This window comes from Lampetra planeri, chromosome 38 (genome assembly GCF_965212315.1).
Source record: "Lampetra planeri chromosome 38, kcLamPlan1.2.h2, whole genome shotgun sequence".
In the NCBI taxonomy this organism is placed as follows: domain Eukaryota; kingdom Metazoa; phylum Chordata; class Hyperoartia; order Petromyzontiformes; family Petromyzontidae; genus Lampetra; species Lampetra planeri.
The window spans coordinates 11,189,162-11,316,570 of record NC_136144.1 but is presented as its reverse complement, the minus strand read 5'-3'; the positions used below and the strand labels follow the sequence as shown (position 1 = coordinate 11,316,570).

At 53.6% G+C, this 127,409-nt stretch overlaps 6 protein-coding genes, 1 long non-coding RNA gene and 2 other non-coding genes across 18 annotated transcripts; 6 read left to right on the top strand and 3 right to left on the bottom strand.

Annotated features, from left to right (window-relative positions):
- The first annotated feature begins 6,614 nt into the window (after window positions 1–6,614).
- Window positions 6,615–6,722, top strand: LOC144731327 (U6 spliceosomal RNA). Its single transcript, XR_013587949.1, has one exon. It is a non-coding gene; the product is annotated as a U6 spliceosomal RNA (small nuclear RNA).
- A 7,921-nt stretch (window positions 6,723–14,643) lies between these two features.
- Window positions 14,644–18,836, top strand: LOC144731174 (uncharacterized). Its single transcript, XM_078612140.1, has 2 exons — window positions 14,644–14,726; window positions 16,891–18,836. The coding sequence occupies exons 1-2, from the start codon at window positions 14,709–14,711 to the stop codon at window positions 17,242–17,244; spliced, it is 372 nt and encodes a 123-aa protein (XP_078468266.1). The 5' UTR covers window positions 14,644–14,708; the 3' UTR covers window positions 17,245–18,836.
- Window positions 18,837–22,256: 3,420 nt separating this feature from the next.
- On the bottom strand, window positions 22,257–64,755 carry LOC144731323 (RNA-binding protein 10-like). Of its 5 annotated transcripts, none has more exons than XM_078612390.1 (27): window positions 64,575–64,665; window positions 62,860–62,959; window positions 62,241–62,300; window positions 59,732–61,319; window positions 58,925–59,074; window positions 56,836–56,902; window positions 51,125–51,198; window positions 44,686–44,757; window positions 43,443–43,503; window positions 42,705–42,761; window positions 41,907–42,067; window positions 41,248–41,345; window positions 39,286–39,370; window positions 38,323–38,409; window positions 37,061–37,211; window positions 36,839–36,909; window positions 35,570–35,633; window positions 34,278–34,369; window positions 32,599–32,904; window positions 31,856–32,080; window positions 31,468–31,557; window positions 30,919–31,149; window positions 30,128–30,202; window positions 29,487–29,549; window positions 28,077–28,171; window positions 27,199–27,328; window positions 22,257–24,199 (listed from the first exon to the last, which is right to left on the bottom strand). In XM_078612390.1, exons 2-27 carry the CDS (start codon window positions 62,874–62,876, stop codon window positions 24,077–24,079), a joined length of 4,293 nt encoding a protein of 1,430 aa, XP_078468516.1. In that variant the 5' UTR covers window positions 62,877–62,959; window positions 64,575–64,665; the 3' UTR covers window positions 22,257–24,076. The 5 variants fall into 5 exon arrangements, with proteins under 5 accessions (XP_078468516.1, XP_078468517.1, XP_078468514.1 ...); XM_078612391.1 differs by having other exon boundaries at window positions 62,893–62,959; XM_078612388.1 differs by lacking the exon at window positions 62,860–62,959 and having other exon boundaries at window positions 31,468–31,548; window positions 64,575–64,755.
- A 3,357-nt stretch (window positions 64,756–68,112) lies between these two features.
- Window positions 68,113–75,093, bottom strand: ZCCHC24 (zinc finger CCHC-type containing 24). Its single transcript, XM_078612386.1, has 4 exons — window positions 74,962–75,093; window positions 73,688–73,885; window positions 72,024–72,137; window positions 68,113–69,204 (listed from the first exon to the last, which is right to left on the bottom strand). Exons 1-3 carry the CDS (start codon window positions 74,971–74,973, stop codon window positions 72,033–72,035), a joined length of 315 nt encoding a protein of 104 aa, XP_078468512.1. The 5' UTR covers window positions 74,974–75,093; the 3' UTR covers window positions 68,113–69,204; window positions 72,024–72,032.
- LOC144731171 (uncharacterized) lies at window positions 69,220–70,542 on the bottom strand (the record flags this gene model as incomplete). Its single annotated transcript, XM_078612136.1, has 1 exon — window positions 69,220–70,542. A coding segment is annotated over one exon (1,296 nt), but the record flags the coding sequence as incomplete, so codon positions are not given.
- A 2,803-nt stretch (window positions 75,094–77,896) lies between the features above and the next one.
- On the top strand, window positions 77,897–82,791 carry LOC144731321 (uncharacterized). Its single transcript, XR_013587947.1, has 2 exons — window positions 77,897–78,998; window positions 80,674–82,791. It is a non-coding gene; the product is annotated as an uncharacterized LOC144731321 (long non-coding RNA).
- On the top strand, window positions 80,122–80,238 carry LOC144731329 (small nucleolar RNA U6-53/MBII-28). Its single transcript, XR_013587950.1, has one exon. It is a non-coding gene; the product is annotated as a small nucleolar RNA U6-53/MBII-28 (small nucleolar RNA).
- A 1,914-nt stretch (window positions 82,792–84,705) lies between the features above and the next one.
- Window positions 84,706–94,475, top strand: LOC144731170 (uncharacterized). Its single transcript, XM_078612135.1, has 10 exons — window positions 84,706–84,834; window positions 87,863–88,037; window positions 89,239–89,387; window positions 89,862–90,335; window positions 90,573–90,912; window positions 91,143–91,252; window positions 91,779–91,894; window positions 92,030–92,108; window positions 92,648–92,740; window positions 93,138–94,475. Exons 1-10 carry the CDS (start codon window positions 84,769–84,771, stop codon window positions 93,576–93,578), a joined length of 2,043 nt encoding a protein of 680 aa, XP_078468261.1. The 5' UTR covers window positions 84,706–84,768; the 3' UTR covers window positions 93,579–94,475.
- A 1,350-nt stretch (window positions 94,476–95,825) lies between these two features.
- On the top strand, window positions 95,826–127,043 carry LOC144731320 (thiamine transporter 1-like). Of its 6 annotated transcripts, XM_078612384.1 has the most exons (8): window positions 95,834–96,094; window positions 96,317–96,639; window positions 100,258–100,358; window positions 115,610–115,760; window positions 116,358–117,195; window positions 120,716–120,908; window positions 122,126–122,267; window positions 123,860–127,043. In XM_078612384.1, the coding sequence occupies exons 3-8, from the start codon at window positions 100,351–100,353 to the stop codon at window positions 124,160–124,162; spliced, it is 1,635 nt and encodes a 544-aa protein (XP_078468510.1). In that variant the 5' UTR covers window positions 95,834–96,094; window positions 96,317–96,639; window positions 100,258–100,350; the 3' UTR covers window positions 124,163–127,043. The 6 variants fall into 6 exon arrangements, with proteins under 6 accessions (XP_078468509.1, XP_078468504.1, XP_078468507.1 ...); XM_078612383.1 differs by lacking the exon at window positions 123,860–127,043 and having other exon boundaries at window positions 95,826–96,094; window positions 115,401–115,760; window positions 122,126–122,783; XM_078612378.1 differs by lacking the exon at window positions 123,860–127,043 and having other exon boundaries at window positions 95,827–96,094; window positions 122,126–122,783.
- The last annotated feature ends 366 nt before the right edge of the window (window positions 127,044–127,409 follow it).

The following is a 127,409-nucleotide window of genomic DNA, read 5'->3' as shown; positions in this document are numbered from 1 at the left end:
GGTATAAAGGGGGAGGACAAAGAGAGCTCGGGGCTCAGTCTGGGAACGAAGGAGGAAGAGTGAAGATCCTCTAGCTAGAGCCCTGGACTCCCCTCGACGCCGCCCTTGTCAGGGCTGCAGAGGAGCGAGCCAGAGGCGTGGTTCCGTGAACCAGGGTTAGACCCTGGGACTCCGGAGACCGTAGCCCGACTCACCAGTGTCGGGCCAGTTAGCCTCCCCTAGCTCGTTAGAGGAGGACTTGGGGATAGGTGAGATTAGCTAGGGGGTATCCCCAGTTATCCGGGTGAGGGGGCCGCTACCCCCTCTAGTGTTGTCCTGTACCGATAAGCTGAAATAAATATACGTGTGCCTCAACCTGGGTGTCCAGCGTCTTCACCGGTACTTCATCTGGTGTCAGAAGTACTACGGACATGGAAACACGTCAGACAGCTCGAGCCAGAGTACCGGAGGAGGACACTGCTGAAGTCGTTGAGCCCGAGGCGGCTCACCAAGACATGGCGCAGCCGGGGGCCGACGCGTTCCTACCGGGGCATCGGCATGAAGAGGGGCCGCAGCCAGACGCGCTACGGCTGGCTCACGAGAGACTGGCGGAGCTACTGTACGCCGCTGCCGCCACGCTGGAAAACATCACGCGGCTGGGGGCTGGTGGTCCACCACGGGGCGAGGGGAGTCGTCAACCTGAGCGCCTTCCCGCCATTTCTGAAAACTCAAACTTTGAATTTCCCGCCATCGTCACGGCAGCTGCGGAGGGCGTGGCCGGGCTCAACCTTGGGTCCGACACCGCTCTCGCTGGGACAGCTGCGTCATCTCCAGCGGAGGGAGCGTCATCACATCCGCGACAGGCGATTCCATCTGCCATTCGCGCCGACGCACAGCCGAGTCCCGGGGATAGCAGCCTACAGACGTCCAAGGCGAACGCTGCGCTACAACAACGGCTGCCTCCGCTGAAAGAATTTGTTGGTGCAGAGGGCGACTGGGGCGGCTTCCAGCGACGCTTCATCGCCCACCAAGAAATGGCAAGGTGGTCCGACGATGAAGCCCTCTGCGCGCTGCCGGCGCTCCTCGACGCAGACGCGCTCGCCGCCCTCACATCGGCGCCGAAAGAGAAGCGGTCTACTCTGCCGAAGGCACTACAGCTGCTGGCCGGGGTCTATGGACCTTCAGCGGAATGCAGAGAGCGGTTCTACGAGCGCAAGCGGGGTGAGAAGGAGTCGCCCCTGGCATACAGGACGAGCCTCCTAGCGCTGGCTAAGACGGCTTTTCCCCGTATGGACGACGATGGCGTGGACGCGATGGTCACGGAGAAAATACTCCTCCTGGCAGACGACCTGGACATCGCTGTCGTCGCACAGGAGGACGCCGAGATGACCTCTCTTCAGGCGGCGCGCCTCCTTCACGCCAACCTTCTGTCCCTGCGGCGGAAAGCCAGCAGGGCATCGGCAGGGCGTGCGGTGGCTGCAGCCACCCTTCCGACGGAGGAGCTCTTCGCCGTCGACCATCGACGGCAACAGGCGCAAGAAGTACGGTCGGCCCGGGACGGGTCAAGCCGTTTCAACCGCCCGTCGTCTCCACCGGGGCTCCCGCGGTGTTTCAACTGCGGCGTCCGGGGCCACGTCGCCTCGGGGTGCCGCTCTCCTCGACAGCGCGGGACGACGGCTCGACGGGACGCCGGGCCTCCTCCTCCCAAGCTCCAGCAACATGACCCGGCGAGTCGCGGCACCACACATGTTTGGCCAAAGCACCTACCCATTGCACGCTCTCGCACCACAACAAACGGGGGGCCGATGTCGCGTAGCGAGGGGCCAACGCGGATCACTGCGGGGACTCAAATCGAGCCCAAACAGTGGTCCGTGTTGGCCCATCGCGTGGTAGCCGCGTCGTCAGGGTCGTCGGCCGTAGTCGGACACATTGACGGGGTAGAAGTACGCATCTTGGTCGATACGGGGGCATCGGCGACAATCATTTCGGAATTAATTTACAATATTCTGCCCGTACAAAGCCGGCCTTTACTGCCGGTTAACGTCCCATTCTATGCCGCTAACGGGGGCTCTCTCGGCATCATGGGACAGATTCGAGCGCAAATTTCTATTGGGGACATCAAATTGTCGGGGCCGATTTTCGTTTCCTCCTCGCTGGCGGTTCCGTGCCTGCTGGGGACGGATTTCTTAGGTAAAATGCCCATTCGTATTTTGATCGACCAAGGATGCATTGAGCTTCCATCGGGGCGGCGCATGGCGTTCCTGCCATCCCCTGCGGCGGCTCGGTCGGCGTTCGCGACGGTACCGGCGTTCGTCGTTGAAACTGTTCGTGTGCCGCCGGGAGCTCAAATGCTAGTGCCTCTGAAACTTCGTAAGCCCTTCGCTAAGGGCATAGGGGATCAGGGTGTTTTGCTGGGACCGTCTAGGGCCGGGGTTAATGGGCCTCATTTGATTCCGGCCCAGACCGTCGTAAGAGGGGACGGGGACCCTTTCATCGCGGTCCTAAATGTGGGATCGCAGACGGTGGTGGTTCCTCAAGGGACGGTGCTCGCTCACGCGACGCCAATGCCCTGCGAGGAACCTGTCGCGAACCACGTTGGCACTGCTTCCCGGATGCTCCCACATTCGGACAGCGATGAAGGGTGGATCGACGCGCTTTGTGCGGGATCGACGGACCTGACAAATTCAGAGCGCCAACAGCTTAGAACGCTACTGAGGGAATTTTCCGACGTTTTCAGTCGTGATAAATATGATTTGGGTTGCACTCACCTGCTGCGTCACCATATTGACACGGGTGACAGCGCGCCAATTCGCCAAAATCCGTTTCGGTTAAGTCCCGCCGAAAAGGACCATGTCAAATCGGCTGTTGATGACATGTTAGCCGCCGACATCATTTCTCCCTCCACCAGCCCGTGGGGAGCGCCGATTGTCCTGGTTAAAAAGCAGGACGGCTCGTTGCGGTTTTGCGTGGATTTTCGGCGCCTTAATAAAATTTCGGTTGCCGACGCATACCCGCTCCCACGGATGGACGAATCGCTGGACGCTTTGGCGGGAGCGCGATTCTTCTCCACACTAGATTTACTTTCGGGATTCTGGCAGCTTCCTCTGGACGATGATTCTAAGCCTAAAACTGCTTTCCGTACACCGCACGGCCTGTTCCAATTCAACCGGTTGCCGATGGGCTTACACTCAGCGCCGGCAACTTTCCAGCGATTGATGGAATTGGTTTTGGCTGGATTGCAATGGGAATCGTGCCTGATTTATTTGGATGACGTTATTGTCTTTGGTAAAACTTTTGATGAACATCTCCAGAGGTTGCGGGCGGTTTTCCTAAAGATGCGGGCTGCTAATTTGAAATTTAAGCCCCAAAAATGCCATTTGTTACGCGAGTCGGTGCGTTATTTGGGGCACATCGTAGGGCGCTCGGGTATTGCTACCGATCCCGCCAAAACGCAGTGTGTCAGCTCCTGGCCGACTCCCACCTCGGTGGGAGAGGTCAGGAGTTTTATTGGCTTCGCATCATATTACCGACGCTTCGTCGCTAATTTTGCAACAATTGCCAAACCCCTACACGCGTTAACATCTAAAGGGGTTCGGTTCCACTGGGGTCAGGATGAGGAAGCTGCTTTCTGCTCCCTTCGGGACGCGCTGGTGAAGGCTCCTCCCTTGATTTACCCAGATTTTTCGAGGCCGTTTTTGCTCGACACCGACGCGAGCAACACGGGTATTGGAGGCGTGCTTTCCCAGGTGGTTGACGGCGTGGAACGGGTGGTCGCGTACGGCAGTCGGGTGTTGTCTCCAACGGAGCAAAGATATTGTGTCACCCGTAGGGAACTGTTGGCAATTGTCTATTTCATCCAACAGTATCGCCCATATCTGTACGGTCGGCATTTCACCGTCCGCACAGATCATGCGGCACTGCAGTACGCCCTGAAGGTTCAACAGCCATCGGGACAATTGTCCCGATGGCTGGAGGTCCTCCAGGATTTCAGTTTTGAAACCACTTATCGTAAGGGCGTTCGCCACACCAACGCTGACGCTCTGTCACGGATGCCAACCGCCTCCGAATGCGCATGTCTCCTGGGGTCGGGGCGTTGCAAGCCAGTGGGGGACGTGATGGTTCCGGTCCTGGCGGCGGCCGCCGACGATGAAACGGTAGTCCCCATTGATATCGCCGAACAGGGGAGAGATTCCCTGCTTGGATTGCCCGTTGATGAATGGGGGCGCCTCCAGTTGGAGGATGCCTCCCTCCTCGCGTTGCGTCGTCGCGCCGGGGAGAGGGGGCGTGTGACGGGTCATGCCGACGCATGGGAAACCCATGCGGGCTTGCTTATGCATTGGGACGGGAAATCCCAGCGTCACCGGCTGGTGGTCCCTTCTGGCCTACGAGGTAAGGTGGTGTGGGCTGCTCATGAGCGCCTCCTCCACCTAGGTACCCAGAAAACACTCGCCTTGCTTCAGCTGAATTTTTTTTGGCCGGGTATGACAAGGGATGTTGCTGATCTGTTGGCGGCATGCCCTCAGTGTGCGCAGCGCAAACCACCGGCACGGGAGTCGAACCCGCCCTTACAATCCATCCAGGTCTCCAGAATAAATGAACTGGTCGCACTGGATATTCTGGGGCCATTCCCCGCCACCTCCAGGGGAAATAAATATTTGCTTACTGGGGTCGAATATTTTACGCGCTGGCCTATGGCCTGGCCCCTGGCGAATCAGTCGGCAGCAGCCATCGTCGACGCCTTTGTCCAAGGTTATGTCATGGACAAAGGTGCCCCGGAGCGGTTGTTGACCGACCAGGGTAGAAATTTTTCGGGGAAACTCCTAAAACAAGTCTGTGATCTCCTGGGAACGAAAAAAATTCGAACCTCCCCCTATCACCCGCAAACGGACGGGATGGTCGAGCGTCTGCATCGCACCATCACGTCTATGTTGTCGCAGCAAGTTTTCGGACTCACAGGCTGATTGGGACTTACAAATTCAAGGGGTTCTAGCGGCATACAGATTGGCTCCCCATGCTGCGACGGGGTTTTCACCTTTCTTTCTTATGTATGGCCGCGAACCCGACCCACCTGTTCGGGCACAGTTGCAGATCCACGTGCCGCTGGGCAAATCTAAATTGGACGATCACGTTAAATTTAACCTTGACAAACTGACTGAGGCGCGGGATGCGGCGAGGCTAAATTCTGACAGGCGTCAGAAGGCGAACGAGCGCCTCAGACTGGCTCGCGCGCACGTGCTGCAGTGGAAGCCGGGGGACAGGGCATGGCTGCACTGTCCCCAGGTACCACTCGCGACCTCCTCTAAACTCGTACGCCCGTGGCGGGGCCCCGTCGAGGTTATTGAGGTTTTGAGGCCTCAGTGCGTTCGAATCCAATGGGGGAGGCGCCGGTGGTTTGTACACCCCTCTAGGCTGAAGCCGTTTGTTGCGGTGCGGGGGCCCACGCCACGCACGCGAGGCCAAGCATGTGGGGGGTCGACCGACTCGGAGGGTCCGTCGCTGCTCTCGCCTGATGTGTTGCCGGCTGTCCCACCCACAGGTGTACCGGGAATGACGGGCTCACGCCCTGGAACCCCCACAGGTGATGCCGACAGTCGCGCGACTTCAATCGCGACCTCACCTCGAATGGGACAGCCGCCACCGGATGGTCCGCCGTCCGGGGTTGCCCCGTGTGACGGGCCTGCGGCAAGGACGCGCGCTAAAATGCGCAGACTCTTATAATATACAGCAGGAAGAAAAAGAAAAAAAAAAAACTTTTCTTATTTATTTTCCTTCACGTGTCATGGTTACTGTATGCTGCGTCGGTGGTGTGCTCCTTGCACACTGAGTGTGTTGTGTTGTGTGGGCGCGGTGTGTGTGTTGTGGGTGCATTGTGTGTCGTGGGTGTGCTGTGTGTGATGGGGGAGTTCCTGGCTAGTTGTACATACGTGCTTACGGATTTCGTATTTATGCGGGGGGGGGGGGTGCGTCGGACATTCCCTTCGGGGGTATGGTTGTTGTTCTTGTTGTTGTTCTGCTATTTGCATTTTGTTGAAAAAATGAGGCACACACGGGGTCGAGGGGTAATTGTTCCTTTATTTGGAATTGTTGCAGCCGGGACGGCTGCGAGCTGTAATGGGGGGGGTGATGTAGGGCTGTTACGGGAGGGCTGTAAGTGCATACGATCCAATGGGTAACAAACACAGTGGGCGGAGTTACGGGAGTACACGGGGGGGGTGCCCGCAGCGACGTCCGCATCAGGCAGCCTGGGGGGTTGTGATCCTGATGGGGGGTATAAAGGGGGAGGACAAAGAGAGCTCGGGGCTCAGTCTGGGAACGAAGGAGGAAGAGTGAAGATCCTCTAGCTAGAGCCCTGGACTCCCCTCGACGCCGCCCTTGTCAGGGCTGCAGAGGAGCGAGCCAGAGGCGTGGTTCCGTGAACCAGGGTTAGACCCTGGGACTCCGGAGACCGTAGCCCGACTCACCAGTGTCGGGCCAGTTAGCCTCCCCTAGCTCGTTAGAGGAGGACTTGGGGATAGGTGAGATTAGCTAGGGGGTATCCCCAGTTATCCGGGTGAGGGGGCCGCTACCCCCTCTAGTGTTGTCCTGTACCGATAAGCTGAAATAAGTATACGTGTGCCTCAACCTGGGTGTCCAGCGTCTTCACCGGTACTTCACATATACTAAAATTGGAACGATACAGAGAAGATTAGCATGGCCCCTGCGCAAGGATGACACGCAAATTCTCTCTGCCTCTCTCTCTGTTTCATTTCTCTCCCCTCATTGCGACCGCCCCTCAGTGGAAACAAATGTACAAGTCTCCCGTAGCCAAACGCTGCGGTGACCTCCAGTGGAGGTTGGCACACTGCACGTTGCCATCGGCCGTGTGGCTCAGCCGAATCTCGCCAGGGGTAACAGACTTGTGCATTTCCTGCGGTGCCAGGGAGGATCTGCCCCACCTGTACTTATACTGCCAGCGGCTCAAACCAATGTTCCGCCTTTTGGGTGACATCTTCAGGAAACTGGGGGGTGCCCTTCTACAACAGCAGCTTCGTATATGGGGTGGTGCCTTACCTGGCTAACAAGCGCCATGACCTCGCCAACTTCGCCTGCGCGCAGGCGAAGATGGCGGTGGACAGAACGAGAAAAAAGATGCTGCAAGGTGACACTGACGGCTGCTCTGTGGTGCTTCCAGTGTCCAGGGGCCTGCTCAAGGCGCGGCTCCGGCTGGAGCATGCACACCACACACATGTTGGTGATGTGCAGCGCGTCTTCTTCGAACGCTGGGGAGCCGGAAAAGCCATCTGTACCAGCGTGGACGGCACCCTCGTGTTCACCTTCTGAAGCGCTCGCTCGTCACCGTGGCGTGCGTGATGACACCACAACCACCACGTGACTTTTCTTTCGTGTTGTGCGCGGTGCTTTTAGCTCCACAGCGCGTGGATTTATAGCGTTCGTTTCATTTGTGTTGCTGGTGACTTTGTGTATTTCATATCGAAATCGCCTCCAGTGCTGTTGCTGCTGGCGGCAATAGAAGTTGTTTAAAAGTCAAAGTCTCTCCCCAACCCTCTCTCCACGTCTCCCCCCTCTCTCTTCTCTCTCGCTGTGTTCAAGTGGAGCCTCTCTCTGTCTCTGAGTGGAGGCCAGAGAGTTGAGGACACTCGTGGAGAGAGAGTGGAGTGGTGGGTGAGGGGTGAGGTGGTGGTGGTGGTGGGGTGTTCGGTGTGGTGAGTGTGTGCTGTGTTTGGTGAGTGTGCTGTGTGGTGTGTACCCATGTGCGCATGCATTTAAGTGTGTGAGTGTGTGTGTAGTTTAGTCAGTGAGTGTGTGAGTGTGTGTGTAGTTTGGTGAGTGAGTGTGTAAGTGTGTGTGTAGTTTGGTGAGTGAGTGTGTGAGTGTGTGTGTAGTTTGGTGAGTGTGTGTGTGAGAGTGTGTGTAGTTTGGTGAGTGTGAGTGTGTAGTGTGGTGAGTGTGTGTGTAGTTTGGTGAGTGAGTGTGTGAGTGTGTGTGTAGTGTGGTGAGTGTGTGTGTGTGTGTAGTGTGGTGAGTGTGTGTGTAGTTTGGTGAGTGAGTGTGTGTGTAGTGTGGTGAGTGTGTGTGTGTAGTGTGGTGAGTGTGTGTGTAGTGTGGTGAGTGTGTGTGTGTAGTGTGGTGAGTGTGTGTGTAGTGTGGTGAGTGTGTGTGTAGTGTGGTTAGTGTGTGTGTGTAGTGTGGTGAGTGTGTGTGTAGTGTGGTGAGTGTGTGTGTAGTGTGGTGAGTGTGTGTGTAGTTTGGTGAGTGAGTGTGTGTGTAGTGTGGTGTGTGTGTGTTGTGTGGTGAGTGTGTGTGTAGTTTGGTGAGTGAGTGTGTGTGTAGTGTGGTGAGTGTGTATTGTGGTGAGTGTGTATGTGTGTAGTGTGGTGAGTGTGTGTGTAGTGTGGTGAGTGAGTGTGTGAGTGTGTGTGTAGTGTGGTGAGTGTGTAGTTTGGTGAGTGTGTAGTTTGGTGTGTGTGTGTAAATGTAGTGTTTGTAGTTGTGAGGGGAGCGGTGGTGTAGTGGTTAGCGCTACGCTGCGCTATGAACCTGGCGACCCGAGTTTGATTCCTGCTCACGGCCAACACCAGTGACGAGTATCTGAATCGGTCCTGGGCCTCCCCTAGGTCGACTCAGCCTCAAATTAGTACCTGGTGTGGTGTGTCAACATCGCCACTAGGAAGACAAAGGCGGCCGGGCGTGGTGTTAGCCACCCACCCCATCGTGTGCCGTGACAGCCTTCATAGGTGCTACTCGCTAACAGCCCTTGCCCCAACAGTCTGTTACAGGCTATACGGGCGATCTTTGTCTTTGAAATATAATCAACAAAATATTTAAATGGTGTAAACAGTCATAATGAGGGGAGGCGAGGAATGTAACCCCGGAGATGGAAATCAGCGAGATCCACAGTGGAGATATAGCAGAAACCCCCACCACTCACCCCACCACTCACCCCTACCCCTCACCCCTACCACTCACCCCTACCACTCACCCCTACCACTCACCACTCACCCCTACCCCTCACCCCTACCACTCACCACTACCACTCACCACTACCACTCACCCCCACCACCCACCCCTACCACTCACCCCTACCACTCACCCCTACCACTCACCACTCACCCCTACCCCTCACCCCCACCACTCACCCCTACCACTCACCCCTACCCCTCACCCATAACACTCACCACTCACCACTACCACTCACCCCCACCACCCACCCCTACCACTCACCACTCACCCCCACCACCCACCCCTACCACTCACCACTCACCCCTACCCCTACCCCTCACCCCTACCACTCACCCCTACCACTCACCACTCACCCCTACCCCTCACCCATACCACTCACCACGACCACTCACCACTCACCCCTACCCCTCACCCCTACCACTCACCCCTACCCCTCACCCATAACACTCACCACTCACCACTACCACTCACCCCCACCACCCACCCCTACCCCTCACCCCTACCACTCACCACGACCACTCACCACTCATCCCTACCCCTCACCCCTACCACTCACCCCTACCCCTCACCCCTACCACTCACCACGACCACTCACTACTCACCCCCACCACCCACCCCTACCACTCACCCCTACCACTCACCCCTACCACTCACCCCCACCACCCACCCCTACCCCTCACCCCTACCACTCACCCCTACCACTCACCACCCACCCCTACCCCTCACCCCTACCACTCACCCTTACCACTCACCACTCACCCCTACCCCTCACCCCTACCACTCACCACTCACCCCTACCACTCACCCCTACCACTCACCCCCACCACTCACCCCCACCACTCACCCCCCCCACTCACCCCTACCCCTCACCCCTACCACTCACCCCCACCACTCACCACGACCACTCACCACTACCACTCACCACTCACCCCTACCCCTCACCCCTACCACTCACCCCCACCACTCACCACTACCACTCACCACTCACCCCTACCCCTCACCCCTACCACTCACCCCTACCCCTCACCCCTAACACTCACCACTCACCCCTACCCCTCACCCCTACCACTCACCCCCACCACTCACCCCTACCCCTCACCCCTACCCCTCACCCCCACCACTCACCCCTACCCCTCACCCCTAACACTCACCACTCACCCCCACCACCCACCCCTACCACTCACCACTCACCGCCACCACTCATCCCTACCCCTCACCCCTACCACTCACCACTACCACTCACCACTCACCCCTACCACTCACCCCTACCACTCACCCCTACCCCTCACCCCTACCACTCACCACTCACCACTACCACTCACCCCCACCACCCACCCCTACCACTCACCACTCACCCCCACCACCCACCCCTACCACTCACCACTCACCCCTACCACTCACCCCTACCACTCACCACTCACCCCTACCACTAACCACTCACCCCTACCACTCACCCCTAACACTCACCCTTACCACTCACCCCTAACACTCACCACTCACCCCTACCACTCACCACTCACCCCTAGCACTCACCACTCACCCCTAGCACTCACCCCTACCACTCACCCCTACCACTCACCCCAACCCTCAACTCGACCCCTACCACTCACCACCCACCCCTACCCCTCACCCCTACCACTCACCCTTACCACTCACCACTCACCCCTACCCCTCACCCCTACCACTCACCACTCACCCCTACCACTCACCCCTACCACTCACCCCCACCACTCACCCCCACCACTCACCCCCACCACTCACCCCTACCCCTCACCCCTACCACTCACCCCCACCACTCACCACGACCACTCACCACTACCACTCACCACTCACCCCTACCCCTCACCCCTACCACTCACCCCCACCACTCACCACTACCACTCACCACTCACCCCTACCCCTCACCCCTACCACTCACCCCTACCCCTCACCCCTAACACTCACCACTCACCCCTACCCCTCACCCCTACCACTCACCCCCACCACTCACCCCTACCCCTCACCCCTACCCCTCACCCCCACCACTCACCCCTACCCCTCACCCCTAACACTCACCACTCACCCCCACCACCCACCCCTACCACTCACCACTCACCCCCACCACTCATCCCTACCCCTCACCCCTACCACTCACCACTACCACTCACCACTCACCCCTACCACTCACCCCTACCACTCACCCCTACCCCTCACCCCTACCACTCACCACTCACCACTACCACTCACCCCCACCACCCACCCCTACCACTCACCACTCACCCCCACCACCCACCCCTACCACTCACCACTCACCCCTACCACTCACCCCTACCACTCACCACTCACCCCTACCACTAACCACTCACCCCTACCACTCACCCCTAACACTCACCCTTACCACTCACCCCTAACACTCACCACTCACCCCTACCACTCACCACTCACCCCTAGCACTCACCACTCACCCCTAGCACTCACCCCTACCACTCACCCCTACCACTCACCCCAACCCTCAACTCGACCCCTACCACTCACACTCACCCAACCCTGATAGGATCGATCGATGATAGTGATAGGATATATCGGTGTCAGTGATAGGATCGATCGGTTTTAGTGAAATGGGAGCGGTGGTGTCGAGGTTAGCAGGCTGGGCTATACAAACCCGGCCACCCGAGTTCGATTCCCGCTCACTGCCAACATCGGGGACGATTTTCTGAAGCGGTCCTGGGCCTCCGCAAGGTCGACTCAGCCTCAAATGATTACCTGGTGCGGTGTGGTGTCAAACTCCACTGGGGGAGACAAAGGCGGCCGGGCGTGGTGCTGACCACCCAGCCGCTCGTGTACCGTGGCGCGGGCCTTCGTCGGTGCTCGCTAACAGAAGTCTGTCTGCCCAGGCTATAGGGGCCGGGGCGGTGTGAGGGCTGCTGCTGCTGCTGCTGCGGCTATTGTGTGTGTGGCCTGCACACAGTCCACAGGCGCGGGGGGGCTCCGTGTGCCCGGGTCGCGGGCGCTGACCGCGAGCGGCGCTGTCCAGATCGGCCTCTGCGGATGGGGCTCGTGAAGGACGCTGCCGCCGCCGCTGCTGCTGCTGGGGAGTTGGAGGCAGTCGCCCTCCAGCAACAGCAGAGGGCAGAGGAGCGACGCTCACAACAACGAGCGGAGTGCCACGCGTTTAGAACGCAGCGAGTTGGCACAGTGGTGAGCACAGGTGGTGCATCTGCCAGTCATCTCAGTCAGTCCACGGCATTTGGGTCTATTCCCTGACCTCATGCACCTAGCCTGGCACAGTGGTGAGCACAGGTGGTGCATCTGCCAGTCATCTCAGTCAGTCCACGGCATTTGGGTCTATTCCCTGACCTCATGCACCTAGCCTGGCACAGTGGTGAGCACAGGTGGTGCATCTGCCAGTCATCTCAGTCAGTCCACGGCATTTGGGTCTATTCCCTGACCTCATGCACCTAGCCTGGCACAGTGGTGAGCACAGGAGGTGCATCTGCCAGTCATCTGAGTCAGTGAGAGACGGTGAGAAATGTTGATTGATGGGCGATGGTGTTTGGTGAGGGGTGGTGAGTGATGGTGAGTGATGTGCCCTCACTACCATCATCATTATTAATCGTGCCACCATCATCCACACCACCACGAGCATGATCATCTAAATATCACCACCAAAATACAAAGATCCCCCTTATAGCCTTAACAGACTGTCGGGGCAAGTGTGCCGGTACGGCACACCAGGCGGTAGGTGGCCAGCACCACGCTCGGCCGCCTTTGTCTCCCCAGTGGCGATGGTTTTATACCACACCACGTACTAATTTGAGGCTGAGTCGCCCTAGGGGAGGCCCCAGGACCGGTTCAGATAATCAGCACTTGGTGTTGGCCGTGAGCGGGAATCGAACTCGGGTCGCCGGGGGTGGAGGTGTGGGGGTGGAGGTGTGGGGGTGGAGGTGTGAGGGTGGTGGTTTGGGGGTGGTGGTGTGGGGGTGGAGGTGTGGGGGTGGAGGTGTGGGGGTGGAGGTGTGAGGGTGGTGGTTTGGGGGTGGTGGTGTGGGGGTGGAGGTGTGAGGGTGGTGGTGGTGTGAGGGTGGAGGTGTGAGGGTGGAGGTGTGAGGGTGGTGGTGTAGGGGTGGTGGTGTGGGGGTGGTGGTGTGGGAGTGGAGGTGTGAGGGTGGTGGTGGTGTGGGGGTGGAGGTGTGAGGGTGGTGGTGGTGTGGGGGTGGAGGTGTGAGGGTGGAGTTGTGAGGGTGGTGGTGTAGGGGTGGTGGTGTGGGGGTGGTGGTGTGGGAGTGGAGGTGTGAGGGTGGTGGTGGTGTGGGGGTGGAGGTGTGAGGGTGGTGGTGGTGTGGGGGTGGAGGTGTGAGGGTGGAGGTGTGAGGGTGGTGGTGTAGGGGTGGTGGTGTGGGGGTGGTGGTGTGGGGGTGGAGGTGTGAGGGTGGTGGTGGTGTGGAGGTGTGGAGGTGTGAGGGTGGTGGTGGTGTGGAGGTGTGAGGGTGGTGGTGGTGTGGGGGTGGAGGTGTGAGGGTGGAGGTGTGAGGGTGGTGGTGTAGGGGTGGTGGTGTGGGGGTGGTGGTGTGGGGGTGGAGGTGTGAGGGTGGTGGTGGTGTGGGGGTGGAGGTGTGAGGGTGGTGGTGGTGTGGGGGTGGAGGTGTGGGGGTGGTGGTTTGGGGGTGGTGGTGTGTGGGTGGTGGTGTGGGGGTGGAGGTGTGAGGGTGGTGGTGTGGGGGTGGTGGTGTGGGGGTGGTGGTGTGGGAGTGGTGGTTTGGGGGCGGTGGTGTGTGGGTGGTGGTGTGGGGGTGGAGGTGTGAGGGTGGTGGTGTGGGGGTGGAGGTGTGAGGGTGGTGGTGTGGGGGTGGTGGTGTGGGGGTGGTGGTTTGGGGGTGGTGGTGTGGGGGTGGTGGTTTGGGGGCGGTGGTGTGTGGGTGGTGGTGTGGGGGTGGTGGTTTGGGGGCGGTGGTGTGTGGGTGGTGGTGTGGGGGTGGAGGTGTGAGGGTGGTGGTGTGGGGGTGGTGGTGTGGGGGTGGTGGTGTGGGGGTGGAGGTGTGAGGGTGGTGGTTTGGGGGCGGTGGTGTGGGGGTGGTGGTTTGGGGGCGGTGGTGTGGGGGTGGTGGTGTGGGGGTGGTGGTGTGGGGGTGGTGGTTTGGGGGTGGTGGTGTGGGGGTGGTGGTTTGGGGGCGGTGGTGTGGGGGCGGTGGTGTGGGGGTGGTGGTTTGGGGGCGGTGGTGTGTGGGTGGTGGTGTGGGGGTGGAGGTGTGAGGGTGGTGGTGTGGGGGTGGTGGTGTGGGGGTGGTGGTGTGTGGGTGGTGGTGTGGGGGTGGAGGTGTGAGGGTGGTGGTTTGGGGGCGGTGGTGTGGGGGTGGTGGTGTGGGGGTGGTGGTGTGGGGGTGGTGGTGTGTGGGTGGTGGTGTGGGGATGGTGGTGTGTGGGTGGTGGTGTGGGGGTGGTGGTGGGGGTGGTGGTGGTGTTGGGTAGTGGTGATGCGGGGTGGTGGTTTGGGGGTGGTGGTGGTGGTGTGAGGGTGGAGGTGTGGAGTGGTGGTGGTGTGGGGTAGTGGTGGTGGTGGTGTGTGGGTGGTTGTGGGGGTGCGGGGTAGTGGTGGGGGTGGTGGGGTAGTGGTGGCACGGGGTGGTGGTTGATGGTGGTGGGGGTGGTGGTGTGGGGTAGTGGTGATGGTGGTGGTGGTTGGTGGTGGTGGTGTTGGGGGTGAGAGGGAGCAGCAGGAGGCGGAGTCGTGCCTCTACAAGAGTGACAGAGTCGCCACGACTCCGCCTGAGTCTTCACCGTCTCCAGCAAGCATGGAGCAGCCACCGCAGGTGAACTAACACACACTCACATTGACACTCACTTACACTCACTCACTCACACTCTTACACTCACTCACACTCACTCACACTCACTTACGCTCACTCACACTCACTTACACACACTCACTTTCACACTCACACACTCACTCACACACTCACTCACACACTCACTAACTTACACGCTTACTCACTTACACACTCACACACTCTCACTCACACACTCACTCACACACTTACACACTCACATTCACTCACACTCACTCACACACACTCACTTACACACACTCACTCACACTCATTTACACACACACTCTTACTCACTCACTCTCACTCCCACTCTCACTCACGCAGAATCGCACACACTAACTCACAAACACACACTCAAGCACACACTCGCACTCTCTCACTCGCACTCCCTCACTATCTCACTCACCCACAACGAAAACAACGACACAGAGCCCCCGTAAAGGCTTTAACAGAGAGTCTGCGTTAGCCACAGACAGTGTTCGTACTGAAGATGCAAACACGCGCTGATGATGATGATGACGACTACTACACGTGGGCCTCGTCTTTGAGACGGATCGGTCTGCACCAGAGGCCGAGTCTCCACAAGGCTCTCGTCTCTGGTGTAGACAAGTCAGTTTCAAAGTCAACGCCAGGTGTGATTGTCAGGGCTTTCGATTTGTTTGCATGTTCACCGCGGGTACTGTGCGCGGATGACACAGCGACTCGCAAAAGGTCGAATCTGTTTTGTGTTTGAACATCTTGACACCTCCTGGTTTATTGCCAGAAAGAGTAAAACCTATTCTTCTTTTTTCTCTCAAATATATTACGTTTCATCAACAAGGGACCACTTGTTCAACTCGTAGATGAGAAGAAATGTGATGCATTTCACTTTGTAGCACTGTGAAAATAAACATGACCGTAAATTAAACAAAATAAATGGACATGAAGAGATACAAAATCTGTTTCATTTTCACTTTCATTGAGTCCTGATGCTGGCTTGTCGGAAGGGGTGCAATGAGTCACCACAATTAAACACACACAGACACACACACAGACACACACACAGACACATAGACACAGACACACACAGACACACATAGACACAGACACACAGACACACACACAGATAGACACACACACACATAGACAGACACACACACAGACACACATAGACACAGACACACATACACACACACATAGACACAGACACACACAGACACACACACGCATAGACACAGACACACACACAGACACGCACAGACACACACACAGATACACACACACACATAGACAGACACACACACAGACACACATAGACACAGACACACATACACACACACAGACACACAAACATCCCCTTGTAGCCTTAACAGACTGTAGGGGCAAGTGCTGTTAGCGAGCACCTATGAAGGCCAGAACGGCACGAGAAGGGGTGGGTGGCCAGCACCACAACCGACCGCCTTTGTCTCCCCAGTGGCGATGTTTACACACCGCACCAGGTACTCGTTTGAGGCTCAGTCGACCTAGGGGAGGCCCGGGACCGGTTCAGATAATCGTCCCTGGTGTTGGCTGAATCCGGGTCGCCGGGTTCATAGTGCAGCGCGCTAACCACGACACTACCGCTCCCTACATACTCACTTACACACACACTTTCACACACACGCACACAGTCTCTCACACACGCACACACACACCGTCTCTCACACACACGCACACAGTCTCACACACACACCGTCTCTCACACACGCACACACACAAACACTCACTCCCTGCGTGAATAGTTCGCGGTTCAGTTTGCAAGTGCGAGGTTCGCGTTTTAAGTCGACGTTTACTAAAATAAAACACAACTAATATAAAACACAACTAATATAAAACACAACTAATATAAAACACAACTAATATAAAACACAACTAATATAAAACACAACTAATATAAAACACAACTAATATAAAACACAACTAATATAAAACATATTGCATGGAAGCTGGTTCGTAAGTGCGGGCGTTCATAAGTCGGTTATTCGTAAGTGTGGGTGTTCGTAAGTGTGGGTGTTCATAAGTCGAGGATTGTCTGTACACACGTAAACATTTACAAATAATGAAACCACTGCGATCATTCCCTCTAACCCCCTCTCCATCCACCCCTCTGTGACCCCCTCCCCCACAGACACTCATCGCGAACCCCGAAATCGGAAGGGTGTCTGGAGGTCGCATCGTGAAGATGTATTTCATTGGCGCCGTGCTCTCTGCACTGGCGCTGGTGCTGGTCTTTGCAGACAAGATGAGTTCAGCAGCAGCAGAGGACGTGGAAGAGGAGGACATGGAGGAGCAAGAGCTGCAGCAGCATCATCATCATCATCAATACCACGATAATGATCATCATCAGCAGCAGCATCATCAGCAGCAGGAGCAGCAGCAGCTCGAGTCGGAAGCCGACCCGTGCTGCCAGGCTGAGCTGATGTCCAAGCTGACGAGTAGCTCCCACCAGGAGACTCGCAGCGAGCGGTGTCTGGCGGCGTGACGATGGTGGAGATTGAGGAGGAGATGGAGGAGACATCGAGAGGGAGACGGTGTCTGGCGGTGTGACGATGGTGGAGATGGAGGAGTTGGAGGGGGAGACATTGAGAGGGAGACGGTGTCTGGCGGCGTGACGATGGTGGAGATTGAGGAGGAGATGGAGGAGACATCGAGAGGGAGACGGTGTCTGGCGGTGTGACGATGGTGGAGATGGAGGAGTTGGAGGGGGAGACATTGAGAGGGAGACGGTGTCTGGCGGCGTGAAGATGGTGAAGGTGGAGGAGGAGGAGGAGACCACAATGCCAAGACACCACCACCAACCACCACCACGTGATGATGTTGAGCAGGAGTTGAAGGAGGAATGGGTGACCTCAAGACCAAGCAACGATGGACCACCACCACAACCACCACCACCACCACCACCCACCACCACCACAAATACCACCACGATGCTGATGATGAAGATTGGGAACGTTCAACACCAGGCACGGGCGCTTTGTGTGGGGGGGGGTGGGGGGTGCAGAGAACGTGGGGAGCGGTGGCGCAAGTGGTCAACACACTGAGCCACGAACCCAGCGACCCGAGTTCGATTCCAGCTCACGGCCAACACCAGTGACGACGAATATCTGAACCGGTCTTGGGCCTCCACTAGGTCGACTCAGCCTCAAATGAGTACCTGGCGCGGTGAGACAAAGGCGGCTGGGCATGGTGTTGGCTACCCACCCGCTCGTGTGCCGTGCCGTGCCGGCCTTCAGAGGTGCTACTCGTTACCAGCACTTGCCCCTACAGTCCGTTAATGCTGCACGGGGGACCTTTGTCTTTGGTGCAGCGAACACACCGACGGGATCATTGTGAGCTCTCGTGCCAGGCGGTTCTAGCAATGGTCACTGCTGGTGGGTCAGGCTTGACTGTAGGGTCAGGGTCAGGGTCAGTGACGGTTGGGCAGGGTTTAGGGTGGTTCTCGTGGTAGGTGAGTTGGTGATGGTATAGGGGAAGGCGGGTAACTAGGAGTTGATTGGTTAAGGTTTAGGGTTAGTCCTAGGGGCTGGTCAGGGCGAGTACTAATGGCGAGTTGATAAGGCTGAAGATTAGTGGTGGGCGGGGTACTCAATCGCAGAAACGAAAAACATGTATACTGTTTATAAACACATGGGGTTTGATGAAACAAAGTTGTAACTTAACTTAGTGCTGGATTATCCTAGTCGCTACTACATGTGTAGTAGCTACACCTGTAGTAGTAGCTACTACACATGTAGTAGTAGCTACTAGAATAATCCAGCACTAAGTTAAGTTACAACTTTGTTTCATCAAACCCCATGTGTTTATAAACAGTATACATGTTTGTCGTTTCTGCGATTGAGAACCCAAAGGGGGGGGGGGGGGGGGTGCAAGGCTTGCAGTGACAGGGGAAGAGCCAGTGGCACTAGAAGCATGCAGCAGTATCCCCAATGCCTCTGCACTAGAAGCATGCAGCAGTATCCCCAATGCCTCTGCACTAGAAGCATGCAGCAGTATCCCCGATGCCTCTGCACGAGAAGCATGCAGCAGTATCCCCGATGCCTCTGCACTAGAAGCATGCAGCAGTATCCCCAATGCCTCTGCACTAGAAGCATGCAGCAGTATCCCCGATGCCTCTGCACTAGAAGCATGCAGCAGTATCCCCGATGCCTCTGCACGAGAAGCATGCAGCAGTATCCCCAATGCCTCTGCACTAGAAGCATGCAGCAGTATCCCCAATGCCTCTGCACTAGAAGCATGCAGCAGTAACCCCAATGCCTCTGCACTAGAAGCATGCAGCAGTATCCCCGATGCCTCTGCACGAGAAGCATGCAGCAGTATCCCCAATGCCTCTGCACTAGAAGCATGCAGCAGTATCCCCGATGCCTCTGCACTAGAAGCATGCAGCAGTATCCCCAATGCCTCTGCACTAGAAGCATGCAGCAGTATCCCCGATGCCTCTGCACTAGAAGCATGCAGCAGTATCCCCGATGCCTCTGCACTAGAAGCATGCAGCAGTATCCCCGATGCCTCTGCACGAGAAGCATGCAGCAGTATCCCCGATGCCTCTGCACTAGAAGCATGCAGCAGTATCCCCAATGCCTCTGCACTAGAAGCATGCAGCAGTATCCCCAATGCCTCTGCACTAGAAGCATGCAGCAGTATCCCCGATGCCTCTGCACGAGAAGCATGCAGCAGTATCCCCAATGCCTCTGCACTAGAAGCATGCAGCAGTATCCCCAATGCCTCTGCACGAGAAGCATGCAGCAGTATCCCCAATGCCTCTGCACTAGAAGCATGCAGCAGTATCCCCGATGCCTCTGCACGAGAAGCATGCAGCAGTATCCCCAATGCCTCTGCACTAGAAGCATGCAGCAGTATCCCCGATGCCTCTGCACGAGAAGCATGCAGCAGTATCCCCGATGCCTCTGCACTAGAAGCATGCAGCAGTATCCCCGATGCCTCTGCACTAGAAGCATGCAGCAGTATCCCCGATGCCTCTGCACTAGAAGCATGCAGCAGTATCCCCGATGCCTCTGCACTAGAAGCATGCAGCAGTATCCCCGATGCCTCTGCGTGCGTGGCGATCGCGACCCTGTGGGTGGCAGTCGCGTGTTCCTGCTCGCACTCTGACGTCATTCCCTTCGCTCAGGTCGCGTTGTGTCCAACTCGCATTTCGCGTCATAACCCATCAATAAAATGCCTTCCCGAAATACATTGGTGGCGTTTATATCTTCAGGGTGCTTCAAACAAGTATTCACGCTTCTGGGACTGTGCAAACATATCACGAGAGATGTGCCTCCGGGCTCTGGATGCCATCTGGAAGATCGAGGCACGTGTTGACAATGATGGTGAACAAGTGGAGACTCTTTACACTTTGCTTCTTTCGGTAAAGTCACGTGCGTATAAAATAAAATAAATCGCGACGTTTCGGGCGCGTGGCTGAGTGGGTGAGTGAGTGACTGTGTGGGTGAGTGTGTGGATGAGTACCCTAGGGAGCGCACACAGCGCGCTCCCGAGGGCACAGACTAAATGACGAGACGTATCCGCAGTAGCGACATCTGCCCGGCGGCTGGACGAGGTCCCGCGTGAGAAACACGCGGAGTGACAGCGACGGCAGTCGCGGTGACACGGGGCAGCAGCAGCAGCAGCTACTGCTGGGAAGTTATCACTGAAGGCCCGAACCACACAGAAGTGCCTGGGGCCGACAAAGAACCTGAATCCGGCCCTGCGTGCCGGCGCTAAATCGTGCAGTGATACGGGGGTTGACCTCCCTGGCGCCGTGACCCTCCCTCCCACGTCCGTCCGCTTTGCCCGGGGCGGGTTGAAGGGCGCTGGCGCGAGTGGTTGGCGCGGTGCGCTGTGGAAAACCGCTGAGCCGATATCTGAACTGAACCACTTTTTGGCCAGTGCGGTTAAAACCGATCGAAGATGTCCGCAGCCATTCGGCCAGGGCGGTGCTGCACGTACGGCGCGGCCTCTGTCCGTCTGCTGCAGCAGCGGTGGTGGTGGTGGTGGAGGCAATTCCAGCAGGATCCCCTACGTCTCTGCTTTACTGGCCTGGTCAAGGCCTATGATGCCATCGACAAGCCAGAGCTTTTGAATACCATTCAGCTCTCCAAGCTTCGTCGGGGGGTTAAAACTCTGGTGGTCGTTGAAGGTGACGCGGCATGGGGCCGCGACGATGCTCGTGCTGGGATCCACCAGGCCGGCTCTCTCCCGGACAGTCGCATGGGCTGCCAACGCCCGCCCGCTGCAGTGCAGACGACACCAAGCCACTGCGCGAGGTCTCTTTGGGGCATGGGGGGACGTGGACGTGATTGTGCGAGTGGATATCCACGCTATTTTACCCAGGTAAGGCCCACTGGGCCATACGGCTCTTTGTCAGAAGCGACCTGGCCATCGCGAATCATCGTCAGACGAAGTGGATCATCACGTGGCAATGTCGAGCAGCCGCATTCTCTAAGCGCAACGTTCATTCTAAATGTGGAGGGAAAACCCAGAGAACCCTGAGGAACATCCACTCGGTCACGCGGAGAGACACCGCAACCTCCAAATACACAGCAGCAGCAGGCGTCAGGGTCGGGATCGATCCCACGACCTCCTGGAGACCAGGCGAGGGAGTTAACATCTCCTAGCCACCGTGGCGCCCCATGCAAGCGGACACTGGCATGTCCACGCAAGTGTTTGATGGGCCTCGGTGAGAATGAAGCAGCCCCTGACGTCACATTCCAGTCGCTCGGTGAATCCACCCGAGAATGGAAAACCCCGAGACGGACTTTGTGACCTCCTCAAATGATTGTTTATGTTCGCATTTATGATGACGCTCGTTTACCCCACGAGAGCCTCGCCGAGTCTCAACTCTTCCTCAGGAGGATCCTGCCAGCTGTTCACAGCACCAGGAGGATGCGATGCTGCTGCTGCTGTGCGTGCTCACGAGGTACAGGGGACCGTCAGCATCGCAGGTCCACGCGCTGCGATACGAACCCGGCGGCCCGAGTTCGATTCCCGCTCACGGCCAACGTCGGTGACGAATAACCGAACCGATTCTGGGCCTCCCCTCGGTCGACTCAGCCTCAAATGGTTATCTGGTGCAGTGTGTAAACATCGCCACAGGGGAGACAAAGGCGGTGGGGGCCGGGCATGGTGCTGGCCACCCACCCCCTCGTGTGCCATGCCGGCCTTCATAGGTGCTCGCGAACAGCACTTGCACCAAGTCTACAAAAAGAGGCGCACGGGGGCGATGCGTCTTTGTCTTTGCTCCCAATTAAGACATCTGCAGGTAATTTTTCAGCATCGGGGATGTTTATGGCCAACATCAGTGAGATTGTGTGGGGGGTGTTTTCCTTGGGCTACGGGAGAAACATCTGGAGAAGCCGGCAGAACCCCACACAGAAGAGGAGAGAGAACAAACACAACTCCAAAGAGGACGGCGCCCGGGTCGGGAACCGAACCCAGGCCCTTCTTGCTTCGGCACAGTGGTGGTGCCACCACCGCGCTCCCACTCTGCCGCCAGGATGTTGTTTCGTGTAAAATTTATTGATATCGGGTTGCGTCAAAAACAATCATCCACGTCACATTGGGGAGGGCATCGCTCGCTACCGCAATCCAGAATCCGTCCCTCAATCCGCGCCGGGTTTGTCGAACGAGGATCCACATCGTTACGTTGCCGAAGGCTTCATCGCTCGCAACCGTACTCCAGAATCCGTAACGGAGACCCGCACCAGAGTTTCGTCGCGAGAGCCACGTGATCACAAATAATCCGTGTCGATTTTTTTTAAACAGCCGACACACGCAGCGCGCCTGTTAATAAGACACGAAATTAAAAATGTAATCGCATAATTGTATCAGCATGGTCACTGGGGGAAAACACCAACGGCTGACAATGGATCTTCACAAACACTGCCCAACATGGAAATCAAGACGAGTGACCCAGGCCGCACGCCTCCCGCGAGGGTCGCGATGCACGGCAAGGCGATGGTTGGGCTGCTATAAATGTCCACGCGATGAAAAGCCACATTCCTGGTTGAGCTGTCATTTGTGATGGCCAAGTCGCAGTGGGCTTTGCCTGCCAAATGAAATCTTTCAGGCGAACTAAAAAGTCGAAGTGATTTGCTGCTGCTGCTGCTCGAATGAGCAATGAGGCATCGGTGCCCATCTGCACTTGACAGCCCGGCAGGAGCAAGTGGGCGGGGGGGGGTCTATCCCACATGACCAACGCTCAGCTCATTACTAATACGCCCCCCCACCCACATCTCTGTTTAACGTTACCGTAACTTCATATTGTAGTTGAGCTGCGATCAGTCTGAACATGATCTCTGCCCGGGCCGACTAAGTGCTCAAGAGGACTCATTCTATTTAAACACCGATTTGTGTTTGTGCACGAAATCCCTTCACATCATGCGTCACGACGCCGTTGTCTTCGGGGGGGCATTTCTATCCTTCTATCCCCTCCGCCGCTGTCAACTCGGACCGATGGCACCGCCGTCCCAGCGGTTTCGCTGCACGCGGCAAAATTGGTTGGACGTCTGTCAAAATCGCACCCAGATCGGACTGTTTCAAATGCATCTGTAATTATTTTTCATGAACCGATAATAAAACTGCGTTCGACAACCAGGTTCGCTTTTTAAAAAAGAATGTACTCGGGTACGACCCCCGAATTCCCGCACCGCGCCGACGAATTAATCGCCAACCCGTGCCGAAGCGATGGTGTCAGGCTTTTACGAAGGTTAATTATACGATCAAGGTCTGCGGAATACCTGCACGCACACACACGCGCGTGTACACAACAGCCCCGCTCTCACACGCACGCAACACACACACGCGCGTGTACACAACAGCCCCGCTCTCACACGCACGCAACACACACACGCGCGTGTACACAACTGCCCCGCTCTCACACGCACGCACACGTACGCACACGCGCGTGTACACAACTGCGCACGCGTTATCACGCACACACACACTCGCGCGTGTACACAACAGCCCCGCTCTCACAAGCACGTGTACACTACAACCCCGCCCACACACGCACGCGGCCGCCCCAGCTGCAGAGCTCTTGATTCCAGCAGCTGGACGGCAAACGCGGCCACCATCGGACCATCGCGACGACGAGCGAGCGGCGTAAACTTCACGATGGGACAGGGGGACTTCGGCTGGCCTCCTGGACAGCCAGCAGGTAGCCCTGGTGGATGTGGGGGGCCGACCCTTCGCCATCTTCCAAAGCGCGGGGACGTGGGGTCGCGGGGTCACACGCGGACCGCAAGGTCACGCCAAGTCACGGCGGGTCACGCCAAGTCTCTGCGCCAGCGACGGTGCCGGCGGGGGAGGGGGGCTCGCTAGTCAAGTTCCTTGAAGCGGGCGGCCGTGGTCTTGAGCACGTGGGCCTTGTACGACTCGGACGACATGCCGTAGTTGCTGCCGCGGACGCCCAGACCCGAGCCCTGGGGCCGCTGGGTCACCTGACCGGACAAGCGGGGGAGGAAGGGGGTGGGGGGGGGCGTCAGCTCCGATTCCGACCGACCGCTCCGTCAAGACGCCGCTTGAAGCACGCAACAAAGACAAAGATCTTGACTTTAAACTTTCGTGACTGCAGGAATTCATATTCTTTGGTTCTTTCAGGAAAGTCATGGATAGAAAAAATATAATAAAATTAAAGTGAATAAAAATATAAATAATAAAAAGAAAATAATAATAAAAAACAATTCCTCAACCACATCAATTCCATACACCCAGCCATCAAATTCACCATGGAGGCAGAAAAAGGATGGCATGCTACCACTCTTGGATGTCTTCATCAAAAAGAGACCAGATGGCTCAATGAGCCACTCTGTCTACGGGAAAGCCACCCATACTGACACCTACCTAAAACCTGACTCCCACCACCATCCATCCCAGAAGAATGCCCTCATCAAAACGCTACACCATAGAGCTCAATGCATCTCCGACCATGAACACCTAACCAGTGAACTCAAATACGTACACCAAGCTCTCAAGGCGAATGGATATTCTGACTACGGATCTGCAAAGCCATCACCCCAACCGTGAGGAAGGAGCCATCTGAGGATCCAATCAAAACCATCACCTTACCTTACATAGCAAGGATAACCAAAAATATTGCCAAAATCTTGAACAAACACAAGATCCAGGTCCGATTTAACACAGTAGATAAAATTCGTGATCTGATCCCATCTGTGAAGGACAAAATTCCTGACATGCAATATCCCGGCGTCTACAAACTAAGCTCTATCATTGGGGAAACTAAGCGACATGTCTCGGACCGTGTTCGTGAGCATAAGGCAGATTTGAAACACGGTAAGACCAATACTTCTGCCATGGCAGATCATTATTTGAATGCGGGTTGGCTCACACGAAATTGATTTCTCTAAGACGATGGTACGTTGCAAGCCTACTGGCTATCAACAAAGATAAGCTCATGAAGCCATCCATATATGCAGACGTAGACACAATTTCAACCGTGAAGATGGGTACAAACTCAGAAATCACTGGAAGGACGTTATCAACTATTTCAAGTCATAACTGGCTGTAATGTTTCCATTTTAGACCTGGCAACCCTTTAATTGGTGGAAACCCACCACCAGCGCCGTCGTTGCCCACTACAACCATCACTCACATTAACATCAGCTGCCCGCCCATGCTGCTGACACTTGGGCTACGCCCATTTACAACCTCTATCAACAGTTTGCCTTTAGAGGCTGACCCCCCTTTTTCTGATGACGACCGCTTGTGTTGCGATCGAAACGTCGTGGTTTTTTTTAATTCACTTTATTTGTATTATAATTTTTCTATCTACATGACTTTACCGAAAGAACCAAAGAATATAAAGACAAAAGATCCCCCGTGTGGGCCCCCTCAGACTGTTGGAGCTGTTGGGGAGTAACACCTGTGAAGGCCGGCGTGGCGGACGAGGGGGTGGGTGGCCAACGCCACGCCCAGCCGCCTTTATCTCCCCAGTGGTGATGTTTACACACCGCATCAAATACTAATTTGAGGCCGAGTCGACCTAGTGGAGGCCCAGGACCGGATCAGACAAACGAAACCGGGGTAGGTGGTGGCCGTGAGCGTGAATTGAACGCGGGTCGCCGGGTTCGTAACGCCACCGCTCCCCACGCGCACGAGAACTGTGTCGGATATCACCAGCCACCGATGTTTAGCCGTGGCTGGGAGTCGGACCGAGGTGCCGCGTTGGCGGGGCAGCGCGCGCGCGCTCGCCACCCCCCCGTCGGGTGAAGACACACCCCAGGAAATTCTGGCAAATCGCCCGATGAATGCCAGTCGACGTAACCGCCAGTCCACGTTAGCTCACGTGTGTTAACGTCGTGGGTTTTAACCTCCAACACACAACCGGTTAGTGCTCGAGTGGTAACTAATTGGCCACGTTTTGTTCACCGGACGAAGACGGTTGTCACCGAATTGCGCGGCGCTTTCAGATGCGCATCGGCAGCCATCTGGAAAGCTCTTTCTTTCGATATTAGGAAGCCACTGGAGCTCAACGTAGTGGCTCATCATCATCACGTGGACATTTATAGCAGCCAAATGCTCTAAATGCGCGATGTTGATTCGAAATGTGGACAGGAAAAAAAACGGAGGACCCGGAAAAAAATCCACGCGATCACAGGGAGAGACGAAGACTCCAAATATATATGTAGAACTTCTTTCGCACCATACGTAGCCAACCCGTGCTAATCAGAGGTGCGGGAAATTTATAGCGGCCAAATACTCTGTAAAAAAGAGTGACAGTCGGATGCACTTTGGTGACACCGGCCACAGCGAGGGGCGGGACACGCGACCCGTGGTAACGATAGTCGGCCGACAGGACTCGCCGTCTCATTTTTCAAGCCGAGACTTCGGCCAAACAAAACCTCATAAACACGAGACGAGCGGCAATCGACAACAGGCGCGTACAAAACAAATGGTGGGGGGGAGGGGGGAACAGGATTCCCGTGAAGCGACGCTTGCCCCCAATGGAACGCTCGCTCGCGTTTCAGCACAACGCCGTGCCGGCAGGGTGCGCGTGAACGTGCACTCTCACGGCCACCACTCACAAGCCCTGACCCACCACCCACTAGCCCACCACCCACCACGCACTAGCCCTGACCCGCTAGCCCACCACCCACTAGCCCACCACTCACCACCCACTAGCCGACCACCCACCACCCACTAGCCCACCACCCACTAGTCCACCACCCCACCACCCACTAAGCCCACTAACCCACCACCCACTAGCCTACCACCCACTAACCCACCACCCACTAGCCCACCACCCACTAGCCCACCACCTACCCACCGTCAGTAGACCTCTGCCTGCCCCAATTCCATTTCTAGCCCCACACCTTCCCCCCTTCCGAGCTTGCCACCATCAGCGTCGTGCGTCCGATGTAACGATACGGAGGCACCACGCACCGGGGGGGGGGGGGGGGGGGGGGGGGGAGGGCCTCACCTCCACGGGGGTCGTGCGGCCCTGTCTCTTCTGGCCCAGACCCATGCCCTCCCGCCAGCCCATGGCCTGCAGCATCTTGGAGCCGATGTTGCTGCTTCCGATACCGTGCTTCGTCGGCTGCTCGTAGTCTCTGCCCGAGAAGAGAAAATAAATTGACGGAGATGCTCGCCGGAGATAGCGAGATGTTAACTCCCTCCTCCCGCCTGGGAAAGAGTTGAGACTCGTGGAGGCTCTCGTGGCGTAAACGAGCGTCATCATAAATGCGAACATAAACAATCATTTGAAGAGGTCACAAAGTCCGTCTCGGGGTTTTCCATTCTTGGGTGGGTTCACCAAGCGACTGGAATGTGACGGCAGTGGCTGCTTCATCATTCACACCGAGGCCCATCGAACACTTGCGTCGACATGCCGGTGTCCGCTTGCATGGGGCACCACGGTGGCTAGGAGATGTTAACTCCCTCGCCTGGTCTACAAGTCGTGGGATCGATCCCGACCCTGGCACCTGCTGCTGCTGTGTATGTGGAGTTTGCGTGTCGTTCCCTCTGTCTCCCCGTGGTGGTGGCGAGGCTTTTTCTCCAGGTCCTCCGGTTATTTTCCCCTCCCGATTTAGAATCAACATCACGCATTTATAGTATGTGGCTGCTATGAATGTCCATGTGAAGATCCACTTGGCTGAGCTCTAACTTGTGATAGGCAGGTCGCTGTATAGCTCACTGCACCTTAATTGGCAAAATAATGAAATCTTTTGTAGTTCATAAATAGTTTTATAACTCTCAGATAACCGGCATATTTGATTAAACGGCGCCCTCCATTGCACACGAATGCCGGATAAGAAAGCTTTTGCTGTAGAATAAACACACGAGGCAGGAGGGGCTCACATGGTCGGTGCCTGGAAGTATTTCCTCTTGGGCTCCGGGGGTGTGGGGGCCTTGAATTTCACCCTCCGCTCGGCCGCACGGTCCCTATACTTGGACTGCGGGCGAATCACACACACACACGCACGCGCACACACACACACACACACGCACGGACGCACACACACCCACACACGCACGGACGCACACACACACCAACACACGCACGGACACGCACGTACACGCACGTACACGCACACACCCACGCACGCACGCAAGCACACATGCACGCACACACACACCCACCCACCCACGCACGCTCACGCACGCACAGACACGCACGCACACAAACACGCACAGCGAGGGGACGCTCACTTACGTGCGCACGGACGACACGGGGGGGGGGGGTGGCCATGGTGGGACGGTGTCAACGCCTGACGGGATCTGGATCCAGGCACCTTCCCGTGTGGCGTTTGTGTTTGCCGTCGTCGTGCCCCCCGCGAGTGAGTGACCGTGTCCTCGTGCGCCGTGTCGGCCTCCGCAGGCGCTACCCGCTAACAGCACTTGCCCCAAGTCTGTTAAGGCTACACGGGAGATCTTTGTCTTCATGGGTGCGGGGAGCGGTAGTGGTAGATGTTAGCACGCCGCGCTACGAACCCAGTGACCCGAGTTCGATTGCCGCTCACGGCCACCAACCCCAGTGGCGATGATATTGAACCGGAACTGGGCCGGCCCTCGGTCGATTCAAATGGGTACCTGGTGCGGTGTTCTAAACGTTGCCATATTAATCTGAAGCATCAGACTGAGATAGGGACGATCCGAATATTAGTTTCAGTTTCAGCATTCAGATAAGAAAATGGGAATCAATGTCACTGATATGCCGTCGTGGGCAGAACGGAATGGAGTTCAATAGAACTCACAAACACCTTGAGAAAGACCCAAAGCAGAAGGTCCCTGGGTTTTATCTTCCACGAAGCTGCTCATGGTCCACCCTAAGCCGTACCCACCGCACAAACCATGGCAGCAGATGCGGATATCTGATGATGCACAAATGGTGCGACTGTGGTCATCAAGAACGGACATCGTGGTACAACGTGGAACGTCGCAATGGCCCGATGCACAAATACGGAGAGAGACATCGCGGCAATACGCCACACCGCTACTCCTGACGCGGCCACCTGGCTTGTCCGCTCGCATGTTGAACTTCTTTCGCATCGCACACGAGCCAAACGTGCCTAATCGGAGGTGCGGTTGGCGCAGCGTGTAAACATCGCAGTGAGCGAGTGGCGCCGTTCACGCAGGCCGGGAAACGACGCTCGGCCTCTACGGAAGAGAGGAGGTCGGGCAGCAGCCCGGGGTGAACGGCGCTGTGCGAGAGGCGACTGCGTGCGGGGGGTCGTGCGGAGGACGACGGTGACGACGTTGGACACTTGCCTCCTTGTCCTCCATCTCCCTCGACATGGTCCCTCCCCGCTGCTTCAGCATCTCCACGGTGATCTGCAACGGCACGCGGATGGGGTGAGCGCGGCAACCCCGGAGACCTCACCGCTCTTGCCACTCACCGCCGTCGATACGCTCGCCGCACTCACACCACCATCACCACGCTCACACCAGCATCGCCACACTCACCACCATCGCCACACTCACCAGCATCACCACGCTCACCACCATTGCCACGCTCACACCAGCATCACCACGCTCACCAGCATCGCCACACTCACCAGCATCACCACCCTCACACTGCCATCGCCACACTCACCACCATCATTGCCACACTCACCACCATCGCCACGCTCACCAGCAGCCACATTCACCACCATCATCGCCACACTCACCACCATTGCCACACTCACCACCATCGCCACACTCACCACGCTCGCCACTTGCACCCACACTCACACCGTTACCGTGACACGCGTACATCACCGTAACACGTGCACATCACCGTAACACGCGCACATCATCTTAACACGCGTGTGCGCATCACTGTAAGGCGCCACGTCATCTTAACGCGCGTGTGAGACAAGGCGGCACGCGTGCGTCCCCGCAGTCACGTGGTGGCAGGGGACACTTGCCTCCCTCTCCCTCCTCTCCAGCTCCTCCAGCTCCTTGGTGGACAGCTTGGCTCTCCTGTGGATCTCCAAGTTTTGCTGAAACGACACGGGGGGAGTGGGGAGGGGAGGTCAGCGACCGCGGTCACGATGGAGCGCGTCCACGCCACCGCGTGGGTTCCGTCGCTAGACACGGGTCGTGTGCATGCCGCCTAGGGCCGGGCGTGGTACTGGCAACCCTCCCCTCGTGTGCCGTGCCGGCCTCCATAGGTGCTGCTCGCTAACAGGACTTGCCCCAACAGTCTGTTAAGGCTATACGGGGGATCTTTGTCTTTGCATCGTATGTTGACCTTCTTTGAGCACAGTAAGTAGCCAACCGTGCTCATCGGAGGTGCGGGGGGGGCAACAAACTAAACAGCGGCCTCGAGGGGACGACCAGAGCAACACAGACCAGTGCACGCAATGACAAGGCCCCAGTGTGCAGCCCTCAAAGAGATTTCCGGAGCGAGCGCTGTGAGCCCAGCAGCTATTAAAGCCCGAATGGCACCCGAGGGGGCGGTGTGGCCGCCTTTGTCTCCCCGGTGCTGATGTTTACACACCGCTCCAGGTACTCATTTGTGAGGCTGAGTCGACCTAGGGGAGGCCCAGGAGCGGTTCAGATATTCGTCACCAGTGTTGGCCGTGAGCGGGAATCGAACTCGGGTCGCCAGGTTCGTAGTGCTAGGCCACCGCTTCACAGACACACGCACGCACATCCGCACACACACAGACGGAGGCACGGTGAGACACACGCAGTGACGCGTGCGTGCGCCCACCTTGTGCAGGTCGGACAGCTGCTGGTGGCGGATGAGCGCCTCCTTGGTGGGGAACTGGCGCCGGCACAGCAGGCACGCCAGCTTCTGCCAATCGGTGAGCTTCTCGTCGCGGCGCGGCGCCTGCACGTCCACGACGGCGGCGGCGGCGGCCGGCGTGGGCTCCTCCTCGCTGTCGCTGTCCCCGCCGTACGACACGAGACCCACGGGGGGAGCCGGGGGACTGGCCTTGCGCTGTGCATCGTCGGAGACGGAGGGCGGGGGTCGCAGGTGAAAGGGAAGAGGGGAAGGTTGGCAAGTAGGAATAATAACGGAACGCCCCGGTAGCGAGATGTTAACTACCTCGCCAGGTATACAGGAGGGTGTGGTGCTGTGTGTGGTGCTGTGCGTGGTGCTGTGCGTGGTGCTGTGCGTGGTGCTGTGCGTGGTGCTGTGCGTGGTGCTGTGCGTGGTGCTGTGCGTGGTGCTGTGCGTGGTGCTCTGTGTGGTGCTCTGTGTGGTGCTCTGCTATCTGTCCGGTCGCCCCCCACTCCCCAAGGTGTGGGTTACCACCTTCTCCAGCCTCCGGGAGTCGCTCCTCTTCAGCTCCAGCGAGCGCTCCGCACGCTCCTGCCCCAGCGGCGTCCTGGGCTTCTGCATGTTCTGTGCCCGTGGACGGGACGACGTGCGGACGGACGACGTGCGGACGGACGACATGCGGACACGCGGACGGACACGCGGACGGACACGCAGACAGACAGACGGACACACGCGGACAGACGAGCAAAGGGAAAGATGTGCGGACACCCGGATGGACGCGCAGACAGACCACGTGGACACACGGACAGACGCGGGGACAGACAGGCGAGGCAGTTAACATCTCTGCCGGGTCCATAGCACAGCGCGCGTGTGCAACTGCTGACTGGCACCGGGCCGATGGCGCCGCGCCGCGTCTGCTCACCAGTTTCTCGAGCAGCGAGAAGCCGGCGTCTGCAGCGGCCGCCTCCCTCTTGCGGGCGCCGTCACCGCCGCCACCGCCGCCGCGTCCTCCCAGTGGTTGGCTCGGGGGCGAGGAATGGCCGGGACCGGCGGGAGGGGGAGGGTGGCACGGCAGCGGCAGGTCCCTGGGCGGCTGCTGCTTGTTGCGGTTGAGCGTCTTCGCCCAGCGCTCCATGTCCTTGGCGATCTGAGTCGGCGGGAAAGGTGGGTGGGTAGCGGGTGGGTGGGCGAGCGGACAGGGGGGGAGTGGGCGGGTGGAGGAGTGGGTGAGCGGGTGGGTGAGCGAGCGGACAGGTGAAAGAGCGGGGCAGCGGGCAGGCGAGGAAGCGGGCGAGTGGGTGGGTGGGTGAGCGACCGGGTGAGTCAGCGAGTGGGTGGAGAAGCAGGCAAGTGAGCGAGTGGGTGAGTGAGTGGGCAAGTGAGTGGGCGGGTGGGTGAGTAGGTGGGTGGGTGAGCGAGCGAGTGGTCAGGCAGGTGGGGAAGCAAGTCGGTGAGGCGGTGGATGGGCGAACGGGCAAGGGAACCCGCAGGATAGAATAGTTATTGAAGAGAAAATGGCAAATCAAAACAAGTCAAATGGTGTATATATCTCTTTGCTGTTATTTATTTACCCAGGACAGCTTGACCAAGTTTCAAGACTCTTTGTCATGAGAACCCCGTACCCCATGCCCTCGATATCACCCTCACCATCCCCCTCTCTCTCACCTTCCCGCTCACCTGCTGAGCAAGCCTCGTCTTAGGCTTCATCATCTTCCTCTCCCTCTCTGCGCCGGCGTCTCTGCCCGTGGGCGGCGTCGGTGCGGGCGGTGGCGGCGGTGGCATCATCTTGCTCTCATCGGACGCCCGACTCACCGCCGTTGACTCCTCGCCACCGCCGGCACCGCCGGCACCACCGTCGCCCTCCTGCGACCCCCCGGGGGGATTGCTGTCGTCCGCGGTCGGTGCCGGGAGGTACTGCTTGGTCTCGGGGTCCCAGTACATGTACTGCTGCTTCTCGGCATTGTAGAAGTACTGCGGAGGAGATGAAGGGAGAGAAAGGGTGGAGGGGGTAAGCGTTTAAAGAGAAAGTGCGCAGTTTCATCCCATGCGTTTGGTTCTTCAATCGTCCGCGATGGCGGGATGTTAACCACCTCGCCTGGTGTACAAGGAGGTCGTGGGTTCGGCCCCGACCCTGACGCCTGTTGTATATTTGGAGTTTGTATGTCCTCGCAGTGGTTGCGTGGATTTTTCTCCGGATCCTCCGGTTTTTCCCTTCACATTGAGAATCAACATCACGCGTTCAGAGTGTTTGGCTGCCATAAACTTCCGCGTGATGATAAGCTACTTCGGTGAGCTATCATTTGTGGCCAAGCGTCGCTCGCAACCGTAATCCAGAATCCGTAACGGAGACCCGCACCAGAGTTTCGCCACGTGATCACAAATATTCTGTGTCGATTTATTATTAAACAGCCGACACACGCAGCACGCCTGTTAATAAGACACCAAATTAAAAATGTAATCGCATAATTGTATCAGCATGGTCACTGGGGGACAACACCAACGGCTGACAATGGATCTTCACAAACACTGCCCAACATGGAAATCAAGACGAGTGACCCAGGCCGCACGCCTCCCGCGAGGGTCGCGATGCACGGCAAGGCGATTGTTCGGCTGCTATAAATGTCCACGCGATGATGATCAGCCACTGCTCGTTGAGCTCTCATTGGTGATGGACAGGTTCGCTTCTGAAAAGTGGGCCTTACCTGGAAAAATAAAAAAGTTTTAAGCTTCGTTCAAGATCACAAAATCCTTTTGACAGACTGCAGGGGCAAGTGCTGCCATGGCCTTAATGAGAACCAGGCGACCCGAGTTCGCTTTCCACTCACGGACAATAACAGTGGAAAGTATCATGATCCCGCCTACGGCCTTCTGCGAGGTGGGTGGCTGAGCCTTAAATCAGCACCTGCTGCAGCGTGTAAACATCAGGATCGGGGATACAAAGGCGGCCGGGCACAATGTTGCCCACTCACCCCGTCATGTGCCGTGCCGGCCTTCAAAGGCACTTGCCCCAACAGTCTGTTACAGGCTATACCGGTGATCTTTGTCTTTGTGTGTATATTGGGGAGTGGTCGTGTATCGGGCTAGCGTACTGCACATCCGGTGAGCACGGCTGGCTACGCACGGTGCGAAACAAGTTCCACGAACGTACATCCCCAGTGACACCCCGGTGCCACTTGTGACGCCATGACGGAACGAGCCCCACCGGGTATCACAAACGACAGCTCAACGGAAGTGGCTTAGCATCATCATCATCAGGCGACAGCCAGAATTGTGTAGAAATCCTCCTCCTTGTTTCGGTGTTAAGTAGGGGGGGGGGTAAATGTGAATGCCGTCGTGGTGCTCACCTGTGACTTTGGGTCGTAGTAGAGGCCGGACTGCGGGTCGTAGTAGTAGCCCGACGTCTTGTCGTAAAGGAAGGACGATGCGTCGGGCATCGCTGTGGGCAGAGGAGGGAGGAGAGGGCGGTGGGGGACGCGTGAGCGCTGCGCTCGCGAGTTCGGGTTTCCAGGTCTCATTGCATTCCGCGTGCATGATTTCCCTGCTCTCACTAAACTACTCAACTATTCTTATTTTGCCGGGTAAGGCCCCCGACTGAGCTGTTGCGGAGCTCCACTTCAGAAGCTGCCTGCTGACTGCCAACGACAGCTCAACAAGGCGGCTCATAGCCATCCAACAAAGACGGTCGCCGCATCGCGCGTATTCAGGAGCGCTTCTGCCGCCGTCTGGAGCGCTCTTGCGCCTGATATTAGAAAGCCGCTGCTGCTAAACACTTTTAAATCACCTAGCTTGAAAATGTATTTCTTTAGAACTGATTTTTGTGTGTTTAGTTTGTTGTCCTACCCCCACAGCTCCGATGAGCACGGTTGGCTACGTACGATAGTGCAAAAAAATGAAAAAAATAACAATAGGTTTTACCCTTTCTGGCAATAAAACTGGACGTGTTAAGATGTTCAAACACCAAATAGAAACCTTTTGCAAGGAATCTTGTCTGCATTAACCACACAGGGTACTTGTGGTGAAGATGCAAACATGTTCTGATAGTAATGTATGCATTGTCCTTCAAACGGCTTGGTCTACACCAGAGGCCTCGTCTCCAGTGCCAGACATTGGTGAGACTAGGCCCTAAAGACCAATCAGTTTCAAGGACAATGCAAACATTATCAGAGCATGTTTTTGTTTGCATCTTCACCACAAGTACGTGTGGTTAATGCAGACAAGATTCCTTGTAAAAGGTTTCTATTTGGTGCTTGAACATCTTAACATGTCCCGTTTTATTGCCAGAAAGGGTAAAACCTATTCTTATATTTTCATGCTTTGATACTGCCAAAAAGGTCCCATTTTGGTGCGAGAGAAGTTCAACATACATACAAATACTCTAAATGCACGTCGATTCAAAATATAGAGGGGAAACTGGGAGGACCCAGAGAAAAATCCACGCGGCCACCACGGGCAGAACAAGCAAACTCCAAACATACAGCAGGCGTCAGGGTCGGGAAGGAAACCACAACCTCCTCCATACCAGGCACCGTGGTGCCGCAAGCTTTACCAAGTCTCACGAATCTTATTGTCTAGGAGGGTCCAGTTAACCACGTTTTAAGGTAAATAATACAAATAGGTGTAAAGAGCAAGTACTCACAAAAGGCATCGTCACCATCCTGTGTCACTGATGCGTCGGCACTTTGAGGCTCAGCCGGCATCGCCTGAGCACAGCGTACACAGAGACACGTGAACAACACGCATGGACGCAGAGACACACACACAGACAAAGATCCCCCGTATCGCCTTCAACAGACTGCTGGGGCGAGTGCTGTTAGAGAACACCTATGAAGGCCGGTACGGCGCATGAGAGGGTGGGTGGCCAGCACCACGCCCGCCTTTGTCTCCCCAGTGGCGATGCTCACACACTGCACCAGGTACTCATCCGAGTCTGAATCGACCTAGGGGAAGCCCAGCAACGATCCGGATAATTGTCACTGCTGTTGACCGTGAGCGGAAATGAAACCCAGATCACGAGGTTCATAGCGCAACAAAAGGCGGTGCCATCCACGGCCCAAGCTCTGCAGTTCTCAACATCTTCAGATGTTTTCAGCCAATGAATGAGTTGTGTCGACTATTCACGTCCGAGGAAACCGGAGCACTCTCGCGGTACCACACAGAAAGGCCAGGCGATACGAGTGCACGCTTGCTGTACTGCCTTCTCCTGGCGAAAAAGGGTATGGCACACCCCCATCAACGCCCGCGGGAAGGGGGAGTTATGCAACATCTCTGCGATCCACGAACCCCCACTGCCTCCAGGTGGGAGCCCCCAGAGAATTCCAGTAGTGCAAGATCGTTTTAAATATTGAAAGCCATTTCGAAATGTGCGTGCATATGTAATGAATCTCAGACAACTTCTTGTCTTCGTTATGTATTAAGGTGCGTCGCACAGATAACGTGGTTGCGTATCCTACAGACACTTGGGCTAGGATTAACATATAATTACTTGGGCTAGGATTAACATACAATTATATGGGCTAGGATTAACATACAATTACTTGGGCTAGGATAACAAAAGATACTTGGGCTAGGATAACAAAATATACTTGGGCTAGGACAGCACCCATGTAACGACGACAGAGACAGCGACGGCCCGAAGACAACGACGGCGTGGAGACGTTCAGCTTTTTGTCAACTGCACCTGTGTAGCAAAGCCGTCGCAGCTGCTGCAATAGCAGCAGCATCACTGTCATCAATACCGGCCACCTTCGCTCTCAATCGCAAGAATGTGGCTCGTAACCGGAAGACACCGACACACGGAGTTCAGCCCACACACTCACGCAGATGCAGACGCTTGGCCAAGCGAGTGATGGGTGGACCTTGGGCGAGAAACGACGACACCACCCACCACCCCCCCACTCCCCCTCACCTCTGCGTCTTGCTGCTGGGAGGCCTCACCCAGCGCCGGCTGGGCAGCGGGGACCTCCACTTCTGCCTTCTCTGCTCGAAGGGCATTCGCGGGGGGAAAGACAGAAAAAATGACGTCGTTAGCTAAACGACGTACAAGGGGGAGACGTAAATAGCGTCGTGCGAAACGCTCCCCCCCCCATCCCCCCCCCCCCATCTCGACTAACTAACATCAGCCGCTTACTCGTCGTGGCCAGTCCTGCCGCTGCTATCGCCGCTGCTGCCACTGCGGCGGTGGTGGTGGTGGCGGCAGCGGCGGAAGGAGCGGCAGCAGCAGCAGCAGCCCCAATGGCCGAGTTGAGCGCCTCTGCCTGCTGGTAGTACTGGCTGTAGTCCTGGCAACGGCACAAGGCAGGTCAGGTCAGACGTGGGAGCATTCTCCTGGCAGTGACCCCCCACGCGAGCCCCCTTCCAAGGGATCTCTCCTGGCAACGCACGCCGCCCCCCCCCCCCGCCCAACTCAAACGAGCCCCCTCCCTGTCCCCAAGTTTCAATACAAATGTTGGGGGGATATGCTGAGGCCACCCCCTTGCCAATCACCGTGCGACAAACCCTCAGTGACCTCTACGATGCTTCAGCACGCTTTGGTTATTGGGGCCGCTATCAATCTTACAGCAAACTACAAAAATTTCTATTTTACCAGGTAAGGCCCCACTGAGCAATTAGCTTTCTTTTTTCAGAGGCGACACTGGCGGTCACAAATGATAGCAGCTCAACGAAGTGGCTTGTCATCACGTGGAAATTCATAGCAGCAAAATACTCTACATACTTAATATAACAACAATGTAACGAAACACCCTTCACAGGCAACCATACGGCAGCAGCAGAAAGCAACACCGCAGATGCCTCGGTTCCTTCTGCCAATGCAAGGCCCTTGCAGCGACAGAATCCATCGACCGAGCTAAGATTCAAAAACACAAGCGTTGTTTAACGCGTCGGCGTTCGCGACCAGTATTATCCATAATAAAGGTTGCTCGGGGTTAGGTCGCATGAATATGAATGTGTCATCGCTTACCCCGTCACCACCCGACACAGCCAATCAGTAAGGTTTGTCACGTAAACAAAACCTGCCAATTAGTTACTAGTTTGGCACTAACCGGTTGTGCGTTGGAGAGTAAACCAAATACATTATTTATAATCGGAGTACCATGACATGTCGCCGGTGATTACAACCAGCATCATCAGGAGGAGATAGCCATCATTGTGAAGAAGTCCTCCTGTTTCCGTTTTAAATACCGAGCAGTTTCAAACTGCACCTCCAATGAGCAGGGCTGGCTACGCACGGTGCGAAACAAGTTCAAAGTATGTACGTACGTACATCTCCCGGTGCCCCATCAGTGCCACTTGTAACGCCGTGAAGGAACGAGCCCCACGGGGTATCACAAACGACAGTCAACGGAAGTGGCTTATCATGATCATCATCGCGTGGAAAATGTATATCCTTACCTGCACGTAGACCTCCCCCCCACCCTGCTGTCCGTTCTGCTGGTAGTAACTGGACCAGGCGTTCCACTCCTCGGAGCCTTGGCTGGGCTGGGCGGGGCAGAAGTGGGGGGGGGCAGAGGCACGGTTGGAGCCAAAGGGGAGGGGGGCTTTAACCGCGTTGCGTTTCACCGGACGCCCCGACCCGGCCCGTCCGTAGACTCCGAGAGCTGCCGCAGCCGGCTTGTCAAGTGGTGCCGGTGGAAGCCTCGCGAGATGAACACCGGCTTTCACAAATGGAGTGGGAATTGATGGGTCTCGGCCAGGTAAGTATTCATTGAACGCTTTTTGCACCTGACTTTTACATGGTTAAGACCACCAGATACACAATAAAATAATAATTAAATAAATGCACACATAGGTAAGTATACTACTAGTAGTTTTAATTTTAGCAGGTAAGGCCCAACTGATCTAAGTCGATATTTTATTGGAAGCGACCTGCCTATCACAATAGCTCAACGAAGTAGCTGATCACCATCACGTGGAAATTCATAATAGCCAAATACTCTATCAACGCACATCGATTCTAAATGTGAAGGGAAAAACCGGAGGACCCAGAGAAAAAACCGGAGGACTACAGGAAGAACATACAAGCCAAACCCACAACCTCCTGTATACCAGGCGAGGTAGTTAACATCTCGCCACTGTGGCGCCCCATGCCTAGACCAAAAGAACACACACACACATCATCTTGAATTGGGTTCCTGCACTTAATTGATTCGAATAAATTCCAGCTCCGATCATTGAACACATCGCTTGCATGGACCGTCACGTAACGAACAACATCACGGCAGAGTTTTTTTTATGATTTGGCAAAGGAAACGCCGCCCTCCATATTGCGAAAAACCTGGCGGGACCCCCTCCTGAAACAGTCTTGAGACTCGACGAATCTCACAAAGGTCAGACGTCGAGAGAGGGGCGCAGTACCTGTGACGAGGACCACCTGGCAGCAGCTATGGCAGCGCTGCCCTTGGTCGCGGCCGTCGCTCTGTTGAAGTCAAACGGCTCCTGACTGCAAGTGGCACGAAGACAAAGATCCCCCATATAACGTTAACAGACTGTTGGAGCAAGTGCTGTTCGCGAGTAGCACCTATGAAGGCCGGCATGGCACACGAGGGGGGTGGGTAGGCCAGCACCACACACACACTCATCAAAGATAAAGATCCCCCCCCTATAACCTTAACAGACTTTTAGGGAAGTGCTGTTATCGAGTAGCACCTATGAAAGTCGGCACAGCACTTGAAGGGGGTGGGTGGCCAGCACCACGCACAACCGCCTTTGTCTCCCAAGTGGCGATGTTTACACACCGCACCAGGTACTCATTTGAGGCTGAGTCGACTTAGGGGAGGCCCAGAACCATTTCAAACACTCATGACCAAACACTCGCGCGCAGACATCAGGAAGTGTTCGAGCCACTGAAGCGAATGAAGGGGGTAAACCCTCCCCAGGCAATGTTTCGGTTGCGCCTCTCGCTCCGTCTGCACAAGTGGCACGTTCTACGCGAGCACTCGGCGGCAGTCGAGAGAGAGTTCACGGCAACGGAAGCCGATGAAGAGAGTCTCGTCGTCGCCATCATCACCGTCATCATTATCCGTCCATCCCCGAGCACGACACTGACATCAGTGCAGACTGTTGGGGCAAAGTGCAGTTCACGAATGACTACGAAGGGGGCGACAGGGCGCAAGAGTTGGCGGCGTGGCCAGCACCACGGCCGGCCACCATCGTCTCCCCAGTTTCGATGATTTCCACGCCGCACCGGGTGGTCCTTTAAGGGGAGACATTCATCGGGGATGTTGGCTGCGAGCAGCAGAATGGAACTCAGATTCCTAGGGCCATGGCGAGGAGCACTAATGCTCCTCACACACCAGTCAATGGCTCTCTGTGCGAGTCTATATGGCACTTTCTCTAAATCTAAAGCTTTAAGTGTGAGTCTATGAGTCTCTCTACAAATCTATGGGTCTCTGTGCGTCTGTGGGTTTCTGCGAGTCTTTGAGTCTCTGTGTTAGTATATGGCTATCTGTAAATGTATATTACGGGTCTGTCTATCAATCAAAAAGGTCTGTGTAGGTCTGTGGGTCTCCCTGTATCAATGGGTCTCTGTGCAATTCCGTGAATCTCTTGTGAGAGTCTGCAGTCCACTGTACGAGTATGTGGGTCTCTAAACCTGATCTAAAATACTAAACTATTTTTATTTTACGAGGTAAGGTCCACTGAACTACATGGCTCTTTTTCAGAAGCAACCTGGCCACAAATAAGAGCTCAACAAAATGGCTCATCACGTGGAAATTTATAGCAGCCAAACACTAAGCGCATGATGTTGATTTCTAAAGTGGAGGGAAAAAACGGAGGACCCGGAGAAAAATCCACACAACCACCAGGGGAACATGCAAACTCCAAATATACAACAGGCATCGTCAGGGTCGGGATCGAACCCACGACCTCCTTGTATACCAGGCGAGGTAGTCAACATCTCCTAGCCACCGTGAAGATGATGAGAGAAACACGCAAACTCCAAATATACAGCAGTCGTCAGTGTCGGCGAGGTAGTCAACATCTCCGAGCCACCGTGATGATGATGATGAGAGTAAGAGAACTGGCAAACTCTAAATATACAGCAGGTGTCATCAGGGTCAGGACTGAACGCACGACCTCCTGTGTACCAGGCGAGGTAGTCAACATCTCCTAGCCACCGTGATGATGATGAGAGAAACACGCAAACTCCAAATATACAGCAGGTGTCATCAGGGTCAGGACTGAACGCACGACCTCCTGTAAACCAGGCGAGGTAGTCAACTCTCAGGGACATGATCTAACCCACGACCTCCTGTATACCAGGCGAGGTAGTAAACATGCCCCACTCGCCCACGAGGCACCGCCAGCGTCACCCACCTATTGGTGGCCTTGGCAAAGTCGGCGTGGATCCTCTTGCCGTGCACCAAGATGGGGCACTCCTGACCCTCGATGGTCTGGAACAGCTGGATCGCCTCCTGAGGGCCACAGTCGGCGAGTGAAAAGTATTTCTCTGATTCATTTCAAATATTTTTCGCGTAGGGAAAAATCTCTTGAGATGGCGCAACACACCACCCCCCCCCCCCGTGTTGCTGGCAAGTGAACACCACCCACACTTTTACAAAAAGAGACAAAGATTCCCCCATACAGCCTGTTGGGGCAAGTGCTGTTAGCGAGCACCTATAAAGGCTGGCACGGCACAAGGAGTGGGTGGTCAGCACCACGCCCGGCCGTCTTTGTCTTCCCAGTGGCAATGTTTTTACACAACGGACCGGGTACTCGGTCGACCGAGGTGATTCCCAGGACCGATTCAGATAAATGTCACTGCTGGTGGTCGTGTCCGAGGATCGAACACACACACACACACAAAGCTTCACACACGGACACACACAGCCACACACACGTTTGTCGTCCTACCCCCGCACCTCCCATCAGCACGGTTGGCGACGTAATGTGCAAAAGACGTTCTACACACAAACACAGATGTACACACAATGACCAACCACACACACACAGACGAGCGCGTGGGGCTCTCGCACCAGCGTGGAAGGCATCTCGAGGAAGGCGAAGCCGCGGTTGAGGCGAGTGCCCTTCTGCTTGATGAGGCGCAGGTTGTCTCCCGACAGGATGACGAGCGGCGCCAGGGCCTCCACGATCTCCTCCAGCGTCGCCGTGGCGCTCAAGTTGTGCAGGATCAGGGCTGCGGCGCGCAGGGACCAGACAGAGACACCCCAGTGGAGCCTTCAACAGACTGTGGGGGCAAGCGCTGTTAACGAGTGGCACCTGTGTGTTATTTTACCAGGTGAGACCCACTGAGCTGGATAGTGCTTTTTCAGTCGCAACCTGGCCACAAATGATATCTCAACAGAGTGGTTTATCGCGTGGAAATTTATAGCAGCCAAATACTCCAAACGCGTTACATTGAAAAATCCACGCGACCACGGGGAGAGAGACACGCAAACTCCAAACACACAGGCGTCAGTCGGGAATCGAACCAGCGTCCTCCTGTCTAGCAGGCGAGGTAGTTAACATCTCCTAGCCACCGTGGTGCCCGGGGGGGGGGGGCAGCAGCACCATGCCTGGACACCTTTTGTCTCCCCAGTGCTAACGATTACAGTCCAGATAATAATTTTAGGCCGAGTTGACCTAGGGGAGGCTCAGGACCGGTTCAGATAACCGTCACCGGTGTTGGTAGCCGCAAGCGGCAATCGAACTGGGGGTCGTCGGGGTTCGTAGGGCAGCGCGCTAACCGCTGCGCCACCGCTCCCCGACGACCTTTGTACTGAACGTCACAAACGCGCACGCACACAACAATCGCGGCGACTGAGGACACGTACTTTTGTTGGCGTTCTCCAAGTCGGGTTCGTTAGCCGGCTGGGGTGGGTGAGATTTTTCTGCAAAGCAAAAACAAAAAACACAAAGATCCCCTGTGTAGCATTGACAGATTGTTGGGGCAAATGCTGTTAGTGAGTAGCACCTATGAAGGCCGGCAAAGCACACCTATGAGGAGGTGGTGTGGCCAACACCACGCCTTTGTCTCCCCAGTGCTGATGATATACAATGCACGAAGTCCTATGTATGTATTTTGAACTTCTTACTCAACCAAATTGAGTTTTCAAGCTAGACGATTTAAAAGTGCATAGCTCCCAGTGGCTTCCTCATATCGGCAGAGCGTGTTCCAGACGGCCGCAGAAGCGCATCTGGAAGCGCGCGACGCGGTGTCCTTCTTTGTTCGACGGCCGGCCAAAAGCCACTGCCGCTGTTGCTGCTGCTGCGAGGATGATGTGAGTTCCCGTGGTGATGGTGGTTTATGCCCCTTGGAACAGCCCAGGGCCACTACTCCTGCTCAGCCGAGCACGCTTGCCGGCGGCGGTAGTGGGAACGCAGCAGCGAGTGTGGAGAGAGCGGGGGCCTGACGAGCGCTGGAGGGGGGTGAAGTCAGGTGGGGGGTATGGGGGAGGCTCGTGAAGGACGCTGCTACTGGGCAGTTGGAGGCAGTCGCCCTCCGGTGGTGATGTCACCGGGACTTAGTGGCGAATGGCGGCTAATGAAATTGGTGTGGGGGGCCGCCTCACCTTCTCTGGAGTGCTGACACCGCAAGCACCAGCTGTGCTGCCAAAAGTTCTTGCCTTGACACTGAGGGCAACAGGGCGCAGGGTACGCGGTGCCGTCAGCCGACTTCGCTCACAAGATCGCGAGACCGCTTTGTCCGCATCGGAGCGAGCGGTTTTGTGCGAACGGGGAACGTGGGTGTCTGGCCATGCCCCTCGACAGGCAGACCACCGCCGATGTCTCGTTACCATTTTACAAGGCACAGACATGCAATTGTGGCCATGCAAACCAAAATATGGACATCATAAACGCTAAAACTAAACTTTTTCAGAAGCGACCTGGCTTTTGGAAATGATAGCCCAACAAAGTGGCACATCACATGGAAATCTACAGTAGCCATATACTCAGCAGCGTAAGTTGATTCTAAATGTGATGGGGGAAACCGGCAGAACCGGAGAAAAATCCACATGACCACGGCGAGAAAGAGACATGCAAACTCCAAATGTATAACAGGTGTCAGGGTCGGGATCGAACCCATAACCTCCTGCATACAAGGAGAGGGAGTTAACATCTCACCACTGTGCTCCACCCACCCACGTCGGTAAAGACCAATCGGATTTGAGCAAATGTGTAGCACAGCGATGAAGCACGTCGCTACAGACCGCAGAGCAGATCATCGCTTGAATGTCGAGGCGTGTGTGGTCACTGTGGACAATCGGTTGCAGAGACATCCACACGGAGCTCACCGCTCAGGTGATGGCTGCAACCTGGCATAATGAATCTATTTTAATCGATTGACGGACGCAGCGTCGCTTGAACTACGAGACGCAAAGACAAAGATCCCGTCGTGTAGCCTTAACAGACTGTGGGGGCAAGTGCTGTTAGCGGGCACCTATGAAGGCTGGCGCAGCACACGAGGGGGTGGGTGGCCAGCATCATGCCAGGCTGCCTTTGTCTCCCTAATGGCAACATTTACACACCACACAAGGTACTCATTTGTGGCTTAGCGAAGCTACGAGACACACATGCACACGAGGACTAGGAGAGTCCGGTAAGAATGGGGCCCGTGCCAAAGATGGGCAGCGCTGGCACACGCACGCACGTGCACACAGGCAGGCATGCAGGGACGTAGGCAAGCAGGGTCGTACGCACACAGGCACGTGCACAGGCAGGAGGGACGCATGCAGTCAGGCAGGCACGCAAACACGCAGGTAGGCACGCGGGTGCACGTGGGTACACGCGAGGGCATGCCCGTTCGTCGCTCACCGTCGGGCAGCGCCACAGGTTGCTTTGGCAGGGTTCGAGCGCCACTCTCTGTCCTCGCAGCAGCAGGTGGAACTGCAAGACAGCGGAGTGAGCGGCACACGGTCAGCGTCCCGGCGAGCGATCGCAGCGCGAGGACACGACCGCGTAATGCCACGAGACGCTCTCTCGCTCTCTCCCTCTCGTAATGCCACGAGACTCTCTCTCGCTCTCTCGCTCTCCCTCTCGTCCGTCTGTTAGTTCGCTCGTTCGCTCGGCCGGCCATTCAGCTCGGCGGGTGAATGACCCCGGCACGATCGCGAGTAAGCCTCGCGGAGCCCCGGAGGTTCCGCCGGAGAGTGAAGGCGGCCGAGCGGGGTCGGCATCGCGTGGTCTACCGTGTAGCAGCGGTGCGCCACGGTTTGCATGCGCTGCCAGCCGAGGAACGAATTGGCCGCCGACCCGGGCCCCCACCCGGGCCAAGTAAAACTAAACTATTAACTATTTTTATTTCAGCAGGAAAGGCCCACTGAGCTATATAGATATTTTTCAGAAGCGACCTGGCTTCACAAATGATAGCTCAATGAGAAGTGGCTTATCATCATCACGTGGACATTTATAGCAGCCAAATAATCTAAAACGCGTGACGTCGATTCTAAATGTGGAAGGAAAAACCAGAGGACCACGGGGAGAGAGAGAGAGACATGCAAACTGCACATATACAGCGGCAGGCGTCAGGGTCGGGATCGAACCCACGACCTCACCCAATTCTCCCCCCAACCGCTCCCCCCTCCCCACTTATTTGATGCCCAGTGCCTGAGTCCCGGTGAAATGTCACAGCCGGTGATTAACACCGAAGCCAACGTGAGCCTTTGTCTGTCCATGTCTCAGTCGTTAACACTGAAGCCAACGTGAGCCTTTGTCTGTACACGTCTCAGTCGTTAACACTGAAGCCTCGGGGAGCCGTGGCGTGGGCTCCGCGAGTGTAAAGGTTCCCACTGCATCTTGGGGGCGCGTCAGTCTGGCTCTGAGCCACAGCGATTCTAACACCGATCCTAGTGGCGCAGCACTTTTGGCACGGGCACCGGATGCGAGGAATGAAACGATGGGGACCAACTGAATTCCCGCCGCTCTTCACTGATCAGCGAACTAAACAATTATTACCAGGTAAGGCCAACTCGACGGCAAAGCCACGTCTATTTTCTGGTTACTATTTATTATTTGCCTATTTTTATTTTGCCATGCTAAGGCCCCACTGAGCTGTGTAGCTCTTTGTCAGAAGCAACCTGGCCATCACAAATGACAGCTCAACAAAAGTGGCTTATCATGTGGAAACACTCTCAAATGCATGATGTTCATTATAAATGTGGAGGGAAAAACTGGAGGACTTAAGAGATAAATCCACGTGACCATGGGGAGAAAGAGAGACACGCAGACTCCAAATAAACAGCAGGCGTCAGGGTCGGGATCAAACCCACGACCTCCTGCATAGCAGGCGAGGTAGTTAACATCTCCTAGCCACCGTGATGATGATGAGAGACACGCAAACTCCAAATATACAGCAGGCGTCAGGGGGGTCTGGATTGACCCCGCGACGTCCTGCATACCAGGCGAGGTAGTTAACATCTCCCAGCCAGAAACTCGCCAATCCGTCAGCGTCAAGAGACAGCCGGGAAAGGGAGAGACCCCCCCCCACCCACAAGCGATCCCGTCACCGACGCCGCCGACAGCCGATTCGTCGACAAGAAACCCCGCCGCCCAAATTGAACGAGCGACGCGGCGCGTCTCAAGAGGCTCGGCGCAAGCGAAGCCGCGGCATCCGGCGGATGGAACGAAGCGTCGGCAGAGGTACGGCGGCGACGGCAGCTTCGGCCGTGGCCGTTTCTCGCGTCGTTTGTCGTCGCAACTCTCCGACCCGCACCCCTTGACTGGACGATGTGCAGTGGCAGAAGGAACTGACGTGTGTGTCAAATCACTTTCACGTGCCATTAAAGTGCACATAGCTTGGCACAAGTGCCGTGGTGATGTCACCGTCCCTTAGTGGCGAATGGCGATTGTTGTTGTGTTAGTGAGGAGCGGTAGTGTAGTGGTTCGCGCACTGCACAACAAATCTGGCGAACCGGGTTTGATTCCCGCTCATGGCCACCAGCAGTGACAATTATATTAACTGGTCCTGGGCATCACGTAGGTCAACTTAGCCTCAAATGAGAACCTGGTGCGGTGTGTAAACATCGCCACTAGGGAGCCAAAGGTGGTCGTGCGTGGTGCTGGCCACCCACCCCCTCGTGTGCCGTGCCGGCCTTCATAGGAGCTACTCTCTCACAGCCCTTGACCCAACAGTCTGCTTAAGGCTTCACAGGGGACCTTTGTCTGTGTCAATAAGTGGGCCCAACAACGATATTTGAATGTTAATATTCAGCTCTTACTCTTTGGTTCTTTCGGTGAAGTCACGTAGAAAATAAAATAATAATAGAACACTCTCTGGGGCTCCCCTGCCGCTGACTTAAGGGGCGAGTGGATACTCCACTCTGTGCGGTCGCCGAGGTCGACAGGGTGCCCCGGTGGCGCGATGGTAACACTTGTGGCCTCACTCCAACAAGGGCCTGGGTTCGATTCTCCAGTTTTTATGTTCTCTCCCACTGCATGGGTTTCCTCCGGGTTCTCTGGTTTCCTGCCAAAGCTAAAAATGTTAACCGCGCAATGTAACGTGCAACTAGCATTGGCCAAAACATCCCAGCGCTGCAAGACAAATTACCTCCAATCTACTCAACTGGGGGGATAGACATCGGCTAGATCACCCACTACCACAAAAACGTGACTTTACCGAAAAAAACCAAAGAGTAAGGCAGGAACCCTTCTTGAGAACAAGTCTTGAGACTCGGTGAGGCTTTCCCGAGCAAACACAACAATAACCAACGACCCACAGCAGTTCCACGTGTGCTGCCATTCTCCCATCGACCTCGAGCTCCTCATAGCTGAAGTGGTGAGGAGTCTAGGCCACGGGTCGGCAAGCCTGCGGCTCCGGAACCGCATGCCCGCCTCTTTGCGGACTGCTGCTTTGTGACCGTTATTCATGGAAGACCGTCGTCTCGTATTGCACCGCTTGAAAGCATTTTTTTTGGGTACAGAATTCGAAACAATGTGGTGCTTCTTGTTATCTTAGTTGCCGACCTCTGTTCTAAGCAAATACTGGTAAGTAAAAATAGTGAGTGGAGTTTGTGTGTTCTCCCCCTGCTCCACAGAGTGGCGTTTTTGTATACTCCCCCTGTTCTACAGTGAGAGTGAGTGTAGTTTGTGTTCCCCCCTGTTCTACAGAGTGGAGTTTGTGTGTTCCCACCTGTTCTACAGAGTGAGTGTAGTTTGTGTGTTCCACCCTGTTCTACAGAGTGGAGTTTGTGTGTTCTCCCCCTGTTCTACAGAGTGAGTTTGAGTTTGTGTGATCTCCCGCTGTTCTACAGTGAGTGGAGTTTGTGTGTTCTCCCCCTGTTCTACAGAGTGAGTGGAGTTTGTGTGTTCTCTCCCCGTTCTACAGAGTGAGTGAGTGGAGTTTGTGTGTTCTCCCCTGTTCTACAGAGTGAGTGGAGTTTGTGTGTTCTCCCCCTGTTCTACAGAGTGAGTGGAGTTTGTGTGTTCCCCCCTGTTCTACAGAGTAAGTGGAGTTTGTGCTCTCCCCCTGTTCTACAGAGTGGAGTGTGTGTGTTCCCCCCTGTTCTACAGAGTGAGTGGAGTTTGTGTGATCTCCCCCTGTCCTACAGAGTGAGTGAGTGGAGTTTGTATGTTCTCCCCCTGTTCTACAGAGTGAGTGGAGTTTGTGTTCCACCCTGTTCTACAGAGTGGAATTTGTGTGTTCCCCCATGTTCTAAAGAATGAGTGGAATTTGTGTGTTCCACCCTGTTCTACAGAGTGGAGTTTGTGTGTTCCACCCTGTTCTAGAGAGTGAGTGGAGTTTGTGCTCTCTCCTATTCTACAGTGAAAGTGAAACTGCGCTTTACACCATATGGCTCTGATAATAAAAAAACATTTTAGGAATGTTTCCATATGAACAGCATTACATTAGCATCTGAACAGTTCCCTATCAGTCGATATTTATTATTCAGCAAGTATGTACGCTAAACTTCTTTCGCACCGTACGTAGCCAACCGTGCTAGGAGGACAAACTAAACACAAAAAGCAGTTAGACAGAAATTAGTTTTCAACCTAGATGACGATGTAAAAGTGGGTAGCTCCAGTGGCTTCTTAATTTTCGATTTAAAGCTTTCGTGACTGCAGGGATTCATCATCTTGGTTCTTTCGGTAAAGTCACGTAGGAGAGAAGTAATAAAATAATAAAAATAAAACATAATAAAATAATTCTCACGACGTTTCGGCCACAACGCAAGCAGCCGTCCCTCAGGTGAAGAATGAAACACCACCAAATATACGCTCCAAGCTTGGTGGTGTTTCATTCTTCACCTGAGGACGGCTGCTTGCGTTGTGGCCGAAACGTCGTGAGAATTATTTTATTGTTTTATTTTTATTATTTTATTACTTCCCTTCTACGTGACTTTACCGAAAGAACCAAGAAGATGGCTTCTTAATGTCGGAAGGAAGAGCGTTCCACACGGCCACGGAAGCGCGTGTGAAATCGTGCGATGCGGTGATCTCCTTTGTTCGACGGCTAGCCGAAAGCCGCTGTGCTGCGAGGATGACCGGAGTTTGACATGGATAGTCACAAAGAAACCCTTCAATTATCTGAAATGTGTTATGCATACGCTTTGTATTAAAATTAAAAAGTAATCATGAAATTGCTGACGCATTACATCCTGGTTAACCACGTTGATGTGTGGTACCTTACTGAAGAGAGAAACACTGCCTATAAACTATGAAACCAATACATTCGTTTTATTTGACCAGGTAAAGCCCAATGAGCTACATAGTACTTTTTCAGAAGTAACCTGGCCACAAATGATAGCTCAACAAAGTGGCTTATCAGGTGGAAATGGATAGCAGTCACCAAATACTCTAAATGCATGTTTCACATGTGGTGGGAAAAAATGGAGAAACGAGGCGAAAAATCTTCGCAACCACGGGGAGAACACGCACACTTCAAATATACTGTATACCAGGTGAGGTAGTTAGTATCTCCGAGCCACTGCTAAGATTTCTCGACCTCACTCGTTATCTCGACAGGATAAAAAGAGGCTTTTAAAGACCCACTGTTGGTCTAAAGAATAAAAGAAAAACTGCCAACGCAACATCTTGACGTTGGGGGCATGCACGATGGTCGGGGAGACAACGCACAAACAACGTTTAAAACAACGGCACGCGACTTGCTTTGCCCGCGTGGAGTGAGGAGTTTGATCGCGGCAAGGAAATGAAACGGTGGCCACAAGGGTGGAAACGAGCCAAGCCAATCGTAAAAAAAATAATAAAATTTAAGAAAATCTGCCGCTACGATGCCTCTCGTGGCTCAAGTGGTTGTGCAGTTGAGGGCAAATGTAGCGAGAAGTAGGCAAGACATTTGGAATAAAAAATATCACCGGAGTGAAGAATGAAAGACATCTTGACGACCGTGAATGTTTATAGCAGTGGAAATGCGAAATAAAGTTAGTAAGTAAAAAAAACCCTTAACGATAAAACTAAGAGGCAAACAACCCCTCACCACAGACGGTTGCGCAAGAGAAAATAAGTGGTTTTCAGACGAGCCCTACAAACCTCAACTGGCGGAGCATCCCGAACGGTCTGGAGCAAGGCATTCCACACACGAGGCGCCCGACTACTGAACGCTCCATCATCACCCACCGAATGCAGATTTGTCCCACACACTCAGGTGCCCAGCTTTGGTGGATCTAAGTTGCCAGATAGGGCTATAGGGTCTCAGGAGATCGCCGGGATTTCATGCAGCTGAACCCCCATTCAGGGCCTTGAAATTCAAATTAACGGTCGCTCCAGTGACAAAACGTGTCTCAGTTATTCGGTCACCACAACACTTACGGTTCGTCCTTTTCTCATTTTAATCCTACTCCAAAAGTGCGGCATCCGCCACCAAAGCTCCCGCAGATTGGCACATCCCCTACACCCCCGTGGCCTTTGCCGGGCCCGCCGACCACGGCCTCTAATGGGCCTTTGCCGTTCCTGACGACGACGAGGAGGGGGAGGGCAGCGACCCCGCGGCTCAGTTTAACCCCCCCTCCATCGGCCTCCCCCTATCGGAACGCGAGGGATGGGGGGTGCCAACGCGACATGCGTGCGCGCGTGTCGCCACTCGGTCCACAACTCCCGACACAAAGAAAATTGTTTTGGTGAACCCACCGACCGCCCTCCCCCCACCCGCTAGGTGGCCGACCTCGCGCGCCGCGGGGGGGTGGGGGCGGCGAGGAGAAGTGGGGGGGTGGTGGGGGTGGGGGTGAGGGTGGGGGAAGGCAGCCAGGGGGCTCCTCCGCGGCCCGGTCTAAGGGACCGCGTTTGACCGTAGAAGGGCAACCTGATAGGCCTCCATCCATCTTGAAGCGTCGTGTAAGTGTATAAAATCCACGATGGCGAAACTGCGGCTCCAACCTAGAGGCGGCATTTGGATATAGACGCAACGTATTAGTGACGGCAGCATCCACACGCGGCAGCAGCTGCTGCTACACAACGGCAGCGGCGTCTGACAACATGAGGAAACCAGCCCCCCCCCCACCAAAGCCCTCCTCCAACCCCCCTACTTAACCACCCCCCCAAACCGCCTTCCTTACATTAAGAGCCGGGTCCACGCCCGAGCGACGACGGGCTGAGCGCGTTAAATCGCGCGAGCTGGCGATCGCACCCCCACGACCGCTTTGCCCACGTCCCAGCGAGCAGTTACACGCGGCAAGGATGCGAGGGGGCAGGGGCGGCGGCTCTTCGGGATCCAAACGAGCCAGGGGCCAAATCGCGGTCGCGACGCGACAAAGCGTGGCGTCGCGAGCGCGTGCCGCCGATCGCGATTTGCCCGAGCGGACGGCCGGCAAAGCCGACGACGGCACAACCGGGTCGCCGCGGGAGCGCAATTCGGTCGGGAGCAATCAATTAAGTTGTTGCGCGCAACCGATCCGCTCGGGTGTGGACCAGGCTCAAACGCAGAAGCACCTACACCTCCCTACCCATCCCCCCCCTCCCGTCACTCACTCGGCGCTACCCGTGCATACACCGATTCACCTTTTGTCGACTTAACGGGAGACGCAGATTTACACATTACACAGATGATGATGTTGTTGTTGCTGCTGTTGTGTGTGCCCGGCTGCCCAATACTGCACCGAATCGGGACATTCACAAAATATTGGGAGGGCAACCACAACAAGGCAAAGATCCCCTGTATAGCCTCAAATTTATAGGGCAAGTGCGGTTAGTTGGCACGGCACACGAAGGAGGTGGGTGGCCGGCACCACACCCAACCGCCTTTGTCTCCCCGGTGATGATGTTTAACTGAACATTGCACCAGGTACACATTTGAGGCCGAGTCTACATATGGGAAGCCCAGGACCGGTTCAGATAATCGTCACTCGTGTTGGTGGCCATGAGCAAGAATCTAACTTGGGCCGCCGGTGCAGAGAGCTAACCGCTGCACCACCGCTCCCAACGACAAAAAACAAAGGCAAAGGATCCCCACGTCTAGCCTGAACATACTTTTGGGGCAAGTGCTGTTAGCAAGGTCCCAACCACACACACACACACGACCACACACTCAACGTAACTGCACCCAAAATAAACTCAATATTGCAACACTAATTTGGGTCCTATGATATTCACTACTTAAGTGCGTGTTTTGATATTACAGATCAACGCTTAGCTCGAGCACTTATAATATGTCCTCTGCCGACAACGCCGCGGTGGCAAGATGTTGACTTTCTCGCCTGACATCAAGGTTGTGGGTTTGATCCCGACCCCGACGCCTGTTTTGTATCTTTGGAGTTTGCGTGTCCCTCTCCCTCCACGTGTGGTCAAGTGGATTTTTCTCCGGTTCCTCCTGTTTTTCCCTCCACGTTTAGAATCAACGTGTGTTCAGAGTATTTGGCTGCTATAAATTTCCAGGTGACAATCAGCCGCTTCGTTGCGCTATAATTTGTGAGAGCCAGGTCGCTTCTAAAATAGAGCTACACAGCTCAGTGGGGTGTCACCACCGGGGTAAAATAACATTAGGCATTTTGTATAGCTTAGCGGCGCCGACCGTCGTAAACGAGGACAACGCTGCAATGGCAATGCGAGCCCGACACGAGGCTTCGCAAATCGCGGAATTCGCGACGTGCGAACGCTCTGCTTCCGTACCACCACCGACAAGTTGGCGCCTTCAATTACATTCTCTCAAGTTATCAACGACAGCCAAATTAACGAGCCGACGTTTTTTGTTTTGCCCGCGATATAACAGACGAACGAACGAAAAATCAGCGTAGCGGCACCAATCCCCCCACAGTGGGCGTTGGAAGACGAGACGCAATGCCAAGTGCGCTTGTCGCGTGCTAAAGCGTTCTTCCGAGACACGCTACCGGTTCTTGTGATAATCAACTCGTTATCATCATTATTACTTTATTAATGTGAACAAAAAATTCCATCATCATAATGTCAAAATATCAAAACAGCTGTCGGGGTGTGCCGGGGGGCGGTCCTTAAGTGTTAATATTAATTAAGCCACATCATCAAGCGCTTTTATTACTTTAGCGGCAGGATTGCTCTTTCACTCAGTCAGCACCCCGTTAATATCATTTACCCCTTTGCACTGCGATGACGTACGTGTAGGTAGTCAGTTACTCACGTATGTCATCGGAACGGGATCGGAAGAAAAACGAAATAACTTTATCGGAACTGAGGCTCCCAAAAGGCCACGCGGCGGGGGCGTGGCAGTTTGCCGCCGGCTATCGTAGAGTGGCCGCGGTCGTGCCGCTACGGTCGTCTGCGGTAACGACGTCTTTAGAAACAACGGCGCTCCTACTACGACCCTACACCGAACCACTCGCACGTTCAGAGATTCGGTGGTGAACGGGACATCCACCCTCCAACTCGCAGACAACTCGGAACAGTGATAAGTTTGCGAGTGTCAATGAGGCATTGTGACGAAGACTGGGAAAGCACGAAACGCTTCTCCACCGCCATAAAATGAACTTACAACTCGGTGAATGCTGTTACAATTATTACGTACACCACTTTATTAATCCACTGCTGGATCAATGCTGCCTCCCCACGCCGTGTCGAACATGGTGTGGGGGGGGGTGGCTGTTAGGCCATACTTCACCACGCTGGTCAGCGCGGACTGTATCCCAAGAACCGATTTGGGGCACCTCGCCGAGTATACAGGAGGTTGTGGGTTAAATCCCTACACTGACACCCGCTGTATATTTGGAGTTTGCGTGTCTATCTCTCATCGTCATCAGTGGCTAGTAGATGTTAACTACCTCGCCTGGTATAGAGGAGGTCGTGGGTTCGATCCCAACCCTGGCGCCTGCTGTATATTTAGAGTTTGAATGTCCTCCCCGTGGTCGTGTGGATTTTGTTTCCGTGTCTTCCGGTTTTTCCCTCCCCATTTAGAATCAGCGTGCGTTTAAGAGTATTTGGCTGCTATAAATGTCCACGTGATGATAAGCCACGTTGTTGTGCTATCACTGGTGGCCAGGTCGCTTCTGAAAAAGAGATGCATAGCTCAGTGGGCCTTACTTGGAAAATAAAAAACTTATTTCAGAGATATACTCGCCACTGATGTTAGCCGTGGCCGGGAATCCAACTCGGGTCAATTTGTTTACAGCGCAGTGCTCCAACCAATGCTGAATACAATAACTAAACATAGTTATTATTAAAACTGACCAGTGGATGGCAGTATGGATGGAGGTAAGCTGGATAGGATTAACTGTGCTTATCACACGTTCAATTCTCAATACAAATCTCAAACACTCCACTCTCCCAGGTGAAATTTTTCGCAAAAAGAAACAGATTTATTGTCAATATTTTTCATTGTAATTTATTTTGTAATTGTCCAAGTCAATATTTTATAACGTTGAATGCAAGTTCAGTGTGAACAAATAAACTAAAACCATTTAACTGTTAAAAAAACTTCCCCCCACCCCTTCCCTGGGGTCATTTCCATGCTAGGAAATTCAAAAGTGACCAGATGGAGCTCACAGCCCGATAATGGGGATATAGTTTGTTCAAGAAAAGTGTTGCTATGCAATCGGTAGCCCGGTAGCCACACACTATTGTTTAAAGGTGATACGTCTGCTAATTGCTACGATCATTATTATGATCATTATGATCGTAGCATTCAACAAACGGAAAACATTAAATCCTCAAAATATTCCCCTGGCAAATTTGCAAACACGGTCGACTATAAAACGCTGCGCGCGTGAAGTCTTAAACGTCAAGAAATATACAAGTCGACGTTTCCAGCAATGGTCCTTCTTCTGATGTGCTTTGAAGAAGGGTCATCGTCTGAAACGTCGCCTCATATTTTATTTTAATGCCATGCGCACACACAGATGGTGTTGCTGTTGTCGATGACACAGGAACATGTCGAGTTTTACTGCTGCACGTGCTTGTGCACCACTGCAAACGCAGCAGCAGCGGAGGCGGCGGCAGCATCACCAAATAATTAGTTTAACGCGTTCGTTTTGATGCTGCACGTCTTATAAATTTTGCGTAGACGCCGCCTTATCATAGCAACAATGTCAACCGCAACAGCACACACACACACACTGCCGCCACAGCAACCATGTGCACAATACATGAGTATGTGCCACGGTGGACTGCCCCCTCCCCCCACGCTTAACCACGGGCCTCCATAGAGCCAATGTGTAGTGTAGTGTATAGTGTAGTGTATAGTGTATATTAGTGTCGGGTATCGTAGTGTAGAGTAGAACCCCTCTAAACGACCACTCCTGTGTTAATGACTAATCGCTTAACGACGGGACCTCCAGAGAGCCCAATGTGTTCGTTTACCAACCATTCCCGTTAATGACGGGCAGTTGTAGGTACAGTAAATATTAATTAATGCATCGATTAACCATGTTGTTTCTTTTAATATTAGTTGTTTATAATGTTAATACATTTATGAATTAATATCCATTATTTAAATATGATAAAGTACTTTTTTGGTCACTTTTTATGCTATTGGAACGAATTAAGCCTTTAACAAGTATTTCCTATACTCACTTAATGACCAAATCAACGACCGGTTTCATCGGTAAGAGGGGTTCTGCTGTAAGAACGTTGAAATTGCTTCGCACCGTACATAGCCAACCGTGCTACTCAGAGGTGCGAGGGAAGGAAAACGAACTAAACACAGAAAGCAGTTCTAAAGAAATTAGTTTTCAATCTTGATGATACTAAAGTGCGTAGCTCCAGTGTCTTCCTAATATCGGAAGCGCATTCCAGATGGCCGCAGAAGCGCATCTGAAAGCGCGCGATGCAGTGACCATCTTTGTTCAATGGTTAGCCAAAATCCGCTTTTGGCTCACTATCGAACATGACCGGATGACTGGAGTTTGCGTATGATAACGTGTGATAACGTGTGATAACGTGTGATAACGTGTGATCGTACGTAGGTCCCAACAGCAGCACGTGGACATCCTTTTGAAGGGAGAGGGCTCTCCACCCATGCTCCAATGTGGAGACTCTCAACATGAGAGCAGAGTGGCAAAATGTTAACCACCTCGCCTGGTATACAGGAGGTGGCAGGGTTCGATCCCAACCCTGATGCCTGCTGTATATTTGGAGTTTGCATGTCGCTGTCCTCACGGTCGCGTAGATTTTTCTCCGAGTCATCCGCTTTTTCCCTTTACATGTAAAATCAACGTGCATTTGAGAATATTTGGCTGCCGCTATGAATTTCCACGCAAGGATGGTACGCCACTTCGTTCACCTATCATTTGTGATCGCCAGGTCGCTTCTGAAAAAGAGCTGTGTAGCTTAAGTGGGCCCCTTACCTGGTAAAATAAAAACAGTTTATAGTTTTAGTTAAATATTTTACTCTGTCCAGCGGACTCCGTGCCTACCGCTGATCGCCGCCGCTGCCCGGCCAAGGCTACGTTCACAGATACGTTCGTCGTCCCGCCACCCCCCACCAAAATCAGGCGCAAGCTCAGATTCTTCCGACTCTGCATCTTCCTCCATTTCGCACGATCGTCCCGACGCCGCAGAAATCGACAAGACGAAGTAAAAAAACGACGGCATGAAAAAGAGATCACATCTCACCTCGGAATTTTTTGAAGATCCTGACACTCCGCACGGGGCCATTGAACGTCTTCAGGAAGGCGCGAATCTGCGAGCAAAACGCGCAAGGTAATTCGGGGCAGGCGGGTGGGTGTTCCGCCCTCCACATCGCCACCGTACGTTAACTGTGAGTAAACCCAACCTTAACGACGACAACAGGAAACATTTAAAGTGTGCTGTTGTTGTTGTTGTTGTTCGGGGGGAAAATGTAAGGAACCGGAGAGGAAGGCCTAACAGAGGATGGGCTTGACGATGATATGAAAGATTGGTGGCAGACGGACGTGGACACTACTTGAGCGTATTGGTACAAGGCAAAGAGGAGAGAGGAAAAAAATGCCGAAATGTGGAGTGGGCACCTACTAGGGGCCATCTGCCTATGGATCATGATAATAAACCCAACCAATAATAGGTACTGCATAGTCAGATTAACATAATCCATTGTAATTTACATGACTACATTAACCTCCCTCTGGGTAGTCTTCACACCTGATAGGTTCACAGTGATGACATCAAATTTACTCGATATAAGATCGAAATAGGAAGACTTGTGCAGAATTTCGACAAATCGCCTGATGAAGCCAGTTGTTATCACCAGCGAAACATTGTAAGTAAAACCTTGGATTGCGAGCAAAATTCGTTCCGGAAACGTGTTTGTAATCCAAAGCACTCGTATATCAAAGCACTCGTGTATCAGTTGTGATCACGTGACACTCGGCAGACAATGCGTATACACGTCCTCCTCGTATTGCAAGACCTCACTCGTTTATCAAATTAATATTTATTTAAAAAATTTGCTCGTCTTGCAAAACACTGGCAGACCAAGATACTCGCAATCCAAGGTTTTACTGTACTTAAATTGCAAATGTTGTGGGTTTACTCTCCAACACACCGGTGTGCTAAAGTAGTAACTACTAGTAGGCGCATTGGGACAAAACTCTCTATCTGGACGTGTCGGGTGGTGGCTGGTTCACGACACTTTCATATTTACGTGATTGAACTAAAAAACGGTGGATAATATTGGTCGCAAAAGCCCTACTATGTGTTAAAATTACATCGGCAGTGGGGAGACAAAGGTGGCAGGGCGTGGTGTTGGCCACCCACCCCCTCGTGCGCCGTCCCGACCTTCATAGGTGCTGGCTAACACCACTTGCCCCAACAGCCTGTTGTAGGCTACGTGGGGTATCTTTGTCTTTCTATTGTTATTGCTACGTTTGTTCACTCAGGAAAGCTTCACGTCGAGTCTCAAGACTCTTTTTCAGGGAGGGTCTTGCAAGGTTTTTCGCTGTAGGGAGATGTTGATGTTTCCGTAATACCCATTGAGTAATTTGCAGGTACATTTTTCAGCAACTAGAAGTTTTGTCCAATGCCAGTTACATTGTCTGTCTGCGTGTATTTTAGCTGTAGGAGGAAACCGGAAACTCCAGAGGAAACCCATGCAGGATAGGGGGGGGGAAGAGAATTCAAAATCCACACTCATTTACTCACACTCACTCACCAACTCACAATCACTCGCACTCATTCACACACTGCAGAAGAGAGCTCCACAAACTCTCACATACACTCACTCACTCTCACTCTGCATAACAGGGGAAGAACACAAACTCCACACAGAAAAGGCACCCGAGCCGGGAATCAAACCTAGGCCCTTTCTTGCCGCGAGGCACGAGTGTCGTCACGGTCAACCTGCCGCCCATAAATTATAAACGTAATGGGGGAAAAAAAACTGAACGCTTTTGTCAACAACACTTTGTGTGCGTGGCTTTGAATGAGAAAAATATATAATAGGCAAGATATTGGGTGGGGTGGGGAAATGGCGCTCCTTCAGGGCATACGAAGACTCAATAATGTAAGTTGTTGCTTGGTGGAGTTTGGTGTTGTTATTGTTGGTGGTGTTGGTGGTGTTTGGTGGTGTTATTGTTGGTGGTGTTTGATGGTGTTATTGTTGGTGGTGTTGTTATTGTGTGGTGGTGTTGTTATATGGTGTTATTGTTTGGTGGTGTTGGTGGTGTTATTGTTGGTGGTGTTATTGTTGGTGGTGTCGGGTTGCCCAGGACCCACATCCGACCGTTACCTCCTCCTGTTCCACGTCATGGGGAATGTCGCGCAGAATGACCGCGGGACCCGACACCCCGACGGGGTCGTTCTCGAGCTCCGGCTCGCCGGGGTCGCGGTCCTGCGCGCGGAACCTACCCGACAAGACGTCGTCGAGGCTAACGCGCTCCTAGCGGTCAACACGACAACGGCACGCCAAGTTAGTGGACAGACGTACGAAGACAAAGATCCCCACATTGATCACACGCACGTAGACACACGCACGTAGACACACGCACGTAGACACACGCACGTAGACACACAAACGCTCACGCATATAGATAACACGCACACCGAGACACAAACTCGGAATTTTCAGGTTTGTAGCGTAGTGCGCCAACCCCTACACTACCGTCCCCCACATAGACACACAAAGATACACACGTACATATAGACAGAGATCCCCCGTGTAGCCTTTATAGACTGTTGGGGCAAGTGCTGTTAGCGAGCGCTAATGAAAGCCGGCACGGCACCCGAGGGCAGTTTTGCGGCTAGCGTGGCAGCAGGGTTAAGTGGTAACACTCGCAGCCGCACAGGAAGGGCCAAGGTTTGATTCCCGACCAGGGCACCTTTCTGTGTTGTGTTTGTAAGTTCTCTGTCCGATCTACAATTGTTTCCATCCAGTTTCCACCCATAGCTAAAACAAACCATACAATGTAACTGGTATTTGCCAAAAATATTCCATTACCTAGAAATTACTCAATTGGGCATTCCACATGGCAACAGAATGCGAAAAACTTGGCAGGGCCCATCGTGAAAACGAATGTAACGACTGCACCACGCTCACCCATCTGTTGGTCTTGTCGCGCCGGTGCTGGCTGGCGGCCAGAGCGTCGTCTTCCAACCGCGCGCTCTGCTTCACGCTCGCGTCTGCCCTATTGCTGCCGGGCGACAGCCTCGCTCGGTAGTCAACGTCTCGAAAATCGTGATCGCCACGACTATCACCGCGATTATCGCCTCGATTATCGCCTCGACTTTCGCCGCGAATATCGACGCAATTATCGCCGCGAATATCGCCGCAATTATCGCCGCGAATATCGCCTCGATTATCACCGTGCTTGTCGCCACGACTTTCGCCGCGAATATCACCGCGAACATCGCCGGGACCATCGCCACGACAGTCACCACGACTGTCGCCACGACTGTCGCCGCGACTGTCCCCGCGACTGTCGCCGCGAATGTCGCCGCGAATATCGCCGCGACTGTCGCCGCGGCTGTCACCGCGAATATCGCCTCGATTATCACCGTGCTTGTCGCCACGACTTTCGCCGCGAATATCACCACGAACATCGCCGCGACCATCGCCGGGACCATCGCCACGACAGTCACCACGACTATCGCCGCGACTGTCGCCGCGACTGTCGCCGCGACTGTCGCCGCGACTGTCGCCGCGACTGTCGCCGCGACTGTCGCCGCGAATATCGCCGCGACTATCGCAACGGCTATCGCCGCGACTATCGCGGCGACTGTCACTGCGACTGTCACTGCGACTATCACCGCGACTATCGCGATCCTGCCTGTCCCTTCGCTCCGGGCGGTCCCGGCGGTCCGAAGAATGGTAGTCCCTCCTGCGCGATAGCGACTCTCCATAGCCGCCACCACCGCCGCCACCGCCGCCGCCACTCCTAAAGCCGCCCTCCAGACGGGTGTCGCGGTCTTTGCCGGGCTCTTCCTTCCCCTTAAAGACGGTTTCATTCAGAGGCACGGGCGGCACGAAACTGCCGACGCCCTCCGCTGGCACGGCGCCCCTCTGCTCCAGGGTGAAGTGAGCACCCGTGACATTTTCTGGTGGGGGTGGCAGCGAGATTCTGTAACCGCTGGGGGTGAATCTGGCCACGGCCCTCTGGTCCCCGTACTCGCTTTGGCCAAAGGGTATCCTTCCCACCTCTACTCCAGCCGCAGCGGCCCCGACGTCAGCCCGGTACTCTTCCCTGGCGTCGCACTGCAGGCCAGCGCCGCTTTCGCGGGCCTCGTGAAACTCCACCGGGGGGCGGTAGTCGTCCCAGTAGCCTCGAACGTTGTCTCGGGGTCCCCTCTGACCCAGCGGATCCATTGAGCGGTGGCCGGCGACGGGCCCGCGGAAATCGGCCACTTGGCTTGGGTTGGCGGGTGCCCCGTATCCCCCGGGGGGCGGCACGCGCGGGAATACGCCGTCCCAGTTTCTCGTGCCGTCCCCCGGCCAGAAATTCGACTGCAGCGTGCCGCTCGTGGCGCCCGACTGCCACAACTCGTCGGCAGGAATTTGGCTCCCCGTGAGTTGCTGCTGCTGCTGATAGGCGTCGGGTGGCTGCCAGTACTGGCCACCTTGCCCCTGGGCCTGTGAAAACCTCTCCCTCTCTCCGGGTCTGCCTCCAATGCCCTCATAGGGCCCTCTCCTGCACGGACACAATCACAGGAACAGCATCACACTGTGAGTTGCTGAAAGATTCAGTCCCGACTCTACAACAAAACTTTTCTTAAATTCACAAATCGGAAAGGGAATAGCTCTAAGTCTTGTGAGTCCAAATTGTATTTGATATGTTTTCGTCTGTTGACTAACTAGTACAATATTCACCTCAATTACACTTGATGTTTCTGTAACTTAACTTCGCGATGAATAGTCCAGCGGTAGCGTGTTCGCCACTTGCTTCGGAGGTTCATCCTTCGAACCTGGCAGGCCGCCCTGGTTATTCCCGCGGGGTGTACCGACAATAGAATGCGTGCCGTCGTCTTCGCGGTAGATATTAAAGATCACCTGCCGTTATTCTAAACGCCTAGAGGCCAATTGTGTGCCGGTGTCACATGGCTCGATTAGTACGATACACTGCAAAACCGCTACCCCTGCATCTTGCCTGTGGCGAGATGTTATCTCCATCGCCTGGTATGCAGGAGGTCGTGGGTTCAATCCCGACCTTGACGCCTGCTGTATATGGGGTCTGCGTGTCTCTCTCTCTCTCTCTCATCATCATCATGACAGTGGCTAGGAGATGTAATCTCCCTCGCCTGGTAAGCAGGAGGTCGTGGGTTCAATCCCGACCCTGACGCCTGCTGTATATGGGGTCTGCGTGTCTCTCTCTCTCATCATCATCACGGTGGCTAAGAGATGTAATCTCCCTCGCCTGGTAAGCAGGAGGTCGTGGGTTCAATCCCGACCCTGACGCCGGCTGTATATGGGGTCTGCGTGTCTCTCTCTCTCATCATCATCACGGTGGCTAGGAGATGTAATCTCCCTCGCCTGGTAAGCAGGAGGTCGTGGGTTTGATCCCAACCCTGTCGCCTGCTGGATATTTGAACTATTAGGCTGCTTGTCCACTCACCCCATGTTGAAGTTCATTGTGCCAAGCGAACCACCTGAGACACAGGCGCCCACGTCTGGCCTGCGTGAGTTACAGACAAAAAAGTCAAAGATACATTAAGTTTCTCCAAGTCGGCGAGTACTGACATCAGTCTTGTGTTTTCTAACCTCCAGGCAAATCCATTAATACCCCACTAAAATAAAATGTATTACAAAGATGTGTTTTGTTACTTCAAAGCCTCTACCAAATCTCAAAACACGTACTCAACCCTTTCAAACTCTCCCCTCTGTAAAATGCAAAGCCATCGCTTGCACAAGACTCAACAGAGCAGCAATTAAACTAATTACATCGGTGCGCATGGCAAAAATATGCAGGCGCTAAACGCCAATAATCAAGTACAACAGCCTAGTCTTCCTCTTAAGTTTCAATTTGGAAAATAACCACATCTATTGGGCTAAGAGTCATTTGTATCAACCTTTAATTCGTGCATCTGATATTTTGCAAATATAAAAAAAATCTGATTTTATATTTATACTTGAGAAAAAAATAACAAACACATGAAACGAAAGCTTACGGTATTTTCACTAACATATGGTACAATTATCGTGGCCATTGTATCGTCGTAGGATAGACTGTATACCGTAGTATTATCGCCATATCATGGAAACCCTACACTCTGATTGTGTTGGGAGAAGCATTTCGTGCCTTCCTGCTACGACTGCCTTGTTCAACGTTGACATCTGTAAATCACGAGAAAAACCAATCGGAACAGACACAAATGTGCACGCCGGAAAAACCACAAGTTACAAACACACACATGTAGACAAAGTACAGAGCCTCAATTTAACACGGAGTAGGCTTTCGCGACCAATATTATCCATAATAACGTTTTTTTTGGGATAGATCGTGTAAATGTGTAGTTAACACACCACCACCCGACACAAATAATTATTAGCGAGGTTTATTATGAAAACAAAACGTGCCAATTAGTTACTGCTTTAGCACACCGGTGCGTTGGAGCGTAAACCCACAACATTTACAATGTGAGTACTGTGACGTTTCGCGTGTGATTACAACCAGCTTCATCAGGCGATTTGTCAGAATTGTTAAGTCCTGTTTCGGTTTTGTTTACATGACAAAAACCTTACTAGTTAGCTGTGTCGGGTGGTGGTGGGTTAACAACACATTTATATTTACGCGATCTAAACCAAACAATTACCTTCATTAAGCACAGAGCCTTTGTGCATAATATGAAAACCATCAGCGGTTCCAGAAGGAAGTGCATTATGAACGGAGTGCATTGCACAAATACTAATCTGCCTTGTTTTCGGTTATAAGCCTGCATTGAAGTGTTTAATAAAATACGCTTCTACATTAAATCCAACGCAGTCCCTTTTAACATTTGAAAGGAGCATTTGTTTCTTACTCAGTCAAGAGACAATTGTGGAAATTCCACATTCCTAAAACGTGGGAGGGGCTACTCCCTCCGCAGGACAGCTATAGCGGATTGACCACAAAAGTGCCATTCGTTTGATCTACCCAAGAGGAGTTAATTAATTGTCCTTTACGTTATTCGTGACTAACAGGTAAAGTGGATATTATGAGTCGTTTATTGACAGGCAGATTGTCCTTTCTTCATTAAACACGACTTTAATAGTCCTCTCGACAGGTATAAAACAAATCTAATAAGTTACACGCGACTTTTCGGGTCATAACCCTGTAAAATGGATATAGAATGGGCGACGTTTTGGGCAACGCGAGGCATCACAGAACTGTTCGATAACAGAACGTAATCGTTTACAACGGGGGGGCTTTACCCAGCCACCGGTGGAGATGGTGACGATACATTGTTTTATTGTTTTTGCTTTTAACGTATTAATTGCACAGGGCTCCTGCTCGAAACGTCGCCTATTGTATATTGCACCACGCAGCGTCACCATCATCACCCGCGTGTTCTCGACAGGCTGAGATAAGTCAATTAACATCGCTGTTAGCAACACGAGTAAAATTTTGTTGCAACAAAGTCGCACTTATGAGCTTATTGTTGCTAAATCGTTTAAATTCAGTCCAAGAATACAAAAGGCCTACCCGCTCGCTACGACAGAATTCAACCACTTAAAAGCACCGCGATCTCGTAGCGAGGCGTTTGTAACACGCGCGGGCGTTACTCGTTAAGGATTAGCGGGAAAAAAGTAACGCTTAGAATAAAAGCGTAAACATTTACAACGCTACGCGATTTATTCTCAAGGAGCGTTTAGCGCCGAAGTCTTCGCTAGGCCGTGCTAGGCCCAAGCCAGCCAACGAACGTTTAAAATTGTTTAAATGAACCACCCCTGTCGTTTAAAATTGAAATACCTTGGCGGACTCCACGAGGTAATGCGCTCGCTCGATTTATTTGCGACCAGTTTGGATGATTTCATTCACGAGTTACCAAAAAGAACGGCGACTGCGCGGCCGCGGACTCGCCCCTAACACCACTAACACCCCCAGCACTCCAAGATGGCAGCAGGGGGACCCAGAATGCATCGCGCTTCAATGACTACGAGCCGTGGTCTATCCACTGCTGGACGAGACGTCACCACGAGCCGTGACGTCACCACGAGCCGTGGTCTATCCACTACTGGGTGTGACGTCACCATGAGCCGTGGTCTATCCACTACTGGGTGTGACGTCACCATGAGCCGTGGTCTATCTACTGCTGGGTGTGACGTCACCATGAGCCGTGGTCTATCTACTGCTGGGTGTGACGTCACCACGAGCCGTGACGTCACCACAAGCCGTGGTCTATCCACTGCTGGGTGTGACGTCACCATTAGCCGTGGTCTATCTACTGCTGGGTGTGACGTCACCACGAGCCGTGGTCTATCCACTACTGGGTGTGACGTCACCACGAGCCGTGGTCTATCCACTACTGGGTGTGACGTCACCATGAGCCGTGGTCTATCTACTGCTGGGTGTGACGTCACCATGAGCCGTGGTCTATCCACTGCTGGACGAGACGTCACCACGAGCCGTGACGTCACCACGAGCCGTGGTCTATCCACTACTGGGTGTGACGTCACCATGAGCCGTGACGTCACCACAAGCCGTGGTCTATCCACTGCTGGGTGTGACGTCACCATTAGCCGTGGTCTATCTACTGCTGGGTGTGACGTCACCACGAGCCGTGGTCTATCCACTACTGGGTGTGACGTCACCACGAGCCGTGGTCTATCCACTACTGGGTGTGACGTCACCATGAGCCGTGGTCTATCCACTGCTGGACGAGACGTCACCACGAGCCGTGACATCACCACGAGCCGTGGTCTATCCACTGCTGGGTGTGACGTCACCATGAGCCGTGGTCTATCCACTACTGGGTGTGACGTCACCATGAGCCGTGACGTCACCACAAGCCGTGGTCTATCCACTGCTGGGTGTGACGTCACCATGAGCCGTGGTCTATCTACTGCTGGGTGATGGAATGCTGTTCCGTATTTCAAAAAAATTAACCTGAATAGGTAAATCAATTGACGTTTGTGTTTCTTCATAATCAGGCACTGTCTGTCCACTGCTGGATGAAGGTAACCCCCACATCGACATCATTCATCACGGTTCTACGATGTCACGATCAATTATCTTTGCACGTGAAAGTGGTCATTGTTCCTTCTCTCCATCATCAGTCTTGTCCGTCAGCCATCGTTTCTTCTTGGCGATGCGGCTTGTGCTCATCTGTGTTTTGTTTAAATATTACCCAAAGGTTTAAATATTACCCAAAGGTCATGGCCAAAGGTGAGGGTTGGAGCGTAGATCGACCTGTAAACCGAGAGCTTCGTTCGAGAGCTCAGCTCCCGCTTCACTACCACGTAACGGTGTAGCGCCCACAACACTGCGGATGCCGCACCGATCCCCCGGCTGATCTCCCACTTACCATCACTCGAGGTACTTAAACTCCTCCACTAAGGGCAGCTGTTCCCCCCTCACCTGGAGAACACAGTCCACCATATCTCAGGAATGAACCATGACCTCAAATTTGGAGGTGCTGGTCCTCATCCCAGCCACTTCACACTCGGCATCAAACCGTCCAAGTGCACGCTGAGATCACAGACTGAGGAGGCAAAGAGCACAACATCATCTGCAAAAATCCACGACGCCACCTCCATGCCCCCGTACTGAATAACTCTACATGCCTCGGCTGCGCCTTGATATCCTGTCCATGAAAATTGCAGGAATGGAGACAAAATGCACCCTTGGCAGAGTCCAACACCCACAGTGAACGACTTTGATTTCACACCAAGAATACGGACGCAGCTCTCACTCTGTGAATAGAGGGACTGGATAGCGCACCAAAGTAGCATCGGTACATCATACTCCAGCAGCACCTCCCACAAGACATTGTGGGGAACACGGTCAGGTGCCTTCTCCAAGTCTATAAAGCAGAGGTAGACTGGAGAAGCAAACTCCCATGACCCCTCAAATGTCTGTGAGAAGACAAAGAGCTGGTCCATTGTTCCATGACCATGATGGTATCTGCATTGTTCCTCCTGCATCTGAGGCTCGACCAACGGGCAGCGCCTCCTCTCCAGAACTCTGGCATAGGTTTTACCCGGAACGCTGAGGAATGAGATCTCTCTGTATTTAGAGCACACCCTCTGATCCTCTTTCTTAAAAATGGTAAACACAACCCAAGTTTGCCAATCCAGAGGTACTGTACCCGCCTTCCATGCAACATTGAAGCGGCGTGTTAACCACGATACTCCTACACTGCCCAGCGCTTTCAACAACTCTGGGCGAATCTCGTCCACTCCAGCAGCTTTGCCAATACAAAGGCCCTCGACCACCGCAGCGACTTCAGCAGCTGTGATGGATCCGACCCCCTGAGCTGTTTCCAGGGTTCCCTCCTGACAGGAGGGCATGTCCACCGAGTTGAGCTCCTCAAAATGTTCCTTCCACCTCTCGACTGTCTCCTTAGTTGAGTTCAATGTTACGTCGCCACCCTTACTGAGAACATCCTGGGCCACGTCCCATCGACCACTGATCAGGCGTCGGATGGTTTGCCAAACTCCTCCCACGCCCGGGCTTTCGCTTAAGTGACTGCTACCGCTGCCACCCTCCTGGCAAGCCGGTACCTCTCAATCGATTCGGGAGGCCTTTTTCCGAGCATAGCTCAGAAAGCCTCCTTCTTCAACTTGACAGCTTCCCTCACCACTGGTGTCCACCAGTGGGTCCTAGGGTTGCCGCCATGACAGGCACCAACTGCCTTCAGGCCACAGATTTTCGCAGCTGCATCGACAATTGAGGTCCTGAACATCGTCCACTCGGACTCAATGTCCATGACCTCCCCTGGAGTGTCAGATAGGTTTTCCCGGAGACGGAAGTTCAAATCTTTCTGCACTGGGTCTTCCGCCAGACATTCCCAGAAGACCCGCCACTATTCGTTGGGGCCTTCCACGTCTATCTGGTTGGTGCCCCAAGCATCAGATCCAACTTACCACCAGGTGGTGATCAGTTGACATCTCTGCCCCTCTCTTCACCTGAGTGTCCAGAACATATGGCCTTAGGTTCGATGATACAACTATAAAGTCAATCATTGACCTTCGGCCCAGGGTGCTCTGGTACCAAATCCACTTTTGAGCATCCTTGTGTTCGAACTTGGTGTTTGTTATTGACATTCCGTGACTCGTGCAGAATTCCAATAACATCTCACCATTCGGGTTGAGATCAGGGGGGCCTTTACTCCCCATAATCAACATTTATAAGATCATCTGACTGACATGAGCTGCATACTTAGGTGTAGTTTGTATATTGAAATCACAGTACTCATAGCAACACAGCTATGCTGGGGGTGGGAGCCTCTAGCAAGCATCATGCCACGAGGTATCCACCACAATCTCAGATCACACGTGAGAGGATATCGACAAGTAGGTTTATTTTAAAACGATGCTCAGTATCTTATAAACATGTACAATCACCTTTTGGCGTCATCTGGTCGAACACCATATGAGACTAGGCTCTAAAGAAAGCTGTCTCTGGTGTGGACCAATCAGTTTCAAAGACAATGCATAAATTATCAGAGTATTGTTTTTTGTTTGCATTTGACTGCAAGTATTGTGGTTAATGTAAGCATGATTCCTTGCAAAAGGTGTCAGTTTTGTTTTCAGAAAAAAGGGGAAAACCCCTATTAGTAATGTACAATCACCTTGGGTTTAAAATTCTCTCAGCACTCTTTTTAATCATCATATGTCCTTACCGCAAATAGCAATAATGCTACAGATGGTATTTTTGATTTATTGTTGCTTCAATTTGCAAGGAGCTTTAAATATCTCGACACGATTTGAAATCAATGTGAAAAGCGCTGATGAGTCGCGTTAATTTTGTGTTTGCTCGTGTTCGGCAAAGAAAAAAACGCTGCGATGCAGAAAGAGAAGTGAGCCCAGTGGCAAAAATTGAGATGCCACGTGCTCTGTGGGTGTGTTGAGGGCTTGAGGGGTTGGGGGCTCGGGCCTACGGTAGGGCTTTCTCTTTTCTTTCATGTAAATTAATAGCAGCAGATTAAAGGTGTAATTTTAGATTCGTTATCCGCTCGATTGTCAGTTCAGGACCAGAGTGGATCTCGTCCATAGGTAGAGTTTGACTTCCATATTTGGGTTGGGACGAGTGGGAAGGGGTTCGCTTTGTCCCTCACATTAGGACTCGGGGGCCATATCATTAATACTTTTTTTATCTTAATTGTAAACTACTGAGTGAAGACTGCAGGGGAAGTGGCGGCAGAGTGTTTACGATGGTGGTCGACGGTTTGGGATTCGGCCACGTGCCACTCGCAGGCTGCCCAAATCTTCGACGTGCCATTCTGCGCGTCGGGTGGGCCACGTTGGCCACGTGGGCCCGGGTCCTGATTCGTTTTGATTGGTCGACTCGGTGGTAGGCGCTGAAGCTGGTCCATGGCACCGTGAGCGTAGCCCCCCTCCCCAGCAGCGGCGCGCCATCGGTGTCATCCGCCGCTCCGCTAAAAAGTCCAGGAACGAGAGGACAAGTGAGAACGCCCCCCTTAAATATCCTGTCTCCCACAGGATTTCCTCAATTCGGTTTTACGAGTTTTTTTTTCGGTGGTGCCACTATGTGAGATGGAGGTCATGGTGTCACTGTGTGAGGTGGAGGTCGTGGTATCACTGTGTGAGATGGAGGTCGTGGTGTCACTGTGTGAGATTAAGGTCGTGGTGTCACTGTGTGAGGTGGAGGTCGTGGTATCACTGTGTGAGATGAAGGTCGTGGTGTCACTGTGTGAGATGGAGGTCGTGGTGTCACTGTGTGAGATGGAGGTCGTGGTATCACCGTGTGAGATGGAGGTCGTGGTATCACCGTGTGAGATGGAGGTCGTGGTATCACCGTGTGAGATGGAGGTCGTGGTGTCACTGTGTGAGATGGAGGTCGTGGTGTCACTGTGTGAGATGAAGGTTGTGGTATCACCGTGTGAGATGGAGGTCGTGGTGTCACTGTGTGAGATGGAGGTCGTGGTGTCACTGTGTGAGATGGAGGTCGTGGTGTCACCGTGTGAGATGGAGGTCGTAGTGTCACTGTGTGAGATGAAGGTCGTGGTGTCACTGTGTGAGATGGAGGTCGTGGTGTCACTGTGTGAGATGGAGGTCGTGGTGTCACTGTGTGAGATGGAGGTCGTGGTGTCACTGTATGAGATGGAGGTCGTGGTGTCACTGTGTGAGATGGAGGTCGTGGTGTCACTGTGTGAGATGGAGGTCGTGGTGTCACCGTGTGAGATTGAGGTCGTGGTGTCACCGTGTGAGATGGAGGTCGTGGTGTCACTGTGTGAGATGGAGGTCGTGGTGTCACCGTGTGAGATGGAGGTCGTGGTGTCACCGTGTGAGATGGAGGTCGTGGTGTCACTGTGTGAGATGGAGGTCGTGGTGTCACTGTATGAGATGGAGGTCGTGGTGTCACTGTGTGAGATGGAGGTCGTGGTGTCACTGTATGAGATGGAGGTCGTGGTGTCACTGTGTGAGATGAAGGTCGTGGTGTCACTGTGTGAGATGGAGGTCGTGGTGTCACTGTGTGAGATGAAGGTCGTGGTGTCACTGTGAGATGAAGGTCGTGGTGTCACTGTGTGAGATGAAGGTCGTGGTGTCACTGTGTGAGATGAAGGTCGTGGTGTCACCGTGTGAGATGGAGGTCGTGGTGTCACCGTGTGAGATGGAGGTCGTGGTGTCACCGTGTGAGATGGAGGTCGTGGTGTCACTGTGTGAGATGGAGGTCGTGGTGTCACCGTGTGAGATGGAGGCCGTGGTGTCACTGTGTGAGATGGAGGTCGTGGTGTCACCGTGTGAGTTGGATGCCCGTTCAAGGTTAAAGTTTATTTGGTGTAACCAGGTAAGAACTCAAGTGAACCAACAAAGATTCTCAAATGCGAGAGTAACCTGGGGGGGTGGGTGAGTGGGGTTCACCAAAATGCCAAAAGCAACGAGACGATAACAAATGCGCGTACTGCAACGAAGGGCGAATGAAAATTGGAGCAAAAAACACAACAAGCAATCGCTGGCCGAGTGCGAGGAGGAAGAGGAGGAGGGGATTGAGAGCCACCACGGCGTCGCTGCGGTGCCCCAAACGTCTCCTTCATCCCGCGTGCGAGTGTGAACGGTGGCTTACCCGGCTGGCAGAATTCACTCGGTTCAACACGCAGTAGATGGGCTTTTGCTACCAATATTATCCATCGTAGAGACTTTTTGGGTTAGATCGCGTGAATATAAACGTCCCAGTAAACCTGCCACCACCCGGCAGAGTTAATTTGTGAGATTTGTCACGTCAACAAAACATTACAATTCGTTACGAGTACACCGGTGTGTTGGAGAGTAAACCCACAATTATGAATTGTAAATGTTGTAGTGGGTTTACTCTCCAACACACAATCGGTTAGTGCTCGACTAGTAACACATTGGCACGTTTTGTTTACGTGACAAACCTTACTAATTTGGCTGTGTCGGGTGGTGGTGGCGGGTTTAACGACACATTTGATTTACGCGATCTAACCCCAAAAACCTTTATTATTAAGATTAACTTGGTCCAATCGTGGCCTACATTTTGTGCCTTTATTGCTGGTTGAACAACAGCCACTGTTGCCAGCCCATTCTGGGATCGTATTTTGCCCGTTGGCCCAACATTGGCGCACGTTTCGTCAGAAACCTCTCCCGGCACCCGTGCCGACCCGATGCTTCAGACATCGTTCGCCCAACTGCTGCACCTCCTTGCCCAATCTTCACTCGGCCTCAAATAATCAATCCAATGATTTTTTACGACATTTATTTTTTTCCCCAGCAAAGCCTCGCTGAATCCCAAGACTCTTATTTTAGGAGGGTGTCATTCTTCAGCGTTCACGGGACGTAAACAGGTTTTCTTATTTTTGCCGGCATGTTGGCAAAAATGTGGGACAACGACGCATGGCGCGAGTGACCCGCCCCTTTCTTCGAGCATCTTCACAACTTCTACGGCCGAAGTGTTCACCAGAGGCGGCCCGGGGCTCGAGCCGCGGGGACGCTGCGATGAGCAGCACACCGCTGGGGAGCGGCGACGAAGGCCACGTGGCCACGGGGAGTGAATGTCAACACTGGGAGGGGGGGGGCATCCGCTCTGAATGGGTGCCCTGAGGGGAGGCTTGCAACAGTGGAATTTTGTTCTGAATGCTGGCAACAAAAACTTGAATGACGTCCCATCGTTGTGTGCGTGTGTGTGTAGCTCCTCAAACGCGTCTCACGATCGCCACTAACACCCGGTCCCCCCCCCTCCGCCTCGTCCTCCTCTCTGAGAAGCGAGGATGCTTACCAGGTGCTTCTAAACGCAGCTGTGTCCCAACTTCTTGCACATCTCGCACAGGTGAGAGGGGTGCTGCTTTCTCGGGTCCAGCGTGTTCTCACTGTCCGGCATATTCAGGGGATCCTGCACAAGAAGGTGGGGCAACACTGAGACAGATGTGGACAATGATAAACTAGAATCAACATTCCCCCCCACCTCCCCCTGATTCAGTTGACACGATTTGGAGTTGGGATTCGATTCAAAGGTCGCTTGATGACTGGGGGGTCGTTGCAGAGACATGCGCCCCACATTTGTTGCGTTACAGTCGCATCGCTTTCTTTTTACGTCACGCGATTTTGAAACGGCGCGTTCGATTGACACTTTTATTTGTTAACCGCACGTGGTCATTGCAATAACGAGCTCCTCAAGCGCGTGGGCTACGGTGCAGGCAGCGCGCGTGTGCGAGCTCGTCATCAGTCGGGCGGCAAGGTGGAGTCGCGCTGCTGCCTGAGGTGCGGCAGCAGCAGCAGCAGCAGCGGCAGCAGCAGCGCCGAGTGCTGGCAGCGGCGCCAGGCAGCTGCACTTTGTCTTGTGCACCCATTTGCCGACCAAATATGTCTGGTAATCATCTCGCCAACTTGTTAAAAAACAAATATCTCTTGTTTTAATTACTTTTGAGCAATTTTCTTTCTTGAAAAAGTCTGTTGCTATCTTTACTACACATACGGTAGTTTTGCAAATACGACGTGTTGCTGTGACCAGTGACATATGTTGACGTAAGAACCAGGTGTCGATAGCGTGCTCTCCCTAACCCCCACGATTTAATTTATTTGTCATGGGAAAATTACTACTTAAATAACTATGGAAATTACTACTTGAATTACTATGAAAATTACTACTTGAATTACTATGACAATTACTAGTTAAATTTACTATGAAAATTACTATGACAATTACGATGAAAATTACTACTTAAATTACTATGAAATTGTTACGATGAATACTATGAAAATTACGACTTAAAGTACTATGAAAATTACTATGATAATGACTATGAAAACTACGTTTAATGTACGCGACTTTTAAGTTGCGCCACAGAATGCTCTTCCATTCAATGGCACAGTCACTACTTTGGCGGTTCAGTCAAACTTAAGGACGTGCATAATCATACTAAATAAATAAATAATGCGCTGCGCCGGCCAGTTGACCGTACGTGGCGCACCCTCCCTCCCTCAGCACGGGTTGGGGAGTGGAAAAGGCCCGGCCCGGTTCAAGTATTACTCAGCACTCGTGTGAGCTGTGACCAAGAAATCTCACTTTCTATGATATTGTGATCATGATTATGACGAAGATCTGTGATGACCCGATGGAGATCTCAAACACGGTGTTTGCTCATCTCTCCACATGGCCTCGTGAACGAGCGCCGTCAGTTGGTGGCTATTTGACGTATTGGGGCCTTTGGTCTTGTTCTCCGCACACAAACAACAATAACAACCCCACCCGCCCCCCAAAAACAAACTCGGTTCGTCGGATTAAAAACTCCGGAGTGCGTGAACCACCACCACCACCACCGCCGCCACCGCCGCCGCCACCGCCACCACCGCCGCCACCACCGCCACCACCGCCACCGCCACAACCGCCGCGTGCGTCACCGCTCGCGATGAGAACCCACAGGAAGCTGCCCCCCCCCGCACCTGCTTGTAAGGGTACACGTTGATGATGCACTTTTCGCATTTCTGCCCCGTGTTGGCCCAGGAGGACGCGCTCATCCACATGCGATTGCACTGGGGGCACTGGAACGTGCCAAAGCAACGGTTTTTTCCCTGGTACGGGGTGAGAAGTTTGCCCGAGGAAGTCTTCTGTTGGGGGCCATGGTGGCGACATTGACGACCCTGGAGAAAGGGGGGGAAAGCACAAACACACGCACAGACACAACCTCGACATCGCCTCTTGGCTTTATGCACTGCCGACACGTAACGTCTTCCACGTGTCGTTTGAAAAGTGTCCAAAGAAATATGAAAATAAAACAAATGATCGTTGGCACAGTTTCAAAGCTTCCTGATGTTGTTGATTTGTTTGTTGTTTTTTTGTTTTGTTCACGCATCGAACGTTCAATGTGCGGCTGCTCCCTGAAACGCATCACAGCGGGCGAGCAAGATGTCACTGCACGACGATGCGTGGTCCCTGCTCTTACCCGCAAATTCCCATGCACATTTAAAGGAATAGGCCTTTCACGAGCAAATATTATTAAGTGGAATTGATTATTCTTTTTGGGGGGTAAAATATTGTGTGTGTCGTGTGTTGTTCATCCTCCTCCACCCAACGGATCCAATTAACAGTAAAGTTGTCACGTGATAAGTGAAAGTGACAACAACCGCTTGGGAGCGATCGGCACGCGACCGCCAATTAACAATTGCAGCAAAAATTGACATCCCCGAACATCCTTGCAAACGAAATGTTCCACGCCAAGGGATTATCTATGCGAAAATGTTGCACTAAATATTTAACTAAATATTCAATTCAATATATAGTTCAATATATAGTTTAAGTGCCGAGGTCAGGAGTCGGGAAAAAAACATTATTAAACAGACTTTTTTTTTATTCGGCAATTATTAATGAGGGTCACGGAGCGGTCCCTTAAAGAGCCACGACATGCGGCCCCAGAGCCACTGACCTAGGTGGTGTGAGATGGAGGTCGTGGTGCCACTGTGTGAGATGGAGGTCGTGGTGTCACTGTGTGAGATGGATGCCCGTGTGGTTAGTTTGTGTAGCCAGGCGAGAACTCATGAGAACTAAGAGTCTTAAATTGCGAGAGTGAGGAGGGGGGGTCACCATAAAAACCAAAAGCAACGACACGAAAACAAATGTGCGTACATAACAATGAAGGGCGACGAGAAATCGAATAGGCAGCGGAGCAAAACAAACACAACGAGCAATCACTTCGGAGAAGACTCGCAAGGAAGATCACCTGTGAGGCCATGGCTTGCGCGCCGCTTGTCGTGGAGAGGAGGAGTGGAGCCGGCGGGGTGGAGTGAGACTCACGACTGCGATGCGAGTGGTAGGATGGGCGCAGCGGTATTTATAGAGCGGCGCGGGGAGTCACCACACTTTCTTGCTGAGCCGAGGCGTCACTTCTCGGAACGACACTTGCGCACCGACACACACACCGACACACACACACACCGACACACACACACACCGACACACAACAACCGCCATTCGCCACTAAGTGGCGGTGACGCCACCACAACGCTTGCGCCAGGCCATGTGCACCTTGAGGCCACGTGAAGTGTCGAACGCCCGCTGGCAGGAGGTCACGGGGCAGACCCAGATGCCACGGGTCGACTGACCGAGATGACACACACACACCGACACACACAGATCAAAGATCCCCCGTATAGCCTTAATAGACTGTAGGGGCAAGTGCTGTTAGCGAGCACCTATAAAGGCCAGAACGGTACACGAGGGGGGTGGGTGGCCAGCACCACGCCCGACCGCCTTTGTCTCCCTAGTGGCAATGTTTACACACCGCACCAGGTACTCATTTGAGGCTGAGTTGACCTAGGGGAGGCCCGGGACCGGTTCAGATAATCGTCACTGGTGTTGGCCGTGAGCGGGAATCAACTCCTCATCTTTAAACAAAACAATTAATCTAAACGGAATTTATTTCTACCACAGCCTTCTAGCTGTTCATCCTTCACTACAAAACTTCGGAGCGCTTTTCAACGACTCGGTGTTCTCATCGGCAGAGTCGGGATTTGTGTTGCTGCTGCTGCTGCTTCAATCGATGCTGGCGAACGACCGCAGGTCGACAGGCGGGACCCCACCGCCCCTCGGTCGCTCACGGCAAGGAGACCCCGCGGGGATCGATTGCAGACGGCGTCACTTCACGGCAAGACGAGGCCGCGTGCCGTCCACGCTGCTGACGGGTGGGGCGGCCACGGCGTCATTTAGCAGAAGCGGAGACGAACGCCGTCCATGGGTGCGCAATGGGTGGTGGGCCATGACGCCCACAGTTGTTCTGGTCCACAGCCCGCTGCCGCCTGCTTGGGGCAATGGGACAGGGAAACGCCTTCGACTGACAGCGCTCGCTAGGCAAACCGCGTGACAACGCCACGAGATGAGACTACGCCGCCTGACCGGTTTTCCCCCTCCACATTTAGAATCAACATTTGTGAGAGCCAGGTCGCTTCTGAAGAAGAGCTGCGTAGCTCAGTGGGGCCTTACCTGGTCAAATAGACACATACAGAATCTCTCTCCTGGGCTCTACATAGGGACAACACAGAAAAAAATACAAATTATTTGTCTACACATCCCATCAGCAACGTGGCCTTCTAGGAATGCAGTCTTTCAAGCCAAACTCCTGCACGTGATGTTGACATTGTCTCATCGGCAGCACATAATCAAGCTTCGCTTCAGGCAATGCTGGTCAACTGTCAGATGTCCGTGTGGAAACTTTCAATATAATTTTTAAAACAGTCTGCCTCAGCAGCAGATCATGCTTTCCCACCTTATGACAGACGCTTGTGTTGCTCCCTCAGTCATCTCAGTCAGTCGACCCGTGGCACCTGCTGGGTCTGCCCGTGACCTCCTGCCAGCGGGCGTTCGACACTTCACGTGGCCTCAAGGTGCACTTGGCCTGGCACAAGCGTCGTGGTGACGTCACCGCCACTTAGTGGCGAATGGCGGTTGTTGTTGGTCTGTGTTGTGTGTGTGTCACTGTGTGTGTGTGTGAAGGACTTCTCTCACACCGTACGTAGCCAACCGCGCTAATCGGGGATACGGGGAAAGGACAACAAACTAAACACAAAGCGCAGTTCTCAAGATGTGGGTTCTCAATAGAGGTGATGATATTAACGTGCATCATAGCTCCCAGCGGCTTCCTAATATCGGGAGGAAGAGCGTTCCAGACGGCCACAGAACTCTCACCGTACGTAGCGGAACGCGCTAATCGGAGGTACGGGAAAGGAGAACAAACTAAACACAAAGCGCAGTTCTAAATAAAAAATTTTTTGCCAACCTTATAAAACTAAACGTTTAACCTACTCACGCCGGCTTGTGCCCGCCCTCACAGTCGGGCATATTTGCGGAATACACCACGCCGCCGTTGACCCTGCAGGCCATTGACCGAGCAACCCGACGTTGCTACCAGCAGCTCCCTCCGCAGCAGGACAATGTGTTCCTGAACCTGTGCCTTGTTCTGCCTGATGTTGACTCCGTTCTGAGTGTCTGGGTGCGGTGTGTAAACATCAACACTGGGGAAACAAAGGCGGCCGGGTGCTCTCTAACACCATTCGCGTCATCTTCTTGCTTCAACCTGCGGAGGTTTTGGTGGCCGGGGCAGGGAGTGGAGTTGGTGCGGAGTTCGATTCCCGCGTGCGAGCCACGCTGAGAAGCAGGCGAGTCCACTGTGATCGAGTCCGCGGAGCTCTAAACAACTTCGCAAAGTTCTGGTCTCCTACTCTTAGGTTGTTTTCGGTAAAGTCACGTAGGTATAAAATAATGATAAAATAATAATAAATGAAAATATTTTTTCATGTATTATTATTTTATCATTATAATAATAAATAAAATAGTTTTGTTCTTTTCATTTATTATTATTTTATCATTATTTTTACCTACGTGACTTTACCGAAAAAAACCTAAGAGTACGAATCCTTGCAGTCACGAAAGCTTCAAATCTAGAATTCTGATTGTTTTTTATTCACTGATATTAATTAAATTCAAAAGTCACAATCCTGGCGGAACGATCACTCACAAATTTGCATTCCGCAGAAGAATCGATACTCGCTCGGGTTCAGGGCTCCCGCTGATTGGAAACAAACACTCGATCCGCCGAATCGATTTTTAGGGCATCAAGTTGCTACGGAATCGATGCCATGAGAATCGATTGCGTCAGAATCGATGCGTCGGAATCTTAAAGAGGCAATCCGATTTCCGGGCAGAGCCGCGCGCTCCAGACCGGCGCCTCCTGCTGCAGCAACAACTCGTTCTCGTCTCTAACTCGTTCTTGTCTCCAACTCATTCTTGTCTCTAACTCGTTCTTTATCTTTAACTCGTTTGTCTCCAACTCATTCTTTAACTCGTTCTTTATCTTTATAACTCATTCACCGGGTCACGGGATGGTTTCGTTCGTCGTCATTCCCTCCCGGGGGCCCGCGGCGGTGCGGCCGCGTGCGTCAGGCAAGGCCGAGGCTGTTGCGAGGGGCCTATGGGGGCCGCTCCATCAGATCTCTCTTTTGTTTAACACTTGGAAGTTTAGTAGTTTAACACGTGGTAGGTTTAACACGTGGTAGGTTTACACGTGGTAAGTTTAACGCGTGGTAGTTTAACGCGCGGTAGTTTAACGCGCGGTAGTTAACGCGCGGTAGTTAACGCGCGGTAGTTAACGCGTGGTAGTATGGTTTTCGCGACCAATATCCATGGTATATGTTATTTTGGGTTAGATCGCGTAAATATAAATGTGTCGTTAAACCCGCCACCACCCAACACAGCCAATTAGTGAGGTTTGTCACGTAATCGGAACGTGCCAATTCGTTACCAGCGCAGCACAACATTCACTCGGATTGTCAATGCTGAGGATTTACTGTCCAACAACGGCGTCTTATTTGTTTGTGATGGCACTTTGTAGGATGAACGTTGAAATGTATAAGGGCACGGCGGTGACCAATAAGGTCCGAGTTGGTGTGTAGTCAGGTAGGGAGGTGGCACTGGTTAGGGGTTGACGGGTCGTGCCTTCAAGTTGTTGTCCACCGTTGCAGTCGAGTTTCGACTCTGCCTCGTCATTTTCGCTCGTTCTCACAGAGCCACGCGTTCGTTTAATTCACTCTCTCAATCCACTTTGTCATTTCTCTGCTGATGTTCAACCCCACATCCACCCACCCCCACCACGCCTCTAATCGTGGAGTTCGTTCTTCTTTCTCACTTGGGTATTGGGGGGGGGGGCTCATGCCGCGGTGAGTGAAGCCCCCCAAGTGCACGCGGAGGAGACGGTGGTGAGCGAAGGTGAGATCGGCGCGTTGCGTGGTGGTGTGGTGTGGTGGTGGTGTTGTAGTCTCGTGGTGAGCGCGCTGCGCTATGAACCCGGCCAGCCGAGTTCGATATCCCGCTCACGACCTACAACTTGCGAACATTTTAAACAATCCTGGCCGTCTCCCCTAAGCGGGCTCGTCCTGAAATTAGTTTCGTACCTGACACGGTTTGTCAACATCGGCGCTCGTGTGTGGCGATTGAGTGGTGGGAAGGTGTGGGGTGAGTGAATTGTGTGTGGCAGGAGTCTAGGTAGTGAATGTGGTTGGGAGTGTGGGGTGAGTGAATTGTGTGTGGCAGGAGTCTAGGTAGTGAATGTGGTTGGGAGTGTGGGGTGAGTGAGTTGTGTGTGGCAGCAGTCTAGGTAGTGAATGTGGTTAGGAGTGTGGGGTGAGTGAATTGTGTGTGGCAGGAGTCTAGGTAGTGAATGTGGTTGAGAGTGTGGGGTGAGTGAATTGTGTGTGGCAGGAGTCTAGGTAGTGAATGTGGTTGGGAGTGTGGGGTAAGTGAGTGTGCTGTACATTTTAATTGTACACGGGAACTTGTATAACACGATAATTTGCACGAAAGTGGACACATTTTTTGCAAAAAGAATTTAAAAAAATATTAATGCAAACGTAAGTATCTCATAGTTGCAGAGTGGTTATTGTGGTGCTTGAAGGTGAAACATGTTTTTGAATGGTGCAGCGTGAGAGTAGCAGCCACGCTTCCCAAGGGCAGTCGCAGCCTCTGCTGTGACGACAACGGCACCCACGAGTGAGTCGTTTGTCAGCGCTGTTTCAGAGGCGACCTGACCATTGAGAGTGGCTTGTCGTGTGGACATTTATTGCAGACAAATACTCTCAGAAGCGTGACGTTTATTCTAAATGTGAAGGGGAAAAAACTAGAGGAGCCGGATAAAAATCCACGCGACCACGGGGAGTCACAATGCAAACTCCAAATATACAGCAGCAGGCGGTCAGGGTCAGGATTGAACCTTGACGTCCTGTATACCAGGCGAGGTGGCTAACATCTCATCGGGGAGTTCGTGAGTATGAAGTGGGGGCGGGGGGGGGGCACCATCTCGCAGGTCGCCTATCCACCGTGGTGGCGGCGAGTCCGGCCGTGATGAGCATCCATGCTAATACCGATGCGCCGAGTCCGTGGGCTCCACCGCCCCGGGCGCCGGGCGCAGCTGCGTTGAACTCTGACTTCTCGCTGTGAGACTCTGAGCCGGAGCCCCCCTCCCCAGCAGCAGACGACGGCTACACAACTACAATAATCATAGAAATTTGAATTCTACTTCCGCAGTTTGTTTTTGCCCTTGGCATGTTTGTCAAATAACCGCTGCAATTAAGCACGTACATTAACCCGACCTTTCTATGAACTGGCCTTGGGCATACCTGTGAACCCCATACCAGTGCCCTACCTTATTACAGACCAATTCAGACCTGATTGGTCACCCCGTGCCCTTTAGAAATCTCAGCGTTCATCCTACAAAGAGACAGACGTTTGTTTTGCCCGTATTGAAACGGCTATACGCTGCATGGACCTGAAAACTCAGTTTCCCTGTACAAGAATACGGGTAAACTGTATGGGTTTTGACAGCTTTGCTTTGGTGCCTGTTCTCAGCAACTTTGTCACGGTTCTGTCCCCTTGTTTGTGTTGCCAGCACAGGAGCAGTGCGGCGGTGGTGATGCGGTCCGCTTGGCTTTCCACTGGGCCAGCACAGAAGGATGTCTCTGCAGAGGATGACGGAGAACAACCCTGCTGCTACGAGTCCACCAGTGTGTGCCACTACCTTCTGCCTGCCCTAACCTAATAGTTATAATATATTTGCATATGAAGGGTGGCACAAGTCAGGACAAACATTTCATTAATTAACATGACATTAAATATGTAATCAATCAGCATTATTCATATCTGTTATCATCTTATTAATGTGTGTAAGCAATGGTGTCTTGCAAGGCTCGAGGGGTTACATTTAGAAGTCCCTGAATACAACAAGACTCCATCCTCTGCAGCAGCACGGATGAATTCTGGGTGTGTCACTGCGTGTAATTGTCGTGGAGTGGCATGACATGGCCACTTATGTCAGAGGTTTGTAGTTTACTTGGGCAGGCCACCCTGGTTAATGCTACGGTGTGTTCGTTAATCAGTCCGCTTGACCTGGCGAGGGTAGTGGTGGCAGAATGTTGGGTAGTGGTGGTCCGGGTCTCCCTTTCGACAGACTAGCACTACTACACTATACACTACTATTCACTATACTACTACACATTGCAAAATACACTGCTATACACACCTACACACTACTACACTCTAAATTACTACTAGACGCTACACTACTATACACAACACTATTATACACTCCACTACTATACACTACACTACTATACTCTACTATACACTGCACTACTATACACTGCACTACTATACACAGATTCTAACTCTTCCTGGGGCATTCCCAGGCCAACCGCCAGCGTGTCCTGGGCTGGCCCCGGGGTCTTTGCCCCCGGGTGTGTGCGTGAACCAAAATAGTACGACGCTGCTTCACACGGTACTTTGTGTACATTTAATTTTAACTTAACTTTCTTGACTGCAGGAATTAATATTCTATGGTTCTTTCGGTAAAGTCACGTAGATAGAAAAAAAAGTGAATAAAAATATCACGACATTTCGATCGCAACACAAGCAGTCGTCATCAGGCAAAGCAGTCGGCCTCTAAAGGCAAACTGTTGATAAAGGCGTAGCCCAGCTGCGTCCGCAGCACCAGGAGCATGGGCGGTGGTGCACGAGATGCCAATGCAGCAGCAATAATCCCTGCACCCCGCTCCACACGCCACACTGCTGACGGTGGCGGTTGATTGACAAGAAAACACAAATTATGATCCTAAGTGGCTGATGACATCTTTCCAATGATTGCCGAGTCGAAACCTTCCTCTCGGTTGAAATTGTCTCCGTGTCAAGCAGATTTGAAACACGGTAGGACCAATACTTCTGCCGTGGCTGATCATTATTTTAATGCGACTGGCTCACACGAAATTGATTTCTCTAAGACGATGGTACTTTGCAAGCCTACTGGCTATCAAAGATTCGTTCATGAAGCCATCCATATATACACAGACAAATTCAACCTAGAGGAAGGTTTCCACTCTGCAATCATTGGAAAGATGTGATCAGCCACTTGGGGTCATGACTTGTGTTTTCTTGTCAATCAACCTCCACCGTCAGCAGTGTGGTGTGTGGAGCGGGGTGCAGGGATTGTTTTGCTGCTGCATTGGCACTCGTGCACCGCCCGTGCTCCTGGTGCTGTTGATGCACTTTGTCTATGCCCATTCCCAAACCTTTATAAACAGCTTAAACAGTTTGCCTTTAGAGGCCGACTCCCTTTGCCTGATGACGGCCGCTTGTGTTGCGATGGAAACGTCGTGATATTTGTTCACTTATTTTTTTCTATCTACGTGACTTTACTGAAGGGACCATAGAACATTTAAATTAATTCGAAGAAGAGTAGGCCCTTGTTTTGCCGCTATCCTAATCCAAAGTTGACGATGTACTCGCAAGTTAATTACATTGCAGAAATTGTCGCCTCTGACTGTGAAAATGTGGCGAGATCCAGAAACGTCTTGAAACTGAGCAAGGCTTTTCTAGGCAAGCAAGCGTAAAGTAATTTCAGTAGCATGCGCTGTACATTTTAATTGTACACGGGAACTTGTATAACACGATAATTTGCACTCGGTCGGAACGTGTACAATTGTTTTGCAAAAGCAATAAAAAATTTTTTTTTTAAATGAATGCCAATGTAAGTATCTCATGGTTGCAGAGTGTTTTTTTTGTACTTTAAGGCTATTTTTTTCTAAAGGCGCAGGATGAGAGTAGCAACTACGCTGCTGAAGGGCAATCGTAACCTCGGCTGGATGAAAAGGACACCCACCAATTGATGGGAGTTGCTTTGTCTGAACGGTGCCCTGGCAGAAGTTTGAAGTCATAGCAAAAACATCACATGCCTCTTCATATCTGTTAATATAAAAATATGTATTACCCTTACTACTTGTCCCATAGCCTCTTGGAAGCACATCATTTCAGCAGCATCAATTCAATACAAGGAAAACTCCACTGGTTTTGACAGAATGAATGAGAAAACAAACTTAGAAATGTAATGCAATACAACACAGTCTGCTAACACAACAGTCAACACCCTACCCGGTTGATTACGTTCTTCCAGAGATTGCTAAATTTGAGAGACACAATACAGACACGTGGACTTGTGTGTCCATGTGTCTCCGTGTCTGGAACGAAACAGTTGGACTTCTCAACAAATCTGGCTGTCGCCTGATGAAGCTAGTTGTAGTTACTGGCGAAACGTCGTACTCGGATTGTAAATGTTGTGGCTTGGCTCTCCAACACACCAGCGTGGCTGTACTAGTATACTACACTATACACTACACTATACACTACACACTACTATACACTACACTATACACGACACTACACTACACACTACTATGCAATGTACACGACACTATACACTACACTACACACTACTATACACTACACTACACACCAGTGCTGTACTAGTAACTAATTGGCACGTTATGTTTACGTGACAACCCTTACTAGTTGGCTGTGTCGGATGGTGGCGGGTGTAACGACACAATTATATATTTACTCGATCTGACCTAAAAGCCCTCCATGAAGGCCAACATCATTGTTAAGGTTTTCCTCAATGAGGACACCATCAAGAGGTCACTGACCACAGCAGCCCCACCTGGTGGACGGGTCACGAGCAGCCGCTGCTGGGACACGGAGAAGACTTTGCACCATGACCGGACCTTCGGGATCTTGAGAGGAGGGGTGGTGGATGTATGGGCCTGAACCAGTGCCGGATTATCCTCGTAGCAAAAGTAGCTGCTACACGTGTAGTAGATACTACTAGTAGTAGTAGCTACTACTACTACTACATGTGTAGTAGTAGTAGTAGCTACTACACATGTGTAGTAGCTACCAGAGGTGTGGACTCGAGTCATGTGACTTGGACTCGAGTCAGACTCGAGTCATGAATTTGATGACTTGCGACTCGACTTGGACTTGCATAACAATGACTTTGTCCCACCTATGAGATGTGGACTCGAGTCATGTGACTTGGACTCGAGTCAGACTCGAGTCATGAATTTGATGACTTGCGACTCGACTTGGACTTGCATAACAATGACTTTGTCCCACCTCTGGTAGCTACACATGTGTAGTAGCTACTGGTTACCCCTTAGAGCAGGGGTCGGCAACCAAAATAACAAGAAGAGCCATTTCTTTCCAATTCGGTACAAAATTCAGTATTTCAAGAGCCGCAATGCATCTATGTACATACGTACATATCGTCAAGAAGCAGCCCGTAAAGAGCCGCATGCGGCTCCGGAGCCGTAGGTTGCCGACCCCTGCCTTAGTGTATGTCGAGTTTAAGTTGCCATGGTAACAGACGGTGTGTATGTCGAGTTTAAGTTGCCATGGTAACAGACGGTGTGTAGCGCCGCCTTGTGGCTGCAGAGGAGAGGCGCGCGCCGTCTCCATGGCGACGCGTGGCGAGGCCGAGACGCTTCTTCAGAGCCACACACGGGGGGTGACACTGAGACTTGGGGGGTGAGAGACTTGGGGGGTGACACTGAGACACGGGGGTGACACTTGGGGGTGAGAGACTTGGGGGGTGAGAGACTTGGGGGGTGACACTGAGACTCGGGTGAGAGTCTCGGGGAGGGTGGGACGTCCGCTCGGCATGGACGAGGTTTCGCACCCGAGTCGGCCTGGCCACCCACACAGCCGCGGCGGCGTCAGCGATCGCGTACGGAGTACAACACACACACACACACAGACACACAGACACACACAGACACACACACACAGACACACAGACACACACAGACACACACAGACACACACACACAGACACACACACAGACACACACAGACACACACACAGACACACACACAGACACACATACAGACACACACACAGACACACACACAGACACAGACACACACACAGACACACACACACAGACACACAGACACACACGCCACGTGTATACACCACACACACCACGTGTACACACACCACGTGTACACCACACACACCACGTATACACACCTTACGTGTACACACCACACACACACCAGGTATACACACCACGTGTACACACCATCTACACACACCACACACACACCACGTGTACACATCACACACACCACGTGCACACACCATCTACACGCACAGACACACACACAGACAGACACACACAGACACACACCACGTGTACACATTATCTACACACACCACACACTCCACACATACATCACGTGTACACACACACCACACACACCATGTGTACACACACCACGTGTACACACACACACACCACACATACCACGTGTACACACCACACACACACACGCCACGTGTACACACCATCTACACACACCTAGGTCGACTCGGCCTGTGTAAACATCGCCACGAGGGAGACAAAGGCGGTCGGGCGTGTTGATGGCCACCCACCCCACTCGTGCCGTTTTGGCCTTCATAGGTGCTACTCGCTAACAGCACTTGCCCCAACAGTCTGTTACAGGCTATACGGGGGATCTTTGTCTTGTGGAAGTGTGTAGGTTGTGTGGTGGTGGTTGATGTAGCTGTGGCTCTGCCTGGGTTGGTGGTGGTTGTTGTTGGTGGTTGATGTTGGTGGTTGATGTAGGTGACTGTGGGTCTGCCTGGGTGGTGGTGGTGGTTGTTGGTGGTTGATGTTGGTGGTTGATGTAGGTGTCTGTGTGTCTGCCTGGGTGGTGGTGGTGGTTGTTGGTGGTGGTTGATGTAGGTGACCGTGACTCTGCCTTGGTGGTGGTGGTTGTTGTTGTTGGTGGTTGATGTAGGTGACTGTGGCTCTGCCTGGGTGGTGGTGGTGGTTGTTGGTGGTGGTTGATGTAGGTGACTGTGGATCTGCCTGGGTGGTGGTGGTTGTTGGTGGTGGTTGATGTAGGTGTCTGTGTGTCTGCCTGGGTGGTGGTGGTGGTTGTTGGTGGTGGTTGATGTAGGTGACCGTGACTCTGCCTTGGTGGTGGTGGTGGTTGTTGTTGTTGGTGGTTGATGTAGGTGACTGTGGCTCTGCCTGGGTGGTGGTGGTTGTTGTTGTTGGTGGTTGATGTAGGTGACTGTGGATCTGCCTGGGTGGTGGTGGTTGTTGGTGGTTGATGTAGGTGACCGTGACTCTGCCTTGGTGGTGGTGGTTGTTGTTGTTGGTGATGTAGGTGACTGTGGCTCTGTTTGGGTGGTGGTGGTTGTTGTTGGTGGTTGATGTAGGTGACCGTGACTCTGCCTGGGTAGTGGTGGTTGTTGTTGTTGGTGGTTGATGTAGGTGACTGTGGCTCTGCCTGGGTGGTGGTGGTTGTTGTTGGTGGTTGATGTAGGTGACTGTGGATCTGCCTGGGTGGTGGTGGTGGTGGTTGTTGGTGGTGGTTGATGTAGGTGACCGTGACTCTGCCTGGGTGGTGGTGGTTGTTGGTGGTTGATGTAGGTGACTGTGGCTCTGCCTGGGTGGTGGTTGTTGTTGGTGGTTGATGTAGGTGACTGTGGATCTGCCTGGGTGGTGGTGGTTGTTGGTGGTTGATGTAGGTGACTGTGGCTCTGCCTGGGTGGTGGTGGTTGTTGGTGGTTGATGTAGGTGACTGTGGCTCTGCCTGGGTGGTGGTGGTTGTTGTTGGTGGTTGATGTAGGTGACTGTGGATCTGCCTGGGTGGTGGTGGTGGTTGTTGGTGGTGGTTGATGTAGGTGTCTGTGTGTCTGCCTGGGTGGTGGTTGTTGGTGGTGGTTGATGTAGGTGACTGTGGATCTGCCTGGGTGGTGGTGGTTGTTGGTGGTGGTTGATGTAGGTGTCTGTGTGTCTGCCTGGGTGGTGGTGGTGGTTGTTGGTGGTGGTTGATGTAGGTGACCGTGACTCTGCCTTGGTGGTGGTGGTTGTTGTTGTTGGTGGTTGATGTAGGTGACTGTGGCTCTGCCTGGGTGGTGGTGGTTGTTGTTGTTGGTGGTTGATGTAGGTGACCGTGACTCTGCCTTGGTGGTGGTGGTTGTTGTTGTTGGTGGTTGATGTAGGTGACCGTGACTCTGCCTTGGTGGTGGTGGTTGTTGTTGTTGGTGGTTGATGTAGGTGACTGTGGATCTGCCTGGGTGGTGGTGGTTGTTGGTGGTTGATGTAGGTGACCGTGACTCTGCCTTGGTGGTGGTGGTTGTTGTTGTTGGTGGTTGATGTAGGTGACTGTGGCTCTGCCTGGGTGGTGGTGGTTGTTGTTGGTGGTTGATGTAGGTGACTGTGGATCTGCCTGGGTGGTGGTGGTGGTGGTTGTTGGTGGTGGTTGATGTAGGTGACCGTGACTCTGCCTGGGTGGTGGTGGTTGTTGTTGGTGGTGGTTGATGTAGGTGACTGTGGCTCTGCCTGGGTGGTGGTTGTTGTTGGTGGTTGATGTAGGTGACTGTGGATCTGCCTGGGTGGTGGTGGTTGTTGGTGGTGGTTGATGTAGGTGACCGTGACTCTGCCTGGGTGGTGGTGGTTGTTGGTGGTTGATGTAGGTGACTGTGGCTCTGCCTGGGTGGTGGTTGTTGTTGGTGGTTGATGTAGGTGACTGTGGCTCTGCCTGGGTGGTGGTGGTTGTTGTTGGTGGTTGATGTAGGTGACTGTGGCTCTGCCTGGGTGGTGGTTGTTGTTGGTGGTTGATGTAGGTGACTGTGGCTCTGCCTGGGTGGTGGTGGTGGTTGTTGTTGGTGGTTGATGTAGGTGACTGTGGATCTGCCTGGGTGGTGGTGGTGGTTGTTGTTGGTGGTGGTGCAGGAGGTGAGCCGCAGTGCCGGCTTCCACGGTTCGGAGCGCCCCGATGGTGGAGGAGGAGGAGGAGCGCGTGAGGATGGTGGGGAGAGCGAGGGCACCGAGGGGAGGACGATCGCTCACGATGCGGGCGATGGAGCTGAGGGGGATGAGGGCTGGGACACCGACCTGGAGGGTGAAGGTGCGAGCACGTGCTGTGTGTGTGCGCAGATTTAGAGCTGAGTGGACTTGCTGATGAATGGTAAACAAACCGGTGTCAAGATCGGCGGCCTCAGTGGAGGAGGCTCGTGAAGGACGCTACTGGAGAGTTGGAGGCAGTCGCCCTCCAGCAACAACGGAGGGCGGAGGCGCGACGCTCACAACAACGAGCGGAGCGCCGGGTGGCTAAAGCACAGCAAGTTGGCACAGTAGGGGGCACAGGTGGTGCATCAGCCAGTCATCTCGGTCGTCTCAGTCAGTCGACCCGTGGCACCTGCTGGGTCTGCCCCGTGACCTCCTGCCAGCGGGCATTCGACACTTCACGTGGCCTCAACGTGCACATGGCCTGGCACAAGCGTCGTGGTGACGTCACCGCTGTTGTGTGTGTGTGTCTGTGTGTGTGTGTGTCTGTGTGTGTGGGGAGCGGTAGTGGAGTGGTCAGCACGTTGCGCTACGAACCCGGCGACCCGGGTTCGATTCCCGCTCACGGCCAATATCAGTGAAGATTATCCGAACCGGTTCTGGGCCTCCACTAGGTCTACTCAGCACCAAATGAGTACCTGGTGCAGTGTGTAAATATCGCCACTGGGGAGACAAAGGCGGCCGGGCGTGGTGCCGGCCACCCACCCCCTCGTGTGCCGTTCCAGCCTTCATAGTTGCTACTCGATAACAGCACTTGCCCCAACAGTCTGTTAAAGCTATACGGGGGGTCTTTGTGCGTGTGTGTGTGTGCACACAACACAGAGCCACTGGCGGTACATTTTCACTGACAGCGTCGTTCAGTTCTATGAACGAGCACTTAGCTATGACATTGATGATGCTGATATTATTAAACTGTTTGATTTTACTAGGTAAGGCCCCACTGAGCTCTATAATTATTTTTCAGAAGCTGGCCACAAATGATAGCTGAACGAAGTGGCTTATCGCGTGGAATTTTATAGCAGCCAAATACTCCAAAAATGTTTCTAAATATGGAGGCAATAACCGGAGGATCCGGATACAAATCCACACGACCACGAAGAGAACACACAAACTCCAAATATACAGCAGGCGTCAGGGTCGGGATGAAGCCCACGACCTCTGTTCATACCAGGCGAGGGAGATAACATCGCGCCACCGGGGCACCCCGATTAATGTTGCTGTCGACATTGTTGTGGACATTGTTGTGGACGTTGTTGTTGCAGTGGGTGGCCCCGGTGCGCTGGGCGTGCACAGGGCGCGAGCGCAGTACGAGGAGGCGTGCCGCCAGCTGCGTCTCGTGCCCGTCTCGTTCTTCTCGCGGCACATGCACGAGGCGCAGCTCAGCCTCGCGCACCACGGCCTGGGGCCCCAGGCGAGACGGCCCCACGTGACACCCCCCCTCACCCATCATGACCCTCCTCACCCATCATGCCACCCCTCACCCATCATGCCACCCCCTCACCCATCATGCCACCCCCTTGCCCACTGTGACATCACCTCGCCCATCATGCCACCCCCTTGCCCACTGTGATATCACGTCGCCCATTGCATACCGGCCTCACCCATCATGCCACCCCCTCACCCATCATGCCACCCCCTTGCCCACTGTGACATCACCTCGCCCATTGCATACCGGCCTCACCCATCATGCCACCCCCTCACCCATCATGCCACCCCCTTGCCCACTGTGACATCACCTCGCCCATTGCATACCGGCCTCACCCATCGGCGCCACTTCCTTGGCCCGTCACAGACATCACCTGGTCCGTCGCGTCACCGCGCCACCCGTGCGTTTGTTGCGACCTGTCACGTCATCGCGTTGTGTCACGCCTGTCGCTCCGCGCAGGGCGTCCACGCCGTGTGCCTGTCGCTCGTCAGCAACACATCGCTGACAAGCCTGGACCTCCGGGACAACTGTGCGGGAGCGATGGGGGGCGTGTACCTGGCGGACATGCTGAGAGAGAACGTGTCCGTACAGAGTGAGCGTGGGCCCAGGGTCGCCGCCAGGTCCGGCAAATTTGAAATCTGGGTTCGGGTGGCGGGAATCGGTTTGTGCCAATATCTGGTACCGTTATCATTGCCGTGCCGAACCTTAGCACGGGGTTTCTATAGGGGGAGTGGGCCAAATGGGAAAAATTCGTCCTTGTTTGGTCCACAGTGGGAAAGGGTGGCCACCGTGGCCCGGGGTGTTAGCAACTGTGCTAGGCGGGGTCACATTCGAGGCTGGGCGTGCAGGATAACCAGGGGCAACGTGTTACGATGGGTAACGTGGAGAGATGCGGATGATATATTGAAGGTAACGCATGTCAATGAAGAACCATGATTGCCGTCTAACAAGGAGGGCCCTTGCCTGTAAACATTTGGAACTTCAGCGGCAAGTCTGATCCCGCCGAGGACTTTGCGTTGAACCAACGCCGCTGAAATGATGCACTCCCAGAAGGCCGTGTTGCCAACGGGATGTGTCAATAAGACACTTTATCTGATGGGACAGATACAGGAAGGAGATGTTTTGTCTTATCCATTGGTTTTTTCGGTAAAGTCACGTAGATAGAAAAATAAGAATAAAGTGAATACAAATAAAAATTATAAAATCCTCTCAGCCGACAAGGGCAATGCCACGGTCATCATGGACAAAACTGTGTTTTGTCATATTGTTTTACTTTGCCGTGAACACCGGGCACCGGCGGTAGACCTGGACGTGCGGGACAATGCTCTGGGCGACGCGGGAGGCACGGCCCTGGCGCCCGTGCTGCTGGAGAACGCGACGCTGACGCGCCTCGTGCTGGACGGGAACCGCGTGGGCGACTCCACGGGGGCCGCCCTTGCCACAGCCCTTGCCACCAACCACACGCTCTGCTCGCTCAGCCTCGCTCACAACCAGCTGGGGCGCGGCTCAGGTATCTACCTTCCCCTACGCGGGGACACGCGGGGACACACAAAGACACGGGGGGACATCCTAGAATCATGGGGGGTACAGGAGACATTGTAGCAGTATCGATGTGTCACCTGACATTGAATCAGAATTTTTACTTATACCAGAGAAATCCTATGAGCTCTAAAGCCCGTTTTCACAGATTGTGTCAATATCTGAGTAGGCACAGGGGTCACGTGAGACGTTGTCTGACAGGTGATTGGTTGCAACTGCTGCTCAGCGAGAGCTCCGGCCTGAAGGAGCTCAACTTGAGCTGGAACGAGATCCGAGGGCCAAGTGCGGTTGCCTTGGCCAAGGGGCTCTCCGTGAGTACAGCTACGAGTGGCACATATACACAACCAATTACACAACCAGATACACGACCAGATACACAACCAGATACACGACCAGATACACGACCAGATACACAACCAGATACACAACCAGACACACAACCAGATACACAACCAGACACACAACCAGATACACAACCAGATACACAACCAGACACACAACCAGATACACAACCAGATACACAACCAGATACACAACCAGACACACAACCAGATACACAACCAGATACACACCTAGATACACGCTCATGGCAAACATAAGTGACGTTTATCTAAACCGGTCCTGGGCCTCCTCTAGGTCGATTCAGCCACATATGAGTACCTGGTGTAGCGGTGTGTAAACTTCACCAATGGGGAGACAAAGGCGGCCGGGCGTGGCGCTGGCCACACCACCTCTTCGTGTGCCGTGCCGGCCTTAAAAGGTGCTATTCGTTAACAGCACTCGCCCTAACAGTGTGTTGAGGCTACACGGGAGATGTCTGTCTTTGTGTGTGTCCAGGCTAACGTGGTGCTGCGTGTGCTCGACGTGTCGAGCAACGGCCTGGGCAAGGAGGGAGCCTCGGCACTGGGGGCAGCGCTCAAGACCAACGACGTCCTCGAGGAGCTCAACGTCAGGTGACACGACGCCGACACGGCGGCACGGACACGGCTCCTCCTCGTGTCTCCACCGCTGCTGACATCTGATGTGTGTCCCCCACCCCTCATCCAACCTTCCCTCCCAACCCCTCCATCTCCCCCCCCCATCTCCAGTAACAATCGCATCAACCCCGAGGGCGCAGTGCTCCTCGCCAAGTGCCTGCAGCTCAACTCCACCCTGCGGACTCTCTCCGTGAGACCGTCACTCTCCTCGTCGCTCATCGCATCACCTAGACACACACACCTCGCCACACACATCATCACTCAACTCATCACTCAACTCATCACACACCTCATCACTCAACTCATCACACACCTCGCCACACACCTGATCACACACCTCGCCACACACATCATCACTCAACTCATCACTCAACTCATCACACACCTCATCACTCAACTCATCACACACCTCGCCACACACCTCATCACTCGACTCATCTCATCTCACACCTCATCGCAGCACATGACCACATACATACACAACGCTCAGCTATCTCATCACAACACCCTGATCACAATAGTGGTTTTATTATATCCGTGTCTTTGTGTTGCCGTGTCCTCATGAGCCTGCGTCTTCCTGTGCATGTGATCCCAGTACCCCATGACCCCGTGTGCTTGCGTCTCCGTGACCCCAAAGATCCTGTCTCCCCTTGTGTGCTCGTGTCCACATGTCCCTGTGTTTGTACCTCCATGCCTGCCGTGCCTCATGCTCGTGTCCTCCTTCCACAGATGGGCAGGAACCCCATGCAGTCAGCTGGCTGCTTTGCGGTCCTCACGGCCGCCAAGAACTCATCGTGTGCGCTCGAGAGGCTGGACTTCACGGTGAGCCACCGGCTCCGAGCGTCGGGTTGTTTTCTCCACGGCCCCATGGATCCTGTGAATTGGTCGTTTGTGAATGTAAAAAACATCGTGCTTGCAGCGACTGTCGGTGAAGAGCAGCGGTGCCTCCTCATTGCGCCGCGGACGCTCGATGCGGTTTGATGTCCCGCTTGATGTGGGTGCGCTCAGGGTCGTTGTTCTTTAGTCTCTCTGGTACGAGTGAACCTCGACAGCGAGTGGCGAACGCGCGACCACCAGGCCACGTCACATGTGACCGCTCACGTGTGAACAGCGCTATTGGCACCGTGTACCGGCCTTCATGGGTGCTCACTAAACCGCACTTAACCCCAACAGTTTGCTAACGCCACCGGGTAATCTTTGTCTCTGTGTGTTTGTTTAGGCAATCCATGTGAACGCTGATTTTGAGGAGCTGCATGAACAGGTGCGGGGATTGAACCCGAATCTTCAGGTCAAACACGGGGGGCTCGTGCCTTCAAAGAGGCGGCCCAAGCCAAACCCCACCAGCAGCGCCACCACCGACACCGCGACCGACGTCACCACCGACGTCACCACCGACGTCACAGTCGATACAACGACCGACATCACAACTGACACCACTACCAACACCACTACCAACATCACTCCCGACATCGCGACCGACACCACTACCAACATCACTCCCGACATCACAACCGACACCACTTCCAACATCACTCCCGACATTGCGACCAACATCACAACCGACACCACTACCAACATCACTCCCGACATCGCGACCAACACCACGACCGACATCACGACCGATACCACAACCACCGTTGTATCCGCCGCAACCACGTAGCCACCACAACCACCGTGACACTTCACACCACAGCTACCGCATAACCCAACGTCATCCCTGACACCACCACAGTTTCAAATGCAGACCAAACAATCGGGTGTGGTGTGCCACCTCATCAGCGTCATGATCATTTGGTTAAATGTTTTTCACATCGCCGTTTGCTCCGTGACTATGGTCCCCGCCCCCAACCCCCCCCCCCACCCCCCTCTATTATGGATATTGGTCGCCAAAGCCTCCTGCTGCTGCGTGTTAAGGTCACGATGGCTCCTCCACAATCTGCGTGTCCACCGGGGCCACAGCTGCTGCTGACCACCGAGCGTGGGAACCCGCCCGGGGCCTGAGTGCTTCAAGTTGTTGCGAATTATCAGCGAGATGAACAAAAATCCGATGAGTATTCGACTTTTGAGAAATTGCACTTGCCGATCTTTCGTTGGTGTTCGCCTTCTTGGTGTGGCTGATGTTGTGGCAACAACTGTAATGTTGTTATCTGTGGGACATGTTTTTGTGTATTAAACAATTATGGAAGAATACTAATAATAGCTTTTATACCCTTTCTGGCAATAAAACAGGAGGCGTTAAGATGTCAAGCACCAAATAGAGAAACATTTTTCTTGGTATCATCAAGTCTGTATTAACCACACGTACATTTGGCAAAGCTTACAAACAGAAATGCTCTGATGATAATACGTTGTCTTTGAAACGGATTGGCCTACACCAGAGACAACCTTCTTTATGTGCTTGCCTCACCACCACCAGCACCAGTGTTAGACCAGAAAACGCCAGAATGCGAACATTACAAAGTAATTCTATGTTGAAGTGGTTGAGCCAGATAATTGTGTCAGGAGTAGCAATGTGTATTGCTTTGATGATGCCTCCTTCATACAGATATCTGCCTGAGTCGATGGGTCTCTGTGAATCTAATGATCTCTGTATGGGTCTCTGTGAGTGTGATTCTGTATGTTAAACTATCGATCTCTGTATGGGTCTCTGTGTGATTCTGTATGTTAAACTATCGATCTCTGTATGGGTCGCTGTGAGTGTATGATTCTGTATGTAAATCTATAGATGCCAGTGTGGGTTGCTGTGATTCTGTATGTTAAACTATCGATCTCTGTATGGGTCGCTGTGAGTGTATGATTCTGTATGTTAAACTATCGATCTCTGTATGGGTTGCTGTGGGTGTATGATTCTGTATGTGAATCTACAGATCTCTGGATGAGTCTCTGCAAGTCGATGGGTCTCGGTGTGAACTTCAGGGGCCATTCTTCGTATGCCCACTCACCCACTCACCGGGGCCGTGTTGTCCACAGCAGTGGGCACTCGCCTAGGGCCTACGAAAACTAAAAGGGCTTACGGGAAAAAACGTGATCATTTTTTAGTTTGTATGATAAACAAAACATGTAACCAAGAGACATTCTTGAATACATCTCTGAAGCGAGGGTAGGCGGCGTTTCAAACGAATGCCGCGAATGTGCGGCACGCGGCGCGATCCCATCGCACGAGGGCACAGACGACAACACCAACACCACGAGGGCACAGACCACAACACCAACACCACGAGGGCACAGACCACAACACCACGAGGGGTGGCAGCAAGAGGAGACACCAGCGGAGTGGCGGTGACAGTGGTGGTGACAGTGGTGGTGATGGTGACAGTGTGGTGGTGGTGGTAATAGTGGTGGTGGTGACGGTGGTGGTGGTGACGGTGGTGGTGGTGACGGTGGTGACAGTGTGGTGTTGATGACAGTGGTGGTGATGGTGGTGACAGTGGTGGTGGTGACAGTGGTGGTGGTGGTAGTGGTGGTGGTGACAGTGGTGGTGGTGGTGACAGTGTGGTGGTGGTGACAGTGGTGGTGATGGTGGTGACAGTGGTGGTGGTGGTGACAGTGGTGGTGGTGACAGTGGTGGTGGTGACAGTGGTGGTGGTGACAGTGGTGGTGGTGGTGACAGTGTGGTGGTGGTGAGTGGTGGTAGTGCCAGAGCTGTCAAGCCCTCGTCATTACTACAGAGCAGTTCAACGTTCATCCTACAAAGTGCCATGACAAGGCGGAAACATAAATGAATGAATCTTCACTGAAAGCTTTCGTGGCTGCAGGAATTCACCGTCTCTGGGTATCCGGTGAAGTCGTGAGCCGGTCAGGCGCGAACACCACAAGTGGGGGGGGGGGGGCCCTTAATGTCTGCATATAAATGACATTGACATGCATGATTCATAAATATAAGAAGACATCATCGTCGCGGCGACACCACCACCACAAGGGAATAAACAAAGGCGAATTTGTTGTTGTTGTTGTCAATATCGTCGAGCGAACCCAAAGCGCAGCCACGTGACACCACAACAACAACCACCAACGCCGCCTGAGACACCCGAGACAGTTCACCGGGACCCCTAAGTGGCACCCCCGTCCCGCCAGCCGCCTCGTGCGAGGGTCGGTGAGGGACCGCGGTGAACCGCGAGCCTCTTTGCTGACTCAGCTCAAGACTCAAGTGCAAAACCGCTCGCAGCCACTTCACTGGTGAGCACCCCCCCTCGTCCCTGCCCCCCCCCCGCCTCCCCTGCCCCCCCCTCGACCCTGCCCCCCCCCTCGTCCCTGCCCCCCCCCTCGTCCCTGCCTCCCCCCCGCCTGGTGCGTGTCCCCTGCTCTGCATTGTGCTGTCCACGTTGTCTCGTCTGTCTACGTTGTCTACGCTGTCTGGGCTGTCTCGTCTGTCTCATTCGCTGCGACCTGTCGCCTCAGCGCGAGAACACAGAGAGGACGCGGTGGGGAATGCGCCGCGTCTCCCTCCGCGAGGACTGCGGCTGGGGGAGTGGAGCCCGCGAGAGCCGCAGGGGCCGCGAGTCGTGGCCGCTGTGGCCACGCGGCCCCCCACCACGCGGCCCCCCACCACGCACGGCCCCCCACCACGCGGCCCCCCACCACGCGCCCCCCCACCACGCGGCCCCCCACCACGCACGGCCCCCCACCACTGGGCTGCTGAAGCGCCGGCGGCGAAAGTCTCCGCCGCCTTCTTCAACAGCGGGGTCGAGGCACACGAGAAACGGCGAACTGTGCCCCTCTGTGTGAGTGGCGTGTGATGGTGTGTGTGATGGTGGTTTGTGAGTGGTGGTGTGTGAGTGTGTGTGATGGTGGTGTGTGTGAGTGGTGTGTGATTGGTGGTGTGTGAGTGGTGGTGTGTGAGTGGTGGTGTGTGAGTGTGTGTGATGGTGGTGTGTGTGAGTGGTGTGTGAGTGTGTGTGAGTGGTGGTGTGTGAGTGTGTGTGTGATGGTGGTGTGTGATGGTGTGTGAGTGAGGTGTGATGGTGATGAGTGAGAGTCACGTGCGCGCCGTGCGCGTGTCACTTGATGGCCACAACTGCGCCGCCCACCCTCATCGATGCCCCCAGGGGACAACCCACTATGACCTTTGTCCCAGTGCTGGGCTCGGGCACAGTCTAGCTACCGAGAGAGGAGCCGAGTGGGTGTCACACGACGGTATGGCCCTGCCACAATCATCTCTCATCCGCAGCAGCAGCAGCAACAATCATCGGATAATTGTTGGAAGTCGCCCTTGGTTCGTCTTTGGGGCGCCACGGTAACTAGGAGATGTTAACTACCTCGCCTGGTCTACAGGAGGTCGTGGGTTCCATCCCGACCCTGACGATACCTGCTGTATATGTGGAGTTTGCGTGTCTCTCTCATCATCACGGTGACTAGGAGATGTTAACTACCTCGCCTGGTCTACAGGAGGTCGTGGGTTCCATCCCGACCCTGACGATACCTGCTGTATATGTGGAGTTTGCGTGTCTCATCATCACGGTGACTAGGAGATGTTAACTACCTCGCCTGGTCTACAGGAGGTCGTGGGTTCGATCCTGACCCTGATTGGCCGCTGGCGCACAAGCGCTTCCACGTCCATCGCCCACCCTTTTGGCCTCGCCCCCCCTCCCTCCCGATACGTTCCTTTCATTGGCTACCATAGTCTGATGAGCTCCCCCCTCCCTCTCCCTCCCCCCTCAACTCGCTTTTAAGGGATTACATCTTGAATCATTGCCTCACTTGATACAGCTAATCTGGCTGTGACGGTCCCACCTGATGACGGAGACTTGTGTTGCCTCCGAAACGTCGTGATTTTTGTTTTTATTTTATTTTACTTTCTACGTGACTTTACCAGAAAAAACCTAAGAACATGTATATGTGTTTCTCTTTGAGGGTGTTGGTAGTACTATTATTTGTTGCTGTGTAACACTTCGCTACTTCAGTCTTGATTTGAAGCGTTGCTGACTGCAGGAATCCATACCCTTTGGTTCTTTCGGTAAAGTCACGTGGGTAGACAATTATTTCATTTTGTAAGGCACAGAAGAGGACTTTGTCCGTGTGTGTGAGTGAACTGGGCATGATGTTACCCCACTGTGTGTGTGAGAGTGAACTGGGCATGATGTTACCCCACTGTGTGTGTGTGAGTGAACTGGGCATGATGTTACCCCACTGTGTGTGTGAGAGTGAACTGGGCATGATGTTACCCCACTGTGTGTGTGTGAGTGAACTGGGCATGATGTTACCCCACTGTGTGTGTGAGTGTGAACTGGGCATGATGTTACCCCACTGTGTGTGTGAGTGTGAACTGGGCATGATGTTACCCCACTGTGTGTGTGAGTGAACTGGGCATGATGTTACCCCACTGTGTGAGTGAGTGAACTGGGCATGATGTTACCCCACTGTGTGTGTGAGTGTGAACTGGGCATGATGTTACCCCACTGTGTGTGTGAGTGTGAACTGGGCATGATGTTACCCCACTGTGTGTGTGAGTGTGAACTGGGCATGATGTTACCCCACTGTGTGTGTAAGTGAACTGGGCATGATGTTACCCCACTGTGTGTGTGAGTGTGAACTGGGCATGATGTTACCCCACTGTGTGTGTAAGTGAACTGGGCATGATGTTACCCCACTGTGTGAGTGTGAACTGGGCATGATGTTACCCCACTGTGTGAGTGTGAACTGGGCATGATGTTACCCCACTGTGTGTGTGAGTGTGAACTGGGCATGATGTTACCCCACTGTGTGTGTGAGTGAACTGGGCATGATGTTACCCCACTGTGTGAGTGTGAACTGGGCATGATGTTACCCCACTGTGTGAGTGTGAACTGGGCATGATGTTACCCCACTGTGTGTGTGAGTGTGAACTGGGCATGATGTTACCCCACTGTGTGAGTGTGAACTGGGCATGATGTTACCCCACTGTGTGAGTGTGAACTGGGCATGATGTTACCCCACTGTGTGTGTGAGTGTGAACTGGGCATGATGTTACCCCACTGTGTGTGTGAGTGAACTGGGCATGATGTTACCCCACTGTGTGTGTGAGTGTGAACTGGGCATGATGTTACCCCACTGTGTGTGAGTGTGAACTGGGCATGATGTTACCCCACTGTGTGTGTGAGTGAACTGGGCATGATGTTACCCCACTGTGAGTGTGAACTGGGCATGATGTTACCCCACTGTGTGTGTGAGTGTGAACTGGGCATGATGTTACCCCACTGTGTGTGTGAGTGAACTGGGCATGATGTTACCCCACTGTGTGTGTGAGTGAACTGGGCATGATGTTACCCCACTGTGTGTGTGAGTGTGAACTGGGCATGATGTTACCCCACTGTGTGAGTGTGAACTGGGCATGATGTTACCCCACTGTGAGTGAACTGGGCATGATGTTACCCCACTGTGTGTGAGTGAACTGGGCATGATGTTACCCCACTGTGAGTGAACTGGGCATGATGTTACCCCACTGTGAGTGAACTGGGCATGATGTTACCCCACTGTGTGTGTGAGTGAACTGGGCATGATGTTACCCCACTGTGTGTGTGAGTGAACTGGGCATGATGTTACCCCACTGTGTGTGTAAGTGAACTGGGCATGATGTTACCCCACTGTGAGTGAACTGGGCATGATGTTACCCCACTGTGTGTGTAAGTGAACTGGGCATGATGTTACCCCACTGTGTGTGTGAGTGAACTGGGCATGATGTTACCCCACTGTGTGTGTAAGTGAACTGGGCATGATGTTACCCCACTGTGTGTGTGAGTGTGAACTGGGCATGATGTTACCCCACTGTGTGTGTGAGTGTGAACTGGGCATGATGTTACCCCACTGTGTGTGTGAGTGTGAACTGGGCATGATGTTACCCCACTGTGTGTGTGAGTGTGAACTGGGCATGATGTTACCCCACTGTGTGTGTGAGTGTGAACTGGGCATGATGTTACCCCACTGTGTGTGTGAGTGTGAACTGGGCATGATGTTACCCCACTGTGTGTGTGAGTGTGAACTGGGCATGATGTTACCCCACTGTGTGTGTGAGTGTGAACTGGGCATGATGTTACCCCACTGTGTGTGTGAGTGTGAACTGGGCATGATGTTACCCCACTGTGTGTGTAAGTGAACTGGGCATGATGTTACCCCACTGTGTGTGTGAGTGTGAACTGGGCATGATGTTACCCCACTGTGTGTGTGAGTGTGAACTGGGCATGATGTTACCCCACTGTGTGTGTCCCTTGTGTGGTTTTGTCTTTCTGGGGTGCCCGCAAGCATTTGCCGATCGACCCCCTGAACAGTCTTGTTGTTGTTGTTGTGGTGGTTGGGAGTTAAAAATCCGTCGACTCGGAGACCCCCCCCCCCCCTCTGCATCACGCACGTCTCCCTCCCTCTCCCAGGGCACACTCGGCGAGACGCAGACACACACACACGTGTCGACGTGGTGGAGCGGCAACTGCGACAGTAGAAGAAGAGAGACGGCTGTGGGGGACATGGCGAGGTGAGTGGTGGTGGTTTATTTGGTGGTGGTGGTGGGTGGTCAAAGGTCTGTGTGGTTGGTGAGGAAGGTGGCTCTGCCCACGCTACGTTATAAACATTATTCAGGGAGTTGGCCAAAATATGGCAATGTACAGGTCCGGTCCTGGCTGCGTTGCCGTGCCTCCGTTAGAAATCTGTGCAACCGCCGTCGCCCTCCTGCTGCTGCTCTATGTAAGAGCGGAAGCCCGTGGATGGCTTCACTATTCTGGCAAATCGCCCGATGATGCTGGTTGATGTAATTACCAGCAAAACGTCACGGTACTCAAATTGTAAATGTTGTGGATTTACTCTCCGACACACCGGTGGGCTGAAGTAGTCACTAATTGGCGTTTTGTTAACGTGACAAATGCCTTGCTAAATGTCTCTGTCGGGTGGTGGAGGGTTTTGACACAACATTTATACTTAGGCGATCTAACCCGAAAACCTTTATCATAAATTACAGCGTCCTGTGATGCAAATCACACGGATGATGCTGTACGAAATGAGACCGGCCGAAATATTAGCATCCCCTGGAGAGGCCTCCGTTCTGTTGTAAAGCGTTGATAGCGATAAGTCCCCGGAACCCCGTGGTAGAGAGCCACCACTCCCTTGTGCTGCTGGCGCCCCCCACGCCCGGCACGCGAGAGGTGGCGACGAGCCATCCTTGTACGCGTAGCGAGCGACTTGCGGGACACAGCGCGTAGAGGGCTTCTTATTTATTTCTCACACTTCAGGCACAATCACTGGGCGACATTTCTATATATATGTAATGCGGGCGTAAGCGACCTTCCGGAGGTGACGTCACGGGGGGTGGAGTCATGTGACGTGGGGGGAAGGTTCGGGGCTTTAAGCGGGTAAACCGGAAGGGGAAGGCAGTCGGGGTGTGAGCGGAAAAGAGTGAGGCCACGCGGGCAAGTGTGGAGAGGGGGGGCGCCGACGGCCATCGGGAGCCAACCCCGAAGATAAGAGGAAGCTGCGGAGTGGTGTGCAGCTGGGGAGGAGACAGCCAGGAGGGCTGCGTGTTAGAGGCAGCGGTGTGGCTGCCAGGAGGAGCTGCGGAGAGAGAGAGAGAGGGGGCTGCTTGTTAGAGGCAGCGGTGTGGCTGCCAGGAGGAGCTGCGGAGAGAGAGAGAGAGAGCAAGAAGCTGTGAGAGCTGCGGAGGGAGAAGAGCAGCAGAGAGACAGCCAAGGGGGGCTGTGTGAGAGAAACAGCAGCGGAGCTGCTGTTGTGGATCGGGCCGACATTGGAGTCAGCACCGTGGAGAAGCTACGGAGTAAAGACAGCCGTGTGGGTGTACAGCACGAACCGAATAATAAAGGACACTGAGACAGACATCGTGGTCCAGTCGTTTATTACACTGGCGTCAGAAGTGCAACGGCATGTCAAAACAAGTGAGGAAGAAAGTTACTCCGGCGCCTGCATCGGCTTCTTCGTCCGACGACGACGAACTCCCTCCAACCACGGATCCTGTTGGGGTGGTGGAGGAGAGCCCGGCTGAGGCGACCACGGGAACAGGAGTGGAGGATGTTGGCGCGGTGGCGGGTCCGTCCACATCATCAGACGCGGATCAACGATGGCAAGCGATGGCGGTACAACTGGAGGCACTTAAGGACGTCCTGGCGCATCTATGCCATCTCGTCGCGCCAGGGACGATGGATGATGCAAGTGGTGCTCCGCGGGCCGCCACGTTGCCTGTCCTGCCGCCGCCATTGCCCACGCGGCAAGAGGCCGCCATTTTGCGCGCTCCGTGGCGCCAAACCGCCATCTTGGCCACGCCGCGGGCCGACGCCATTTTGAATTTGCCATCACAACCACCACCATTGGAAGACGGCGGGAAGAGGAGTCGGAGTCGCCACCTTACAACAGTTAAAGAATTTTCCGTCGGTGGGGACTGGAGCGCGTTCGCCTGCCGCTTCTTGGCGGCGGTACGCACAGCAAGATGGACCGATGCGGAGGCTTTGGAGGTGTTGCCGACTCTCCTGGACGACGAATCTGTCCGATTCTTCCGTTCCATAGCGACCGATAAGAAGGCAACTTTATGTGGTGTTTTTCAAGAAATGGCCGATGCTTATGAGCCACCAGATGATGCGCATCGGCGATTCGCTCAACGACAACGAGCATCAGAGGAGTCGCCCGTGGCGTTCAGGGGTGCGGTGCTGGAGCTGGCCATGGCAGCTTATCCTGAGACGCCACAGGACCTGCTTGAGCCTCTCATATTAGGGAAAATGTTGGAGCTGTCTCGGGATCTAGGGATCCCCATGCCTGTGTGTGGGCATGAGAAGCTAACTTCCCGGATGGCTGCTAAGTGTCTCGATGCGCAATTCAACCTCCGTCGCTGGAAACAAGTGACGGCGTGGACGGGGGGGCCCGTCAAAGAAGGGGAGGCGTTGGGGTGGAACCCTGCGCAGGCCGTCTATGTTCCGGATGACCGGGGCCCTCAACAACTGACGGCCGCCTCCGCTCCATGGACGGGACGCGGCGGGCCGAGACCGCGCGCGGTGCTACCAGAACGGGGCCGTCAGGAGGCGAGGCCTGCGCTTCGGCGCAACGAGGCCGAATGTTTCCGCTGCGGGCGTAGGGGCCACTACGCCAGAGACTGCTGGGCCCGCTTCCCGGCTCCGCCGCAGCAGGAGGCCTCGGCACCGGTCAAGTCGGCTAAAGATCCTCCGAAACAGGCATGTCGGCACGCACCAGACACTCGGCAAGGCTTTCCACCTCACCCACCACCTGTGTTGCGCGATCCTATTGTTGTTGTTAAAGAAAGGCCATCGACGGGGCCTTTTCATTCAGTTACGCAGTGGCGCAAATTGGCACGGAGAGTTGTCGCGGCCGCTACGGGTTCGTCCACTGTACCGGGGTCCATACAAGGTGTGGACGTGCGCATTTTGGTTGACTCGGGGGCGTCTGCGACTATTATATCGGATGTCATTTTCCATCTGTTGGGCATTCCGTCGGGGGCTGTGCGTCCGGTTTATGGGTCGTGCGTCGCTGCGAACGGGGGTAGCATGGGTATCGTGGGTCAGGTGGATGCTAAGATATCTATTGGGGATGTGTCGGCCTCGGGTGTTGTGTTGATATCGAGATCTTTGGCGGTTCCTTGTTTGTTAGGCACCGATTTTTTGGCTAAGATGCCCATTTTGATCAAAATCAATGAGAATTGTATTGAACTGCCGGGGGGCCGTCAAATCTCGTTCCTGCCGTCGCCCTGGGGGCGACCTGCTTCGGCCGTACAAGTGCAGGCGCTGTCCGTCGCATCTGTGGACATCCCACCTGGTACACAGATGCTTATACCCTTGCGGTATCGGAAGCCCCTGCCTGATCGGCTAGGAGCAGTAGGGGTCTTGTTGTCACCGTCCGCCACGATATCAACCGGGTTGGCGTTAGTGGGGGCACAGACCATCGTCCGGCCGGATCAATTACCGTTTTTACAGGTGCTTAATGCGGGGGGAGAAAACGTCCGTGTCCCGGCCGGTACGGTTGTGGCACATGCCACTACGGCGTTTGCGACCCATGATTGTCCACATAGCCGGGGAGTTGTTGCTGGGGTTTCCGAGCCAAGGAGTTCGGATGATCGTTGGGTTGCTCATTTATGTGACGAAAATTCTTCCCTGTCCATGGAGCAACGTGGTGCGCTGCGTAAATTGTTGTTGACATATTCCGATGTGTTCAGCTCCGATGATTTGGATTTGGGCCGCACTTCCTTGCTTTACCATCACATTGAGACGGGCGATGCTGCCCCTATTCGATTAAATTCGCATCGGATGAGTCCTGCGGAGCGAGAACACGTACGGGGGGCAGTGGAAGACATGTTGGCTGCGGACATTATATCGCCATCTAACAGCCCATGGGGCGCTCCAGTCGTTTTGGTTAAGAAGAAGGATGGCAAATTGCGATTTTGTGTTGATTTCCGCAAATTGAATAAGATATCGGTGGCAGATGCGTACCCCCTGCCGCGTATGGATGACTCCCTCGACGCATTGTCGGGGGCTAAGTTCTTTTCCACACTGGACCTCTCTTCGGGATTTTGGCAGCTTCCCCTTGACGAGTCCTCACGGGAGAAAACCGCATTCCGTACGCCGCAGGGGTTATTTCAATTCAACTGTCTCCCGATGGGATTGAATGCGGCCCCTGCTACATTTCAAAGATTGATGGAGCTCGTTTTGACGGGGTTGCAGTGGGAGACATGTCTTATATATTTGGACGATATCATTGTCTTCAGCCGCACATTCGATGAACATTTGACGCGGCTGGAGACAGTGTTCACGAGGATGCGTTCTGCCAAATTGAAATTCAAACCAAAGAAATGTCACCTACTGCAACGGTCCGTCCGCTATTTGGGGCACATCGTGAGCGCTGAGGGAGTGTCCACGGATCCGGAAAAGACGGCGTGCGTCCGGGATTGGCCGACTCCGGCCACCGTGGGGGATGTTCGGCGGTTTTTGGGATTTGCCTCGTATTACCGAAGATTCGTGCCGGGTTTTGCGACGATTGCGAGGCCTTTGCATCTCCTTACGGGTAAAGGACGGAAGTTTGTTTGGGGACAGCCGGAGGAGGCGGCCTTTCGGAGTCTGCGTGATCTATTGGCCACGGCCCCAACATTGGATTATCCCGATTTCGATCACCCATTCATTCTTGATACGGACGCGAGTGACACAGGTATTGGGGCGGTGTTATCACAGTCTAAAGGGGGTGTAGAGCGTGTCGTGGCGTATGGTAGCCGAGTCTTGTCTCCTGCGGAAACCCGCTACTGTGTCACTCGCAGAGAACTATTGGCGGTTGTTTTTTTCCTACGGCAATTTCGACCATACCTCTACGGTCGTTCTTTTATTGTGCGTACGGATCATGCGGCCTTGCAATATGCCCTTAAAATTGACCAGCCATCCGGACAGTTGGCACGTTGGTTGGACACGCTACAGGAATTTTCCTTCCAAATTCAACATCGGAAGGGAGTGCGCCATGCGAACGCTGACGCACTTTCCAGATTACCGCGGCGCGCCCCTTGTAAATGTGAGTCGGGGACGCATAGGTGTTCGCCGATTCCAAACCCCCCTCAGCCGCTCACGTTGGCCGTCGAGAAGTCGGACACTCCGATGGAACCGGGACCGGCTGACGGGGTTTTGAATCTGCCGCGGTCTGTCTGGATCCGGGAACAGATGATGGATGAGTCATTGGTGTCCTTGCGGAAGCGGTCTGCTAAGGACAATGGGAGTCCGAGTACGGCTGTGGGGCCGCAAACCGCTCTCCGAGATGGTCTGCTTATGTGGCGGGAGGGGTTCCAGGAACGTTGGCGCCTGGTGGTACCAACGTCCTTGCGGTTCGAGTTGATTAGAACCCTCCATTGTGACACTCTCTTACATTTAGGGGTGCAGAAGACCTTGTTGACGTTGCAACGTCATTATTTTTGGCACGGCATGGCGACAGATGTCGTAGGGCACGTGCGCGCGTGCCCTGCGTGTGCACAACGTAAGCCGCCAAAACATCCTTACGTGCCGCCTCTCCAGTCGATTCAGGTGTCTCGAGTCAATGAATTGGTGGCGCTGGACATATTGGGACCTTTTCCACCATCGGCGAGGGGTAATAAATATTTGCTGGTAGGGGTTGAGTACCTCTCCCGTTGGCCGATGGCCTGGCCGTTGCCCGATCAGTCGGCCGCGGCCATTACCGACGCCTTTTTGTTTGGGTATATTATGGATAAGGGGGCGCCTGAGAGACTCCTCACGGACCAGGGCAGGAATTTCTCTTCTAAATTATTGGCGGAAGTGTGCGCGGGCCTTGGGACTAAGAAAGTACGGACATCCCCATACCATCCGCAGACGGATGGTATGGTTGAACGGCTGAACAGGACGTTGTCTGCCATGCTTTGCCATACCGTGAGTGAACAACAATCAGATTGGGATCTGCACATCCCCGGGGTGCTTTCGGCATACAGGATGACGCCTCATGCGGCTACAGGATATTCGCCGTTTTACCTTATGTATGGTCGGGAAAACGTGCCGCCGGTGGATGTGCAATTGGGAACTGGGGTGAAGGGACCTCGTAAACCACTTCCTGAATACATTCAGGACACGGTTCGCCGAGTCACGGAGGCGCGGGAGAATGCCCGCGTGGCTACGGCCAAAGCCCAGGCCCGGAACGAGCGATATGCGCGACGGTCTGAGGGGGAGTGCCCTTGGAAGGTTGGGGACCTAGCCTGGCTTCATTGTCCACAGGTACGTCCGGGGACCTCGCCGAAATTGCACAAACCCTGGCATGGTCCCGTACGCCTCATTGCGGTTCCCAACCCACAGTCAGCACGCGTCCAGATTGGGTCTCGTCGCTGGGTTGTGCATACGTCGCGCTTGAAACCATATGTTGCTCCCTTACATGATGCGTCATCCCCCAATGTTGCCTTGCCGGGGTCTGTTGCTGCTGACTCTCCCCTGCCTGCGTCCATTGATCTCGCTAGAGCGCCTGTCGTACCTGTTCCAGACAGGCCGGCCGTGACATTGCGGGGGACGAGGGGCCCTGCTCGGAGGACGCCTGCCAGGTCTGCGGGACCTTCGAGCCCTGCAGCTCTTCCGACCCAGCTGCGGGCACGGTCACAGGACAAGCCCAAGACTAACTCTTTAGGGACACGGGACGTCGGTGGACTTCCGGCTACGACAGGGGGATTACCCCCTGTCATTCCTCGACTTTCATCGCGTTCCCGTTCTGCGAGTGGGCCGCCGACCGTCCGGGACGGGCCGGCGACCCGCACACGTTCCAAATCGCTTACGTTTCGTTGATTGTTGCTGTCTTGTTATTTTTTTCTTACAGTTGTATTTATTGCATGCTTTTGTACGTTCGTTGATGTTAATTGCGTTGTTGTTGTTCTTGTTGTTACATTATATGCTTAGTGTCCTTTAGGGGGGGAAGCTCGGTTCGCCGCATTACGATTTGCTATTAGTCAGCCGAGGTCGGCTGGGATTTTTCTACGGGGGAGGGTGGTGTAATGCGGGCGTAAGCGACCTTCCGGAGGTGACGTCACGGGGGGTGGAGTCATGTGACGTGGGGGGAAGGTTCGGGGCTTTAAGCGGGTAAACCGGAAGGGGAAGGCAGTCGGGGTGTGAGCGGAAAAGAGTGAGGCCACGCGGGCAAGTGTGGAGAGGGGGGGCGCCGACGGCCATCGGGAGCCAACCCCGAAGATAAGAGGAAGCTGCGGAGTGGTGTGCAGCTGGGGAGGAGACAGCCAGGAGGGCTGCGTGTTAGAGGCAGCGGTGTGGCTGCCAGGAGGAGCTGCGGAGAGAGAGAGAGAGAGAGGGGGCTGCTTGTTAGAGGCAGCGGTGTGGCTGCCAGGAGGAGCTGCGGAGAGAGAGAGAGAGAGCAAGAAGCTGTGAGAGCTGCGGAGGGAGAAGAGCAGCAGAGAGACAGCCAAGGGGGGCTGTGTGAGAGAAACAGCAGCGGAGCTGCTGTTGTGGATCGGGCCGACATTGGAGTCAGCACCGTGGAGAAGCTACGGAGTAAAGACAGCCGTGTGGGTGTACAGCACGAACCGAATAATAAAGGACACTGAGACAGACATCGTGGTCCAGTCGTTTATTACATATACACGGCTACGCATAGCTGACCCATCTACGCAGCCCCATCGTCGGCGTCTAACTCTATAGCTGGCTGACTAATATAGCAACGACGACGATGGGAGCCGCGCAGAGGATCGGCCATGCGGCCGGACGATGAAGAGATGACGGCGAAGACAGTGACGGCAGCCAGGACCCGGACCCCACGACAGCCCCGAACCTTGGGTCACGTCCCCCCTATATACTCTCCGGCGTGGCCAGGCCCCGCCTCCGGCCACGCCTCCTTCTAGAACCTTCGAGCAGGTTCCCCAAGCTTCCCGGCTGACCCTGCTCTTGACCTTTAACCCGGTTACGCCCCTAATGTAGTTGGTTATTATATAACGCGCCCATACTCGTGATTATCCCTCCTACTCTTTGGGTTTTTCGGTAAAGTCACGTAGATAGAAAAAAAAATCACGACATTTCGATCGCAACACAAGCAATCGTCTTCAGGTGAAAAATACAGCAGGCGAACTGCTGAGGCAGGAGAAATATAGCGGGAGAGCTGCTGCAGCAAGAGGTTCTAAAGGTTTGAGATGGGTACAAGCCAAGGGTAAGTGGGCAGGGCTAGAGATGGAATTTACAAGTAATATAGCTCGGCCATTGTATTGCTAGAGATTAGAGATTAGCATTTTTCGATTTAAAGCTTTCGTGACTGCAGGGATTCATCTTCTTGGTTCTTTCGGTAAAGTCACGTAGAAGGGAAGTAATAAAATAATAAAAAATAAAACATAATAAAACAATTCTCACGACGTTTCGGCCACAACGCAAGCAGCCATCCTCAGGCGAAGAATGAAACACCCCAAGCTTGGAGCGTATATTTAAGCTGGGTTAGAGGGGGGGGAGGTGGGAAGAAGAGCGCCTAAACAAAATAATTTGCATATCAAGAGGAATTCAGCATATGGAAAATGCGTAGGAGGTGGGCGGGGGGGGTTCCAAATCAATACTATGCCCGTGCATTATGCAGGATTAGCAGCATCAAAGGGGGGGGGGGAAGGGGGGGAGCATTAACAAAGGAAAGGAATGTTAATAGTATGTAGCTGTAGTTACTAAACAACCACGTAAAAAACTACAGTATAAACTGCATGACAAACTAAAGTATAAACTACATAGCATCATCAGTAAACTTACTATACTCTACAATAAGCTGAGTTACTAACAGTAAGTAATACATGAAAAATTCTACGTTGTAAAAAATTATATAATATGCTTCCATCTAAACTTTATTCTCTTACATCACACGCGTCTATACCATACTATATACTTCCATAGGCAAAACCAACATTAAATTACATACTGTATTGCTATAAACCACCCTATACCTTATACATTTTTAATATAACACTATGTATTATTCTACCCACCCTAATGTGTATCAAAATGGTTTATTACGTCCTTCCAGTGATTGCTAAGCCAGAATCCATCTTCTCGGTTAAAATTGTCTCTGTGTTTGTAAATGTGGATCGCCTCATGTACGAATCTCTCATGATAGCCAGATGGCTTGCAGAGAACCTCTGTCTTGGAGAAGTCAATGTCATGTGAGCCCACTGAGTTGTAACAGTGATCTGCCACGGCTGAGGTGTTTGTCCTACAGTGTTTCAGGTCAGCTTTATGTTCACGGATGCGGTCCGAGACATGTCGTTTGGTTTCCCCAATGTAACTGCTACCACAGAGGCAACTTAGTTTGTAGACACCAGGGTACTGTATGTCTGGAACCACATCTTTTACAGACGGTACCAGATCACGGATTTTATGTACTGTGTTGAATCGGACCTGGATCTTGTGTTTAATCAGGATTTTGGAGATCTTTTTTGTGACCCCAGCAATGTAGGGTAAGGTGATGGTCTTGAAAGGCTCCTCAACAGGATCTTTCTTGGTGGTTGGAGTGATGGCTTTGCGGATTGTGTAGTCGGAGTAACCATTAGCCTTAAGAGCTTGGCGTACGTGTTTGAGTTCACTGGAAATGTGTTCATGGTCGGAGATGCATTGGGCTCTATGATATAGAGTCTTGATGAGAGAATTCTTCTGGGATGGATGGTGGTGGGAATCCGGTTTTAGATAAGCATCCGTGTGGGTGGCTTTCCTGTAGACAGAGTGGCTCATTGAACCATCAGGTCTCCTTTTGATTAGGACATCCAAAAAGGGTAGCTTGCCATCATTTTCGACTTCCATGGTGAATCTGATGGCTGGGTGTATGGAATTGATATGGTCGAGAAATTGGTCTAGAGCAGGCCGGCCATGTGGCCAGATGACAAAAGTGTCGTCTACGTACCTCTTCCATAAGGTCGGGCGTAGAGTCGCAGTCTGGATGGCGTCCGTCTCAAATTTCTCCATGAAGATGTTGGCTACAACCGGAGATAAGGGGGAGCCCATTGGGGTGCCCTCAATTTGCTTGTAGAAGGTTCCATTCCAGGTGAAGTATGTATTGGTTAAGCAGTGTCTCACCAGGGGGGGTACCCCAGCATTCAGTCCTTGATGAACCAAGTCTTCAATGATTGCGATGGTGTCAGGCACAGGCACCTTGGTGAACAAGGAAACCACATCAAAACTGACAAGCAGGTCGTCTGGGGACAGGGCAATCCCCTTGATTGTTGATACCAGGTCAGTAGAGTTTAGTACTGCAGAGGTGGTTTTTCCAGTGAAAGGCCGTAGGATTTCGGACAAAAAACGAGCCAGTTTGTAAGTCGGGGAGTTGATAGTAGAGACAATGGGACGAAGAGGTGTATCTTCTTTATGTATCTTTGGCAAGCCGTACAATCTTGGTGGCCTGGCTGCAGAAGGTTTCAACGAGAACTGTTTGGTCTGATCAATTAATGCGGTTGAAGCAGAAATGATGTTGTTGGTTTTGGAGACGAGGCTGTTGGTGGGGTCTCTTTTTATTTTTGTATAGCTGCCATCGGTGAGTAGTTCTTGAATTTTGTTGTTGTATTCTATTTTGTCCATGATGACAGTGGCATTGCCTTTGTCGGCTGAGAGGATGACAATGTCATCCCTCTTTTTTAATTGAGCTAATTCAAAACGCTCATCTTTGCTGATGTTGCTAGCTGGCATCTTAGCGTTTTTGAGGGTTACAGAGATTTCCGATCTTGCTACGTCTGCAGCGATGTGACTCAAGCCCTTGAGAGCTACATCTACTCGAGGGTAGATCTACTCGAGGGTAGAATAATACATAGTGTTATATTAAAAATGTATAAGGTATAGGGTGGTTTATAGCAATACAGTATGTAATTTAATGTTGGTTTTGCCTATGGAAGTATATAGTATGGTATAGACGCGTGTGATGTAAGAGAATAAAGTTTAGATGGAAGCATATTATATAATTTTTTACAACGTAGAATTTTTCATGTATTACTTACTGTTAGTAACTCAGCTTATTGTAGAGTATAGTAAGTTTACTGATGATGCTATGTAGTTTATACTTTAGTTTGTCATGCAGTTTATACTGTAGTTTTTTACGTGGTTGTTTAGTAACTACAGCTACATACTATTAACATTCCTTTCCTTTGTTAATGCTCCCCCCCTTCCCCCCCCCCCTTTGATGCTGCTAATCCTGCATAATGCACGGGCATAGTATTGATTTGGAACCCCCCCCGCCCACCTCCTACGCATTTTCCATATGCTGAATTCCTCTTGATATGCAAATTATTTTGTTTAGGCGCTCTTCTTCCCACCTCCCCCCCCTCTAACCCAGCTTAAATATACGCTCCAAGCTTGGGGTGTTTCATTCTTCGCCTGAGGATGGCTGCTTGCGTTGTGGCCGAAACGTCGTGAGAATTGTTTTATTATGTTTTATTTTTTTATTATTTTATTACTTCCCTTCTACGTGACTTTACCGAAAGAACCAAGAAGAGATTAGCATGTCAATGTGTTAATGTAACCACACCACTACGGTGAGATTAGAGATTAGCATGTCAATGTAACCACACGACTACGGTGCTGAAGAAGCCACTGTATTGCTAGAGATTAGCATGTCAATGTGTTAATGTAACCACACCACTACGGTGAGATTAGAGATTAGCATGTCAATGTAACCACACGACTACGGTGCTGAAGAAGCCACTGTATTGCTAGAGATTAGCATGTCAATGTGTTAATGTAACCACACGCCTACGTTGAGATTACAGATTAGAATGTCAATGTGAAATGGCTCCCGCAGCAGCGGCTGTGTTAATGAGACACATTCAGTCTTGTAAACAACGAGAGCCACCGCCACATCGAGGAAAAGGGAAGCAGCGGCTATGTTAGCGAGACATTTAGCCTGTTAATGTAAAGACATTTAACAAGGTAATGCAGAAATACATGTAACTGCTAACATCGGCAGGTAGGATGTAAGCATCACAGCAAGTTATGACTTTACCTGGTTAATAACATCCTTCCAATGATTGCTCAGTTTGTACCCATCTTCTCGGGTGAAATTGTGTCTGTGTTTGTATATCTGGATGGCTTCATGAACACATCTTTGTTTATAGCCAGTGGGTTTGCATAGTACCTTCGTCTTGGAGAAATATATTTCATGTGTGCCCACAGCGTTAAAACAATGATCAGCCACGGCAGAGGTATTAGTTCTACCGTGTTTCAGATCTGCCTTGTGTTCACGAACACGGTCTGAGACATGTCGCTTGGTTTCCCCAATGTAACTGCTGCCGCAGGCACAACTTAGTTTGTAGACACCGGGGTATTGCATGTCAGGGATCACATCCTTCACAGATGGGATCAGATCACGAATTTTATGTACTGTGTTGAATTGAACCTGGATCTTGTGTTTGCTCATGTTTTGGAAATGTTTTTGGTGACCACTGCTATATATGGTAAGGTGATGGTTTTGATTGGGTCCTCAGGTGGTTCTCTCTCAACGGTTGGGTGTGACAGCTTTACGGATTGTGCAATCCGAATATCCATCCACCTTGAGGGCTTGGTGTACGTGCTCCAGTTCACTGGCTAGGTGGTGACGGTCGGAAATGCAACGAGCCCTGTGGTGTAGAGTTTTGATGAGGGAATTTTTCTGGGCTGGATGGTGGTGGGAGTCAGGTTTTTTGATTGGCGTCCGTGTGGGTGGCTTTCCTGTAGACAGAGTGTCCCAATGAGCCATCGGGTCTCTTTTCCACCTCCATGGTGAGTGTGATGGCTGGGTGTATGACATTGGTTCAGAGCTGGCAGGCCATGGCACCCTGCTACTACAAATGTACTGTACGCTGAACTTCTTTCGCTCCGCACGTAGCCGACCGTGCTACTCGGGAGGTGCGAGCGCCAGTGTGCCAAGTGGCGAGCGTGTGCACGCACACGTGGTTGTGCGGGCTACAGCAGGCGTACGCCATTTGTGCTTCGGGGCTCGATGTGTCTATTGCCGTGTCCGTTGTGTACCTGTGATTCGTGGGGAGCGGTGGTGCAGCGGTTAGCGTTACGCTGCGATACGAACCCGGCGTCCCGAGTTCGATTCCCGCTCACGGCCAACACCGGTGACGATGATCTGAACCGGTCGTGGCAAACAACTGAGGTCCACTTTCATGGCAGGCAACTGCAGAGCACAGACTTAAGTGTTTCTAACCCAACGTGAAAACTAACAATAAGATCTTCTTGGTTCTTTCGGTAAAGTCACGTAGAAGGGAAATAATAAAAGAATAAAAATAAAACAATGAAATACAATTCTCACGACGTTTCGGCCTAAACGCAAGCAGCCGTCCTCAGGTGAAGACAGATCTGTCGGAACCACCTGAGGACCCATTTTTTTATTTTTTTTATTTCCCTTCTACGTGACTTTACCGAAAGAACCAAGAAGATGAATCCCTGCAGTCGCAAAAGCTTTAAATCGAAATGTAACAATAAGATGCGTAAGAATTACAGTGAAGAGACGGTGTATATACGGTTAAAATGTAAGAGTTGACAAACATTTACTTCAAATCTTTGTCCTCGTAGCACCCAAGACACCGTTCCAGAGCCGGGATGAGGCTATTTTAAAACGTCGTGAGCACCACCGACCCAACGCCGTGGGGAGATTTTTGTTCGCGATTGTCAAAGCGGTGCTTGAAACGCCATCGAGGACGGAAGGTTAAAACTGTCCACTCGGCGTAATGGCAACTTGCTTGTGACGTGGCTGTTGCACCGCAGCGTGTGGTGGTGGGTGCAGCTTCTGGCGGTATTCGTGTGGCGGGCGTCGTGACATTTGTGTGGGTCAAATGTGTTTATTTTTCTGGCTCGATGGCGATGCGCGTGGCCTCGTAGATTTATTTTTGACAATGGATGGAATTTATCGGCCTTGGCATCATTTATCCGACGATCATCTCTCTTCAGAAGAGACTCTTCCAGATTCTTCTTGGCTGTTCAAAGTCAAAGCACAATCGAGAGATATGCCAAAAAATCCCGAGATAGGAGAGATGAAATGTTGACTGCCCAGTTCGTGTAATTATCTGCAACAGCAGATGCGTCATCTGTCATGGAACAGGTTGTGTGCGTCGAGGAAAGCGGTCATTAATCACCCGCTCGGAGCTCCCCTCTAGCCACAATCCATCACCGAGAATGATTCCAGTTGAGGCAACCTGCTGACCATGCGCCCTCCCTTTCGAGACGTGACCCAAGGGTGTGCACCTCTGTACCGTGCGGCGGGTGGCTGCCAGACACCAGTTCTCCCGGGGTACGAGAGGAGACGCCGACCGCGGCTAGAGCAGAGCACGACCGCGCCAAGGGCTGACCGGCAAAACCTCGACCAGGTATCCAACCGTGGCAGAGCCCCTTGGGAATGCAGTTAGGTTATTGAGAATATTTTGGTGCAAAACAGTTCCACGCGATAAGCCACTTCGTTGAGCTATCATTTGTGACCGCCAGGTCGCTTCTGAAAAATGAGCTCATCGCTCAGAGGGCTTTACCTGGTAAGATTAAAAAAAGTACTTTAGTTTTATTTGTAGTTGTTTTCAAGTGATTTGTTTACCTTTCCTATGCCTTCCACTGCTGTCATGTTGTTTGTATTGTGTGCTGTTGTAACGTTCTGACTACGTGCCCCTACTCATGGCTGTCAACCCACACGGTTTACCGCCCGTATCCCCGTACAGGGACATGGAGTTGTCAGGTCTATACGGCGTACAGCCGTTTCATTCTGGGCAATTTTTTTTTGTCTATTTGTTTGTGATGGGACTTGTAGGATGAACGTTGAGATTTATAATGGCACGGGGTGACAAATAAGGTTGGAATTTGTCTGTAATAAGGTAGGGCACTGATAAGGGTTTGACTGGTATGCCACCCCCTCGTTCTCTATGCCGGCTGTCAGAGGTGCTGCTCACTAACAGCCCTTGCCCCCACAGTCTATTAAAGGCTATATGGGGGATGTTTGTCTTTATATAGAGAGCGGTGGCGCAGTGGTTAGCGCACGGCGCTACAAACCCGGCAACCCGAGTTCGATCCCCACTCACGGCCAACATCGGTGTCGAATATAATATGAACCGGTTCTGGGCCTCCCCTAGGTCGACTCAGCCTCAACCGAGTACCCGGTGTGACGTATAAACATCGCCACTGGGGCGACAAAGGCGGCCGGGCGTGGTTGCTGGCCACCCACCCGCCGGTGCACCGTGCTCGCCCGTCACAGGCGCCGCTCGCCAACAGCACTCGCCCTGACCACTTGTTGAGGCTACGCGGCGGGCGGTGGGTGGGGATCTTTGTGTTTGTGGAGCAGGAGCGAGTCGCTGGGCGCCATGGCCAGCTGTAAGTGGTGGTGCCCGGCGCTGATCGTCTGCATCTACGGCTTCGTGTCTCAGCTGAGGCCGGCCGAGTCTTTCCTCATGCCCTTCCTGCTCAGCCCCGACAAGAACCTGACGCGTGAGCAGGTGAGACGTCCACAATAAAAAAAAGATCGTAATAATAGTGACTCCACTCGCACTGTAGATAGAATGCAAACAATGAGAAGAAGACAGTAATGATGATTACTCTACGCTCACAGTGTAGGTAAAGTCCAATCACATACTAGCACAAGCCGTGAGAGTCATCGTGCGGGTAGAAGCGAGGATCTGCGGAGAGAGCTCCAGCGGGGAACGTTCCTTCAGCTCGATTCAAACCACGAGCTCATTCCATATCGGTGCCATTCTCACGGCACAGAGCCGCCATCACCAGGCCAGGGAAGGGGCGCTGCTGCCTCTCGCGGCCGTAGCGAGCGGGAGCTTCCTAGTCTGTGGCGATGGTTGCTGGGTTTTTCCACCTTTCGCGAATGACGCCACGGGGTCTCTTTCGCGTCCACCGTGAAGCGGACCGGAGCTTGCTGTTCACGGTCAACGCACCGGACGCACCGGCGGCGCTACCCAGGGCAGCTCCAGCGGCGAATGCGCCACCGAACGGGGCGGTCCCGCGCCGCCGCCGCCGGCGACGCGAGCCTTGACGCGGCTCGTTTGTTGTCGTTGTTGTCGTTGCCGCCCCCGGCGGGCGCCCAGATCACCAACGAGGTGATGCCGGTGCTCGTCTACTCCTACATGGCCGTGCTGGTGCCCGTCTTCCTGCTGTCCGACCTGCTGCGCTACAAGCCCATGCTGGTGCTGCAGAGCGCCAGCTTGGTGGCCGTGTGGCTGCTCCTGCTGTTCACGCGGGGCATCCTCGGCATCCAGTTCGTGGAGTTCTTCTACGGCGTGAGCATGGCGGCGCGCGTGGCGTTCTCGCCGATCCTCTTCGCGCTCGTGGAGACGGGCCACGTGCAGCGCGTGACGAGCGTGTCGCGCGCGGCCACCCTCCTCGGCCTCTTCGGCAGCTCCGCGCTGGGGCAGCTGTGCGTGACGGTGTGGGGCGTCTCCTACGCGACGCTCAACCGCGTCTCCCTGGGCTTCGTCTCCGTCTCCTTCCTCTTCTCGCTCTTCTTGCCGTGGCCCCGACGCAGCCTCTTCTTCCACCGGCCCCCGCCGGGCGACGTCGTCGCCGCTGGCGACGGGCGGTGCCCCGAGTGGGGGCCGCTCGCGAACGGCGACGCGGACGCCGCCCGAGGGGGCGGCTTCGGCGTCGCGGCGCCCGCCGCCGCCGCCGCCGTGAGCGCCGAGGGCCGCGGGAGGCCGGGGCGCGGACGGGCGGCCGCCGCCACGTACCTCGAGTGGCTGCGCAGGGCGGGCCGCGCCGTCGCCTCGTCGCCCAGCCTGTGCTCGTGGTGCGCCTGGTGGGTGTTCGGCATGGCCGGGTACTACATGGTCATCTACTACGTGCAGCTGCTGTGGGACGAGGTGGAGCCGTCGCGCGACAACCCCCGCGTCTACAACGGCGCCACGGAGGCCACGTCCACCCTGCTGAGTGAGGTCGCACCACCCCCCCTCACCCCCCACTCCCCCACCCCACCAGCCCCCCCGCCGTGAGATTCGTAAGTGCCATGCTGGAGCAAGCGCAGCGCCGCTGGGATATTGGGACGAAGCGTTTGGCCTGAATTCCTTCAGGGTAGTGGTTCTTCACCTTGATTGCAGCCTTGCAGCCCTTTGGTTCTCAATTGTAATTTTTTTTATTTATGTTAATAAATACGGAGGATTTGATTAAACAAAGTAAGTTGTAACTTCACGTGCCCTGTGGGTTAATTTGTGTTTTCGATTATTTACCTTCGAACAAAAATCTGGCCACGTCTCGCTACCCCCAGCAAGGGCATCTCGCACCCCCAGTGTGAAGAACCACGGCTCTCGAGGCTCTGCTGCAGGCGACAGAGACCCCTCGTGTTTATATGTTTGGGTGGCCGGCTGGGATTCGTTTTTTAAAAACTGGACTTGTTTTCGCTGGTGAAGCTTTAGGTTGACGTACCTTCAAGTTATTGATCTGGTCCAGCCAACTGCAGGAAATTGAGGCAATTGATGTAGACTGGGGTCAAGAGGTCACGAGCCATGAACCCCACCTGTCCTGTCACGTGGATACTGGGAGTCGAACGAATCAATATCTAATGCTCACACAATATACGCACAGGATCTTGTGTGTTTGAGTCAAATGTTTCCACGTAGCCGGCCGTTAAGTGAATTGGTCGTCAAGCGAGGATAGGGAATGCACGTCAAAGGCCTATACACTACACACTACACTACTATACACTACACTACTATACACTACACTACTATACACTACACTACTATACACTACACTACTATACACTACTACACACTACACTACTATACACTACACTACTATACACTACACTACTATACACTACACTACTATACACTACACTACTATACACTACACTACTATACACTACACTACTATACACTACACTACTATACACTACTACACACTACACTACTATACACTACACTACTATACACTACACTACTATACACTACATACTACACTACTATACACTACACATTGGATTAACCGGGGTGGTCGTTAAGAGGGTTCTACTGTATATGCAAATGGTATGCTCATGTTACATCAATTCAGGCAAACGGAGAAAGCGAAACTCTCCAGCGAGAGGGATACACAAGCAGCAATACAGACAAGATGCTAAAAACAAGATTCAGGATCAACGTTCGAATCAAAGAGCAGGACCCTGAATCACAATGATGAATCGAATTGCCAGTGGGGTTGAGTTTTTTGTAACCTCCATCGAGCGATAATTAACCATCGGCGTCATTAGCGGAGGGTCAAAGTAACAACGGCTAAGCCCACGTCCCCCTCCACGTGTCCCGTGTCATCAGAGTTCGTTCCTCACGCCTCGAGCCGAGGCATGTGCCGGGCAGGGTCCCTGCCGACGCCTGGGAGCCGATCTCGGTGCGTGGCCCTGCTCTGACCGCTCCGTGCCCCTTGCCCTGCCCGTCGTCAACCTTCCAGCCCACCGCGGGATGAGCCGCGTGGCTCTCCACCCGCACCCCGCCCCGGGGCGCTCCGTGCGCCGAACTTCCCCCGCTGTGGAGCCACCGCGGGGGGGGCGTTTGTCGGTCAGCACCGTGCGCCGTCTCGTGCGGGGAAGCTGAACGTGGCGGTGCCGGGCAGTCCGGTCTCGGCAAAGATCGATCCCTGCCGCCCGACAGGCAGATGCCGATGTCCGTGACTGGCCCTGGGTTTAGCTGCGATGTTCACAGGCGGACACATCCCGACGATACTTACGGGACGCGATCGCTGGCTCGGCCGAACGACGTTCGGTTTCGGTTTCAGGTTTATTTCGAAGTTCCCTGTGAGCCAAGGAGCTCTTAAATCGGCGTTTCATCGACAAAAAACAACACCGCCGCTTCTCTGAGAAACGCATGAAAGTCACGGTGAAATAAACGATAATAGATAAGGGAAATTACAAAAATAAAAAAATCATAATCGCAATATCAAGATTATCTTTTTTTTAAAAGAAAATGTAAGTGAAATATATAATTAACCATCAATTACCATGCTGTATCTCTGAAAAAGATACAAATTTAAATCTGCCAAAGTAATTATAATGCAGATACAGCCTCAACGACGATAGCATTACAGTGGAGGGGAGGGGCGGGAGAGGTGGGAAGCGTGTGTCTGTTTGTGTGTCTGCGTGTGTGTCTATTTGAGGTGGTATCTGCGTGTGTGTGTGTGTATATAAGACGGTGTCTGCGTGTGTGTATGAGGTGGTGTGTGTCTGTGTGTGTGTGTGTGTATAAGGCGGTGTCTGCGTGTGTGTGTATGAGGTGGTGTGTGTATGTGTGTGTGTGTATATAAGGTGGTGTCTGCGTGCGTGACTGCGTGTGTGTCTGTGTGTGTGTATAAGGCGGTGTCTGCGTGTGTGTGTATAAGGCGGTGTCTGCGTGTGTGTCTGTGTGTGTATATAAGGCGGTGTCTGTGTGTCTGTGTGTGTGTGTATAAGGCGGTGTCTGCGTGTGTGTCTGTGTGTGTATATAAGGCGGTGTCTGTGTGTCTGTGTGTATGTGTATAAGGCGGTGTCTGCGTGTGTGTGTATGAGATGCTATCTGCGTTTGTGTCTGTGTGTGTATAAGGCGGTGTCTGTGTGTGTGTGTATAAGGCGGTGTCTGCGTGTGTGTCTGTGTGTGTATATAAGGCGGTGTCTGTGTGTCTGTGTGTGTGTGTATAAGGTGGTGTCTGCGTGTGTGTGTATAAGGCGGTGTCTCCGTGTGTGTCTGTGTGTGTATATAAGGCGGTGTCTGTGTGTCTGTGTGTGTGTGTATAAGGCGGTGTCTGCGTGTGTGTGTATGAGATGCTATCTGCGTGTGTGTCTGTGTGTGTATATAAGGCGGTGTCTGTGTGTCTGTGTGTGTGTATAAGGTGGTGTCTGCGTGTGTGTCTGTGTGTGTATATAAGGCGGTGTCTGTGTGTCTGTGTGTGTGTGTATAAGGTGGTATCTGCGTGTGTGTCTGTGTGTGTATATAAGGCGGTGTCTGTGTGTCTGTGTGTGTGTGTGTATAAGGTGGTGTCTGCGTGTGTGTCTGTGTGTGTATATAAGGCGGTGTCTGTGTGTCTGTGTGTGTGTGTGTATAAGGTGGTGTCTGCGTGTGTGTCTGTGTGTGTATATAAGGCGGTGTCTGTGTGTCTGTGTGTGTGTGTATAAGGTGGTATCTGCGTGTGTGTCTGTGTGTGTATATAAGGCGGTGTCTGTGTGTCTGTGTGTGTGTGTGTATAAGGCGGTGTCTGTGTGTGTGTGTATAAGGTGGTGTCTGCGTGTGTGTCTGTGTGTGTATATAAGGCGGTGTCTGAGTGTCTGTGTGTGTGTGTATAAGGTGGTATCTGCGTGTGTGTCTGTGTGTGTATATAAGGCGGTGTCTGTGTGTCTGTGTGTGTGTGTGTATAAGGTGGTGTCTGCGTGTGTGTCTGTGTGTCTGTGTGTGTGTGTGTATAAGGTGGTGTCTGCGTGTGTGCGTGTGACAAGGTGCGCTGGCGTCGCTGGCCGTGGGCTTCCTGCGCGTGCGCTGGGCCGTGTGGGGGGAGCTGCTGCTCGGGGTGGTGGTGGCGCTGGAGGCGGCGCTGCTCTACGCCATGAACGTCACGCGCAGCATCTGGCTGTGCTACGCCGCCTACGTGCTCTTCCGCACGGTGCACCAGCTCCTGCTCACCGTCGCCACGTACGGGAAGCGCCGCGAACGCCGCCCCCCCCCGCCCAGACGTCACTGTCGGCGCTGCGATCCGCCGGTCGTGGAGGAGGCGAGCAGGAGGGTTAGCGGATCGCAAACCGATTCGTGAATCTCCCTGCCTGCCCGTCCGTGGGTGCCAAAGTCGCCGGCTTCGTGGCCAGGGTGCGATGGCGGTGGGGTGCTCCCGATTTCCTCCCACCTGTACGGCACAAACACTCGCCAAACATCTCAATATATATAGGGCCACGGAGCTTGGGCAAAGTTGACGACGATTCCGGCTGCCTTCCTGCTTGCCTGGGGTTGCCCGCTCCTCCGCGTGAAAACTGGGCACGTTACAAATGATACGCTCAGCACGCGAATTCGATTGTGCACGCGACACGTTCAGATGTAGCAGCCTGGACTGCGGCCGACATCAACGAGACACGTCCCGGGTTCAACCTTCCAGTGGTCGACCGAGTCGGGAGCGGCCCACGCGGCCGATGCAGCCACCCGATGCCACAGATGGCGCGGCCTGCGAGCAGCGCGGCCACCGACCCCAAAGGGTCGGCACACATCGTCAACGGCCGCAGCTGTGTCCGCTCCTTTGAAGGAGGAACGGACGAGATCCACCCTGCGTCCCAACAGACAACTCAGTGGACAACAACGTCTCGAATGACATCGTCAACCTGCTGCTAAGAAGAAGGGTGCCTAGACAGCCAAGACGCTGCTCGGGTCTTCTTCTTTCTGTACGAATTAATAGCGGACGATTAAAGATGCGGTTTTAGATGTCGTTATCCACCCAGCTGTCTGGTTCAGAAGCAGAGTGGATCTCGTCCCTTCCTCCTTTAAAGGAGTGAAGACAGCGTCGGCAGAGTGTTTGCAATGCGGTCGATGGTTTGGCATTCTCGGCCACGCCACTCGCAAGCCGCCAAATCTTTGATGGCGCCATTTTTTTGTGGCATCGGCCGCAAGGCCCCTCCCCCCCCCCCCCCCCGGTTGATGGTCGACCGATGGCGGCGTGGAAGGTTGCGACCGGGGAGGGGGGGGGGGTTCGACCGGTAGGGTCGCCGTACGAGAGACGTTGACTTTCTTTTTGACGTTCCGCCGCGGTCCGGGCTCTGGCCTCCGTCTGTGGCGTTCGTGGCGTGGGAGCGACGCCGCCGCCGCCATGGTCCGCCAAGGGGGTGGCGTGATCCGAGACGAACGGGCGTCGCGTGCCGCCTCCGCAGGTTCCAGATCGGCAAGGAGCTGACGCGCGAGTGCAGCGCGCTGGTGTTCGGGGTGAGCACGTTCCTCGCCACTGTGCTGCAGACCGTCGTGACGCTCGTCGTGTGCGACAAGCTCGGCCTCTCGCTGTCCGTGCACGCCCAGGTGAGGTGGCTGGTCCACCACCTCACTCGCCCCGCGTCCACCACCTCACTCGCCCCGCGTCCACCACCTCACTCGCCCCGCGTCGACCACCTCACTCGCCCCGCGTCCACCACCTCACTCGCCCCACGTCCACCACCTCACTCGCCCCGCGTCCACCACCTCACTCACCCCGCGTCCACCACCTCACTCGCCCCGCGTCCACCACCTCACTCGCCCCGCGTCGACCACCTCACTCGCCCCGCGTCCACCACAATAACCGTGAGTCCACCACACTCGCTGTCAACCCACCACTCCACATTAATCCACCACTCCACATTAACCCACCACTCCACATTAACCCACCACTCCACATTAACCCACCACTCCACATTAACCCACCACTCCACATTAACCCACCACTCCACATGAATCCACCACTCCACATTAACCCACCACTCCACATTAACCCACCACTCCACATTAACCCACCACTCCACATTATTCCACCACTCTACATTAACCCACCACTCCACATTAACCCACCACTCCACATTAACCCACCACTCCACATTAACCCACCACTCCACATTATTCCACCACTCCACATTAACCCACCACTCCACATTAACCCACCACTCCACATTAACCCACCACTCCACATTAACCCACCACTCCACATTAACCCACCACTCCACATTAACCCACCACTCCACATTATTCCACCACTCCACATTAACCCACCACTCCACATTAACCCACCACTCCACATTAACCCACCACTCCACATTAACCCACCACTCCACATTATTCCACCACTCCACATTAACCCACCACTCCACATTAACCCACCACTCCACATTAACCCACCACTCCACATTAACCCACCACTCCACATTAACCCACCACTCCACATTAATCCACCACTCCACATTAACCCACCACTCCACATTAACCCACCACTCCACATTATTCCACCACTCCACATTAACCCACCACTCCACATTAATCCACCACTCCACATTAACCCACCACTCCACATTAACCCACCACTCCACATTAACCCACCACTCCACATTATTCCACCACTCCACATTATTCCACCACTCCACATTAACCCACCACTCCACATTAACCCACCACTCCACATTATTCCACCACTCCACATTAACCCACCACTCCACATTAACCCACCACTCCACATTAACCCACCACTCCACATTAACCCACCACTCCACATTAACCCACCACTCCACATTAACCCACCACTCCACATTAACCTACCACTCCACATTATTCCACCACTCCACATTATTCCACCACTCCACATTAACCCACCACTCCACATGAATCCACTTCCACAGCCGGATCTACAGTGCTCAGTGCTCTGCCCCAGTTGCTGCGCTGCACCACCCCCTTGACTCTCCGCTCCTCATTCTCTCAGTTCGCACCCCTTCACTTTGTGGCTGTTGTTGTCCCCCCTCTCACTGCCCTCCCTCCTGTTCCCGTCTCTCCTCTCCCCTCCCTCTCCCCCCACCCCCTACCGCCACGGTCTCTCCGTTGCCCGTGCCCGTCACGCGCCGCGTGTCTGCACGCCGCGTCCCTGACGAGGGCAGTTCTACGTCTACTGCGGCTACTTCGTCACGCTGGCTGTGGCGTTCCTGTGCCGCGCCGCGTTCACCTTCGTCAGGCGACGGCGCTCGGGCAACAAGGGAGCGGAGCCCGTCACCTCCGACCTCGTCGCCTCCGACCTCGTCACCTCCGACCTCGTCACCCCCGGCCCCGTCACCCCCGACCCCATTGCCCCCAAACCCATCGCATCCGATCCCATCGCCCCCGAACCCGTGACCTCCGACCCCATCGCCCCCCGACCACTTCACCCCATACCCCCCACCACCACTGACCCCACCACCTCCTAACTCATCGCCCCCGAACCCGTGACCCCTGACCCCACCACCTCCTAACCCATCGCCCCCGACCCCATCGCTCCCGACACAGTGAACCGTGTCGCAGTCCCACCGTGTGCGACGCGCTACCCAGCGGGAGTGTGGGGGGGGGGGTGTGAGTGTGAGGACCTTCGCTGGTTGTTCGGGGTTCAGATCGAGCTCGAGTCCTTGCTGGGAGCACTTTTACTTCCACACCTGCGGCAGCGGCAGCGGCAGCAGCTGCTGCGACTGCTCCACCACTTGGGCGGCGGCGAGTCCACCTTAGCGGCCTTTGCAAGGAACCTTACATTGTACACGTGTACACAAATGCGTGTGTGTGTATATATATTTATGTAAACCAACACATACATAAATAGCATATATGAATGTAAAAACTCTAAATGTTTGAGAAGCCATCACGGCCCGCCACTCGTCCCGTCGTGGTGGACAGGAGGTTGCAGGTTTGAGCCACACGGTTAGAATCTTCTAAAAATCTGGCGACAAATCCCAAAAGTTTTGGCTTTTGTCCGCGTTGAAAGTCGACGCCAACCGCAGGGGGAGTGTCGCGCTAACGACCGAATTGACGAGTTGGAGGGACGCGGATTTCATTTTTAATTTTCCGAGCTGCCGTGTAAATCATGCTGCCCACTTAAGATGCCGCTCACTTTGACCGTCGCAGCAGCGGCAGCAGCAAGTCACGAATGGAACCTCGACTGGAGTAGCGTGACGACGCGTTGAAGGGAAGCTAATGGTTAGAAAAGCCCTCCCAGAGAGGACGGTACGAATGAGATTTGTTGTTATCGAGTCGTGGCTGTGAGACTTGAGTGTGCATCTAATCACGTGGTGCGTGGTGAATCATTGCTGACGTAGTAACACCGACACAGCAGCCTTCAGCAGTTGCAGTCTTTATTTCTTCCAGCACGAGACACCCACGGGGTCTTCGAGGATTCCCTTCACCCCAAGCGTCTCGGGCTCTCGCGTCCCCCCCCACCACCTTTATATCCCTCAAGCCCCCTTTCTCGAAGGTTCCTTGACCCACTTTCTCTCCAGCCAATCACCTTCCCGCTTTCTTTCAACGACCTCCCTGTCAATCATCTTCCGTCACTCGCTCCTTTCCATTTTAGTATTTGTGTAAGTAGTGTATAGTATTGTAGTGTACAGCAGTGCGGTGTACAGTAGTGTAGTGTATAGTGCAGTGTTTATCAAACCTGTCAACCCCTTATCAGCGCCCTACCTTGTTACAGGCAAATTCAGACTTTATTGGTCACCACGTGCCCCTTATAAATCTCAACATTCTAAAAAGTCCCATCACGAGGGAGAATCACAGATTATGTTACGGCTCTACGCCGTATGCGCCTGAAAACTCCGTTTCCCTGTTCAAGAATACGGGGTTAACCGTACGGGTTGACAGCGATGCGTTTCTCCTCCAATCCCAGGCCAGTCGGGTACCAACTGGAGGGGCGCGTTCTTTTACTTTGCCGATTATCCGTTCCACGCGGTGCTGCACCGTGCCAGGCGAGCATCGTCCGTAGCAATACAATGTCCACGCTCGCGTTTACCGGTGGACTTTTAATTGAGTCGCGCATGAGACGATTATAGACGATTATACGATTGCACAGTTTTTACATTTTGAATTTTTTTTTTTAACGAACTCGGCACTGTAGCTCAGAACGCAGCACTGCGCTGCACGACACAGCACTACGCCACGCGCCTCTGTGGTCGTCCTCGAGGCGAGAGAGCAAACACCACAACGCGTCACTCGGTTTTGGTGATGGGGGCTCGTAATGGGCAATTCTGATCACCGACGTTCAGAGTCCAAGGCTGAAATCTTGGGCTCCCGTCCCCCCCCCGAGATTAAAACGAGGCTCTCGCGATCAGCGATTTTTCTGGCCTCGCTCCAGGCGCCGATGACTCCGAGCGAAAAGAACAATCAAACTACTTGTTGTGCTCCTCATTTCTGCGGCCTCTGACGGCGCACGGTGTCACCGCGCGGTGCCTCCTCATGCCGCGGGGATTTCTGCTTCGCCGTGAGCTTCGCGGACGTATTCCTCGTTCATGGCTCTTGACGCAGCCGGCGTGCGCTCCTCTTAATCCCTTGGGCCGTGGCGAGGGGAGAGACGTGAGCGGCAGATGCTCCCCGCTTCCGTGGAGGCTGCGGAGTCCACGAGGTTTCTCTCTCTCCGAGCCTCTGCTGCCCAACTCTGGCCGCCTTCCGTCCCCGGTGGGGCATTGCCGGTTGGGGTCGCGGTGCTTATTTTGACAATGAGACTCGAGCCAACTTGGAAAAAAATGCCCGTCAATAAATACCCCCAAGATACAATAAACCCACACAGGGTGATGGCATTCTGTCGACAACAGTGCGAACGACATATCCTTTGGTGTGTAGAAAATCAGTCAAATCAAGAGAAGAGAAATCAAACCAAAGTACGTTTTCATTAATCCGATTGCAAATACAGCAAGACGCAACCCACGCTCTACGTCGGTGACGCGTTCCTACAATGCGTGACGACTATCGAAGCGATGTACTATGGTGGTGGTGGTGCTGGAGGTGAAGGCCGAGAGGCGATGTGAGCGAGCGACGTGAGCGAGCGAGCGAGTGGTTGTGTGTGTTGTGTGTGGCGTGAGAGTGACGACTTGGTCGCGACACGACGTTCAACGGGGTGGGGAGCGACGTGCATCGTGGCTTGGCTGTGCGCACAAATATCAATGTCTTAGCAATGCAAGGAGTTTTCTTTTGTTTTAAACTTGTGAAAGCTCCCGCCGAGTTGTATTTAAATAAAATACAACTCACGTGTAAGTAGCCAGTGTGGATGGCACGGAGTCGCTCACGGCTGAATGCAGTGGACGTCTGTAATAAAGGACTCCGCCGACACACCGCTGGGTCTCCGTCTCTCTTTATTCCCGTTGACGCTCGCACTCCGCTGGTCCCGACAGCGGACCGGCTGCTCCCTGTGCCCCGCACGCGCTCTCCCGTCAGTCGCTCCGCTCCCCCGCTCCGCACACCGCTGGCCGACGGTGTGCTCGAAGCTCCTCCAGCCACGTGGCTGATGGCGCGGATCCCTCCGGCAACACCCAACGTGGTCCAGCTTCGTGACTCCACCAACTGCCCCGGAGCCCTCCCGGGATCCCACCTATATCCCCTTCACCACGTGACCCTGTCTCCTCCCTCTCACCACGCCCTTCACCACGTGACCCTGTCTCCTCCCTCTCACCACGCCCTTCACCATGTGACCCTGTCTCC

Excerpts from the sequence above, each read along its gene's own strand:
- LOC144731323 (XM_078612387.1), bottom strand. The coding sequence starts at position 64,639 with ATGAAATCATCCAAACTGGTCGCAAATAAATCGAGCGAGCGCATTACC. Across the intron at positions 61,320-62,240 it reads ACAATGAACTTCAACATGGG|GAGAGGGCCCTATGAGGGCA; the intron begins GTGAGTGGACAA and ends GTGTCCGTGCAG. Across the intron at positions 28,172-29,486 it reads GGGAGATGGAGGACAAGGAG|TCCAAGTATAGGGACCGTGC; the intron begins GCAAGTGTCCAA and ends ATTCGCCCGCAG.
- ZCCHC24 (XM_078612386.1), bottom strand. Across the intron at positions 72,138-73,687 it reads ACGTGTACCCTTACAAGCAG|GATCCCCTGAATATGCCGGA; the intron begins GTGCGGGGGGGG and ends CTTCTTGTGCAG.
- LOC144731170 (XM_078612135.1), top strand. The coding sequence starts at position 84,769 with ATGGACGAGGTTTCGCACCCGAGTCGGCCTGGCCACCCACACAGCCGC. Across the intron at positions 89,388-89,861 it reads ACCACGGCCTGGGGCCCCAG|GGCGTCCACGCCGTGTGCCT; the intron begins GCGAGACGGCCC and ends CGCTCCGCGCAG. Across the intron at positions 90,336-90,572 it reads CGCATGTCAATGAAGAACCA|AAGAATAAAGTGAATACAAA; the intron begins TGATTGCCGTCT and ends AGATAGAAAAAT.
- LOC144731320 (XM_078612381.1), top strand. Across the intron at positions 115,761-116,357 it reads AGAACCTGACGCGTGAGCAG|ATCACCAACGAGGTGATGCC; the intron begins GTGAGACGTCCA and ends GCGGGCGCCCAG. Across the intron at positions 120,909-122,125 it reads CTCCTGCTCACCGTCGCCAC|GTTCCAGATCGGCAAGGAGC; the intron begins GTACGGGAAGCG and ends CCGCCTCCGCAG.